General features: G+C 39.1%; 1 protein-coding gene, 2 long non-coding RNA genes, 1 other non-coding gene and 1 pseudogene across 16 annotated transcripts; 3 read left to right on the forward strand and 2 right to left on the reverse strand.

Moving 5' to 3' along the window:
- Positions 1-858, forward strand: part of LOC112675422 (tropomyosin alpha-3 chain-like) — a 6,298-nt pseudogene extending 5,440 nt beyond the window's left edge.
- Positions 859-15,553: 14,695 nt separating this feature from the next.
- TMCO5A (transmembrane and coiled-coil domains 5A) lies at positions 15,554-74,927 on the forward strand. Of its 11 annotated transcripts, none has more exons than XM_049104314.1 (12): positions 15,554-15,682; positions 16,245-16,289; positions 17,282-17,431; positions 17,855-17,978; positions 18,354-18,404; positions 19,148-19,219; positions 22,508-22,564; positions 22,954-23,013; positions 23,442-23,506; positions 25,022-25,079; positions 26,866-26,906; positions 74,882-74,927. In XM_049104314.1, exons 1-12 carry the CDS (start codon positions 15,570-15,572, stop codon positions 74,910-74,912), a joined length of 867 nt encoding a protein of 288 aa, XP_048960271.1. In that variant the 5' UTR covers positions 15,554-15,569; the 3' UTR covers positions 74,913-74,927. The 11 variants fall into 11 exon arrangements, with proteins under 11 accessions (XP_048960271.1, XP_048960268.1, XP_025329042.1 ...); XM_049104311.1 differs by lacking the exon at positions 74,882-74,927 and adding an exon at positions 55,685-55,769; XM_025473257.3 differs by lacking the exon at positions 74,882-74,927 and adding an exon at positions 34,987-35,582.
- Positions 27,288-27,388, forward strand: LOC112676253 (small nucleolar RNA U13). Its single transcript, XR_003146417.1, has one exon. It is a non-coding gene; the product is annotated as a small nucleolar RNA U13 (small nucleolar RNA).
- LOC118352946 (uncharacterized) lies at positions 33,906-96,833 on the reverse strand. 3 transcript variants are annotated; one of them, XR_007407353.1, is made up of 6 exons: positions 96,666-96,833; positions 95,450-95,542; positions 77,147-77,280; positions 75,391-75,447; positions 37,098-37,197; positions 33,906-34,900 (listed from the first exon to the last, which is right to left on the reverse strand). It is a non-coding gene; the product is annotated as an uncharacterized LOC118352946 (long non-coding RNA). The 3 variants fall into 3 exon arrangements; XR_007407352.1 differs by having other exon boundaries at positions 33,906-35,884; XR_007407351.1 differs by lacking the exons at positions 33,906-34,900; positions 37,098-37,197 and adding an exon at positions 60,335-60,577.
- A 23,686-nt stretch (positions 96,834-120,519) lies between these two features.
- On the reverse strand, positions 120,520-130,552 carry LOC125754076 (uncharacterized). Its single transcript, XR_007407397.1, has 3 exons — positions 130,439-130,552; positions 121,487-121,510; positions 120,520-120,775 (listed from the first exon to the last, which is right to left on the reverse strand). It is a non-coding gene; the product is annotated as an uncharacterized LOC125754076 (long non-coding RNA).
- Between the last annotated feature and the right edge of the window lie 13,627 nt (positions 130,553-144,179).

The following is a 144,179-nucleotide window of genomic DNA, read 5'->3' on the forward strand; positions in this document are numbered from 1 at the left end:
GGCCAGTAAATTCCGATTTTTCGGTAAGCTAGTTTCAAGTAGCTTTCTGTCTCATATAAGCAAAAACAGCATTAGCTCTGAGCAGAGGAGGCAGCTGCAGCTCTGAGCAGAGGAGGCAGGAAGCCGAGCACTGGCAAGGGCTGGGAGGGCACCATGCCTGGATCACCACCATCGAGGCATTGAAGTACAAGATGCAGGTTCTGCAGCCCATGCTGCAGAGGAGGGGGCCAAGCACCTGCAACAGGAGATGGAGAGGGAAAGGCAGGCCTGGGAGCAGGCTGAGCCGGAGGTGGCCTCCTTGAACCATAGGATCCAATTAATTGAAGAGGAGCTGGGCCATGCCCTGCAAAAGCTGGAGGAAGCTGAGAAAGCTACTGATGAGAGGAGGAAAGATATGAAGGTTACTGAAAACTGAGCCTTAAGAGATGAAGAAAAGACGGAACTCCAGGAAATCCAACTCAAACAAGCTGAGCACACTGCAGAAGAAGCAGATTGGGAAAGATTGGGAAGTATGAGGGGTGGCTCAGAAGTTGGTGATTAGTCAGGGGGACCTGGCATGCACAGAGGAACCAGTTGAGCTGGCCGACTCCCATTGCCAGGGGATGGATGAGCAGACGGATGGACGAGAACCTAAAATGTCTGAATGCTGCAGAAGAAAAGGAAGACAGATATGAAGGAGAGATAGATTCTTACTGAGAAACTCAAGCAGAGACCCATGCTGAGTTCACAGAGAGATTGGTAGCTAAGCTAGAGAAGATAATTGATGATTTGGAAGATAAGCTGAAATCCACCAAAGAGGAGCACTTCTGTACACAAAGGATGCCAGGTCAGCTTCCGCCTGACCTGAATGATATGTAGAGCACCCAGTCCCATCCACAGCTGCTCTTGCCCCTGACACCGGCTCCAGCCTGAGGCCAGCCTGCCCAAAGCTGCCCTTGAAATTGAGGGCTGATTTAACTGAAGGTCTGCTTTCTCCTCTTGCTGCTTTTCCCACCCCAACCCCTGTGTCTTTTTCACCAGTCTCTGCCTCTCCCCAGAGATTGCAGTTGGGTTTGGGGTTGAGGTCATATTCAAGGCAATGTGAAGTGTCTTTATTTTATTTTAAGATTTTTATTTATTTATTTACTTCACAGAGCAAGAGAGCACACTCAGGAGAAGCAGCAGGCAGAGGGAGAGGGAGAAGCAGGCTCCCCACAGGGAGCCTGATGCAGGGCTTGATCTCAGGACCCTGGGATCATGACCCGAGCCAAAGACAGATGCTCAACCAACCGAGCCATCCAGGCGCCCCTAATGTGAAGTGTTTTTAAAAGTATAATGTAATGAGGGCACCTGGGTGGCTCAGTCAGTCAGCTAAGCATCCAACTCTTGATTTCAACCCAGGTCATGATCTCACAGTCATGATCTCAGGGTCATGAGATTAAGCCTGAGGACAACAGGGCTCTGTTCTCAGCTGAGTCTGCTTGAGATTCTCTCTCTCTCTCTCTCTCTCTCTCTGCCCCTTCCTCCTTACTGTCTCTCCTTCTCTCAAATAAATAAATCTTTTTTAAAAAGTATGTTTATAAAAAAAAAAAGTATGTTTATGATGTACACACTTTGTAATTACCTTTTTTGTTGCTTTTGATGTAGTGACCATTTGTAAAACACTGAAAATAATTTCATAGTTCTGAAGCAGCAGTCTAACTCCTTCCTCACAACTAGAAAGTAACTTTTCAGCTTAATACATACTATCCTCTCCACCAGGGAGGAAAAGCAGCAGGGGCCTGCCTTACTGAGAGCCAGAGCCCAGAAAGAGACCCACTCTGGGAAAGCCCAGCATTGTCCCAGCAATGTCACCATTAGAAAGGTGATTCCAGAAGGAGTTAGCCAAAAAAAAAAAAAAGACTCAGGTTTTCAGCTTTAGGGTATCTTTGAAAAACTTTATTTTTAATTTTTTTTTATCAGAAGTGACCAAACAAATTAAGATAGTGAGAGCTCTGAGACCAATTCCTTGTCCTATCTTTACCCCTTTCCCAACCACTCACAGCTATCACGTCCTGTCATCTCTGACATTCTTTCCTCGAAAACCTGTGGTAAGAGTGGGTGGGGCAGGCACAGAGTTCAGAGGCCTCAGAGCCCCAGGTGATGGAGAGTTCCTCTTTATAGTGACTCAGCATCTGATGCTGAATTTACTATGTTGACTTGCCTCTTGGTAACTACGTTTATTCTCCTGGAGCAATGAAAATCATGTCATGGGAAGATAATGGCTTTACCATGAAGCAGATCAAAGTTTGAATCTCGGCTACACGTGACCTTGGACAAGTGTGAACTCTGGTTTCCTTACTTATAAAAGAGATAATGATGTCCACCTCCCAGACAAGTAAAAGAGATCCCACGTGTGAGGCAAGTAGAGTAAGTACACACAGCAGACACTTAATGAGTATCAATTCTCCAGTCTCTTATCCTTATCTCTTATCCTCCAGGGCTACACACATTGCCTAGAATACAACAAGGATTCAAAATTATTTGTTAAGTGAATGAGCTTTTTCTCAAACAGTTATGAGTCCACCTATGCAAACAACAATCTGTCCACATTTCCCCATCAAATCTTTGAGACTGCAATGAGAGAATGTAGGATGGAATTTAGAACACATTATATTTCAGCTTTACTATGAATTACTAGCCTAAAAAAAAGGGAAAAGAGATCTGATTAGTCCAGCTAATGTTCTTCTCGAACTCATGTTGCTTTCAGTGATCACACTTTCTTTGATAACCATTCATAAACCATCCACCAACTAGTCCAGTCAAAAATTATGCTTACAATGACATCAAAATTACTAGGCTATAGTTTTGAAAATCCTTTTCCCTTCTTTTTTTTCTCCATTTGACTTTGTTTTGGGGGGAGGCATTTTCTCTGTAAACTCTTGTACTTTTAAGAAAAAAAGTGAAACAACAACAACAAAACAACAACAGAAAAAAACCAAACACTCTTAGTGGTAATTGAAAGGTAATCAGAAATCACATTTGATGGTTCTGGCATCCTGGAGTGTAATGTATCACAGCCTGAAGACCTGAACTCAAAGCACATCAGTATTCCCTGTTCCCCCTACTCCCTTGAAACTTAATTCTATTTTCATATTTTCAGTTCTACTTTTTCCAGGAGGGAGATCAGTTTCTCAGAGCCAACAGGAGCAGAATGTGACTTTTGTTTTCTCTGTTAACTGTTAATATTGCACCAGCTGTCCTTGAAAGGAATCTCATCCCTCTGGACTCTTTATAGGATATCTGGCAAGCTGCACCCCTTCTGGGCCAGCAAATTTCTCCAACTGGTTCATATTAGTTTCAATCTTTGGCTATCTGACTCTGATTTCATTTTTTTAGGATAGGAACAGCAATAGTTATTTTATTTAATATTCATCCCCTTTTCTTTTTCCTCTGGACTGAGGTAGAATATGAAGTGGGAATTTTCTAGGTTCCCTAGAACTGCATCTAAGCTGAAGACTAAAATATGCTAAGACTCCCATATTCTAATATGTAGAATATCCCTACAGGGCTTACTGACAGACTTCTGTTTAGAATGAGCCTTAACTATACCAAGCATTACCATCTCTCCCTGGGCAATGTAAAAAGAGATCCCAGAGGGTAATGAGGAAAGTAGCCTTTTAAAGAGACACTATTCTATGAGGGAGAAGGAAAGTAGATCATTTTGTTACCTAAAACCAAGGCAAGTGGGTTCAAAATCAACCCATGTTAAAAACAGGAGGTATCCACATGAAGGGAAGTTGGGCAGTTTCTTTTTGAGTTGGCAGTCTGTTTGGCCAGCACACCTGGGCTACTTGAACCATAGAAAGAGAATTGGAGAAGATGGTGGGAGAAAATGCAACCATGAAGCTATCTGCCCCATTATATGACATGTCATAGACAGATGATTTTCCAAAGGGTCAATATACAGGAGAAAAGTCATTGAACTCTAGCTGTCTTTCCAGACTTCATCAAGAAGGCTGACCACCATGGGACACCTGGGTGTCTCCACAGTTGGGCGCCTGCCTTCGGTTTATGTCGTGATCCTAGGATCTGAGATAGAGTCCCACGTCAGGCTCCTTGCAAGGAGCCTGCTTCTCCCTCTGCCTATGTCTCTGCTTCTCTCTCTCAGTCTGTCTCTCATGAGTAAATAAATAAATCGAAAGAAGAAGAAAGAAGAAAGAAGAAGAAAGAAGGAGAAGGAGAAGGAGAAGGAGAAGAAGAAGAAGAAGAAGAAGAAGAAGAAGAAGAAGAAGAAGAAGAAAGAAGAAAGAAGACGACAACGACAATGACGACTGACCACCAGAAAAGGGGTCCTCAATTTTAGGGTGAACTTTTGGGAGAGGTTAAGGTAGGGGAAAGTGTAAAGTCAGATTTCTCACATCAGAAACTATGCATTAAGAAGGGAAAGTCTTTGGAAATCCTCCAAAGAACCTACATATGAGAGGACCAATAACTACATGCCTGCCCACAAAAGGCAGTAATGATTACCTTGAACCAAACACGAGGACAACTAACCAGTCATTGAACTCAACCTTACCACAGGCAGTTAAATAGGAAGGATTTATGCATGTTCCTTTCCTTCTACCTTGCCTAAGCATGATAGAAAAACTCCTGGCCAGGAGCTAGAGTAAGGAGAAGTCAATTCTGTGGAGAATGAAGGGGAAAAAAGAGCTTTGAATTTTTGAAATAACACAAGACTATTCTAATAATTAAAAGTGACTGAAACCTTCTGCAACTTAGTCAATATATTATTAATTACCTATAATGATGTACTATAATACATAATTACATCATAATACAGTGAAGAAGAGCAGTAAATTGGAAGATTATACCCAAATAAGTTGAAACCCTTCAACAAATATAGTTACAACTTCTCATGATTTCATCTTCTTTTAGAATGAAGACAGTGGGATGCCTGGGTGGCTCAGTGGTTGAGCTCCTGCCTTCGGCCCAGAGCGTGATCCTAGAATCCCGAGATCAAGTCCCACATCAGGCTTCCTGCGTGGAGCCTGCCTCTCCCTCTGCCTATGTCTCTGTCTCTGTCTCTCTCTCTCTGTCTCTTTCTCTCTCTCTGTATCTCATGAATAAATAAATAAAATCTTTTAAAAAACAGAATGAAGACAGCCAGATTGTCATTATTTGATGTTGTCTCATTTTCTCTCCCCTTCCCTAGATTACATTGTGGTTGTGTACTCAAGACACTTATGCTTTTTAGTATCCCTTACAGAAGCACATTAAAAATACTTGAAAAAATAATGGGAAGTCAGAGTCCTCAAAGGGTCTCTAGTCTACCCTTGTGATGCAAGAATTCAGATATGGCAGTATGCTTCTGTGTAGACTACCCAGGATGACTGCAGGGCCTTCATCAATAAGCAATGACTGATGGTGTAAAAATGTAGTTACAGAACCTTCAGAGAGAGGGCCCTGGAACTTTTCAGCAGTGTGAAATACGCAGAGAATTCATCCCAAAGGGAGATTCAAAGTGCCTAGTTCAGTAGAGGGCCAGGGGGTGATTTTATAGGTCACCATGGACAACATCATTTGTAATATCTCCCAACCTATTTCCATAATAACTTGCACCAAATTCCACTAGATGGGGTAATATAGAAAGTCAAAGGGGTGGGAAGAAGAATTATTAAATTAAAATAAAGTAGGAAATCAACAGGTATACTATGAAAATAAAAACTCAAAATCAGATTATTGCTAAAAACAAACAAACAACAACAATGACAAAAACAGAACAGTTGTAGCTGGTGGAAATAGAGTTCTTCCACACTTCACCAGAGTAATACTACAACTCTATAGGGTAACATTTATTTCATGAGTTGTGCCACCATAAGGCAACAACAAATCCTGCAGTCCACATGAAAATCAGCCCACCTCACCAGAAATGTCAACATAAAGAGATTCTAGAAAGCAACAGAGCACAGACTAGCACAAGAACCATGTTTGATAAAAACGTGTTAAAATGAGAAGGAACAGTGGAATAGGAAGACTGTAAGGAACATCAAAGGGAGTGTGAATTACTCTGAAGATACTGCCATGAAAAGGAATTTCATAGATTGCACTGATAGGGATTTGAAAAAAGAATACTTTTATGTTACTTCCCTTTATTATTTATTAATCTTACCTTTTGATTATGTTGAATCCACATGCTAACTATGGTCTGGAACATTTAATAACTTAAAATTAGGGTAAATATCAATGGTTGAAAACTTAGCATTTGTAGTTTTACTGGGACTTTCAATATCTTAGATCAAAGTTATGAGTAACAGGAATTTTAGGCACCACTACAGGTAAAAGAGGAGCCTTTTGAGGATGGACCATATATTATATTTACAAATTCATAATAATACTGGCAGCCTAGTACTATACAGTTAAATGCTATTCTTCTATAAAGCTAATGTTCTTGATCAATGTTATCAAGGGAAATAGTTTGAGTTTTTCTTTCTTGTCCTCCTTCTTTCTTTCTTCCTTCCTCTCTTTCTTTCTTTCTTTCTTTTTTTTCTTTTACAGTCATCTGTGACGATTTTGAGTTGATCCAATGCATACCTCAGATGTAATACTGACTGAAAGAAATGGTAGCCTAATGATCCTCAGGTCATACTGCTCTTTTTTTTTTTTTTTTTTTTTTTGTAAATCTCACATGAAATTTCTTATACCCAATGAATAAAATAAATTTGGCAAGTTGTTTCAGAATATTCTAGCCTAATATCATATCCAACTCTGTGTTATGAAGCCTAAGTGGAAACCCTAAAGTGGTAACTTCTCCATTTTGAATATTTTGTTTGAAAAAAAAAAAAAAGAGGAAGGTGAATTTGCTACTACAGGATTAGTATAAAAGCTGAAACTTAACGCATTCAAAACTAACCATTGCTTCTTAGTTGGGAATTCAAAATATCTATAGTACTTTTTGGAAATTGAATAAGGTATTGAACTGGGATGCCATATGTAGCTTGACTAAAGACAGCACAACTGCAAAGCAAATAACATGCACTTTCACCCCCAACAATCTGGGAAATAAGCACAGACAACATATTCAAGGGCTTAAAATTTAGCTCTGCAAAGTTTACTGCAGCTAAATAGATAAGAAAACAGCTTATCCCATGGGAAGCAAGTTGATGGTAATGCAGGGTACAATTAAGAGCAAGTAGCAAAGCTATTCACCATTACTATTTGTTTAATCCAGTCACTCTGAGCAAAAGGAGCTACAACAAGGGAACTGTTCTCTCTACCCAGGTGTCTGGGGAATTCAGGGATTTCCAGCACAAAGACCCATCACTTGAAGGGCAATGTGACAGAGGATTCAGAGAGATTGGTTGGCTAATGAATGGGGGAATAAATTCTCCCAGAACTCTCCCTGTTCAAACCATTGGAAATGGAGGCGCCCTTCAGATCATCTGTATGCCTGTTTCTTTTTTCCATTTTCAATTTATAATAACAATAACGACCTAGACATAGGACATTTCCTGGGCTTTAATGACTGTCTGAGGTTAATGGCCCTCAACTACACCTCAGGCCATCAACCCCTCCCAGCTGGTCATTAATCTCCAGGAAATATCCTGTTCCAGGGTCATTATTGTTTCAATATCAACTATACCTTAAAAGCTTTATGGATTCTGCAAATACAGATCTCTTGCCAATAGAGGTTATAAAACCTGTTTAGAATCCTGAAATTATCTTAAATTTGACCTCTCACAGATGTTTTGTTCAAAACTAAAATCTGCTTAAGAAAGCATTCACCTTTATCTTTGTTTATTTACATTTTTATGGGAAAGAAGTCTATTAAAATTACAAGAACCCAAACAAAAATCAATGACTATTGGAAGAAAAAGATTGAATTTGAAGATGAGCACCCTCTCTTTCTGAACTGTAGCATAACTCAGACATTGAGAACACTGTTATTTGTGAAATAGCTCCCGAAAGTGCTTCATGTGTTTAAGTATCACCAAACTATACCCCGTGCGTAGAATTTTCAAAATATATCCTAATTATAAAATCTCATTTTTCAACTTTCATCAAAAATACCCCAATTTATACATTAATATTATTATACCAAGCATGCCATTCATAGCAGAATATTCCACATAAGGAGAAGCTACTGAAACAGGGGCAAAATACAACTTCTGGAAGGGGCAGCTATTAAGATTCTATTTTGGCAGCAAAATGGAGGACGGTTGTGCCAAAAGCATTTGAGATCTAGAGAGCTGGTATAGAGACAAAGGAGCGGGGAAAGGCAGGTGATTAGAAGCAAGGACACCAAACAAATGGTAATATGGCACATTCCAGTAAGCAGGCAGACCATAGAGACATGGGGACTTGGGCAGGCAGGACCTTGGAAAATTGTGGAAGCACTGGAGGGGCCCAGCTTTGAGGAAGAATTTAGGGTCAGAGATGTGCGCATCAAGTTCCAATAAAAAGAGAGTCTACTTGCAGGATGAGTCAGTACTGTATTTCCAGGTAGGCTTGTGACAGAATTCCAGACCCTGAAACTGAGGAATAAAATAGGAACTGGTCATGGGACGATGTACTACCTCAGGTAACTAGTACTAGGAGTACGGAGTCAGAGAAAATAGGAAGAGGGGCTGGGTAGATTCTCCACGAGTTAGATTCCTATAATCAGTGAGGGGAGGGCTCCTGCAGCCTGGCACAGAGTTTAATCTTGGAGCTGTCAGGCTGTGGAACAGAAAGTCAAACAGATCATACACAGCTATCCATTCCAGTATCCCATTTTGAAAACTAAAAAAAAAAAAAAAAAAAATTAAAACCTTGTCTTTGAAATAACATTTGAAGATTTTACTCTAAATTATGTAAGTGTGGAAAATGCAAGGTATCGGGACTCAAAACAGAGCACAGAAGAAATCACTTCCCAGAATTTTCAAAATTAACTTTTCATCAAGGGAAATGAATCATTTAACTCAAAAAATGAAATGATTTATTACTGTTTTCCTACTTAAATGCTATTTTATAAGGACCAAAGTCCTTATAAAAGTCCTTATACACTAATTGGTACTGGAATACTTTAACAGTATAATCAGGAAAGCAAAAAAAAAAAAAGTATAATCAGGAAAGCATAAGACAAAAGATGAATTTGAAACAGGCTCTGAGATAAGGACTTGAATATAAATAGTTTATTTACAGAACTTCTTATATGATTCTTAAACTCCTCACCTACTTTAGAATTAATGTAGAGCCAAGATTGGAGGAAAGATTTCTTCAGAGGGCTGTGCTGTCTATACCCACAGTGGCATATAGATCCCTCCCTAGCCTAATGAGATATGAATTCAAAGGGAAGGATGGGAGGGCTGCTTCTCCCTTTGCCTCAAGATAAGTGAGGTAGGCTGAATGATGTCCCCCTCCAAACATGTCCATGTCCCCATCCTCTGTGGGGATGTTACTTCACATGACAACTGGTCTTTGCAGATGTGTTTAAGGATCTTGAAATGGCGATATTATCCTTGAGTTACTTGGATGAACCAGAGGTTATTATCAGGGACTTTGTAAGAGGGTGGCAGGAAGGTCAGAAAGAGAGCAGACAATATGATCACAGAAGCAAAGGTCAGAGAATCAGAGAGAGATCTGAAGATTCTACACTTCTGGCTTTCAGGAAGAAAGAAGGAGCCATGAGCCTAGGAATGCAGGTTGCCTTTAGAAGCTGGAAAAGCCAAGGAAAGAAATTCCTTCTTTCCTAGAGCCTCCAGAAGAAAGCAGCCTTGCCAAAACCTTGATTTTACCTGTTGAGAGCCATGTCAGACTTCTGACCTCCAGAACTGTACAATAAATAATAAAAGCAAAGTTTGTGGCAATTTATTTTAGCAATGATACAAAATTAATATAAGAAAAGGGTTTTCGGGAGCCCATTAGATCTCCCTAGGTGTCCTCACATGCATAGGGAATACTAGAGACCACTGTAAGACTGTCATCTAGGATATCTAAGGGCATGAGAGAGGTTAGCTAACTGCTTTGACAGCAAAGGAAACAAGTGGGAGCTGGCCTGTGTTCCAGAGCCTGTTCAGACAAAGAATATGTGAGTGTGTCTGCCTGCACAGTATTGACTTAGGTCGCATTCATGAGAGCCACCTGCAAGGCCAGCTTCATGGACATATTCTGCTATCACTGACTTGAAATTCTTAATTTTTGAGAAAAGGCCCTCATTCTCAGAGTTCTACACAGCGTGAACTCAGTTCACTATGTTCTACAAATCATATAGCCAGTCCTGGCCAACTAGAAGGCCAAGTGATTGGCCAAGAGAACCTGGCAAGATGACAAAAGTCTTAGTGGCTAAGGGAGATGCAAATGAATGACTGGATTAGACATGCATGCAATTGTCCAGGTCAGAACTAGAATTTCCAGGTATGCCACAAGAGTGCTTTGGCAATTTCCAACAACTTCCACAAGAGAAAGCATTAGGTCTACACTCCAAGCAGGCCCTAAGGGACACGGTGCCGGTACACAACAGAACCAGTCAAGTAAGGACTTTAAAGTCCCCTTTCCTATCTTACCTCCTCTCATTTGTAGCCAGCCTGGTGGAAAGGAGAGACAGGTGTGCTCCCTGTGGAAAGAGAGAAGTCAACAAGCCCACTCCCAGTGCAGTCTTTCCACCCACAGCAGGCCTCAGCTCCCAGAGGGAAGAAACCTCCACTCCACACCAGGCACAGAGTTTTTATTATGACATGGTACTAGATCCTTGGATTACTGAACTGGAACATCGTTTTGGGACTGAAAGTAACCAGAAAATGTCATGAGATTGCCACATTTCCATTTAGGGGAAGAATTAGCCCCAGTGAAAACAATTTGAAAGAATAAGGAGAGACCAAACTATCTCTAGATTGCAAGCAATGGCTACAGAAGTAAAAGTGGAGGAGTTAGAGACAAAAACTCTCTCATTACAGGTGTGGTAAGACATTGTTCACCAAGAAGATTTAATATTACTTTTGTAAACCTAACCAAAGGGACACCTGGGTGGCTCAGCGGTTGAGCATCTGCCTTTGGCCCAGGGAGTGATCCTGGAGTTCCGAGATCAAGTCCCACATCAGGCTTCCCTGATGAAGCAGGGAGCCTGCTTCTCCCTCTGCCTATGTCTCTGCCTCTCTCTGTGTGTCTCTCATGAATAAATAAAAGATAAAATCTTTAAAGAAAATAAACCAAACCAAAAATAATATAAAGGGGGGAAAAAAACTCCAATATACAACTTCCAGTGGGAAAAAAAATGCTTGATAAAAACCTGAGCTTCCTCGCCAAATGGAAACCTAAAGTAAAATATCTCCCCTGAGATGTCTGATCATAATGCACAGTATGGACAGCACTGGAGGCTTCTTCCTCCCATCCATCCTTCACTGCTCCAGAATTATCTTTCTCAAATACAATGACCATGTCACTTTCTACCTAAAAGTTTCTCATGCTTCTTGGGGTGCCTCAAGATGAAACCTGACATCTTGAGCACAAGTATGCAGTGCTTATGCTCAGGATGGTGGGAAAGGGACAGCAAGGTTCCTTTCCTGTCATGCCATATATGCTCTTAGAGCACTAATCCCCAAACTTTAATTACTCACATTCTACCTTCACAATGTTTGCTACATTCACCTTCCCCCAGAACAACTATCTACTTAATATTTTTCTTTAAACCAAGTACTATTTTTACTCCAATACATTTATTTTCATGCAAAGCAATGTTTCTAAGTTTTAATGTACTACTTGTAGCTTTACTACCAAATATTTAACCATCATTATTTAAAATTAATTTTTAAAATAAAAAATGTTACCTCCTAAAACTATTAATTACACAACCAACTGTTCATGTACGACACATTGGGACGTGTTGCTTTAGAGAGAAAGTACAGTGAACTTTCACCACTCACTGAGCATAGTGTGCCTTTGAATCTATCATTCCCTCCTCTTAGAATATCCTTTCCTATTATATGTAATTTACTCCCTTCCTTTAAGACTCAATCCAAAAGGCACCTTCCCTTTGAAGCTTCCCTAACTCATACAGTTGCTCCCCATCTGAACTCGAAAGCAATTTTTAGCTGCCTCCACCATAACATTTATCACGATGTAGTTAGTACCTTATGAAACCGAGTACTCAAGTTGTCTTTGAGACATACCATTATCTACTTAGGTACTCAGAAGAATGTCTGCTAAACAAATGAAGAATGATGAATTATATAGAGCTAAACGTTAGTCATTCATAGTATAAGTATTGTAGTATAATATTACTTCTATTAAGTAAAAGACATCCTAACATCTCAATGCATGAAAGACTCCTCTGTAATGATCAAAGGCCAATCAGCAAGTTTAGAGGTGTTCCCAGTACAGGGCAGAAAGAACACAGAAGGACTGAGAAGGGAGTATAAAATTACACTAGATTTTAGTGTAGCATTTTTATGCAAGCTTGCTTGCAGAGGTTCTGGTTATCCTTTTTAGGAATCCTCCATTTAATGATCACTTCCTTACCTCAAACTTTTTAAATTAAAGCTAGAGAAGCAGATTTGAAATAAAGCAGTGATTAAGTATGGTGAGTTCTGAAATGACCTCATTGAAAACCAAAATTATGTCACTAACAGGTGAGACCCCCTGAATAACTGCTAGTCCCTAATACCAGCCCTGTATTACAATCAGGGAAATGCCTTCTTCTTATACTTTCCCAGGCTTATAATGGTAAGAGATGAGGTCTCACATCTGGCAGATATTTTTTAATCTCAACAAGACATTTAATCTCTCCTGCCTTTATTTTCCTCATTTGTAAAATAAAAAGCAGTTGACTAATATTCTAATGAATAGACATTCAAAATTGGTAAAAATATAAATGTATACTTTGACATTCTGGTTATACCTGAAAAATATAAAGACTATACATGTATATTCAAGGGCTGTTATTAGAGGAAGGGAAAACAATTCAAATGTTCATAAATTCAGTCACAGTTAAAGATTTGCTGAGTATCTCACATAGATTGACTTGTGTTCCCCCTCCCCAATATTCGTATGTTGACATCTAAATACCTAATACCTCAGAATGTAACTTTATCTGAAGATAGGGTCTTTACAGTGGTAATTAACTTTAAATGAGGTCATTAGGGTGGGCCCTAGTCCTATATGACTGATGTTGTTTTAGAAGGGGAGATTAGGACATAGACACACACACAGAGGGAAGACCATGTGAGGACACAGACAGAACACAGCCACCTAAGCCAAGGAACTAGACCTCAGGAGAAACAACCCTGCCAACACTTTGCTCAGGACTCACAGTCTCCAGAATTGTGAGAAAATAAATTTCTGTTGTTTAAATCACTCTATCTGTAGCAGTATTTTGTTATGGTGGCTCTATAAAGTTAATGCAAGTACTCTTCCTGGCCTTGGAGAAAAGATGGGTATGCAAAAATATAAACAGTATGGAAAGAGGGGTATGATGAAATGGATTATAAATATCAACTCAATAGACTTTTATGTAGAGATTAAAATTATAATTATAGGGAATATGTAGCAACCTGAGAAATGTTCATAAAAAATATTAAGTGAAAAGGCAAAACACCACAGTATATCTATTCTATGATCACTATAAAAGATGGTTAGCCGGCAAAAAAAAAAAAAAAGAAAAGAAGAAAATTTGGAAAAATACAGGGTTTTTGCTGAAGTGAAATCCTTGGTGAACTTTCCTTTTTAGTTCTTTCTTGCTGTTGTAATAGCAATGATGCAATAAATTTAGAAGGATTAGTTTTAAAATACACAACTTTTTGTCAATTTAAACTACTGTAGTTTACTGGATATTAAATAATAACCATATTAAGTACTGGTACATTCTCTCTCTCTCTCTCTCTCTCTCTGTCTTTGCTTTACGTTTCAGTTTAGTTCAAGTTTCTGCTTTTGAAAAAGCTATTCTGAGAAGTATTCTGAAAGGAAATTCGAGGAGATTTTATGAGCCTAAAGACTGTACAGAAATAGTCACTAAAAATAAGTAAGGACATAAGGAAAATAGTGTACTTGATTCTGTATTTGAAAACTGATCTAAAATGAGGTTCTAGAGCCTTGCCTGGCTATGAGCCTCAAAAGCAGGCTCATTTATAAAAATATCTGAGAAGATTTCGCCAAAGTAAAGTGAGGACAACTGAAGTGAGCAGAAGAAATAGGTCTCCATCTGCCTGAGGCAGCAGAAAGGACCAGGGCCCGGGCAGCTTATCGGGGACTCATGCATCTGACCAGGGCCCTCGCTGCAGAAGGGTAGAGCCCCAGCAAAAAGAGCCCAAATGTCCAGCGTGTCAAAAGAGGGTGTTTTCACAACAGACTTCCACATAAAGGCCACTGTATCCCCGGCAGCAATGCAGCAAAATCAGCATCTCTCCGCGACTCCTGTGCACGGGGCAGGGTATGGCATGGAAAAGTTAACAAGGCGGAAACAGCTGCCCTAGAGCCGCACTGGGTGTTAATCAAAAGCCACCTCCCAAAGAGCGGGGAGGTTTATATCAAGGACCTTAATCTGCCCCCAAGGCCCTGCTTTTACCTTGATTTAGCAGTTCTCACTAATGGCAATCTGTTGTCTTCATCCCACACAAGGCCCCCTCAGCTTGGGGTTCCGCTGCTCCTACGGGCTTGCCTTTGGTAGCCCCTCAAGGAGAAAAGCTCCCCAGGAAGGAGATGGAGCTTTATTTTTATCCCAGTTAAAGTCTCTATCCAATACATTAATCGCTACGATAACCTTGGTCCAGGGCATTTCCTGGAGAAGCTATAACCAGCTGGGGTTAATGAACTCTCCCTACCATTAATTCCTGGGAGAGGCCATTGGCCTGAATTGTTACTTAATTACTCTTCTGTGTACAGCTTCATAAAGCAATGAAATGCCTTCTTTCAGGAAGAAGGGAGATGGTAATGGGGGTCATCAGAGGCCATTAATTTTACAAATAGTTTGTTAGAAACTACAGTATTGTAAGAAGTCACTCTGGCCCACAAATCAACTCAATGCAGTCCTTATTAAGTCAAGATCTGAAACTTCCAGGTTTCCAGTGACTTGCACACACAAAAAGTTACAAATTGTGCAGAATCTGGCCAAAATGTACACACCAGATAAGATAAATGTACTCATTTATTCTGTTACTTGTGTTACCCCTTTTACCCACCCACCCCGCATACACACACACATACACACACACACACACCCTAGAGTGTAAACTCCATAAAGGCAGGTTCTTTGGACTCTTTTGTTCACTCTGTCCCGAGTACTTATAACAGTGCTTGGCAAAAATAGATGTTCTTTCAAAGTTTCAGTGTTTGTTGAATGAATGAGTAGTTAGTTGGCTACTTTATAGGATTGGACTACTGGTGTTAGGACCCAGAGTTCCCATATGAGTCACACTCAGGCAGGAAAAGTGCTCAATCTGCCAGAGAAATAAAGACAGAGGCTTAACCCTTCAAAGTGCCTAGAAATCAGATCCATTAAAAACTACTGCCGCCAAAGGGAAGACTCATCCCTGAAACATGTATCCCTCTAGGCTGTGAACTTGGCACAAATGATAAGAATCCACTGCCACCCACCCCACTGTGACATATTGCCCCACCCATCTTATGTCAATAACAGAGTCATGACGCTATGCAAAGTTCTGAGATTCTATTGGATGGTTCCAGTGGAAAGTTTAGACTCTTCAGAAGCTAACAGACTAGGGCAGAATCAAGAAGACCATACATCAGAAGGGAGGTAGAGTTTATTGGAGAAAAGAAGGCAACTAAGTACCAACAAAAGCCAGTTATTTACTCCTGCTTATTTTTTCTGAGTCCTATTTAATACTAGAGATCTTAATATCTGGAGATCCTTATAGAAGTCAGACAAGAAAGAAGAGAGGTTATTTTTCAGGGCACTTGTATCCATCCATGGAGTCTTAAGAGAAGCAGCCGGGCATAGAGAAAAAAAAGAGACTTAAGAACAATCGATAACCTCTATTGATTCTTATTGTCATGTACACATTTTCAAAGGATTTTGTGTTGGTGAATCATCTCAGTATACCTGCCAACAGGATTTATATTGAATTTTCCAGCATTATCCTTCTCTCTTCACTGTATCCTTACTGAGGCATAATCATATCATGGGCAGAAGAATCACAAGGCTTTTTTGTTGTTGTTGTTGTTGTTGTTGTGTCCAAAATGTAGAACTGGGAGGGAGGAAACCAGTTAATTTTATTTCTATATTTTGGGACTTTCGTGTAGTTACAGAGTGGACCTATTTCCCCAATTCATTAGATACATCTCTGCTGGTATTTTAGGGAATCTACCATGGAAGAACACAAGGACAAGCAGCTAGATTATGAGTAAGTAGTCATAATTATGCAAAGCCACATCCAAGGACCAAGGTATGAGCATGTCTGCTGTTGATACCTTTCTTCATCTTCTAGTTTCCCTCTTTCCTTCAGCTCCTATCCATCACTGCACTCAGCCCCAAGTGCCCCTGCCCTCCTGAAGTGATATCCATTGCAAATCCCCCATCCAAGCCAGCCCTTCCAAGATAGGACTTTCCTTTTCCAGAATCCTCCCTCATGCCTACTCAAAACAAAGGTCCCTCTGCCTCACTATCTTATTTCCAGTTAATCATTTTAGAGACAAACCAATTAATTGGCGAACTGGAAAATGAAAAGTTTGAGAGCTTCCCACGTGCCAGATAACTTTCTAGACTGCACTAGCATTAAGTTACAATTATTTCATTCAAATTTACTTCAAAAAAGATGTCTGCATTCTTGAAAGTGAATGCCTGGATTACTTCTGTGTGTGCTCAATGGAGTGACTACCATAGTAGATTCTCAAGCCTTCTAGCAGGCAATGGAGAAGTTTTCAGATGGGGAGAAGCAGGAAAAGACTGAAGCCCTAACTGCTAATGGAAATTTCTTATGGTTCTGCATAAAGCAGAATCAACTATGTACCAGCTACCTGAATAAAAGTACTTGATAAAAGTATATCACATGAGCAGGCTTTGTGAACAATTTGAGAAATCATTCTCTCCAATGCAAAAGGCTATTTAAGGAAGTAAAACTTCCCCTGGAAGCAAAGTGGAGGTACACTATTATCCTGAGCCCTTTGGGCGAGAAATACTGGGTAAAACCTTTCTTGCTGACTGAATTAAGAATTACTGAAACAAATTATAGAGCATGATTAAGAAACATAATTCCCTAAAAATGAAAAAGAAAAAGTACACTCCCAGAAATAGCCAAGCTAATGTGTTATATGTCTACTAGATATCCTCTTTAGTCCAAAGGTTATTGATCTTAAGATAACTGGCCCTTGTTCATTTTGGGGGTTGAGTCTATAGGTCAGAAAAAGTGGAAATCTTAAGATTGGTCCAGTCAAAGAGGAACATTAACAGTTTGAACATGGATCTTGAAAGGGATATGCAGAGAATAGATGAAGCAAATCAGGAACTTCTTCTCAAAATCCACGAGAAAGAAAATGAGATTCAGAGGTAAGTTTTGGGGCTTGGTGAGGGACCTTCCTGATCCAAAGAACTGGGTGGAGGAAAAGAAACAAAACTCAATATCCCAGCTTATGCTAGGGACCTGTATCTTATATAACAAAAAAAGTTTCTTCTTCATTCTTTGGCGTTGGTCTATGGTTCAAATCCTGAAATACAGCAAGTTTCAGAGAAAATCTTAAAAGAATGAGTGGTTCTTACCTGAGTTAAAAGAACTTTGGGGTGTTTGAAGCAGGAATCACCGGAATCGTACTTGTTTTATCTTTAGAGTCATTCTGATCCTAAGAATCCAGGAAAGAAAGGGTTTCCAACTTGGGATTTGGATTTATTGTCATTGAAGTACCCTTAAAATTGACATGTGTTTTATCAGTTCTAAGGTTGTCATTCTTCATAGTGCCTGCTTACATTTTCCAGGCTGGAAAGTGAGATCACTCAGACCAGAGACTTGGCTGAAGATGAGGAGTGGGAGAAGGAGAACTGCATCGCAATGGAGAGGGAAAAAGCCTTGCAGGAGCTGGAAGAAGAAACAGCTAGACTTGTAAGCAAGAGGCAGGGAAGAGCCATTTGATAGATTGTATTCCTCATCCCTGTCAGATAAAATAATCTCCCCTTTTGCATACAAAGAAAAGTCAGCCCCAAAGTCATAGCAGAATATGTTCTTGCATGTGTGGACGGTAGGGTTTCTCTGATAATATTTAATATTAGGAAGCCCTGCATGTGGACCTCTCAACCTCTAGTAAGTTGGTGTGTCCATATAGAGACCAAACCACAGATCTTTTATCTGACATTATGCAGGAAGGTATGGTTACTACAGGAAAATATCACTGGGGTGAAATGGAGAACAATCAACTGAATAAAAACAGATGGTAGTGTGCAGATACACACTTAATACTCTGCTTCTTTCTCTCAACAGGATAGGAAGAATGAAACTCTGGTCCACAGTATAGAAGAACTTCAAAGAAAGGTGGGGTGAGGCTCTTGTGTTCCTGGGTGTCCCCAAGCAGCCCCAATCATCTAAGAGGCAAGGGAGGAAAAATGATCACAGAGGATCCCACATGTCAGAGACACCTGTTCTGGGAGTGGATACTAATCCTACCCACTGTCCTGAGGCTGAACCTCATGACCTAGGTGCCATGGATTTTCCCTGCAAGCATCAGGTGATAGGAGTGCATAGGGTATTCCAGGTATTCAGTGATCCCATGAGTTCTTCATTCTGTCACAAAGAAATGGATCCCAACAGATACTTTGTTGAAGGGATTGACTGAGACCCTTGTGGTGAGAGGTTAATTTTACTTTCACTAGAGACTGCTAAAAATATTTAATGCCAAAAAGTTCCCTCTTCTTTGTCCAGGTATTCTCTCTACCTCAACTCCTAGTCAAAATACAGTGGGCTTCTTTATGATTACCCTACTTTCTGACCCATGCCTGCAGCCCTGTATAATCTGGCATGGATTAGGGGGTTCAGGGAAGTACTCCTGCTTTAAGCAGACTCTAGTTTGGGTGTCAAAACTAACAAGAGGAGGGATATGGAGGTAGAATAAGGATGTTCCCAAAGACACCAAGTTTCCATCAAGGGACCATCTCCTGGTAGCTCTAATCAAGGCCAAGTTACTGGCTCCACACACCAGAGAATGTCTTTGTCTTCTATATTTTTTAATTTGATAGAATTTTTATTTGAAATATATTTTTTTCCATTTGAACCCATAGCTTACAAGGAAATCACATAAGGCAACCAAGTGTGAACAAGACAATCCAAAGGGATCCCCAGAAGAGTCAAAGGTAAACAAAAAAGCAATCTCAAATGGGTTTGGGCTGTATGACATGTAAACAATTGTCAAAGTTAGGATAAATTCTTTGCAGTTTCAGCCATTCCAGGCTTCAGCATGGACTGCTAGGTGGTGAATTCTCTTCTACCCTTTGTAAGGAATTTCACTCTGAAGCCTATATTTTGTTCTCTCCATGAAAAGAACAGAACACAAATGCTCAAATGCATATATAGCATTGAAGTCCCTCGTTTCAATCCTGCCCCCAGCGGTACTTAGTATAATACATGAAGTTGGGCAATTTAATCAGTCCTTCTCAGTCTGTTTGAAAACTGAATGAAATTATGTATATAAAATATTCTTTTTCTAGAGTTCTAAAACATTAAAAAGTCACAATTTTAAGGTGATCATTTAAAAGTCTAGCTGAAGCATATGTATGACTTCATAGAGGCAGAGTTTGGATTTGTAAATCTACTGTGTGCTAGGTAATTTACACACTTTGTCATTGACTCCAATTCAGAAAAGAATTCATTCTATTGGTCTTTCAAATATATAGTGACCTCTACCTACTAAGTGCACCATACAGTGCTTAGCATCTCTCTAATTGTGTTCTAGAGCTAAAAACGTGAGCACAATCACAATCCGTCTTCTCAAAAATACAAGGTTTAGACACTTTTACTCAGCACATAAAATTCTTACTTGATCATTTCTGTAAGATTATGTCTTTGCCTTACCTGATTTCTCTTTTGCTTTTTTTAAAGCTGTTTGTTATTATTTTATTATTTAGTAATCTCTATATCCAACATGGGACTCACACTCACAACTCTGAGATCAAGAACTGCATGCTCTTTTGACTGAGCCAGCCAGGTGCCCCTTGCTTATTGTTTTTTCTTAAATTGATAGTTATTTTTATGTATTTCATTTAAGAACAAACAGAAGAATTTTTCAGGCTCTATAAAGATAAAAATTATGTTTTACTACCTAACAGCATAATATACAATAGGCTTTTAAATGCATTGTCCCTATTTCTCAATCTCTTCTGCTTCTTAAACCTATATTAAGCCCATACTTGGGCTCACACTGTGCATGAAGCCTCTGAAGATATGGACACAATGAAAATAGAAATAGAAAGTGAAAGAAGAGAGCATTACTGCCCTATGTTCTGTTAGCCAAATTAGGGTTGACAGCCATAAAAAAAGAGGAAACCCAAAGCCACCAAGTAAGCTGTTGGGCATGCCCATCCAGGAAACTTACCAGGAAAGAAAGAAGTTTGGAGCCTATGTGTATCTCAAGAATAAATTGGAACTAAGACTAGGAAGGAATATGAAGCTCCCTTACTATCCTTGCTATAAAACTGCAGCAATGAGGAGATTGATTTTCTTCCTTCTGCCCAAAACAAGCTTTTCTAATAGTAAGCCTGCCAAGATCTAGTGGTGATGCTTTAAGTATGGCTAGGCTGGCCATGTCAGGTGAAATAGACTCTAGATAGAGAGTTTGCAGCACAACATTGGCCATTGTTTTCCTGGCAGCACTCAGCCCAGCCTGAACAATTCTAGAGTATTATCAGCCCTTGGATCATTCCATTTTATCCACCTATTTTGTAGAATTATATGAAATATACATCATTAATTTTGTTTCTGTTCCTCTTGCATGCTGGTGATCAGTTCAATAATTTAATAGGATGTCTGCCTCAACTCCTTGTAACTCAAACCACTGTCTTTAAAATACAGCCTTCAGGGGTGCCTGGGAGGCTCAGTTCAGTAAGCATCTGACCCTGGCTTTCAGCTCTGGTCATGATCTCAGGGTCCTGTGATCAAACCCCAAGTCAGATCCATGCTGTGTGTAATCTGCTTGAGGATTCTCTCTCTCTCTCTCTCTGTCTCTCTGCCCTTCCCCCCTGTGCTTGTGCGCTCTCTCTCTCTCTCTCTAATTAATAAATAAATCTTTAAAATATAGCCCCTAGCAAGTGAAATAAGTCAGAGAAAAACAAATACCATATGATTTCACGCATATGTGGAATTTAAGAAACAAAACAAATGAACATATGGGAGGCAGAAAAAAAGAGAAAGGAAGGGGATGCCTAGGTGGCTCAGTGGTTGAGCATCTGCTTTTTGCCCAGGGTGTGATCCTGGAGTCCCAGCATCGAGTCCCACATCGGACTCCCTGCATGGAACCTGCTTCTCTCTCTGCCTACATCTCTGCCTCTCTCTCTCTCTCTCTCTGTGTGTGCCTCTCATGAATAAATAAATAAAATCTTAAAAAAAAGAGAGAGAGAGAGAAACAAACCACAAGATACTCTTAATGATAGAGAACAAACTGAAAGCTGATGAAAGGAGATAGGTGGGGGATGAGTATTAAGGAGGACACTTGATATGATTAGCACCAAGTGTATGTAAGTGATAAGTCACTAAATTCTACTCCTGAAACCAATATCGAACTGTATGTTAACAAATCAGAAATTTAATAATAATTTGAAAAAAAATATATTTTTTTCTGCTTAAAATAAAATAAGTAAAATACAGCCCTTAGCACATTTAGTTGTTTGGCCCTAGATGTAATTGACTGGAAAGGAAAGGAACTGTTAGAAGTCCAAATGTGAAATAATGGTATCTAGATGAAACAGAACTGAAAAAGGAAAAGGAAGAATGACTATAATATGTCCTCTCTGCCCACAGATTATATGCCAAATGCATCTACTCCTATCTACTACTACTATTACTACCACTCTTTTGCAAGCCACCACAACCCCTCATCTGCATGCTAAAGTTGCCTCCTAACTAGTCCTTTTGCTTTTATACTTACCCCAAACAATCTACCTTCCACACATAGAAAACACTGTTCTTTAGAAAGAAGACAAACCAGACTATGTCTTTACAATTTGAAGCTCTCACCTGGCTTCTCTCTGTAATTAGAATAAATACTCAAACTCTCTAGAAGCTATCAGGCCCTACATAATTTCATATGTGTCTACCTTTCCCCACTCATCTCATTCTTATCAATCTCCCCTATGCTTCTGCCGTATAACTTCTTCATAAACACCAAATTTGTGCTATTTCACAGCCTTGGTCCTTGCTGTACTTCTGCATGGGAAATATTTCTTCCAGATCTCTATTTGGCTAATATTTATTATTTAAATTCAACCTAAGAGTCATCTCACCTCAAGTTTGACTCCCCTCCACTAAAAAAGCATCTGAAATTGGTCCTGAGGTTCTTGAACCACCTGTAAGATAGCCTGTCAGATCCCATTTCAGAATGGAATCCTGCTTTTGCCTGGCTGAGTTACAATATCCTTCCCTTTCTCCAGGCTAAATTACAACAGCTGGAGGCTTCCTGTGCAGTCCAAGAGAAAGAACTAGCCAAGGTAATGACAATAACTTCAATGTTTTCCCAAAGGAAAGAAAACTTGATCCCTGGTCACAAGATTTGAAGGAATGTATTAGAGTATGTGAATAGATTCCCCTGGATCACCTTCTGTTTAACATTTTTTACAGGATACCTTCCATAAACTATATCATCAATAAATCATTATCTATTTTTCTCCCAACTGTCCCCAAATAATTCTCATTGGGACTATAAAATATAGCTTGTTTATCCTTAAAAAAAGATATGAGTTCACACATACAGCAAATACATATTTAGAACAATTAGAAAAACACATTTAGGGCCTGGGACCTAAGAGGAAACTTAGTATACTACTGTTGTTATAGCAATTTACCGAGCAAAATTTAAGACTGAATTTTGGCTTCCTAGGTCATGGAAGACTATGCATTTGTGGCCCAGCTCTGTGAAGATCAGGCCCTCTGCATAAAGGTACAGTTTCTCAGTAAATGGATAGCAATGGGTTTGTTAAGGTACAGAATGAAATGAAACCAAGCTCTTCAAAGAACACTGCAACAATTTTAATTCTTCAAGATAGCAATGCAAAAACCTTTAGAGAGGATGACACTCCATCACAAAAACCACTCTACTAGTGCCCTACTATCCTAAGCTCTGTGCTCTTAAATTAATAATGAGCATTTTTCCTATTTATAATCCCAACAACTGTAGGCACCTGCCCAGTGGTGAAGTGCAGTGAGAGATCTGGAGTTGTGGGAGGCTGAGGGACTGGGAAAGGAAACAAAATGGCAGTGGGAATACCAACCATTCATGTGACAATGTAGTAATACGTACATATTATGATTAGAAAGAGCATAAAGTTTCTGGCTAATAACTGTAGTTTCTTTTATTTCTCTTCGAAGAAGTACCAGGAAACTTTGAGGAAAATAGAAGAAGAACTAGAGATTCGGTTCCTTGAAAGAGAAGTGTGAGCTTTGGCAAACAAAGGAACATCCTGGTTTTAGTGGTAACTCCATTTCAGATGGGGTCAGAGCAAACTTCCCTCTGACCAATTCCTATTTGGAACTGATTGAGCCCCTACACTATATAACCTTCCCCTCTGTTATCGATCTGGTTGACCCTTACTAAACCACATCCATTTTTAAATGCAGTCTTAAAAGACTGCAGAAACACACCTTCCTTCATACTTTTATCACCTTACCAATTATTTGGGTTTATATTAAAGGCAGGAACATGTGCTTTAAAAAGTTAGTGGTCTGGCACCTTGATAAAAAGGGCATTCCTTATATTTTACAAAAAAAGGTCTTAAAATTAATATTACTCCCACTCCCCCAAAATATACAGAAACTCAACTATATGGGCTAGACGTGAAACTAATCTCCAGATACAAACTAGGGCTATAATATTATGAAACCAAACTTATACTAGATGTAACTATGAACATTAAAAATTAGAAATGAGGGCAGCTCTGGTGGCTCAGCAGTTAGCGCCGCCTTCAGCCCAGGGCCTGATCCTGGGATCCAGGATCGAGTCCCACATCGGGCTACCTGCATGGAGCCTGCTTCTCCCTCTGCCTGCGTCTCTGCGTCTCCCATGAATAAATAAATAAAATCTTAAAAAATAATAATAATAAAAATAAAAATTAGAAATGATAGGGCAGCCTGGGTGTCTCAGCAGTTTAGCGCCACCTTCAGGCCAGGACCTGATCATGGAGTCCCATGTCGAGGCTCCCTGCATGGAGCCTGCTTCTCCCTCTGCCTGTGTCTCCGCTTCTGTGTGTGTGTGTGTGTGTGTGTGTGTGTGTGTGTGTGTGTGTCTGTGTGTCATGAATAAATAAATAAAATATTTATAAATAAATAAATAAATAATAAATAAAAATTAGAGATGATAGAGAAAATCCCCCTCCAAAAAATTACTCCTTGAGTTTGTCAGAAGAGTCTAAATAGTGAGAAACTAAAGCCAAAAACCTCACTTGCATTTCTTGACCCTCTTTAGAAGTTAAATCTTAAACAGTTGGGAAGTTTTTCCACTTATTAAATATTTTGGAATCTGGGGACCAAGAAAAAGATCTAAACTGTATATAGCCTATAAGTAGGCTCAGTTCACACTGTGGCCTGGAGGCCAGGACACCAGAACTTGGAGGTCCTTGCCTCTAAAGAACACCTTCAAATCTTCTGAGATCCTTCCTGAACATTAAGTATGATTCCATTGGTAAGCCAAGATTTTAGAATAGGGCTGCTCAATAGAAGTTTCTGTGCTATCCAAAATGTAGTCACTAGCTACCCATTGAGTACTTGAAAGATGACTATTGTGACTGAGGAACTTATCTTTTTATTGTCATTAAATGTAAACAATTACATATAGCCACTGACTACCATAGTGCACAATATAGCTTTAGAATATAAAACTGTTTATAAATACCATGACATAGTATGAATATCTGAAGGTACTTTATTCAACCCCTATGTTCTTTTTCCCCTAGATCAAAAGTCTTGAGCATGAATTCTGCAAGAAGAGAGTCTAATAGCCAAAATAATAAAGTAAGCATTTCACTCTACTTTCAGCTTCTCTCAGTGTCATTGCCTTCAAGGGAGTTTCCAAAACACTATCAGCCACCAAACACATACCAATCTTCCCATGTGCATTTTCCAAGAATAGTACCAGACATATTTCTAAAGCATTCTAACCCTAACACACAAAGAAGATCCTATGAAACAATGGTCTTTCCTCTCTTGGTGCCATGCAAATTATGTATTCTCAAAGAAACTAGCCTAATATATCACAGAGTTCACGATGGAAGCAAGAAGAAACACTAATTGAGGACACACTGTATGAGAGGAGGTCAATACAAGACACATGTACCACTCCTCCCATCTCCCAGAATCACGATGCTCTTTCCTGGTGATTCCAACATGGTCCCAAAACTCTTATTACACAGAGCACCAGGGCACCTATCATCATCTAATCAGAGCTGGCCCATGAGTTAAAACATGAGAAGTCATTTCTTCTTTATGATACAGCTTCAGTGTCTGCTCATATTTAACATCATGATGTCATTAGCAGATATGCAAAGGTCTAAAGGACACAGAATTAGATGTAAAGCACCAGGCTTCTTGACCTGCTTAGCATCTTGTGACAGCAAGTTTATAAGGCAAAAAGATAAACTTTTGTTAGACTTTAATTTTATCATTTATATTGGTTTAAGAGCCAAAATTGACGTTCACCAGAAATTTTATCATTGAGATATATGGTCCTCATAATTTCAGAAAAAGGGAAATAACCTCTTCCTAAAAAGCAAATATCAACAACCAATCATTGTCCTGGAGTCATTCAGATGTTTGGATATATATTAGACCACATTCATAGTGACCATGGTTCCCATTATTCTGAACAAGTCATTCTGGCCTCAAGCTTGCATATTATATAACTAACAAAAATAGCAACAACAAAACTCCTGAAATTACTTAGATCCCACCTCTCTAAGAACCAAGCTTGGTATGCTCACTGATATATCCCACCATCTACCCCTTAGTGACTCATCAAAGTATTCCTTCTCACCACCTCTCAAAGAAAAAGCAGAGTTGTCTTCATCAAGATTACCGAAGTCCCATGATGGTTCAATGACCTATAATGTTCGAACAATCTTTACAGAGTCTGCCTGAGTAACTGGCCTGTTGACATGCCACTTAAACTCACTCAAGCTATAGAACCAAATTTGTAACCCAGAAAGTTTCTAATTCCAATTCTGTGCGTGTCATTTCCACAATTTTAAAATGTGACTGTAATTCCTCTTCGTTTTTTTTTTTTTTTCCACAAGGAAGCTAAAAGGAAAATGAAATGACTGAGAAAATATTTTGGAAGAGAGATGCCACAGCAATCCAGGATACATCCTCATCTTTACATTTTTTATAGCTTTTAAAATTTCTCTTAGAATATATTTGTGTGGTTTTCATAGCCTGTAAAGTTCTTTAAAGGTTACTGGTTAAGTAGGAGGTAACAGTGTAGTTGAAAGAGCCCTGAATGCATATTCAGAGGACCCAGGTTCCAAGCCTGGCCTTGCCACTTGCTAGCTTTATGACCTTGGGCAACCTTTTTATGCCTTCATTTATTCCTATCAATATATTTTAAAAGTGATAAAACTACACATACATACACACTCGCATGCATATATGGTTGTCTTTGAAAATTCCATCTGTTTAAACAGCATATAAAAAATTATAAGATATTATCTAAATATAACATTAACTACTGGCTCACTGAATGTTATTTGACAGTGATGATAGCTTCCAGAAATTGCTTATTTATCCATATCCTTTCTTCTCCCAGGATCATTCTCTCCAAAAGAAGGGAACATGGTTCTGTAAAAGGTAAGTAGACATTATTGAATAAACTTCCTGGAAAACTGGGAGTTCCACTTAGCTATCCTGGCAGATAACAAAGTCTAGACAAGGAGAACCTTATATACATACACACACCCAGAGTGAAGTCAACAAACTAATGTCATTGATGACTTTTTTTTACATATGTTTGTTAGTTCTAACATATGACTTCCTTGTCCAAAGACAATTCCTAATCTCAACTTTCCAGTTTTAGAAGCCGATAGTCTAGCAGTAATCAGAAACAGGAATTTTATCACCTAAGAGAGAGATGGCAAACTTACACTTACTCCTTTTTCCCTTTAACAATTTGAATTAGCTTGATGGATCTGGTTCTCCAATGACATCAGTAGATTATGAATGGGGGGGGGGATCTTTTTGTGGTTCATAAGATGATGAATAGGGTTTTCACACTATGTGTGAGATGTAGCTACCTCAAATCTTGTGACAGTAACAACATGTTACATTAGAAATAGTAGAGAACTTGCAAATTCAAGTACACCCCTGCCTAAATAAATAAGAGAGATGATTGTGAAAGATCGTACCCAGCCCATAATAATTGCTGGAAAATACTTGTTAAACTGAATAAGAGCTCAAGATTCAAATAACCAAGTGGATATTAGTCCTGAGGGAATTACTGTGATAGCAAAATAAAATTGGCATTCATGAAGCCCCTGCATTTCCAAGGAAGGATCAGATTATGTTCACTAGAATTTGTTTAAGAAGAAATAGAGAAGCATATTTTCAAAGTGGTATGAAATAAGATTTAGAAATAGTTCCACCAAAATGGTAAAATTATTGGTGCTTAAAGGCTACTCCAATTATCTATAAAATTTGCTTAAGGGGGGATACCCCTTCATACCAGATAAGTGTTACATATTTGGATATCCCTAAACACAATGTTCCCAGGACAGCCAGCAGAATTTCCCTAGAACTGCCAGGCTGCCTTCACCTATAGTTTGACATCAATGCCTCACATGAACTGCCCACGTGGGCTCCCAGGAGAAGAATGGTCTGCCTTAAAAAAGAGTTATTATCCCGAAGAGAACCTGACAACACCCTAAAAGTCTAGTTCTTCATATCAAACAACAAAGGTCTCTCCTCTTGCTCTGCTCCAACATCCTGTCAGCCACTGGTATATTGGGTCTGGCCCAAGAGATAAGAAAGCTAAATTATTCCTAAGATTTTCTCTGGGAATGTCATCCCAGAACTTTCTCATAAATACTGTTTAGTTTCAAGGAGAATACTAGGAAGAAGTTTATGAAGCTTTCTGATTCTAATTCTGACCAAGATGCTATACTCTAATAGACCCTGGCTCCTGTCACCAAGATCAGTTCTAGAGAAAATCTTAAGGAAACTAGTGGGGAAGAATCTGTTTTTCACTGGTTGGTAGAGATATGTAGGGAATTTATTCCTCAGCTGGTGGCAGCCCACCACTGCTGGACAAGGGTAATACAGGAAAAGAAAAAGTAAAGATTCGCTTGCACAAATCATAGTAAAACCACAAGGCCAAAATAATACATAAGCTAAAGAAGAAATCAGAACCATCACAGAGGAATTTATAGAAATTCATTTGGAAACATTAAAAGTAATATGAATGAAAGAAGAGAAATACCATGATTATAGATAGAAAGCCATAGTATCATAGATGTATCAATTCTCTTCAGATGATAGACTCAGTTCAGTTCCAACCAAACTGCCCAGAAGGGTTTTTTTTTTAATTAAATTGAATACAATTATTCTAAAATATATTCTTTTTTTAAAAAGATTTTATTTATTTATTCATGAGACACACAGAGAGAGAGGCAGAGACACAGGCAGAGAGAGGAGAAGCAGGCTCCCTGCACAGAGCTCGATGCGGAACTCGATCCCAGGACTCCAGGATCACACCCTGAGCCAAAGGCAGATGCTCAACCACTGAGCCACCCAGGCGTCCCTCTAAAATATATTCTATGTAGAAGAATAAAGAGTCAAAAATAACCCTGGCAAATTTAAAGAAGAGCAAGGAGTGGGGAACATGCCCTTCTAGATATCACAAGTTCCTATAAAGCTACAGTAATTACAATAGAATGATATTGTCACAAGAATAGGAAAATCAACCAATGAAATAGAAACAGTGCATATATAGAACTCTGATATGTGACAGTGGTATTTCAGAGAGAAAAGGAAAAATTGTTCAAGAAACATGGTAGGGGAAAAAAATAGTTAACCAGTTGAGAAAAAATGAGATTGGATCGATGTGTTAAGGACTAAATGTCCAAAAAAAGAAAAAAAAAAACTTTAAAACTTGGCATCAGTTATCTACTGCCACATAAAAAATTATCCCAAAGCTTAGTGGCTTCAAGCAACAAACATTTATCATCTCACGTTTTCCGTGGATTAGGAATCTTTGAGCCACTTAGCTGGGTGCTTCTAGCTCAGGGTCTGATATCAGGTTGCAATTAAGATGTTGGCCAAAATTAGAGTCAGTAGAAGGCCTGGATGGGCTGGAGGATCTATTTCCAAGGTAGCTTACTCATATTCTGGCAAATTTTACTGCTTGTTAGCAGGAGGTCTCAGCTCCTCCTTACATGGAGCACTCCACAAGGCTGCTTGTGTATCCTCACAGTATGACAGCTGGCTTCCTCCTGGGAATAAGGAACAAACTGCAATGCCTTTAGTATGTAATCTAACAAGCCACTCACTGTCACTTCCATGACACTCTACTCTTTAGAACCAAGTCAGTAAGTCCAGGCCACACTCTAAGGCAGAAGAGCCTCTTGAAGGGTGTAATACCAAAGAATGTGTGGACATATTTTAAACTACCATAAACTGTTACTAGAAAATAGGAGCATCTTTTAGGCCTTGGTGTAGGGAACAGTTCTTTAAATAAGTGACAAACAGTAGTGATTCTAATTAAAGATTGATAAACTAGACTTTTTAAAAAATAACTTTTGTTCTTTAACACCTTAGAGCAAGTGAAAGTTGAAAGGCGGAGCGAATATATTCCCAGTACACACAATGGAAAAGGGTTGATATCGAGAACATATAAAGAACTCCTGCAAATCAATAAGACTAGCCCAAACAACCTAGTAAATGGGCAAGAGGAAGCACGTAAGACCTGTGAACAGATGTTCAGCATCATTGTTCATCAGAGAAGTGCAAATTAAGACTATTACTTTATATCCAGTTGGCAAAATTTTTAAAACCTCTTGATATCAAGTGTTGGGGAAATACGGATTCACAGAAACATATACCCTGCTGATTGGTTACAACTTTTTATAAATGCTTCAGTAAACAAGTTTACAAAACAAAAACAAAAATAAAAAAATAAAAGAACAAGATAATTTCAGATAGTCATAAATGCTAAAAGGAAATAAAACATGGTGATGAAAGAGAGTAACAGACAAGCCAGCATACTGGAAGGAGCTGCCTTTACAAGGAGTTCTTCAGTAATGAAGATAACAATTAGTGGAAGACATTTGAATATCAAGGAGGAGCAAGACATACATTTAGGCAGAAGTTTTATTTTGTTTCTGGTTTTCTAACCCCTGGTTAACAGTTTCTTGACTTTCTCTTTTCAGGATTTTTCAATACGTCTTTTTCACCACCCTATTTTTCATCAGACTGCTGGGCTACTTGTTTTTCCATATAAGTTTTATAAATCCAGATCTCCTTATCAACATACTGCCCAAGATCTTGAGCAGGGGCATCCTGTGGAAGCTAAGATGCTTCCTCTTTCCATCTCTGACACTTGAGACAGAGGACATGTTACCCCACTGATCCCCAAGAAATATCCTTGAGCAAAAGAAGGCAAGTGATGAGTCTGAGTCTGTAGACTAAGAGGCGGCGGAATTTGCGAAGGGAAAAGGTTTTCCTCAGTGTTTGCCTTGAGGTCTGTCTACTTAATTACCTTCTCTTTCCATGCTGTCTTTCCAAGACTGACCTTGCCCAGGAAAAAGCTCTGTCGATAGATTTCTATGGCTATAGGATGAGCTAAATAGTACCAGATAGTGAACAAACTAAACCATTTTTAGAATACTGTCATAGATGCTAAGCAAAGTTAGAGTTGACCAATTCTTCCAGGAAACCTTTAAAATCTGAAAGACCGGATCCCTGCCTATAATACAGAAGATTGCTCACTACTTATATTAGAATCCTTTGGTTACAAATGACCTTAACTTAAACTAATTTATAAATTCATAGCAAAGAAAAAAAAAGCTCGGGGAGGTGGGGGAAGAAGGAGAATTATTACCTCATGGAACTAAAACTCTGGGGTTCCCGGCATGGCTGGATTCAGAAGTCTCAAAGCAATATCACTGAGGTTTCATCACTCTCTCTCTTTAAATTGGCATTCTCCTTTGAGTGGCAAGATACTGCCAACAGCCTAAGTCCCATAGTACAAGATTAGCAGCCTTGGGAGAATGGAACAGTCTTTTCAACAACTCTAACAGGAAACTTCAGAGAAACTGCCTCAGCTGGGGCCATGTGCCTAACCCTGCCCCACATTCAGTGTGGCCAAAGGAATGGGAATACTCGGATTAGTCAAGTGTGAATCCAACCTCTTGGGGAGGTTGATAAGAGGCAAAGAGATAAATAAGGAAGTGAACCTCACCTAAACTACATGGAACGAATTTCTCTAAGAAGGGGCTCAGTTCCCAAAGAAAGGAAAAGGGACACTGGGCAGGCAAGAGCAGATGTCCACCTAATCACTAGTTTTAGCCTTATACTTAAACATCCAACTTTTTCTTTCTCTTTTTTTTAGATTTATTTATTTGAGAGAGAGAGCATGCACACACATGCACAAGCAGGGGAGGGACACAGGGAGTGGAGAGAGAGAATCCGGAGGAGACTCCGTACTGAGCACAGAGCTCAATGCAGGGCTCAATTCCACGACCCTGAGATCATGACCTGAGCCAAAACCAAAAATTGGACATTTAACTGACTGACCCAGGTGCCCCAATATCCAACTTTTTCAATTAAACAAACTCTTAAAACTATAGTTCACTTCATATGTATTCCTGCCAGTAAAAATTTTAACTTCTCAAGATCATAGATCATCTTCTCAAGATCAATTTCATCTTCTCAAGATCAAAAACCTACTGTAAAAAACTCAGTAAAAGTACCATATAAAGAATCAGATTTGTAGGGCTAAAGCAAGGATTCTAAACTAAATAGCCTATGATTAATACAAACTGCTTCACAACCTTGGGGTAACCTACATATGGTCAGACCTCTTATTTTTCCCATTAGTGACTGAATCATCCCCATGCCTTATTAACAAGGTATATTCAAATTCCCTGTTATAGCTTCCCAACCCTTCTAAATTATCTGGAGCCTTGACAGCTCTGAAATCCAAGGGCAGGGAGGGGTCATTCTGGCTTCCACACCAGCAGGGATCAAACATAAAGACCCCTCAGTTCATTGCTTCTTGAGGCCACACAAGGGCACTACTGAAAACTAGTTCTGCACAGGTTGATCAAATAATTTATCATCCAAACCAAGACACACGTGAGAATAGAAAAGGACACTATTAGTCATTATGCCAGGACAAGAGAAACCAAACAGGGTTGTCTCAACAGACCAGGACAAAGGATTGCCTTCTGTGCAGTCTAAGGCCTGGCATAGTGTGTTTTGTTGAGGGAAGCAGGTCCCATGCTTCAGTGTTAAGTTCAGTCAAGGGTATCTTATGCTTAAGGTCCCAGTACCAGGGATCAAGGTGCACCCCTCCTTCCATCCCTATACTGAGCCCTTGGTTCCAGGGTCAGTTTCTAAAGGATCAAGATTAAATACAGTTTTTGCCAGCCTCACCCTTGCCTCCCCAGGAAGCCTATTAGTCTGGAAAGTCTGACTACTCTCAGGACACCCACACTCTGGAGGTCAGGGGGCTGGTCTCAAGACTCAACCCTCAAAATACAAAGGCCCAAAGAAACTCTAAGGGAGGACCTAAGGAATACACCTTCACTTTCAGATACTTTTCAGGCTTTTCTGGAATTTCTGCCAGAAAGAGCAGCATTAGTTTACTAAATAAAAGTCAGTGTTTAACCTGCCATTCTTTTCTATGGTCAAAACTGTGTTTTCTAACTTGGCATCTATTAGTCTATTTGGGCAACATCTCTATACATCTACATTCCAAAATACTCATTCCTCAAAATGATGAGTTTATATTGCTCAAGATTTGGAAGCAGAGGGAAAGGAAGAGAAAAGAGAAAAGGAAGAAAAATAAAAATTCCCAGTACCATGTAGCGTCAGGGATATACATAGCATCTGTCTTTGGGAAGGTGAAAAGAAGAGACAGATAAATCATGTGCATACATGATGAGTCCCACAATGGAAAAAAAGAGGGGGGGAGTAATTCCCCATGCCTATGTCCAATAGAAGCTGATATCAGATTCAAGGATTATTCTAGCCTGAGAGGAAGAATGGCAGGCCAAGCACTAAATAAACCGACCACGCATCAACAAAGCCATTCTCTATTGAAAGGCTAAAAGCTTCTTCTACCCTAGACAGATATTTTAAACAGAAGTAACCAAATAGAAATAACCATAAGATTGAGCAACATTCTTTCTCAACAAATTACCTAGAATGAGTAAATTAGTTCTTAATCCCAGGCTTCTGAAAAAAAACCAAACGTGTTTCTTCTGGCAGTTATGTGTTTCTTCTGGCAGTTATTAAGATAAAACACAACATACCTATAATCTGACATTACAAATAACTGCATTATTTACCCAGCACAGCCCGCTAAATGGAAATTTAGTCCCACACTGAATAGCATTGGAATTCTGGGATCTAGTGGAATCTAGCAGTTTCTTCCCGCTGGGTGGCTGATGCCACATTAACTGAAATGGATTTCATTCTTGGCAGAAGGGAAAGATCAGGTTGGGCCAGCTCCCACTTAACTGTATCCTACCACATGATAAAGCAAGATATCCACACCTTCTAAACTCCTGATTTTGAAACTTGGAATCATCAGGAAAAAAAAAAAAAAAAGTACTCTCCCATAATGTGGTTTCAGAGTCATTTATTTTAAGAAAAAACATTTTTTAAGTTTTCTTTCATGCATATTTCATTATTCGCTATATTTTCTTTGCTGTAGCCAAGTGGAATAGTGCTGAGGAAACAGTTCAAAAGTTATTGTAGAGGACATGAATCCCGAACGCCAGCTTGAAATCCATAGAAATTCCCTGTTTGTTGTTTAAGTAATGGTAAATGTTGACTGTGTTGTTTGGGGTTATACCAGAAGACAGTAGCTGAGAGGATTTAGAGCAGGAATGTCTGCTCAGAAGGTACAGAGAGCCAGCTAAAAAAAAATTGTTCCCAGAAGGTAGAGAAATTCAGCAAAACAGTTTTCATCACGTATTATCATTACTGTAAGAGATTCTGTGGTATTTCATTAAGAGGATTTTATTAAAAAGGAGAAGGAGGAGGAGAGAAGGGAGCAGGAGAAAAGGGAAGGAGGAAGAAAAAAAAGAAAGAAGAAAGAAAAATATGTTGATCCTCTACTGGTAGAAACTTTTGACCATGAACTGCTGGTTTCTATGTTACATGCCTTTATATCATCACAGCTATCAACTATACTTTCTTAAAGTGGTATCGACTTTTTAAATTTGATAATACTGAGAAGCAGGGTTCTTCCAAAGGCAAGGTTCAATGGTTAAAAATCACTGTTTTAACAGTTCTTTCTATTAAAGAACAAAACTAATAGAAACCCTTCTGTGTTTGCAGTGAAAAGGGGAAGGGGGCATCATATGTAATGTGAGGTCGAAGCCTGTCTAGAAACAAGAACAGGGGAAGCCCGCTGCTGTTGCTTCTCCTGCTGGATATTCACAGTGGAGACTGGCTTGGAGGTGCAGCAGGTCTGGGGGTCAATCACTGCAGAAAACAGAGCACCTTGCTTTGGCTCTGGAGCCGGGCGCTTCCCTCAGTTTGACCGCGACTGCATGGCTCCCTCAGGAACAGCAGAGGGCACTGCTCCACGGAGCACGCAGCATCTCCAGAAGCCATTTCTGTACATGGAAAAGTATACCCTTACTGGACACAGACCAGACCCAGGAAGGTCAGGATAATGGCAAATTTGTCCCATTTTTCACAGGTTCATAGACCAGAGCCATGTTTGAACATCAAGAGCACAGAGACGATAAAGCACCCTATCCCAAGAGCTGAATCACTACAGACAATTACAATCTGCCTGAAATCTTCAGACTATGTGTTTTGAGTGGAAGATTTCCTTACATGGTATCTGCCTACCATGAAGCAGGATGCCACACTTTGATAAATCCCCAAAATCCTTCACACTCTACAGTGCTACTTCTAGGGGTGTTATAAAATATATAAATTTAAGCTTCATGAAGGGATGAAATACATTAAGGGGATTAAGAGCACACTTGTGATGAGCACTGGGTAATACACAGAATTGTTAAATCATTATATTGTACATCTGAAACCATTTTAACAGTGTGTTAATTATACATCAATAAGAAAAAAAAAAACAGATTCATTGAGACAGAGGTAAAGGATGCACATTCCTGCTTGGTCATGTTTATTTTTCCTGTTCAAAATCTTCCTTTCTCCCAAGTTTTTAGTCAATCTACCTTCCTCTTCTTTCACACAACTTTAAAAAAAAAAATTGTTGCTCAGAGGCATTCAGCTCTCCCTCTCAGATCATATTTACCACTCATCAAAAACAAAGTCAGGTAGTTAACCTGTACATTAGACTGAGTACATCCTACCATACACACTAAGATGTATCAGCAAACTCAGAAAGAGTGGGCTAAGACCCTCACCCAACCCCTTTGTAACAGATATGATGTTAATGATCATAAATCTCATTTACTGGGGCACCCACATAGTTCAGTTAGTTAAGCATCCGACTCTTTAACTTTGGCTCAGATCAAGCCCGGAGTGAGGCTCCATGCTTAGTGCAGGGTCAGCTTGAGATTCTCTCTCTCTCTCTCTCTCCCTCTTCCCGGCACTGCTTGTTCTCTCTCTTTCTAAATAAGTAAATAAAATATTTAAAAATTAATTTCATTTACTGAGGGCACATTATACATCAGGTACTTTACTGTGAGTTTCACATGCATTACTGTATTAAAGACAATTTTCTAAGGTAGATATTATGGCAGGCATACAAATAAGGAAGCCAGTTCTGAGAGCAAAAGAAATTGAAGTTCTAAGTTGAAAAAAAATCAGAATCTGTGCCTGTGTTTGGCTCCAAGCTTAGCCTATAAAACTTCTATTGTTTCTGACGGCAGACACTGACCCAGACAGCTGGCCAAGCGTGGGGCATACTCCAGAGAGGTGGGATGTCCACCCACCTGTCAAGAGGGAAATCCCAACCATAGTTGCAATTACAGAAGAATTAGGCACCAGAGAGACTCTCAGACAACTCATAGATTCATGAAGACCAGGCAGAGAATTTAGAGACTGATCTTTCAGGCCCAGTGAGGTACTTTCCCCAAAATCATACAACTCTTTAATGATAGAACCTAATCTCTTGGGTCTTCCTTCAGTGGCGCTTCTAGTAAACTAGCATTTCCCAACTCTTTGCAGTGAGGCATTAACATAATGGAGATTCTGTTGCGATTGTTATTTAAAAACAAAATCAGCTGTACCCTCCTGTCTTCTAAGGTAAAGTCATAATTCTTAACTCTGGGGAAATAAGTCTCTATATTTCTCTCCCTGCTCCTATAAAAACTAATAGGGAAGGGGAGAGAAGAAAGTGTAACACTTGAACTACATGAACCTTTTTTTAGGAGAGCACATTAATAAATCTTGAGTTAGGCAAAGTGTAAATTATGGGGGAGTGATAAGTGCTAGAGCTGAAATATTCTTTATCATAATAAAATACAAGGAGTTTTTGTCACACCTGGAAAAAGGATAGAAAGCTGAGTGACATGAAGATACCCTGAATTCCAAGTTCATGGAAATGGACATGAGACTTTTAGAAGACCAGAAAATTTTAGATGATTTCCTAAGTGGTTATGCAATGTATGCAGCCACATGCTTGCTTCAGTCACCATTAAAATATACCACACATGGTTGTAGATATTTGCCTCTACAAGTTGCCTTTTGATGACTCTTACAAGTGAATTTTCGTATAAAACCAATTATTTTGACTCAAATTTGAGTCAATGCTGGATCAGAGTGAAAGAAACAGCCATAAGGGGGCACCTGGGTGGCTCAATAGGTTATGTATGCATCTACCTTTGCCTCAGGTCATGGTCTGAGGGTCCTGGGATCCAGCCCTGCATAGGGCATTCTGCTCATCTGCTTCTCTCTCTCCGTGTTTGCTCGCTCTCAAAATCTTTATTAAAAAAAGAAATAGCCATAAGTTATAGAATGGAAAAAGTAAGTAGCAGAAAAGATTTGCAGAAATCCCTAGGAAAAGGACAAAAACTTGAACTACATGGAATGTAGAAGATGGCAGGAAAGGCAATCTTAGCTAGTGTCAAAGCATTGGTGGCTCTTGGGGGCAATTAGATTATAGAAGAAACTTCTACATCTCTTCTTTCCTCCTGGTTCTCTCCAAAGAGTCAGACCAATGTCAAGGAGTTCTTCCTTCCCCTGTTTTCTTCTTTTATGGTTTCAGGTCTTATATTTGAGTCTTCAGTTTATCCATTTTGATTTTGATTTTGGGGGGTGGGGTATTCTTTTGCATGTAGATATCCAGTTTTCTCAGTACCATTTTTTTAAGAGACTATCTTTTTTCCCATTGTGCAGTCTTGGAATTTTGTTGAAAATTAGTTAACTATATATGTATGGGATCAATTCTGGGTTCTCTATTCTGTTCCACTTATCTACAGGTCTACTTTTTGTCAATACCATGCTGTATGGATCACTGCAGCTTGTAATACAGCTTGACTCAGGAAGTGTGCTGTCTTTAGTTTTATTCTTCTTGATCAATATTACTTGAGCATATCCTGTGTGGTTCCAAACAAATTTTAGGATTGCTTTTTCTATTTCTGTGAAAAATGCTACCGGAATTTTGATAGCAATTGCAGTGAATCTGTAGATTGCTTTGAATATTAATTCTTCCAATCCATAACCACAGGATATATTTCCACTTATTTGTATCTTCTTCAGTTTCTTTCATGGGCATTTTATAGTTGTCAGTATACAGATCTTTCACATCCTTGGTTAAATTTATTCCAAAGTATTTTATTCTTTTTGATGCTATTATAAATTAGATTATTTTCTTAATTTCTTTATTGGATAATTCATTGTTAATTCATAGAAACACAACTGATTTTTGTAGGTTGATTTTGTATCCTGCTACTTTACTGAATTTAATAGTTTTAAGAGGTTTCTGGTGGGGTCTTTAGAGTTTTCTATATTTAAGATCATATCCTCTGCAAACAGCGATGATGTTACTTACACCTTTCTGATTTGGATTCCTTTATTTCTTTTTCCTACCTAATAGTTCCCTGGGACTTTCAGTACTGTGGTAAATAAAAGTAGTAAATGTGGGCATGTTTGTCTTGTTCTTAATTTTAGAAGAAAAGCTTTTGGTTCATCACCATTGAGTGTAATGTTAGCTATGGGTTTATCATACACGGCCTTATTTAATTGAGATATATTCCCTCTGTACCCATTTTGCTGAGAGTTTTTATCATGAATGGATGTTGAATTTTGTCAAAGCATTTTCTGCATCTGTTGAGATGATAATATGATTTTTATCTTTCACTTTGCTAATGTGGTGTATCACATTTATCGATTTGCATATGTTGAAACAACCCTGCATCCCTGGAATAAATCCCTGTTGATTACGATGTGTGATCCTTTTAAAGTCCTGTTGAATTTGGTTTGCTAGTATTTTGTCGAGGATTTTTGCATCTGTGTTCACCAGGGATTTGGCTTCTAATTTTGTTCTCTTATAGTGTCTTTGTCTGGTTTTTGTATCACAGTGATTGTGATCTTATAAAGTGAGTTAGAAGTACTCACGCCTCTTAAATTTTTTGGAAGAGCTTAAGATGGATTGGTATAAATTTTTCTTTAAATGCTTAGCGGAATTCACCAGTGAAGCCAACAGGTCCTGAACATTTCTTTGTTGGGAGAGTTTTAATTACTCGTTCAGTTTCCTTCTTATTGGTCTGTTCAGATTTTCTATACATGACCTAGCAGATTGGGTATTTCTAGGAATTTACCCATTTTTTTCTGTTATCCGACATATAACTGTTCACAGTTTCTTAACATCCTTTGTGTTCTTATGGTATCAGTTGTAATGTCCTCTCTCTCATTTCTGATAATATTTGAGTCTTTTGTTTTCTTGGTCTAACTAAAGGTTCGTCAACTTTATCTTTCCAAAACCAACTCTTAGTCTTGTTTATCCTATTGTCTTTCTAGTCTCTTTTTTCATTTATTTCTGTTCTGATTTTTGTTACTTCCTTCCTTCTACAAACTTTGGGTTTAGTTTGTTCTTTTCCTAGTTCCTTGAGACACCAAAAGCACAAATAACAAAAGCAAAAGTAAACAAGTTGTACTTGATCAAACTAAAAAGTTTCTACATGGTAAAGAAAACAACCAACAGAATGGGAAAATTTTTATAAATAATATACCTGATAAGAGTGTAGTATCCAAAATTACAAGGAATACTTATAACTCAAGAGCAAAAAGCACAAATAACCTGTTTTAAAAATGAGTAAAGGACTTGAATAGACATTTCTCCAAAGAAGACATACAAATGGTATACAAAAAGATGCTCAGCATCAATTACTAGGGAAATGAAAATCAAAACCACAATAAGTTATCATTTCATATCTGTTAGGATAGCTATAATCAGAAAAGTAATAGATTAGTAGTGGTGAGAATGTGGAGAAAATGGAATACTTATACACTATTGATGGGAATATAAACTGATACAGCCATCATGGAAAACAGTATGGATATTCTTCCAAAACAAAACAAAACAAAACAAAAAACAAAAAACCCAAACAAAGCAAAAAAAAAAAAAAAATCCTAGAACTATCATATGATCCAGCAATCCCACTTCTGGATATAAATTTAAAGGAAATAAAATCACCATTTGAAATAGATATCTGAACTCCCCATGTTCATTGCACTATTTACAATAGCCAAGATATGGAAACAACCTAAATGCTGACTGACAGATGAATGGATCAAGTAAATGTGGGATACACACACACACACACACACACACATATATATGTATACATGTGTTCATACATATGATGAAATACTATTCAGCCTTAAGAAAAAGAAAAGAAATCCTGCCTATGTGAGATAATATGGATGACTCTGGACAGCACTGCACTAAGTGAAATGAGCCAGACACATAAAGATTATATGCATAATCTTACATATATGTAGAATCTTAAAAAGAAAAAAAAAAAAGTTGAACTCAATAGCAAAGAGTAGAATGGTGGTCACCATGGGGAGAAAAGGGAGATTTTAAAAATAGTCAGAAAATGTACTGCCTATCACTTCCCCACCACATAGAAGGCAAACCACTTGGTAAAATTCCACCAGATTTTAATTGTGAGGTTATACGGAAAGGTAGTTTTAATTTTTATTCTAAAATTAGAATGGGGACACCTGGGTGGCTCAGCAATCGAGTGTCTGGCTTCCACTCGGGGCCTGATCCCAGGGTCCTGGAATCAAGTCCCACATCGGGCTCCCTGTAGGGAGCCTCCTTCCCCCTCTGCCTGTGTCTCGGCCTCTGTTTTTCTCATGAATAAATAAAACTTTTAAAAACAGATTACCTTTTAAAAAATTAGAATGATTTTTCCTGGTTTTATTACTGGGTTCCATTCTCTTATAAAAATACTTTAATGCAAATGAACCAAAATTGTATATATTTCCATCTTTTTTCATCCAAAGCACATAATGTTTGTAAGTTTTTATTGGAGTTCTAGCAATACACTAGATTTTTTTTTTTTTTTTTTTTTTATGATAGTCACACAGAGAGAGAGAGAGAGGCAGAGACACAGGCAGAGGGAGAAGCAGGCTCCATGCACTGGGAGCCCGACGTGGGACTCGATTCCGGGACTCGATTCCGGGCCTCCAGGATCGCGCCCTGGGCCAAAGGCAGGCGCCAAACCGCTGCGCCACCAGGGATCCCAATACACTAGATTTTTTTTAACTTTTTTTTTTAATTTTTTATTTATTTATTGATAGTCACACAGAGAGAGAGAGAGGCAGAGACATAGGCAGAGGGAGAAGCAGGCTCCATGCACCGGGAGCCCGACATGGGATTCGATTCCAGGTCTCCAGGATCGCGCCCTGGGCCAAAGGCAGGCGCTAAACCACTGCGCCACCCAGGGATCCCTACACTAGATTTTTTAAAGTCCCGTGGATCATATGGGAAGTGCTGTAGTCTACCATGGCTAAATATTTTTTTTTAGGAAACATAAACATTTCTTTTCATTCTATTTTTAAGAAAATAAGTAGGCTGACTTTTTCATCTTTACAGACCACAGAAAATCATGAAAATATGAATTTCAAGGCAGAATAATAACCCATATTATCTTGGGTATCCTTAACTTAGAATCTATGCTCGTTCAGATGTGTATAGCTGAAGCTTTGACTTGCTCATTCTTACCTATTAATTGAAACATGGCCTGAGTCCAGCTATCTCTGTTACCTCCAATAAAATCAAATTGTTTTCCAAACTGCATTTATTTAAAACATGTCCTGAGAGGCACCTGGCTGGGTCAGTCAGTAGAGCACATGACTGTTGATTTTCGGCCTGTAAGTTCAAGCCCCACACTGGGTGTAGAAATTTTTTTTAATTTTTTAATAAAATAAATAAAATACATCCTGTAACTCAGCGTCTCACTAATTCACATTAACTTTCCCACAGCTAACATTTTATTATATTCTCTGTAGAAAGAACATGTCTTGGTTGGAACTTTTGTACTGAATAAACCAATCAATAAAAAGGTAATATGCTTTTATAATCCTTGAGCTTCCAAAATTTGTAGAGTTTGGGGGCTATAAAAGCAGTCAAGGTAACTGAGTCCCAGAGAAGTAAAATGATAGGCCTCAGTTTATATAGATAATTAGTATTACATAGCAGAACTCAGAGAATCATAGAAACTCAGTAATAAAAAATAAAACATTTTTATTGTAGTAAAATACACATAACATAAAACTTAGCATTTTTAAAAGGTTTTATTTATTTGAGAGAGAGAGACAGAGAGAAAGCATAGCAGGGGGAAGGACAGAGGGAGAAGCAGACTCCCTGCAGAGCAGGGAGCCCAATGTGGGCCTCAAACCCAGGACCCTCGGATCACTACCTGAGCTGAAGGCAGATGCTTAACCTACTGAGCCACCCAAGTGCCCCTAAAGTTTACCATCTTAACCATTTTTAAGTCTACAGTTCAGTGGTATTAAGTACATTCATGCTGTTGTACAAGCCATAATCACCACCCAACTCCATATTTCATCTTTCAAAACTGAAACTCTATGCCTATTAAACAATAACTCCTTATTACTCCTCTCCCCAACCCCTGACAACCACGATTCTACTTCCTATGTCTATGACTTTGACTACTCTATGTACTTCATATAACTGGAATCATATGGTATTTGTCTTTTTGTGGCTGGTTTATTTCATTTAGCATAATGCTCTCCAAGTTCATCCATGTTGTAGCATTCGTCAAAATACCCTTCCTTTTTAATGCTAAATAGTATTCTACTGTATGGATATGCCACATTTTGCCTACCTGTCAATGGATACTTGGTTTGCTTCCACATTTTAGCTATGATGAGTAATGCTGCTATGAACATGGGTACACAAATATCTTTTCAATAATCTGCTTTCCAATCTTTTGGATAAATACTCAAAAGTGGAATTGCTAAATCACGTAGTAATTCTATTTTTAATTCTAAGAAACTGTCATCATGTTTTCCACAGCTATTGTACTACTTTAGATTCCCACCAAGAGTGCACAAGGGTTCCAATTTCTTCACATCCTTTCCAACTCTTGTTATATTCTATTAGTGTTTTTTATATAATAGCCATGCTAACGGTTGCAAGGTGGTATTCTTTTTGTTTTGATTTGCATTTTCCTAAAAATTAGTTATGTTGAATATAGTCTCATGTGCTTATTGGCTATTTATATATCTTCTTTGGAAAAACATCTGTTCAGGTTTTTGCCCATTTTTTAATCAGGCTGTTTGCTTTTCTGTTGGGTTTTAGGAATTCTCTATATATTCTGGATATTAACCCTTTACCAGATATTTGACTGACAAACATGACAAATATTTTTTTTCTATTTTGTTAATAGTGTATATTAATGGTATTAATCATCTTTAATGTACAATTTTAAAATTTTTTCATGAAGTCCAATTTTTTTCTCTTTTGTTTCCTGTGCATTTGGTATCATATCTAAAAAATCATTATAAATCCAATGTTGTGAAGCTTTTGTACTATATTTTCCTCTTAAAGTTTTATATTTTTAACTCTTATGTTTACATCTTTCATCCATTTTGAGTTAATTTTTGTAGATCATGTTAGGTAAAAGCCCAACTTCATTCTTTTACATGTGGGTATCCAGTTTTTCCAGCACCATTTGTTGAAAAGACTGAACTTTTCCCATTGAATGGTCTTGACATCTTTGTTGAAAATCATTTTGAGTATATATGCAAGGGTTTATTTCTGGGCTCTCCGTCTGGATCCATTGGTCTATAGCACGTCTAGTCTATATGCCAGTACCACATTGCTTTGAATACCATAACTTTGTAGCAAGTTTTGACATCAGGAAATCTGAATCCTTCAACTCTGTTCTTCTTTTTCAATATTAGTTTGGCTATCACTATCCCTTGAGATTCCATATGAATTTTACGATGGGTTTTTGTATGTCTTAAAAATAATCATTGGAACTTTGGTAGGGATTGCATTAAAGTTGTAGATCCCTCTGGGTTTGGGTAACATTGGAATCTTAATAAAATTAAGTCTTTCGATTCATGAACATGAGATGTCTTCCACTTTTATGTCTTCATTAATTTCAGCAATGTTTTGTATTTTTCATTGTATGTCTTTCACCTACTTGGTTAAGATAATTTTAAGTATTTTATTATTTTTGAAGCTATTGTAAATAGAATTATCTTCCTAACTTTCCTTACAGATTGTTCATTTTAGTGTCTAGGAGTGCAACTGATTTTTGTGTGTTGATTTTGTATCCTGCTACTTTGCTCATTTTAGTAGTTCTAATGGGTATGTATGTGTGTGATCTTTAGAGTTTTCTATATATAAGATCTTACAATCTGTGAACAGAGATAATTTTACTTCTTCCTTTCCCATTTGGATACCTTTTATTTCTTTTCATGTCTAATTGCTCTGGCTAAAATTTTCGGTACAATATTGAATGGAAGTGGTGAAAGCCACATTCTTGCCTTGTTTCGGATTTTCAGAGAAAAGCTTTCATTCTTTTACCTCATAATATGATGTTTGCTGTAGGGTTTTTATGTATAGCTTTCAATTATGTAGTTTCCTTGTATTCCTAGTTTGTTGAATGTTATTATCATGATAGGATGCTGAATTTTGTCAAGTGCTTTTTCTGTATCAATTGAGATGATTATGTGGGTTTTTTCCTTCATTCTGTTAATGTATTGTATTATACTGGTCAATTTTCATATGTTGCATTCCAGGAATAAATTCCACTTGATCATGGTACAAAATTCTTTTAATATGTTGCCAAATTTGATTTGCCAGTATTTTCTTGAGAATTCTTGCATCAATGTTAACAAAAGAAATTTATCTATAGCTTTCTTAGAGTATCTTTGTGTAGCTTTGACATTCGGGAAATGCTGGCTTCATAGCATGAGTTAGGAAGCATTTGCCCTCAACAACTTTTTGGAAAATTTTGATAAAGATTAATATTAGTGCTTCCTTGGACACCTGGGTGGCTCAGCAGTTGGACGTCTGCCTTCGGCTCAGGTCGTGATCCCAAAGATCTGGGATCCAGTCCCATATTAGGCTCCTGCGGGGAGCCTGCTTCTCCCTCTGCCTACGTCTCTGCCTCTCTGTGTGTGTCTCTCATGAATGAATGAATGAACGAATAAATAAATAAATAAATAAATAAATAAATAAATAAATAAATCTATCTTCAAAAAATATATTAGTGCTTCCTTAAATGTTTGTTAAAATTAACCAGTGAAGCTATCAAGTCCAGGGCTTTTCTTTGCTGAGAAATTTTTTTTTAATTTTTTTATTTATTTATGATAGTTACACAGAGAGAGAGAGGCGCAGAGACACAGGCAGAGGGAGAAGCAGGCTCCATGCACCGGGAGCCTGACGTGGGATTCGATCCCGGGTCTCCAGGATCGCGCCCTGGGCCAAAGGCAGGCGCCAAACCGCTGCGCCACCCAGGGATCCCTGCTGAGAGATTTTTAATTACTGATTCAATCCCCTTACATAGGGGATTCTACTTCTACTTGATCCAGATTTGGCAGATTTTTCTGTTTTTAGGATTTGTCCATTTCATCTAGACTATCCAATTTGTTGCCATACAACTGTTCATAGTTATAATGAACTCTTATAATCATTTTTATTTCTGTAACATCGGTAGTAATGCCTCCATTTTCATTTCTGACTTTAGTTATTCAGCTCTTCGTTTTTTTTGGTTAACTAGAAGTTTGTTAATTTTGTTGACCTTTTTAAAGAACTAGCTTTCAATTTTATTAGTTTTCTCTATTTTTATTTTTTCTATTTTTCTTTGCTCTAATCCTAATCTAATCCTACATCTGCACTTCACAGATCAGCTGACTCACCTATTTTCCTGTCACACTTAAGTTTGATAAAAGGCCTTCTACAGAGAGTTCCAAACCTCATCCCTAGAAACTCCTTCCAGATTGGCATCACCCATATTCAACCACAAGAAGCCCCTCCAATCTGAAATTCCAGTCACATTAATGTCCACAGCTGTAGGAGCCAGCATGGTATGAGAAGGGGTATAAAGGGATGTGTAGAGGCAACAGGAACTAGTGGGTGGCAAGTACTATTCTATACATTTTCTTATCACTTTAGTAGTTCATCAATGAGAAGAAATATTAGCACAACCTGATTTGTTTTTTACTCCTCTGATTGCTACAATCACAGCTTCATCTACTAAGTGCTGGTAAAATTTTCTCCTTTCGAGGTCAGGGGAGTATGCAAAGGGAAGAATAAGGCTAGAAAAGTGACCTAGTAGTTGCTAAATGGTGCCAAATCTTTATAACCAACAGCTCTCTCCACCTCCACCTATTACAGCTGACTCCCAACATACACATGTGAGTTAATTTAGAAATGAAGAACTAATCCCTCAAGAAGCAAGCCTTGCCCCTCTCTGTAGATCTTGATGCCAGCTATACAGAAAAGGAAGCATGGGTACACACAATGGAAGTAAAATTCTGTCTCCTATCTTTGCCAACCACTCCTCCACCATGTTAAGACTCAAAGCCACAGTTTTTCTCTTCTTTCCAAAGGTCCGAAAAAATTCCACCTCACTTTCCTATGCCACAGGAGGCAAATCATGTGGTTTGGTAAAATTCTTTCACATTGTCAACCAGATTTTCTCTTCCTTTCCTCTGACTCAGCTTGTATCTCTTAAGCAATACAGATCAGAAAACTGCCTGAGTAATGGCTCTGGTGTTTCTCAGAGTCCAAATCAGTTAACTTCTATTTGAAAGCCCAGTAGCTGATCCCAAATGAGGTCTCTAATTTAGACTCTGCCTGGCACAGAGCTGTATGAATCTCCCACTATCATCTTCCTGCCTGCAATTTAGTCATTTTGTAGAAGCACAAGATCCTTAAGAACCCAGCAGAGTTGGAGACTGCTGCAAAAAATATTTTTATCATTATTCTGCTCTATGGTGACTCAGAAAAGATATAAGAAATGGGCAAGAGGTGGTAGCTAGATTTAGGATAGTGATCACTTTGTAATATAGATAAATGTTGAATCACCGTTATACACCCGAAACTAATATAGCATTGTATGTCAACAAGAAAGAAAGAAAGAAAGAAAGAAAGAAAGAAAGAAAGAAAGAAAGAAAGAAAGAAGAAAGAAGAAAGAAAGAAAGAAAAGAAAAGAAAGAAAAGAAAAGAAAAGAAAAGAAAAGAAAAGAAAAAAGAAAAGAAAAGAAAAGAAAAGAAAAGAAAAAGAATTGAAAAGAAAAGACCAAAGAAGCAAAGAGGCAAGATACAAAAATCACACATTTCCAGAGGCATAATGCTGGCTTGTTATGCAAGCTTTATCCACTTTATCCACATGATGGTGCTAACCTCAAAAAAATTGCCCAAAAAGGAAATGAAAAGAGTCCATTTTCCTCTCATTAATGATAAAGCTGAGCACTGTAGTCAAGAAAGATATCACTTGTCTAAGAGGACTATACATTAATTCTGCAAATAAGCATCTAAAATAGTTTGTCCTAATCCTCATCCCCACCCTGCTTCCCTGGGGGAATAAATGGAACCAAATCACCATTCTTTTCATTTCACTGATTCAATCTTTACTGACTCCCAGGTTGGGGAGAGGGGGAGATTATTCATCCTGGGCTGTTACATGTGTACAATCCTGGCACAGAAACTTATTATTCCTGAGACGGAGCTGAAGTGGTCTGGAGAGAGCTGGTCAATTAGCCACCTAAAGCTCTTCACTGGGTTCTTATAACTACTGCTGGAGTCAAAGAAGATGGGAGCAGCAGACATTTCATTGGTGTCAGGGAATGAAAGACAGGTTCAATGCAGGTGCCTTCCAGGCCAATGGGCAGAGAAGACCAGAAAATCTGTTTTTAACTTCTAAATCCAAAATTATGCTCTTCACCTTGATCATGTGACCAAGTCTCACCAGCTGCCTCTTCTTGTGGAGTCTAAATGTTTCATTTAAATGTCTTAAACTTTATGGTCAACTAATATTCGATAAAGGAGGAAAGACTATCCATTGGAAGAAAGACAGTCTCTTCAATAAATGGTACTGGGAAAATTGGACATCCACATGCAGAAGAATGAAACTAAACCACTCTCTTGCACCATACACAAAGATAAACTTAAAATGGATGAAAGATCTAAATGTGAGACAAGATTCCATCAAAATCCTAGAGGAGAACACAGGCAACACCCTTTTTGAACTCGGCCACAGTAACTTCTTGCAAGATACATCCACGAAGGCAAAAGAAACAAAAGCAAAAATGAACTATTGGGACTTCATCAAGATAAGAAGCTTTTGCACAGCAAAGGATACAGTCAACAAAACTCAAAGACAACCTACAGAATGGGAGAAGATATTTGCAAATGACGTATCAGATAAAGGGCTAGTTTCCAAGATCTATAAAGAACTTATTAAACTCAACACCAAAGAAACAATCCAATCGTGAAATGGGCAAAAGACATGAAGAGAAATCTCACAGAGGAAGACATAGACATGGCCAACATGCACATGAGAAAATGCTCTGCATCACTTGCCATCAGGGAAATACAAATCAAAACCACAATGAGATACCACCTCACACCAGTGAGAATGGGGAAAATTAACAAGGCAGGAAACCACAAATGTTGGAGAGGATGTGGAGAAAAGGGAACCCTCTTACCCTGTTGGTGGGAATGTGAACTGGTGCAGCCACTCTGGAAAACTGTGTGGAGGTTCCTCAAAGAGTTAAAAATAGACCTGCCCTACGACCCAGCAATTGCACTGTTGGGGATTTACCCCAAAGATACAGATACAATGAAACGCCGGGACACCTGCACCTGCACCCCGCTGTCTCTAGCAGCAATGTCCACAATAGCCAAACTGTGGAAGGAGCCTCGGTGTCCATCGAAAGATGAATGGATAAAGAAGATGTGGTTTATGTACACAATGGAATATTACTCAGCCATTAGAAACGACAAATATCCACCATTTGCTTCAACGTGGATGGAACTGGAGGGTATTATGCTGAGTGAAGTAAGTCAATCGGAGAAGGACAAACATTATATGTTCTCTTTCATTTGGGGAATATAGATAATAGTGAAAGGGAATATAAGGGAAGGGAGAAGAAATGTGTGGGAAATATCAGAAAGGGAGACAGAACATAAAGACTCCTAACTCTGAGAAACGAACTAGGGGTGGTGGAAGGGGAGGAGGGCCGGGGGTGGGAGTGAATGGGTGACGGGCACTGAGGGGGGTACTTGACGGGATGAGCACAGAGTGTTATTCTGTATGTTGGTAAATTGAACACCAATAAAAAATAAATTTATTAAAAATAAATAAATAAATAAATAAATAAATAAATAAATAAATAAATAAATAAAAATAAAAAATAAAATAACATAAATGTCTTAAAAGCTCAAGGGAACCTCATTAAGTATGCTAAATACTGCTTAGGCAACATAAGGCCTGCTTAGGCATAACATAGAAGATGCCAAATGGAACCAATTACCAGGTATACAAACAATTTTTGAAACACAGTACCTATGGGACGTTAGCAACAACAAAAAATAAATAAAATAACACAGTACCTGTCAACACCAAAAAACATTCTCAACTTTAGAAAGGGAGAACTGATGAAAGTTTGTTAGTGGTCCTCTGTAAATCAGTCCTTACCTGACACTGATACTGATAACCATGAGTATAATACATATCCAGAGGGTTTTCAGACCTGGCCCTAGAGGCAGATTGCTAACACCCATGATTTGGGAGATAGCACAGGTGCCACTTGCCATTGTACCCAAATATCTGCCTCTGAACTGCCAAGGACTTGTGATCCTTTCTCATGTTTAAATCTCCAACTTTAGACAAGAGTCGCTAAGCATCTTATCCCTAAAACTTTGTTCATAAGATAAACATCTAAACAGAGAAGGAAGGAAAGACAGAAAGAAAAATTCCCATTAGAATGAATAAGTTCATTAGATTGGATAACTTACCCTCAGAATAGCAAGAAGCAGGATCCTGAAAAGATTGGGACAACTAAATGTCAACATAGGCTAAAGAGGTCAGCAGTCATAAGTTCTGGAGCCAAGGAATGACTTGGGGTACAAGCAAGAATGAGTCTGAAGATATTTTTCCATTTATCATAGATCAGACATAACAAAGTGATGGCTCATAGGTTTAATCAAATTTGTAGTTGCATTTTGTTCCTCTCATTGTGTTTTTTAAAAATTTACCTTTGTTGTAAGTATTTAAAATCCTGGAGATGCCCTCTAAAATCTAGATTCCTTTTAAAAAATTAAAAGTTTTGTCATCACTAGACAGGATTCTCATTGGACAATAATTGCCGGAAGCTGAAAAATAACAATTAAGTCAACAGACTTATATGGCCATTTGCTTACCACAGTCCCCATCACTCTTACTGTATCAAACCTGATCTCATCAGTGCTACACACATGCCCTGTAAGTAGTAATTGACCTTGGTAAGGCATACCTAGAGAGAAAACTCTTAAAAGGAAGGTGATAATGCCAACAGCATGGGGAGGTACCAAAAGAAAGACAATTTTCTGAAAATAATATGGTCATATCTGAGAATTAAGGGTAATACCTAGAGAAAATATGACACAGCTCATACTCAGCTAAGTAGAATGCAGAGAGGTTCCAGGGACTCAGAGCAGTATGAGAAGGAGAGACAACTGAAAACTCTACGATGAGAGAAGAAAGTTTTCTTGAATCTCAGCTTTTGATTTATGAGGAGGCAAACCACAAGACTTACTAACAAGTCATATGAACTTTAGAAGTAGTCAGGCTCCTGTGTGGCAAGGATGCAGCCTGTGTTTGCTTTCTCACAACTCATGGATGAGGACTGATAGAACTGAGCTGCAATAAAGGAGGTTTGGCTTGGGGTGAACATCAGGAACAAATCACTTTCTTGAATTATATACATTGAACTCTGAGATAATTGCACAGATTTGTAAGTTATTTGTGCTTATGTGATTTGCGCCCAGTCTTAATTTATATGGGTGACTAAGTGACAACAGAATGAGGTCAAAGCCACCACCACCACCACCCCCGCCGCCAGCCAAAAAAAAAAGCTTATTGATACTCTTGATTCCCTTGGATATGAGAGGAGGGCAAAGTACACAGTGACACATGGGGAGGCACCAGAGTGATCAGGAGGCAGAAGCAGGAAGGAGGGGGGAAAGTATGGTCTAGAGCCTTGATTGTGTTTGCCATGGAAGAGGCAAGGCAGAGAAGGGAAAATAGCTTAGGATTGGTAATTTAAGTAATGTTGGCAACCTCTGGACTATAAAGGGGTGGCTTCTAGTTGTGCAGTACCTGGCTCTGACCAATTGGAAGAGGGAAATAGTGGCCTGGGATATAAGAATTAAAGGGGGGGCTTGGAGGAGTGGATTTGGGATTGGTTGTGGGGGGTTATAATATGATTTTTGCACACCTGTGAAAGCTGCATCACAGGGGGTGTAAACAATTCTGGCCATTAGTATGGTCCTGTGATTAATAGATGCCACAAACAGAGAATCTAAGAAAACACGGTTCAATCATTAAGGGAGTTTAAAAACCCTTCAGTCCAGTCCTTCCATTTTATAAATAAGGAAATTGATATTTAAAGACATAATGTCATTTATCCAAAATTCAGTGAAGCTTGTTATTAGCACTGCACAGAGTAGAATTGTCATGCACAACTCCCCACTCAGTGATTTTCTGCTATACTTTTTTTTTTTTTAAATTTTATTTATTTATTTGTGATAGTCACAGAGAGAGAGAGAGAGAGGCAGAGACACAGGCAGAGGGAGAAGCAGGCTCCATGCACCGGGAGCCCGACGTGGGATTCGATCCCGGGTCTCCAGGATCGCGCCCTGGGCCAAAGGCAGGCCCCAAACTGCTGCGCCACCCAGGGATCCCGATTTTCTGCTATACTTTAATGACTTATGCTAATATGTATATTGACTGTGTACTTCCCTTCATCTGGTTTCGTGAATCTAAAGGAAGGATAGGCATCTTTTCCTGAAAACACCAAATAGTAAATATCTTAGGCTTGTGGATCATACAGTCTGTCACAACCACTCAACTCTGTCATTGTAGCACTAAAGCAGCTACAGACAATACATAAGTGGGTGTGTCTGTGTCCCAATAAAACTTTATTTGTAGACACCAAAATTAGAATTTCATATTAATTTTCACATATCATGAAATATTCTTTAAAATTTTTTTTCAACCATTTAAAAATGTAATAACTATTCTTAGCTTGCAGGCTGTACAAAAATAGGCACTAGACTACATTTTACCTATGAGCTACAGTTTCCTAACACTTTTTCTCTGTACACTCCTTATAAAGTCTCAGATGACTGAACCAGGTGACAGTGAAACACTCTAGGTCTTCTCCACTGATAGAACATGAGGCAGCTAGACTCTAAGGACCCTTTCAGAGCTGTGACCTTGAGGTTTTTGATAAGGGTACCCAAAGACAAAAATGTGTTATAAAAGGGAATCTGTGGGCTCTTTCATGGGACATTATTAAGAAATGCCTCTCTTGGAGTTAAGGAAATTCCAAGAACCAAAGTCATTCAGGAATTATAAAGAATATTAGATACATAAAATTTTATTTATTTATTTACTCATTAAAGATTTTATTTATTTATTCATGAGAGACACACAGAGAGAGGCAGAGACATAGGCAGAGGGAGAAACAGGCTCCCCACAGGGAGCCCGATGCAGCACTCGATCCCAGGACCCCAGAATCACGCCTTGAGCTGAAGGCAGATGCTCAACCACTGAGCCACCCAGGCATCCCTAGATACATAAAACTTTAAGGTAAAAAAAGATAAAAAAAAAAAAAAAATATATATATATATATATATTCATGAAATGATAAGTTTAGGGAATAGGATTAAATCAATTTCTCTACTCCAGGACTTTTCAAACCTAATATGCATTAGGGCTATCCAAAGGAAGAGTCTTCCAAAAACAGACTCTCAGACAAGTACTCAGGTGCAGGTAGTTTATATAAGAAGCAAAAATAGAAAACACAAATGAGACAGGAAAAATTGATAGGGAAATTAGAAAAGACATATCACTTATGTTAATAAACAAGTTACTGCAGTGAGCAACTGGAGCTCAATTCTGCTGGAAACTCTCAGGGAAACTATGATGTGGCTTCAGAACATTCCATAGAGAGTGGAGAGAATTAGGTATTTATCAAGTCCAGCCTCTAAATGGATAAGAGTTGTCCTGAGGGTGTGAACACTCCCACACTTCCAATTGTACCTACAGGGGGCCCAGAAATTCCCAGAGTGCTAAAGAAGTTCCCTAAGGCAAAGAAGAGAGCCAGTTAGGCTCTCTAACTCTCTCTTTAAGGTAGGAAGATAAAAAATAAAAATAAATAAAAATAATTTTAAAAAGGTAGGAAGCTATGACATTCCAGAAACATAGACCATGGCTAAATTCAGAGAGGGGTTGAGGAGATAAGGTGTGAGTGTTAACTATAAAGATGAAGGGGGGAGGATAGAAATCAATATTTTCTCACCTCATTTGCACTCAAAAACGCTATCTTCCCCAAATCATCCCAACTAATCTGACTGAGGATTTCCTTTATACATGAAACATGTCCTTGGAGAGATACTGTTTTCAACTAAATATGATAGTGCCAGTGACTCAGTAATCTTGATAAAATTAGAATATTTTTTCAGGCCTTATTTTCTAAAATCAATATGACAAAGCATACACTAAATACAGTAAGCCTCTGTCCTCTCCAGGGCAGAAACTAGGCCAATACATTTCATACAGTGCCAGGCATGAGGTCAATTCCAACATGAAGAAAAAAAAAAAAACAGTAAAGAACATTCACCTCCAAATGAGGTTGCCATCTGAAGTGATGCATGTCGGAGGAGGGACAGAATGTTCAAAGTGTAGTTGGAAGCATGACAAGGCATCACCATCTGCCATCTGAGTCCCATCTCCCCAGCCCTTTAGCCATCTGCACACCTGCTCAGGCATGTCACATTGGAGCAGGGATGGTCGTACCATCATTAATGCAGTGGCAATAAAAACAAAAGCTCAGGAAATAGCTCTAAGGCCTCTGACATCGTTATTTCCTTAAATTTGGAATATGTTCCCATAAAAAAAAAAAAAAAAAAAAAAACATATGGAAAAGAGATTCAACCTAAAGCTGAAATCTACACAGGGCTAAAGTTTCTGGGTGAGTTGAATTTTTAGACTACCAGGTCATACATTAAAAAATCGGCAAATTGTTAAAGAAATAGCATAGCAAATGCTAAGCAGAAACTAATCTGGAATCCATTATACATATTCTCATTTTGAACTTTGATCCATACAAGAGTCACCTCTTTTCTACCTTCATTCAGATTTCATCTCTAGACTCACTTTTCCCAGGAAAGCTAAAATAAATCCATCCAAAACTAATTATGGAGAAGTACCTCCAAGTTCGCAAAGCAATCGGTTCTCCTGGAGAGCCTTGCAGGGAGAGCACAGTTTGGCTATTCTAGCTCTTTAGATCCTCCATACCAGAAACTGGGTTTATGTAAATGTGGCCCACCCAAAGAGGGATAGACCTTGTCCAGGATCCATTCTGTAAAAAAGGCTATTTACTTGGTCTGTCCTCTCTAGCAATAGGATATTGATTCTAAATGTTATAGAAGTTCCTTCCAGTTCAAATGTCTCTTCTTAAAAATAACTAAATGGGGTTTTGAAATTACAAAGGTACCCAAAGATACACTGATAATAGGAGCTCACTGAATATATCATATGCAGTGAGATAGGTATATCCTCTTCTAATTAGTTAGGTAAGCATATGAATCTGGAGGGAGACAATCCAGCTGAGCAGTTAGAAGTACAAGCTCTGAGATCAAACTGCTTGAGTTCACCCTGGCTTCACCACTTACCACCTGTGTGACCTGAGTCAAGTCACTCAAACTCTCCAAAACTTAGTTTCTTTGTGTATAAATGAGGAGTAATAGTACAAGTTAATAAAATGCACATAAATGAAAATACAGGTAAAGTATTTACCATGGAATCTGGTACATAATAAGAGTGTTTAAACATTAGCTATTTGTAGTAGGTTGAAAAATAGCTCTCCAAAAGATATTCACATCTGAAAACCTGGAACCTATAGATGTCACCTTATATGGAAGGAACATCTTTGAAGATGTGATTAAGTGAAGGAACCTGAGATGAGATTACCTGAGTTACCTGAGTGAGCCACCCAAGGATCCCAAATACAAGTATCCTTATGAGAGGGAGTCAGAGGGACACTTCTCTCTCTCTCTCTCTCTCTCTCTCTCTCTCACACACACACACACACACACACACACAATGTGAAGGTGAAGCAGAGAGAGATTTGAAGGTGCTGGCCTGAAGACTGGAGTAATAGGGTCACAAGCCAAGGAATGTCAGCACACCATAGGCTGGAAGAGGCAAGGGTAAGATTTTCCCCTAGAGCTTCTAGAGGAAGTGCAGCCCTGCCAACATCTTGATTTCTACCTCTATTGATAAAGATTTCGGACTTCTGGCCTCCAGAATTGTGAGAGAATAAATTCTGTTGTTTTAAGCCACCAACTTTCTAGTAATTTCTTTGAGCAGTCATACGAAATTAATACATTGCTATTATAGCTTTCTATCGATTCTCTGTTGCTACTTACCAAAACTCGGTGGCTTAAAGCGAAAATATTTGTCACCTTACAGTTTCTGTGGATGCGGAGTCCGAGCACAGCTTTGCTGTGTCACTAACTCAAAAGTCTATCACAAGGCTAGAGTCAAGGTGTGGACTTTGGTTTCATCTTCAGGCATGGATAAGGAAAGATCTATAACACAGGTTATAGTTCTTCACAAGTTACCAGACTGAGGACCTCAGATGCTCCCTGCATATTGGTCAGAAGCTGCCCTCAGTCCCTTGTTACATGTGTCTCTCCACAGAGCAGCACGCAACATGGCAGCTGACTATCGGAATGAGCCAGAGAGAGATCAAAAAAGAGAAAGCGAATAGAAGTCAACTTCTTTTACAACCAAGTCTCAGAAGTGACATCCCATTACATTTGCTGCATTGTTTTTGTTGGAAGTGATTCACCAGGTCTAAGACCCATAACTGCCCAGAATAATTATTGCAAACAATCTTTTTATTTATAGCTTTCCTAGCTTTACATCATCAGCTGATCTTTTGAGTACTAAACTCAGCTAATTCACATTGGTTAGCTTGTTGCATAACGTAGGACTGTTAATTTTAAAAATCTCCAGGCTTTTGGTCTGCACAGACTTTAAAATGAAAGTGAAGCATCAACCATATTTCTGTAGCTTTATGTCATTCCCGTGTGTGATTTTCTGTAACTCCTCTAATTCTGAAAAAACTATCTGCTATGTAGTTGCCTAGGAATGGCTTCTACCTGCCACAGTGGTAGTGAGAGGATTTTTCTAGATCTCCATGAATTTGGCACAAAAAGAGCAATTTCCAGCCCAGAACATTTTTCATTCTCAATAGTTATTCCTTATGTCTCACTGTCCCATGTCTCTCTTCAGCCCTGGAATCTGTGACTAGCTTTCAAAACTGCCCTTTTTGTTTCACTAACATTTTGCTGTTTGAATGTTCATACCACTTAGATCAAACATCATAGAACCTTTGAGCTGAAAAATCTCCCTTTTTAAAAGATTTATTTATTTATTTGAAGGGGGAATGGAGGAAGGGGCAGAGGAAGAGAATATCCAGGCAGACTCCCACTGAATGTGAGCCCAACTAGAGGCTTGATCCCAGGAGCCATGAGATCAGGACCTGAGTCAAAATCAAGAGTCACTCTGGACACTCAACCAACTGAGCCATCCAGGTGCTCCTAGCTGAAAATATCTTAAATTTGCCTAATCAACCCTCTAAGAGAAGAGGCTCTGAGCAATTTCTCTCTCACATTCTCTGATATTCTTGCACTAGTTAGTGTCAGAGTAGGGTCTACTATCTCAATTCCTAATGCAGTAAGTGTGTGTGTGTGTGTATTATGGCTCATTGTGCACTGCATTTAGACACTCTGATTAGTTCCCAAGTACACAATATGTACTGGCGAAAACATACATAACGTTTTCTCAGGCTCCTTAACTTAATCACATCTTCAAAGATGCTCGTTCCATATAAGGTAACATCTTATAGGTTCCAGATTTTCAGATGTAAATATCTTTTGAAGAGCTATTTTTCAGCTTACTACAAAACATTTGTAAGACCAAATCCATGTTAGAACAACAACAAAAATATCTAAAAGAAACATAACATTGTGATAAGGATGTTGAAGAGAAGAGATGATAAGTGTGAATTTAGCCCCATGTGGAACATGAATTCTTTTCTTGGCTTCAGGTCCAATATCAATCAAGGGAGATAGAAACTCCACAGAAATTTGAACAAAGAAGTCTTAATATAAATAATTATTAACTACTTATAGGAAATTAGCTACCAACAGAGAACTTTAAAGATTACCCTAATTCTGAGTGAGAGAATCCAAGGAAGAAACACACTTTGGAAGGGGTCCCCTCCTCAATGCTTGAAATCACCTGGTTAGAGGGCTTTGGTTGCAGCCTGCTGAATGGCAGAGAAGTAGCTAAGGCTACTGGGCAGGGAACCATGATGGGGTGCCAATGAAACTAACTAGGAAGCTGCCATCAGAGGCTGCTGAGGAATTCACTGGGAAGCTGTTGGAAGCACCAACAGAACTTACCCAGAAGGCACCCACTAGAGGGGTACAAAGCTCACTGGAAAGCAGCTTTCCAGGAAGCTGCCTACAGCTAAAACCACTGACACTTGTTGAAGGTCACTTCCATGGGCTGTCCTGCAACAGGATGGCCAAGCACCACAGGAACAAATAGGAGGGAAAAATACATCCGAACCTGGAAGAGAAGTCCCTCCCTGCACTGTTCCTCTTTTGCACCCTACTGACAAAATTTAACATGGTGCCAGGAAGTAAAGAAACGTTTATAAGATCCATCTTAGCTATCAAGCATGACAACAAAAGGTAGATTTGGAGCTGAGAAACAATACATCAATAACAGGCACATGGTCATGACCAAGTGAAGAGGCTTGAGCTCTAGTCTCAGCAATACCAACTCACTAACACCTAGGGACCTTTCAGACACTTGATCTCCTTCATGATGCCTTGGTATCTCTCTACTTTGATTAATTCAATCTATGAAACATTTTGAGTTTGATAGTTACAATGTGCCATTCTATTACTTCAACACATAATACCTGAAAATAGCAATTAAACAAAACATATTTATCAAGATTCCAAGAGCTCACACTAATAGATTTTTCTATTTTATTTTGCCAGATACCAATCTTTAAGACAACTTTTATTTGAGTCCTAATGTGGTTTATGATATTGTGATTATAATAAGAAATACATATATGCATCCCCCCTCCTGCCATAAGAGTTTCTAAAACTCTTAGAATTTCCTGAGTGATAGAGGTAAAAGGGATATCTTTGGTTATTCATAATAAGCTCTTCAGCAACCATACCTGAATTAATGCTAATGAGGTGACTCTTGGTGGGCTACTAGATAGCTTCAGGATGAAGGCTGGTTTTACTAGAGAAACCAATCAAGTGATTAGAGGGTTGGAACTTTTAGCACCATTCCCCCATCTCAAGGGAGGGGCGAGCAGTTAGACATTGAGTTAATCACCAATGAGCACTGATTTAAGCAACCATGCCTGTGTAATGGAACCTCCTTTAAAACTCTAAACAACAGAGTTCAGAGAGTTTCTGATTTGGTGAACACACATAGGAAGGGTGGTGCACCCCTATTCCACAGGGACAGAAGCTCCTGTGCTGGGGACCCTTCTAGACTTTGCCCAATGCACCTCTTCACCTGGCTGTTCACCTGCCTTATAATACGTTCTATAAAATATACTGGTACTATTAAGTAAAGTACTTTCCTGAGTTCTGTGAGCCATTCTATCAAATTACGGAATCTGGGGAGAGGGTCATGGAAACCCCCAATTTATAGCTAGTTGGTCTGTAGCACATGTAGCTGGGACTTGAGAGTGGCATCCAAAGCGGCAGCAGTCTTTGAGTCTGAGCCCTGAACTTGTGGAGTCTGTAGTAACTCTGAGTAGTTAGTGTCAGAAATGAACTAAATTGTAGGACACTCAACTGGTGTCCACAGAGAATTGGAGAATTGCTTGGTGTGGAAAACCCACACATTTGGTGATAGAAGTGTTGTGGGTAAAACAGCCTATTATTGCTGTAACAAATTACCACAGACTTAGTGATTTAAAATAACACAAATTTATTCACTTATAGCTCTGGAGGTCAGAAGTCTAAAATGGGTTTTTCCTGGCTGTGTTCCTTCTGGAGGCTCTAGGAGAATCCATTTTCTTTTTCACCTTGTGGAGGTGAGCTGCATTCCTTGGCTCATGGCGATTTCTTCTATGTTCAAAGCCAGCAGTGTATCATCTCTCCCTCTGACCTCTGCTCCTGTCCTCACGTTTACTGTCTGATTCATCCCACTTACCTCCCTTTTACAGGGACCCTTGTGATTACAGTGGACCCACAAAATAATCCAAAATAACCTCCCCACCTGAAGACCTTAATCACATCTGCAAAATCTACTGCCATGGAAGGTATCATATTCATAGGTTCTAGAGATTAAGGCATGGATGTCTTTGGGAGGCTATTATTCCATCATACAATCCTTCCTAAAATTAAAGTCTCTTGAATATTACCTAATTTTTGATTAATGTTTTCTCATACAAAAGGGTCTCAAAACGTACCCAGTTTTTAAGATGCTGAAATAAGTTACAAGATACCCTTGGTTTTTCTTCAGCCCCCCTATTCTTACTCTTCCTAAGAAACTTATTTAATTAACTTTCATCCTCCTTGTAATTCCTATTCATTAAATAATAAAGGAGATGATACATTAGTTTATGAATTCACTAGACACAAGCTTTCTTTCAGACTGTCAATTACTCTACCAACCTCCCTATATTTATTTGAATTGTCTTCCAAGAGTTAGAGGGATTTCTGAATTAATAAACAGAGGTGCAAACAGAGGTGCAATGGCCATTCAGCATACACATACAGACACACACACACACACACACACACACACAGAGTCCTGCCCCACAAGCCTAAACTTACGTATTGCATTTCCCCCTGGTCCAAGTTCTCCTTATTCTCATTCTGCTTCTCAGTATATGGCAGGAGGGAAAGTGTAATACATAATTCTAGTATTTAAAGATTCTCAAGACAAAGATAGTTTTCAATTAGAACAGAGAGTATCAAAATGGGACCAGGAAACAATGAGATACCACCACACATCTATTAGAATGGTCAAACTCCAAAACATTGACAAATCCGATTGCTGGTAAAGGTATGAAGCAACAGGTACCCTCATCTGTTGTCAGTGGAAAGGTAAAATGGTACAGCCACTTTAGAAGACAGTCTGACAGTTTCTTATAAAACTAAAATACTGTTACCAGATGACATGATTATTCTTATAAAACTAAAATACTGTTACCAGATGACATGATTATCTGCCTAGAAAACCAAAAGCATTAATTAGAGAAGGTTAAGCTGCTGTAACAGATAAATGTCAAAATTTCAGTTTGCTTAAAGGACACAAAATTTATTATAGTTTTAAAGCAGTAGTTGTTCAATAAGTATATGTGAAATGAATGGTCAAATTCCAACACTGGGGATCCCTGGGTGGCGCAGCGGTTTGGCGCCTGCCTTTGGCCCAGGGCGCGATCCTGGAGACCCGGGATCGAATCCCACGTCGGGCTCCCGGTGCATGGAGCCTGCTTCTCCCTCTGCCTGTGTCTCTGCCTCTCTCTCTCTGTGACTATCATAAATAAATAAAAAAAAAAAAAATTAAAAAAAAAAAAACAAATTCCAACACTGTAATAGTGGAAAAAAATAGAAGTAATCTTAACGCTAGTTAAATAAATAATGGCAACCCCATCGGTCAGCAAAAATTATGCTACAATTTAGCATAATTTACAAATTATGTCTATGCATACCAACTGATAAACATGCCAAGATATGTTTATGCTAAAAAAAAGGCAATTATTGTGCAATATATGCAAATATTTGGAAGAATATACGATCCACTAACTATGGAATTCTGAGGTTCTGGGTACTCAGACTGTCTGGATGATTTCCCAGGAAGAACCTTCCGAGCAAAGACAGGGGCCAACAGAGTCCTTCCCTCTGGACCTAAATGGCAGCCACAAGACAGCTGTCAGGATTTAGTGGACAAAACTTGGATGTGTGGGCTGGGGATTCCCCAGGATTCCTCCTGGTACAGAGCAAAGCCAGGGCTGAGAAGACAACAGGGTAAACCACAGGCCAGAGACCTCCATTTGTCCTTTTGGTCCAGGTCCCTCAAATGTCAGGGGTAAGCCTGCCTGAACTTGACCACAGCTACCTTCTCTACCAAAGTCAGAGTTCTGCCAATGCTGGTAATTCTTTTCAATCTCATGTTGGCCTAACTGCACTTCTCATCCATTGAATTGGGCTTTACTGCAGCAGAAACCAACTGCCTTCTGAAGGCTACAGACCACTGATCAAGACACCAACAAAAAATGTCATCCTGTCTCAGACATCACCAGGGCCTAATGCCTCTGCCAATCTAAAAAACCATTTCATGGCAGAAATCCAGGGAGCATCTTGAAGCCGGTTAGTTCAGCTGTGCCTGTCACTAATCATCATCCTTTGCCAGGCCCCAAAGTGCAAACTCTTCTGGTCATTTGTTCTTTCTTCTATTCTCCTCCCAGTTCAGTTCTTTCTTCACCCCAGACCCATCTTTCATCCTCCATTATTGACAAATCCATCAGCCCTTCTCATGTTACTCTCTAGGATCCTTATTCTTTGCCAACCATCCCTGAGTTTCTACCTTTCCCTCAAATACTCCCTCTACCTGTGTGCTTCCACTTACTGATCCTGGGTTGTTCATCGTCCCACTGCCCCTATGATGGGGGACAGGTGTGGGAAGGGGAGATCCATCATGTTTTTCTTGTTCTACACTGCTGCCTTTATACTACTACCCCTCCACCTTTATAAACACACCTCCACTGAGGATTACATCATCTGTCTGTAGCTCCCACTCTTTCCCTTGCCATTGTTCCCATTGACTTTCTAGTTACTATTTATATTTCTTATGGATTTGAGCATCTGGATCATCTTATTTCCTTTCTTTCTTCTCTAGTGCTGTCATCATTGAGGTTCTAGGTGAATCTGATGTCCACATGCACAACCTATCTGGCGTCATAGTTCCTTACTCTCCGCTCTATTTCAGCAATCTGCTATTCCAAATCCAGTTCTTTGCTATTTCTAAAACTATTCCACCTTTTAAACCAAAACCCTCATATCCATTTCCAAATTGCACCTTCCCACCTTTTCTTACTCTTTATTCTCAACCTCTATTCTTATACCTCATCAATATCTCCAAGCCTTTAATCTCTCATCTCCCCTAGTCTGTCTGCTTCTATTAATTGGATTTCCTGTCATCCTCCAATTATCACTGAAAACAAAAATGTGATTGTGTCACTCTCCTACTTAAAATTCTTCAAAGGCTCTTCATATGTTTTAAAAATTTCAAATTCCAGGCAGCCTGGGTGGCTCAGCAGTTTAGCACCGCCTTCAGCCCAGGGCCTGATCCTGGAGACCTAGAACTGAGTCCCATGTCAGGCTCCCTGCATAGAGCCTGCTTCTCCCTCTGCCTCTCTCTCTCTCTCTCTCTCAATCTGTCTCTGTCTCTCATGAATAAATAAATAAAATCTTAAAATAAATAAATAAATATGAAAATTTCAAAATTCCTTAGACAAAGAATTCTTTATAATTTTATAACTTGGCCTGGCCTGACCACTCCAGCCCTATTTCACCCCCTACCTCAACCTATGTCCTGCACTCCATCCAGTTTTGCTGACCTAGTTGAAGTTCCATTTATTCAGCCTCTAGAAAGTCTTTCTCTACTGTCTCCTCTTGGCCATCTCAAAACAGCTTAATTTTTTAAATTAAACTTTTTAAACTAGTTGTATATTCACATACAGTTTCAGGCATAATACAGAAATAACTCAAGATAACCCAATGCAGAGATAACCAAGTAAAGATAACCCCTTTACCCAGTGTTACCCAATGGTAACATCATGCAAAAGGATAGTATAGTATCAGAACCAAGATACTGATACTGATACCATCAAGGTACAGAAGAGTTCAATCACCACAAAGATTCCTCCTCATATTGTTCCATGATAGTCATGTTCACTTCTTTCCTACCCCTGGCCCCTTCTAAATCCCTGGCAACCACTAACCTATTCTTTTTTATAATTTTGTCATTTTAAGAATGCTATATAAAGGATATTATCTAGGTATGCTCATTGTCTCTCTCTCGCTCACTCTCAAATAAATAAATGAAATCTTTTTTTAAAAGATATTATATAGTTTGCAACCTTTTGAAAACTTGGCTTCTTTCACACAACATAATTCTCTGGAGAATCATCCATGTTGTTGCAGGTATCAAAAGCTCATTCCTTGACTGATGAATAGCATTACATGGAGTGGATGTGTCTGTTTATCCATTGACTGATTTTTCAGTCAATTAGCCCATTAACATTATATGAGTTATTTAAAGTTTTTTCTTCTATTATGAATATGGCTGCTACAAATATTCATGTAAGCTTTTTATGTGAACTCAAGTTTTCATTTCTTTGAGATAAATTTTGAAGAGTATAATTGCCGGATCATATGGTTGTTGCATGTTTAGTTTTTGCTTTAACTTTTTTAAGAAATTGTCTAAATATTTTCCAGGGTGAACGTGACATTTCACATTTCCTCTAGTGGTAAATGAGTGATCCAGTTTCTCCACATCCTCACCAGCATTTGGTGATGTCATTTTATTTTAACCACTCTGATAGGTATAAGTGATACCTCATTGTGGTTATAATTTGCATTTCCCTAATGGCTAATAATGTTAAACATCTTTCCATGAGTTTATTTTCATCTGTATATCTTTTTGATTAGTGAAATGTCTCTTCATGGGCTTTTTTCTCACTGGATTTTTTTAAACCATTGAGTTTTCAGAGTTCCTTATATATTCCAGATACTAGTTTTTTTGTCAGATACGTGGTTTCTAAGTATTTTGTCTCATTCTGTAGCTTACCTATTCATTCTACCAATTGGCTCTTCCATGGAGAAAAATTTTAATGTTGATTAATCCTAATTTATCAAAATTTCCTTTTATAGATCATGCTTTTAGTGCCAAGTCTAAGGACTATTTACCTAGAACTAAATCCCAAAGATTTTCTTTTTTTTCTTTAAAGCTTTATGTTTTTATATTTTATATTTAACTCCATGATCCATTTTGAGTTCATTTTTGTATATGGTGTGAGACTTAGTTCAAGGTTTATTTTTTGCCTAAAAATAACCAATCACTCTAGCACTATTTGTTGAAAAGGCTATTTTTCCTACACTGAATTCATTTTCCACTTTGTCAAAAGTAGTTCAACATATTTATGTGTATTTTTTCTGTCTATTCTATTCCATTGACTTATATATCTATTCCTCCACCAATACCATACATATTGATTACTATTATTAAATAATAAGTCTTGAAATCACATAGACTGAATCCTCCAGCTTTTTTGTCATTGTCAAAATTGTCTTATCTACCCAGTTCTTTTGTCTTTCTATATAAATTTTAGAATAATCTTGTCTATTTCTACAAGAACATCTTAGTAGGATTTTAACAGGGAGTACATTAAATCTGCATATTGATTTAGGAAGAATTGACATCTTTACTTTGTTGAATCTTCTAATCCATAAAAAGAGTATGCTGCTCCATGCAGTTAATCTTTGATTTGACTCATTAGCATTTTGTAGTTTTATTTACTATACAAGTCTCGTATGTGTTTGTTACATTTGCACCTTCAGTGTTTTTTTTAGATGATTTAAAATATTATAATGTTTTGTTTTAGTCTTGATATGTTCATTGCTAGTATATGGAAATATAATTGATTTTTGTATATTGATCTTGTACCTGCTGCCCTGCTGAACTCCTTTATTAGTTCCGGGGAACTTTAGGGAAAATTTCTTTGAAATTTTCTTCATAGAAAATCATGTCACCTGCAAATAAGGACAGTTTTATTTCTTCTTTTCTGATCTCCATGCCTTTTTTTCTTGCCTTATCGCACTGGTTAGAACTTTAATCACTATGTTGAGTAAGAGTGGTGAGAGCAGATATCTTAGTCTTGTTTCTAATCTTTGCCAGAAAATATTCAGTCTTTCACCATTAAGTATAATGATAGCTATAGGTTTTTTATAAATGTTCTTTAACATCTACTACTTTTATGAGAACTTTTATCTTGAATAAATGTTGAATTTTGTCAGATGTTTCTTCTACATCAATTGATAGGATTTTTCTTCTTTATCTTGCTAATAAGGCAGATTACATTGATTGAATTTTTAATATTGAACCAGATTTGTTTGCATCCCTGAAATAGACTCTACTTGGAAATGGTGTATAATTTTTATATATTGCTGAATTCTATTTGCCAATATATTGTTGAGGATTTTTACATCAATATTTATAAGGGACACTTGTCCATAGTTTTCTTCTTTGGTACTATCTTTGTCCAGTTTTGTAATCGGGGTAATTCTAGCTTCATAAAATGAATTAGGAAATACTTCCTCCTCTCCTATTTTCTGGAAAAGATGATATCGAAATAATGTTATTTCATACTTAAACGTTTGGTAAATTCTCATGAATAAATAATCAAAGTGGGGGAGGTGCCTGGGTGGCTCAATGGTTGAGCCACTGTCTGCCTTTGGCCTGATCCCCAGGGCCTGGGATCGAGTCCCACCCTACTTCTCCCTCTGCCTATGTCTCTGCCTCTCTGTGTCTCTCATGAACAAATAAATTATTTAAAAATCTTAAATGTTTGGTAGAATTCTCCATTAAAACCATCTGGACCTGAAATTTTCTGTTTGAAGAGTGTTGGTTTTAGTTTTAATTTTCCATTAAAAATTCCATTTCTTTATTAGTTATAGGCCATGTTTATAACTATTTAATATTGGATGGCAGTTTGTGTTTAAAGAATTTGTTCATCTCATATAACTTGTCAAATCTATCTGTACAGTTGTTCATAGTTTTCCTTTATTATACTTTCAATATGTGCAGGGATGTCCCCTGTTTCATCCTTGTTACTGCTAATTTGTTTCTTCTATATCTTAATCAGTTTTGCTAGAGGTTTATCAAATTTATGCATCTTTTCAAAAAACTAAACTTTTTATTGAATTGGTTTTCCCCTTTCTTTTTCTGTTTTCAATTTCATTTATTTCTGCTCTTATTTTGTTTTTTCTTCCTTTTGCTTACTTTGGGTTTATTTTGCTCTTCTTGGCAGGAGGTGGGGAGGCATGAGAGTTCTTGAGGTGAAAGCCTGGATAACTGATTTGAACCTATCCTATTTTCCTTTTTTTTTTCTTTTTAAAGTTTTATTCATTTAAATAATCTCTACTTCTCACATGGGGCTCAAATTCATGATCCCAAGATCAAGAGTGGCATGCTCCTCCGACTGAACCAGCCAGACACCCCTGAACCTATCCTACTTTTCTAATGTAGGCATTTAATGATATAAATTCCCCTTTTACTGCTTTAGCTATCTTTCAGAAATTTCAATGTTTCGTTTCCATTTTTATTCAGTTAAATATTTTTATTCCGTTCATTTTATTCAGTTTACTTCTTAAGTATTTTTTCCCTTGAGACTTCCTCTTTGACCTACAGATTATTCAGAGGTATGTTGCCTATTTTCCATGCTTATTTTTCTGTTATTGATGTCTACTTTGTGGCTAGAGGACACATTCTGTATGATCTCCAGTCTCCTAAATTTGTTGAGGTTTCTTTTATGGCCATGGATATGATCCATCTTAGCATATGTTCCATGGGCACTTGAAAAGAATATGCATTTTGCTGTTGTTGGGAGAAGTGTTCTATAAATATCAATTGAATCCAATTGATTGATGGTACTCATGAGTTCTTCTATATCTTGGCTGATTTTCTGTCTAGTTTTTCTATCAATCATAAGGAGAGATGTTAAAGTCCCCAACTATAATTATAGATTTATTAATTTCTTCTTCTAGTTCTATCAGGTTTTGTTTCACACATTTTGTAGTTCTTTTGTTTGGTGCATACATATTTAGGGTTGCATACATATTTAGGGTTGCCAAAGATTTTTTGGTGTTTGGCCCTTTCTTTCTCTAGTAAATTTCTTTGCTGGAAATCCTCTTTATCTGATATTAATATAGCTGCTCCTGCTTTCTTACAATTAATGTTTACATAAGATCTCTTGTTCCATCCTTTTATTTTCAATAAAGCTATACTGTCATATTTCAGGTGAATCTCCTATAGGCAACATGTAGTTGGGTCATGTTTTCCAATTCATTCTATCAATATCTATTATTTAACTGATACATTTGGACAGCTTATTTTAATGTAATTATCGATATATTAGGGCTTATATCTACCATATCATTTTTTGTTTTCTGCTTTATTTTTCATGTATTTTATTTTTCCTGCCTTCCTGCGAATTGAACAATTTTTACAATTCCATTCTGATCTATAGTATTTTTTAGTATATTTCTTTGTGTAGACCTTTTTAGTGGTTGCATGTTATATACACAACATATATTACATGATATATACACAACATAGTCTACTAGTCCTTTTACCAGTTTGAGTAAGGTATAGAAACCTTACCACTATTTTATCCTTTTATTCTCTTCTTACCATAATTATCATAACTCTTCTCTGGACATTGAGAATCTTATCAGAATTTTTCTTTCAACCATCAAATATATTAGAAAACTCTAGAAAAGGAAGAAAGTCTATTGTATTTACCTATATTTTTGCTTACCACATATTCTTTCTTCCTTCCTGATGTTCTAAGATTTTTTTTAATCACTTCTCTGGCAGAAAGAAAGGAAAAAGAAAGGATGACTAAAACTAAGCTATTCTTTTGCATTAGGTTGGCTGACAATAAGTTCTCTTAGATGTCATTCATTCGGGGAATATAAAAAATAGTGAAAGGGATTATAGGGGAAAGGAAAGAAAATGAGTGGGAAATATCAGAGAGGGTGACAGAAGATAGACTCCTAACTCTAGGAAACGAACAAGGGGTAGTGGAAGGGGAGGTGGGGGGTGTGTGTGACTAGGTGATGGGCACTGAGGGGGGCACTTGACGGGATGAGCACTGGGTGTTATACTATATGTTGGCAAATAAAACTCAATTAAAAATATACAAAAAAAATGTTTTAATTTCCACTTCATTCCTAAAGGGTATTTTTATTTTTGTTGGATATAGGATTCTGGGCTGACAGTTCTTTTCTTTCAGCACTTAAGACAGATAATGTATTCATTTCTTTTGTCTCCACAGTTTCTGATGAATAACCTCCATCGTTCAAATTGCTCTTCCCTCACAGGTCAGGCATCATTTCCCTCTCACTGCTTTCCAGTATTTTCTTTGCTCTTAGCCCTTCACAAGTACAACTATGACATATGTTAGTATGTCTTCTGGTGTATCCTGTTTAAGGTTAGTTCAACTTCTTGAATCTGTAAGCTTATTTTTCCCCCTATATTTAGAAAGCTTTCAGCCATTATCTCTTCAAGTACTTTTAAAACCTTGCCATTTTTCTCCTTTTCTTCCAGGACACTAATGATACAATGTTAGATTTTTTGTTATAGTCCCACAGGTCTCTGATACTCCATTTATGCTGTTCAATGTGCTCTGTTGTTTAGATTAGGCAATTTCTATTGATCTACTTTCCAGCTCACTGGTTCTTTCCTCTGACCTCCACATTCTTCTGTTAATACCATCAATTGAGCTTTTCATTTCAGTTACTGTATTTTTCAGTAGTTCTTCTTTATATCTTCCATTTAGTTCTTCTTTATATCTTCTATTTAGTTCTTTATATCTTCCATTTCTTTGTTGAGAGGGTTTTTTTTTCATTTATTTCATGCATGTTCATAATTATTCTGAAGGATTTTTATGACAACAGCCTTAAAATCTTTGGCAGATGATTCTAATATTTCATCTCAGTTTTGGTATCGATTGTCTTTTCTCATTCAGTAGATTTTCCTGGCTGTTGATAGGACATGTGATTTTTTTTTTTTAATTTGGGTATCTAGGATATGATGTTATGAGACTCTGAATCTTAATGAAACACTCTATTTTACCTGGCTCTGCACTTCAGCAGGAGAAGAGGTCAGGTGTAGGTATCACCAGCTCATTACTGGCAGATATACAACTACTTCGCTGTCCTGACAAGTTTGATATTCAAAACATGAGTGTATTAGTTTTTCAGAGAAAGTAAAATATGTGTTTTTGAAAAACTTAGTTCAGTTAATACATTCCTCCAGGAATCCTTTCCTAATCCTTTAATCTGGGTTAGGGTTCCTTCCTCTAAGTGTTCCCAGGTCTACCTATACTTGTCTCATTGTAGAATTATCATGCTATTCTGTAGATGCGTGTCTACTTGTCTGTTTCCACTAAACTGCAAGCTTGGTAAAAGTGCCAACTCTGTCTTACTTGATGTTGCATCCCTATACTAGAATAGTGTCTAATATATAATTGTCACTTCATAAATATATTTTGAAAAGCTATCATTTTGCTGTCCAAAATCCTCAGGAGCTTGTTAGTAACTTCCACAGGAAAGTTTGCACTGTTTGTTACTGAAGACTCTGCAGTCAGGCCTATTAACCTCTAGATGAGAAGCTCCCACAATTAACCTATGTAAATCCTTCCTTCAACCAAAATAGTCACCTTGTCTCCAGAACCCTCCTACCAACATCTGTTTCTATCTACCAGTGTGAAGATGGTATAGAAGGATTTTATCTCATGTCTTATCTCCACTCCACCTTTTTTAGAATCCTTTTCCTAATCATCCTGATATGCTTGATCACAGTATTCGTACATTAGAACCATCTTTAACATATACTGACTTATTTTATTTCTAAGTATATCATTATCCCCAGGATCTCCACAGCTATAAGATCCCTGCAGATAGGATCTACATCTTTTGTCCTTAACATATGGTATAGTATCTTACATAATATCTCACAAATAAGAACTCAATAAACATTTATTGTTGAAAGAAAAGAAAAATTTTAATTTAGGATGTTTTAGGGAATCCAATATTAAGCAAGTTTTACAAACTGGTTTCTCCAACTATCTCATCTCCTTATTCAGTGTAACATAGTAACTAGATCCAGTCACTTAACCCCCTATTTTTTACTTTCTTCAACAGTAAAACGAGAAAAAGCCTCATCATATATAGACACCATAAAAGACATTTAAGGTCGGTGGTGATTATGATTAAGCGGCGTTTAACAGAATTGTTTTTGTCTGTGCATTTGTTAAAGACAGCTCAAATGACCAGTTTCATAGTAACAGGCTGAGCAAGTAAGCTTAAGAGTTCAGAAATGAGTTGCTAACTCCACATTAATTCATCCTGTTTTGAGCCTCATTATATGGCAGCTGCTGCATGGGACAAGCCTCTGACTTGAGTGACTGGCTCAGCCAGTGTTGACATTCCTTTCAATTATCAGCAAATGCATCTACCTGCGCAAACTCGTTTTGCTCACAGATTAATTTTTCTATGAAACATCTCAAACACAAATATTTTGGAAGAGAGTACAGCACAGAGTCTATTTGCAGAGTTAATTAAAAAAAACTGTCCAGATAATTCTGGTTGCATAAAGGGCTTCCTCCAAAAGGGCAGGAAGTCAAGCATTAACAATTAGTAGGAGATGGAGTCCACAGAGCAGCGGTGTGAGAAAGTGAGAGGCAAAAAACAGGACAGCAAATAGTTCAAGAAAACTGCCTTTAGTTCCTGTAAAGAGTCTTCAGCTCACTTGGTGCAAAACAGTAAATCCTAATGGACTCCAAAAACTTCTTTCATAAAATCACAGAATGGACCATAAAGAATTTCTTTGACACAAACAAGATAGGAAAGCAAGAAAGTCAGAAAATTCATCCAAAATGAAGGTTTATCTTTGAGCCTATACTCAATGGAATTAAAAGGTGGAGCTTCGGGTTCTGAAGAAATACTGTTATAACTCAATAGAAAATAATTTTAGCAGTTTCTGTAGGAGGAAAGAAGGAAAGAGAAGCAGATGAATCAGACTAGCTTGGATATATAAAAGGAGTAGTAGGAGTAGTAATGATCTAGGATAAAGTGGAGAGAAGAGGGAGTCAAATAAGTTATTTGGCTCTCTGTGTTTAACATGTTAACTCTTGACCCTCAATGTCAATTAGGTCTCAATTAGAGCTGCTATTATGTTTATGTATATCTACACAAATACACACACAGTGGCTTCCTACTGAAAATTCACTATTTCAAGAAGTATTAATTGGGAAATCAGTCTTGTAAAATGGATTTTAACACTAATTCGACTCTCTCAGAATGGAGAAGCTTGAAGAGAAAAGTATTGAATAACTGATTATGCATCCATAATGCCTGGAAATGATGTGCATTTTATACCAATAAAAAGGACATCGTTTCATATTGTAGAAAATTTGCTGTTACAGAATGTTTTTGGTAAAATATCCCAAATAAGAACTGACTTTCCCTTTCCCATCATATAAAAAATTCAGTCCATTATCTTCTGGGGTATATAAGAGTTCATTACTCATTTGCCCTTGAGTTGGACAAAGTCTTTATAACTCTTAAGAACTATTTTATTTCCTGCCCTCCAAACTCCCTGGTAAGAAGGAGTTACTCTATATTTGTAAGCTTCACTCTTCCCAAGGTCTGTGATATAACTTTCAGAAGATTTCAAGAAAGCCAATCTTAACTGATGATCTCCTTCTCCCCTGATAGTTAAATCTCAGTAACTGATCAGAGACACCCAGGCCAGAACTTGTACCAAACTTCTGATCATTGTATCCCTTTTGGCTTCTTTTGTGTCAGTCTTGGTCTCTTAATTCAGAAGGTTAAGCCATGATCCTGGGCATGATCCTGGGCATCCTCACCTTCCAACTGAATAAGCATCATATTTCAGCAACTTTACCTCCTAAATATCTCTTAAGTCCAAATCTCACCCCAACCTGGGCCATCATCAATTCGCACATTATTATCATAACCTCCAGGTTTCCTCTCCCAGCCTCCAAATTTGACGCTTGCAAGTTATTCTCTGTTGCAGCCAAAGTATTCATTCTCAAGTACCCATTCTCTTCTTAAAGCCCTTTAGTAAATTCCCCTTTCTCCCCAAATAAAGTCCAAACTCCTTAACAAGAATCAAGAGCTCATCCTGATGTAACTCCCCTTAGCACACTGACTTCATACAACTCACCCCTCCACCCACATCCACCTCCAATCAAGACTTCAGACACATTGAACTACTTTGGTTCCCCAAACAAGCCATTTGCTTTCTCATTTCCTGGTCTATGTTCATGCATGAAACATTAGCATTTGCCTACTCATCTTTTAGGTCCCTATTTAGATGGTAACTCCTCCAGGAGTCCTTTCCTTTCCCAAATGAGTAACGTGCCCTTCTAACTGCTCTCATAGAAACCTGTGCTTTATTATAGAATACACTGTGCTGGAGTGTAACTCTCATTTACTAGCCTCTATTTGCCCTTGGGCTGTAAGCCCCAGGAGGTCAGGGTGTGAGTAGGTCTTCTCACCTCTGCATTCTTGTATCTGATACACACCCTGGCATATCCAAGCTCTACGATAAATATTGGTTGAATGAACAAATACACACCTAGGCCCTAGGCATAAGATCATGCTTCCACCTTCCCACTCTGTTACACCCTTCAGGGAGAGTAGTCTTGCCCCTAAATCTCCAGTCCTATTTCTGGACCGTGCTGGAAATCCCTCTAAGTCTCATTGTTCTTAAAGTCTAAGACCCATAATATGGCCTACAAATCCTATTCCATCTAGCCTTTGTTTCATTACCACTTGTGGTAGCCAGCCTCAGGATGGTCCCAATAAGCCCAGCCTCCTGATATTCACATCCTTATGTAGTCCACCCACATTGTATTGGTTTGTGTGACCAACAGTATACAGTAGAAGTGAGAACATATCACTTTTGAGGCTAGATCATAAAAGTCATTGTATCTTCTAGTTTTCTCTCTCTCTTTTGAATCACTTACCTGGAAAAAGTTAACTGCCATGTTACGAGCAACTCTGTGGACCCATATGGTGAGGAACCAAAGTCTCTGGTCTATAGTCAGTGAAAAACTCAAAATTTTAACCAACAGCCATAGGCAAGCGCTTTCTGGCTCAGTCAACCCTCCAGATGACCCCAAGAGGGACCCTGAGCCAGAATCACCATCTATGCTACTCTTGGATACCTGACCCACAGAAACTAAGATAATAAGTGTCTAATGTTGTAGCTCACTAAGTTCTAGAGTCATCTGTGATGTAGTACAATAGATAACTAATATAACACTCTGGTCCCATTGTTAGACTTCTCTCAATTGCAGAATCATGCCAGCTTCCATCTTGCCTTTTCACATACTGTTCCTTTGCCTATAGTCACTGTGACAACTGCTTTATAGATCAGCCGAAAGAGCATTTCCTCAAGAGCTTTCCCTGTCCCCCAGACCAGCTTAGGCCATTTTTCACATGTCTTCAGGATAGCAGGCATTTTTCCTTGTTAGCCATTTTCATATATATTTACGTTACTATTTGTGGAACATCAACTATTTGCCAAATGCTGTACCATGTAACATAGGATCAAAACCAGCATTATCCTGCCTTCATAAAGTTTATAATCTGGAATTATTCTCTAATTATTAACACTTACTTGATTATATATATTTGATATTATTTTTACACTCACTATCCCTTCCTCATTTTTCTCACCCCATCAGTCACATCTTGACTATTCTATCTCTGAAATGTTTCTCAGCTGGAGCCCCTCCTCTGCCCTGCTCTTCCCTAGACTTGATTAAGTCTCAGCCCAACTGCAAGAGCCTCATAGCCAGATTTTATTACTGAGTATTCTATGGCTGCTGCATTAACTGACTTTTTTAGAGTCTCCCTCTGACCCATCTCTGCCATTCTATGTCTCACCTCTATACCTCTGTGTGCACTGTCTCCCTATCATGTAACTTAACTCCTCTATTTAAGACTCCCTCTGTCCCCCATTGTTACAAAATCAAGTTAGAAATTCCACACCCCACCTACAACATCTCTCTTTCCAAACTTTCCCCCATCCCAGCTCATCTCCTAGAGTCCATCTCACTCTCTCTCTCTCTCTCTCTCTCACACACACACACACACACACACCCTCTACACTGTAGTCACACCCAACTTCTCACTCTTCTCCAAGCCAACCATGTCTTTTCAATGCCTCCACACTGTTGTTCATGCTGTTTCCTTAGTCTAGAAATTATTTCTACAGCTGCCACCCCCTCATACCTACACATCTGCTAAATTCTTATGCATCTGTCAGGACCCAAATGACATGTCACCTTTTCTGACTCCTCCAGGCTGATTCAGGGCTCCTAGCCCTGTTAGAGCACTTAAGTCATGTCATAATGAGGTGCATGCATGATTCTTTCCACCTTTAAAAGTTCTTCCAGGTCAGGGAATAATGTTTTATTCATCTTTGTATTCTGAGCACCCAGCACAATGGTTGGCACAAAACAAAGTGGCATGATTGTTAGATGAATGCAAAAATGAGCAACTCTTAGTAAAACAAGAACAACTGGGGCATGTACTATCTCACTTGCCTCTAATTTAAGAGACACTTGAGCAGAGACACTTAAAAGGGCAATTCAGAAGCAAAATAGTGCTAAACAGAATCTGAGGCCCAGAAGGTCCCAAGAGGTGAAACAGGTTGAAAACCAGCTAAGTTATTGGTGTCTCTTGTGGAAGTAGCAGGGAGGTGTTAATGTGGTATTTAACACATGAACAACAAGTAACAGCAAAGAATGAACTGGAATAGGCAAAGCTAATGGCATGAAAATTACCTAACACAGCCTATATTTAGGACAAAGAGAAAAACAGCAAGATGTTTATAATCAGCTATCTCAGTTTAATCCTCATTACAATGTATGCCCTGTACACTTACTTATTTAAAACCTTGCTTTACATTTTATAATTTATAACTGTAATGCTACATTTACTAATTCTGTTTCAGTCCAAATGAACAAGAATATGCCTTTATATAAAGGATCTGTGAAGTGTATGTGGAATTACAATTACAGAGACAGGGCTTGGCAGACTGATATTCCCAACTCAAGAGGGCCAAGGAGCCAGACACTAGAAAGAGCAGCCAAGATAGTATTTACCATCCGGAAAATTCCCACCCACCAGTCACCAAGAGGAATAAATGCAGAACAGCAAGTACAGACCCAAGGACTTCTATTGTAGAGTATTGTAAAGATATGGGTAATGGAATGGGGAAATAAAACAATATCACAACATAATGTCCCAGTGCTGCAGAGAGGTAAAAATATGGTTTGTTAGAGTTTTTTTGATAACTGTAAATTAAAATAATTGTCAAAAGTAAATGAAATCAACTATGTAAATACAAACATCATCCCTATTTGTTCTGTAAGAGTGCAGTTACACATTTCTTTTATCAATATAAAAAATAAAAACAAAGAAAAATGATAAGATCTTATTTGTGGAAAAAGCTACCCTTACCATGTCGAAGTAATCTTTGGTTGCTTCCCAGCAAACTTTTTCTATGATGTACCTCACCTAAAAAATAAAAAAAAAAAAAGATTCTATCCATTTTATCTCTATTCCTATGGCTCAAATATGGATGGCACTGTTGTGAATCTAAGGAGAAACACAGTTCATTCCATTCTCAGCAAAACAATTATTTGCTTCTGTAGGAGACAACTAGTGTGAGACATGGGAAGATGGAAATTTCAGTGATAATTCTATCATTCATTCCACGGGTTATCACATTTCCTGTCAGTTTCAACTGCTTTTTCCCCCCTAACTAGCAAACTTCTAAGTCATCTGATATAAGTCTGGTTAGTTATCTAGCTGTATGTTACAAGTGGCTTGACTTTTTATATTAGTTATTGCACATTGAATCATCCATACAGTGTTTGCAATTAAAAGTCAGAACACAGAGGAAGTAAAAAGGCATTTAACATGTGTCTGTACTACAGAATAAAACCCACCTCAAACTCAATCTCTTCACTTAAGTCAGTAAGCAATTAAATGTAACAAAACAAAATGGTATTACAAAGACAAGAGGTTCACATAATCAGCTGTCCCCATCTGTTTGGGAGCAGGCTTTAACTGAAGAAGAAAGGATTTATGTGAGCTATAAGTTAAAAATTCTGATTGTAAGAGTTGTTAAATATAGAAAGGGATGACTAAGAAAGATGGAATAGTCCTAGTGGGTTCTAAAAATAGAAGTGATGCTCACCATGCTGGGATTGTTTGGTTATTATGTGGCTAATGAAGTGCAAGGGAAAGCTGGTATCAAAGTTAAGCTTATGTCTGCATAGAGAGCTAGACAAATTAGAGAGATTCCGTAACTCTATTAGGCCATGACCTCAAGTTCATCCTCATCCTCCCACCTCCATAGTCCCTAATAAACAGCAGCACTCCTTTGTATAAGTTACTATTATTCTGATTACTGTTTCTCCTTAGAAGGAAATTTCTAGAGATGCATGTATCCCATATCAGTCAAGAAGGCAGAGTGGAACTATTTCTCATTTCTGCCATTATGCTTTCCCCATTCTAGAAATTATACCTTAAATACAATTACTTCATAGACACCAAGCACATACCTGAACTTTTATAGCAGTTCGTCCTTTCATGATAATCATACAGATAAATAAAGAGGATACTTGCCTTGACAAACTCAGTGGCACCCAGCTCAGATTATATAATGGAACCAAGTCCTAAACCTGAATTAGTGTTCTGCATAAGAATTGGTGCAAACTTAACTGCATAAAGCACTGCATATTCATTATCTCAGTTTCCATGGATCAGGGGTTTGGACACAAGTTAACTGGGTCCTGTGCTTAACATCTCATAAGGCTTAAATCAAGTATTACCTTGGCCACATCTTCATCAAAGGCTCATCTGGGGAAGAATTTACTTCCAAGTTCCTTCCAGTTGTGGCAGAATTCATCTCCTTGCAGCTGTATGATGGGGGCCCCGGCTTTTTGCTGACTGCTGCCCTTACATCCTAGGGACCACCTGCAGTTCCATGCTACATGGGTTTCTTGAGCATCTCTATTTATTTCAAACCCTTAGGGAAAAGCTCTAGTCTATTAAAATGGAGTCTTACCTAATACAGTGTCACCAAAGGAGTATCCACCATGATTGTCACATTCTACTGGTTAGAAGCAAGTCAAATTTCCTACCCAACTCAAAGGGAGGACATGACAAAAAATGTGAGCACTAGGAGGCAGGAATAACTAGGAGTCACCTTAGGGTCTGTCTGACACAGCTTCCATAGAAGTTCTTGATGACTGAGGAGGTCACCAGGTGGCAGGTCCTGGCATTCTCTAGAAACTCTTCCACAAGTAAATGTAGTTACCATATAATCCAGCAAGCCCACACCTAGGTAAATTTCCAAGAGAAACATAAATATATGTCCATACAAAACCCTATACATGAATATTCATAGCAGCATTATCCACAACACCCAAAAGTGAAGACAATCCAGTGTTTCAACTGATGAAAAGATAAATAAAATGTAGGGGCACCTGGGTGGCTCAGGGGTTGGGTGTCTGCCTTCAGCTCAGGGCGTGATCCTGGAGACCTGGGATCAAGTCCCACACTAGGCTCCCTGCATGGAGCCTGCTTCTCCCTCTGCCTGTGTCTCTGCCTCTTTCTCTATGTCTCTCATGAATAAATAAATATTAAAAAAAAAAGGATAAAAAAAATGTAGGATAGCCATACTATGGAATGGTATTCAGAAATTAAAAATAGGGGCTCCTGGGTAGCTCAGTCGGTTAAATGTCTGTCTGCCTTTGGCTCAGGTCATGATCCCAGGGTCCCAGGGTCCCAGGATCCAGCCCCGAGTGGACTCTCTGCTCAGCAGGGAGCCTGCTTCTCCCTCTCCCTCTGCTGCTCCCCCTACCTGTACTATCTCTGTCAAATAAATACAATTCTAAAAAAAAGAAAAAGAAATAAAAAATGAAGTACTGATACCTTCTACAACATGGAGGGACCTCAAAAATATTATTCTTAGAAAAAGAAGCCAGTCACAAAAGACCATATATTGTATGATTCCATTTATATGGAATGTCCAGAATAGGCAAATTTATAGAGACAAAAACTAGATTAGTGGTTACCATGGGCTGGAGGGAGGGGAGGATGGTGAATGGCTGCTAATAGATTTCTTTATGAGATAATGAAATGTTTCAAATTAAGACTATAATCATAGTTGTATAACTTTATGAATATACTAAATACAGTGGGTAAATATTATGGTATGTGAATTATATCTCAATAAAGCTGATTTTTTTTAAAAAAATTTAAAGGCCCAGAAGAATATCATTTTAAAAAACTATCCTAAGCCATATCATTTATACACTGAAATTACAAAATATTGGCATTTCTCTAGTATTTAAATGATTCATAGGTACTATAAATGCTCAAAATTGGGACCATCTCAGAAAATATATGCTGCAATAAGATCTTTCCATGACATAGACATGAAAAAGGTGAAAACAAGTATATAGATGGCAAGTGGTTTTTCCAAAAGCCCCGCAAAAGTACATTTTTTTCTTTCCCCAATGCTGGGCCAGAATCTGTTTCCACATTCTTTGGCAGAAGTCCCCTCTTTGACCCCCATTAACTTATTAAATAGACACCAGTACACTTTAAGAAAAATAGTAATTTTCCAAAAGATATTTCTCTGTGTTTTATAATACGAAAATTCAAAGAGTATTCATGTATCTAAACATCAAGTCTTAAATCTTAACTATACACGATTTTTTATTTGTAAATTAGACCTCAAAAAGATGGGGGGGAGAAAATTCAAGAGAACAGTCAAGAGACCATACTAAAGTTATCCTCTCCTCATGCAGGACAATAGGCAGTAGTAGCTCCAAATACCTTTAAGCATAAGATACAGCTGCTCTGCAAGGTGACATTTTCAGCAGAGATGCAGAGAACTAGTAGTGCCAGAAATCATAGTCAGCCGGGCACACCTCCTCATACCATATAGAGATGAATTTAAACTGATACTCGTTTAGAGAGATGTATTCCACACATTTATTAACCTGTACATCCACAACCTACCTCCCCCTCCATCCAACCTCCATCCATCCATCTTTTCACTTGCCCAGACCCATATGGAGAAAAAGATTATCTCCTTAGAAAGAGTAGTGAACCAGAGGCTTTACACATCTGAGGGGCCTAAGCCACCACAAACATGCTATAATTTTACAAAGCAATGATATTTACTGTAAATGCCCTAGTGCTCTGGTGTCTGCCCTTACCACCTCACCGTCTTCCCTTATTACCTTATGAAAGCAAAAGAAATATAAAAGTATGTTATAAACCTTGAGCTAATCTAGCCTTTCAAAGATAACAATACACCTTTTCATGCAGAGCTGTTACCCAATATCTAGGTAGCCTTCTACTGAGTGTATTGCAGAGAAAAAAATAAACCTTTTTCTTCGCTGCAGAAAAATACTTCAGAAAACATAAACATTTTAAGGAACATTTGTACCCAGAGTCCCAGAGAATGAGTTCAGCCTAATTCAAGGCTCCAGCACCTAAAACTCCCAGCAGTCATGCACATAGGATTTCATCCACCTTTTCATTTCCTATCTATGGGAAGAATTAAAGGGTAAGTCATTCTGTCCCCTGTCTCTAGCGTGGACTGCACCTCAGCCACCTCTGATGTGCCCTGATCCATTTTCTAAACCCATAACAAAGGGGGTTTCTTCAATCATATATTCATGATGCTGTGTGTACACTTACATTCACAAGTGAGTTCCTGAACTTATCTCTCAAGCCCACCAAGGTCCCTTGGTGCCATCACTTGAAGGTGTGAATTATTTCCTCCCACCCCAGCGGGTCTGTAGAGAGGTGGTAAGTAAAAAAGTATTCTTTCCAGATTTCACTAATAATAATCACTTGGGATTTTGACAGTCTTCAGGTGTTTTTAAAATTCCTAAAGATAAAACCAAATTTTTATGGGATCCTCTTCATAATCCCATATCGTAATCTTATTATTTAACCACACACACATACACACACACACACACACACACACACACACCATTTTGCTAGTATAGACTATCCCCTCCTTGGAAAAGACCTGTGGCTCTACTATTTAACACATGGGAGGAAATGGGGGGGGGGGGGGAGCTGAGGCCCAAAGAAGGCATCCCCCATAGCACAGAAACAGAATTGCAAAGCACAGCTCTACAGAATCCCCTGTTACTCTAAAAGCCCCCACATTCCCACTCTTTGGTGGCTGTAAGCCCCAGGATGCTGGCATTAAAACAGTCTCTGAGAATCTCAACCCCGACATACTGTCTCCAGTTCTGCTTTATTGTTCCTCTCAGGCCGGCTGCTTACAAAATTATGTTTGTTCTCCCACTTCCTTTGTCAATACTTCCTCTAGCAGCCAAAACAAACACTCAGCAATACAGCAACACACCAATCCCAGAGCTGGAAATAAAGAATGAAAATGAAAACCTCTCAGCGCACATGTGGCCCAGGAACACAAAAGCTCAATTTCTGGGAGAAAAGAAAACAGCTATGCTCTGTATCCCTGTTTTTCTCCCCTCCTTCCTCACCCTCATCTTTCTTTCCCATCCCACACCAAAGAAACCCAGAGGGTTTCTTCAGCCTGGGATCCTTGCCAAGGGGTCAAGGACACTAGTTGATCCAAACTCACAGCCCTTCCGTCGCTGCTCTGAAGTTCACGTTTGTTCCAGTGGAGCTGGGTGGCTGGGCTCAAGGTCAGCCACACGAGAGCTTGTGTGTATTCCGGTGTTGGAAGCATTGCACTCCAGAAACCTCGCTCATCTAAGGTTTGACCTTTCCTCACAATGGCTCCACTGACTGGACTTCAGAAACTGTGATACGCTGTTTGAGAAGGAACACACTGTGCTAGGAAAAGGCTCTTCACTGGGAGGGAGTTGACCTCAATTCTGCTCAGTCTCCTCCACTGCCCCAACCTGGGTAAGACTGGGCATATCATTTGACCCAGGAGGCTTCTGCTTTAAATGGGGAAACCAAAATCTGACCTGACTAAAAGCAAAGCCAGGTCTCAGTGACATCTTGAGGTTCCTTCCAGCTGCAATAGCAATGATTCCTGGGCAGTCTAGACCAAGGATGGCAAACTTAATTGTCAAGGGGCAGGTGGCACAAATAGGTAACAACAGCTGGAGAACTTATGCTGCTTCTTCAGGGGCAGCCACTATTTAGCTCCAGCCAAATTTTGGCATTTGAGGGTATAGTCTTGGTTCTGCCAAAAATTCTCTATTTCAAGAGAAGACACTTTTTTTTATGTGAAATCTCCTGATTTCAAAATTTTGACATCTAATTTTAAATCTTCACAAGCCAAACAAAACAAGACTTCTAGCCCTCTCTACCTCTACCAGTTTGTAACCTTCTGTCTAGAAAGTGACTCTCAACTGCAAATGATCCAGTTCAGGGCAATATGGGAGAGTAGCCTTATGTCAAAATCTCCATGAAGGGCTTTTTCAAGCTCCTACTCATAACACACCTTTAGACACATATTTCCTCTCCCCAGTGCTTGCTTTTGTCCCTGAAAATTATCACATGACATGATGAGAGTATATTAAACATTGTGAATATTGTGGCAACAGAAAAAGATTGACAGCTATTAATAAAAAAGCAAGTCCTTATGTTCATTTGGACCATAGAGGTTTGCAGTGTTTTCATATACATTTTCACATCATCATCTCTTTTTAAAAAGGGGGTTGGGAAGTGGGAAGAAAATAGAAATGATAGCTCTGAGTAATTATATCACCTGCCCAAGGTCACATAGCTGCCAAATGATAAACATGGAATTCAATTCAAGGTCTTCCAACCTGGGACTCTTGAGAGGCCATGAATACCTACCTGTAGACCTCAAAGTAACAGTCCTTGCCCCAGTTACCTTCTTCTAGGCCCTGGTCCAGTCTTGCTGTGCTGGTATTCTTCCAAAATCTGACATAACTCTCCATCACCCAGAACTTTTGGAGCTCATGACACTACCACTCTGACCACAGCTGACTGGAAGAATATGCACCATTGCCAGACCATCACCTATAGTGAGGATAATGGTTTCTTCAAATGAAATGAATATTCCCGTGTGAACCTGAATATATATCTCATTTAAAATGAAGTCAGGAGACCAAAAGGGGGAGATGTCACACCCTAACATTCATGGTCAATTGCAGACCCCAGCAGAAGGAAGCCTACTTTATTACTCCAGCAGGAGAAAGGAAGAATTTCTCCCTCTCCAGTAACAAGCTTAGCCAATAAGAAAATACCAAAACTTGGCCAATGAGAAAACCATCACCACCCTGAACTCTTGCTTCCCTCCAACAAACTTCATTCAAAGCGGCCCTCCCAACTTCCTGCTTTTCTCTATAAAGTTATGCTTCTCTCCTTTGATTGCCAGATCTCCCAAGGTTTGCCATAGCTCATCCTGAATTGCATTATCTTTACTACTCACATATAAACCATGTCATTGGTAAAATAACTGGCTGCTTTACTTTTAAGGTTAACACCCACTATTGATCATCCTGGATAAGAAAGAAAAACAGAAAAGGAAAAGAATCCCCCTCTCTCTTGGGAAAGTAGGATCAGATTTTGAACATGAAGGAAGTGATCAATGAAACTACTGCTGGGGTAAGGTGGGCTGGCCCTTTCAACGTGACATGGCTGGGGCTGAGGAAGAAAGCAGTGAGGAACTCTCTGTACAAGGCATGGCCAATGGGCTCAGGAGTTGAGAAAGCCAACCTGAGGTTTAAAATTTGCCTTTTATTCATTTATGACCCCTCTGTTTTCCTCAGGCTTTCCATAAAATATTGTACATGCCATTATATTGCCTTACTTAACATCACTTATGTTTTAAAGAATTATAGGAGGGACACTGTACACATGTGAAATAAGTCAGGGAAAAAAGAAAACATGATACTGTCTACTGATTGCCCCTCCAGATCTGGTCTCCATCCTTCTCTATCTCTATGCCCTATGAAACTGAGTTATACAGACTATGTCTATTTGCTTCCTTTCTTCAGGCTTCTGGCTGAGTATATCCAAGGAGATCAGAGGGAGGGAAGGATGAACATGAGATTAGAGCAGTGTTTCCCCCAGTTCCTTCACCATAGGGTTGAGATGTACTGGCTACATCCATTGCCAAAAATCCCAGCTTCTGCCAGCATGGTCTTCTCCATTTGGCACATAACATTCTGGTCATTTCTCCCTTCCTTTGCCTCTTCATTATAGGAGTACTAATGGGAACCTAGTTCCCAGCTCTAGAGCGCTATACCCTATTGACCCTTTTGTAAGTTGGCCTTTTATTAAACTCTCTTTAAATACTAAAATGAATGTTTATCTGTTTCCTATGAGGGCTCTAACAACCACTTCATTGTTGTTGTTATTGTTAACTAAAAATATTAAGGAATAATTTCCACAGATTAAAAACACACAGATCTTAAGAGTCCAATTTAGTGACTCTTGATGATGCACACACCATGTGACTAACACCCTGGAAGATAAATGAAACTTCTATAATCAAAAATATACCTTCATGTTCCTTTCAGGGCCACTTCCTCCAATCCCAAAGAGGCAACCACTGGATAAAAACCACTTTCACAAAATAGAAAGAGGAACATCAATAACAAGATATGGCTGATTAAAATTGACATATAACAAATAGAAAGAATTCATAGAATTAATAAGTATCCTTTCTGGTCCTAAAATCTGGAGAAGGGAAGATAATAAATGATTTGACTTCCTAAAATCACCTAAAATAAAAGGCTCAGAGTTATTTTTTTTTAATTTTTTTTATTCATGACAGACACACAGAGAGAGAGAGAGAGAGAGAGAGAGAGAGGGAGAGAGGCAGAGACACAAGCAGAGGGAGAGAAGAAGGCTCCATGCAGGGAGCCTGAGGTGAAACTCGATCCTGGGCCTCCAGGATCACACCCCGAGCTGAAGGCGGTGCTAAACCGCTGGGCCACCAGGGCTGCCCTCAGAGTTATTTTTAATTGGGCATAATAGGTTAGGTAAACCTGAAGGCTACAGAACTTTAAGATACTTGATTTATACACAGATCATACATTATTTACCCTAGGACTCCATCACTGTGAAGTTAGAAGATTAAACTAGAGAAAGGAACCTGATAGAAAACATAATCTATAATTATCAGTGATATATAACTTGGCATGGAGCCTCTCTAACCAATGAAGACTACTGATCATGGAAGAATCCTGGAAGGTTAATGCAAATATATATACCTTCCTGAGGAATACTAAAGAGAGACCTCAGAGAAATTCAGCATATAGCCCAATGACATAGAGACCTGAAGGCAGTGGAAGCTATGACTAAACAGAAACCATGGGGTAAGCAGGAGAAAAAGGGATTATGTGGTATTGGAGCAGAATTAGAAAATGGCTGAGTCACCACAATGGTCAAGCACTGAATGTCTATTTCTAAGGGGATGAAATACAGAAATTGCTACAGCTACCCCAGCTATTGTTATTGATTTATCCTGAATAACACTCCCATTCTCTGTGAGGTCTGGATGGGTGGAAAGATGAGCTTTTTTCTTTTTTTTCCCATGTAACAAATTCCCAATAATTGAAGAAACTTGATTTATCCCTTTTCCTTACCAACTGAAAGAGACTAGCAAAGTGTAAGACTGAGAGAGATCATAGAACACAGGCCCAGGAATCATCAACTCTGTGTGGAAGAAACTAGTTTTATTTTCCTATTGTCTTCATAGTAAGTTTAGGTAGAAAGAAAACTCCAGCGAAGAGATTGCTGAGTCATTGGCTAGTCATGATTTCTACTCATGACCACCTTCCAAATAGGAACATTTGGCAACTTGTGGGAAGAGTTGCGGGGTCAGGGGGAGTTTGAAGTGAGGGCCAGAACATGTGCCTGAGGCTAGAATGTGGGTAGAGGTACCAGTGATTTCAAAAAGATAACACACTAGCCTTTGAAAAGGTGACACAGATTAGAAATAAAATTTGAAAGACATAAAATACTTTGAGTAAATAAGAGGAGTCATTCATTAGAAAATATTGATGAATAGTGTGATATGGGATATGAAAACCAAGAAAGGAAGAAAGAAAGAAAAGGAAGGATGGATTGATTTCTACTCTTGGGTAGCTCACAGTATAATCTAACAATTATCCATTGATTTTACTATCAGCAACAACTGACAGGTAACCTGTGTGTGTGTGTGTGTGTGTGTGTGTGTGAATTAGGTAATCCATTAAACACATATAGCACATAAATACTCAGTAAATGGAAACAATTATCAGTGTTATTATTATTTAATTATAAGATCCTTTTGAATATAAGATCATTTTGAATATAAGATCCTCTGTCCGCTTCTCCTTGAGAGAATGCCCCTGGGGCAAACATCACTGGCTGCCGGCCTCTTCCATCTAGCCTAATAGAAGTTTGATTTTTGTCTGGGGGCAGGAATTTATCAAGACTGATCTTCTAATGCAAAGCCCTCCCAGCCATTCTCTTCTCCTCTGCAACTTTTCCATTTCCCAAGACCCTTTACAGCTAAGAGTTACCATGTGATGCAAATCTGGCCAATGAGATGTCAGAGCATGTCTGCTGGTGAGGGAGGAGGGGGGAGGGGGAGGGGGGAGGAGGGGGGAGGGGGAGGGGGGAGGAGGGGGGAGGGGGGAGGAGGGGGGAGGGGGAGGGGGAAGGAGAGGGGGAGGGGAGGGGTCTTTTCCCTCCTTGATGAAAAGAGCCTTAAAAGAGAAAGACTTCTGCTCTTTCTCTTTCCAGGTATTAGGGCTTGATATCAGAAGCTATAGGCATCTTGTGACCATGAAATGACAAGCACAAGAAGGAATGCCAGTGTGTTGAAGAATACCCATGAGGGGCAGCCCGGGTGGCTCCGCGGTTTAGCGCCGCCTGCAGCCCAGGGCGTGATCCTGGAGACCCGGGATCGAGTCCCACAGCCTGTCCCTGCATGGAACCTACTTCTCCCTCCTCCTGTGTCTCTGCCTCTCTCTCTCTGTGTGTCTCTCATGAATAAATAAATAAAATCAGGAAAGGAAAGGGAAAGGGAAGGAAAGGAATACCCACGAGGTAAAAGGCCAGAAAGAGCCTGGATCCCTGATGCATTTTTAATCCTCTGAACAATGCCTAACCTCCCGTATCCTTGCTAAGTAACTAGTAAATGCCCTTACAATTCAGCCCTTCCTCAATAGGTTACTCTGTCGTTTACAGCTATTATATTTTCATGATCTTTAAGAAACAGTGTCCCTGCATTAATATCTTCCATCTAGAGTTGTACTGCCCAATCCAGCAAGCACTAGACACATGCAGCTATTACTGAGCAACTGAACAGTACAGAGTTCAAACTAGGATGTTGTGTAAGTGCCTGGCTTCAAAGACAGTACAAAAGGCAGGGGGAGAGGAAGAAAGATAAAATATTTTGTTAACAATTTGTTATTAATGAAATAATACTTTGGGTATATTAGATTAAATAAAATGCACTATTAAAATTAATTTTACCTGTTTGCTTTTTTAATGCAGCTGTTAGAAACTTTAAAATATGTATGTGGTTCATTTTGTATTTCTATTGGACAGCACTGTCTAGAATCGAAAGGCAGAGCCACAGAGTATTTAGTTCTACTAGGAAAGTAGAAGAGGAAGGAAGAGATACTAGGACATGGTAGTGGTGGCTCACTCCATGAGATGGCACCAATGAAGCTTCTTCACATTTTCTACATTTCTATGTTGACTTTTATTTCTATGCATTTGGAAAACAAAATCAGAACTTGTACTTCATAATGTACATAGTTGATTTATCTCACGTTAGTCCTTTCTTTCACTTTTCCAACATTTACAATGTTTTTCCTCTCAATGGTTGAAGGGACATATGCCCACCTCTTCATAAATTCTCCACTAGGATGCTACATTAAGCTCACAGGTCAAAACTACACCACCTGAAAAAGTAGAACATCTTTCCATCTCCACTACCCTAAGTCTCTTCCACCTTGGTCTCCTGATGCTCTCTGCATTCTTGATGATTCCTGTGATGTTCTACCCTAGGCTTGACCCCACATCGAGTTCCAAGTTTACATCATCAGAATTCTCTCTCTTCACTGCAGCTGATCTCAGTTAAGTATACAAAAGCGATAACCAAACTGAAGGTGCAAAAATTCCCCTCAGGCATCTTTGCATTCTGCATTTTTAAAACAGATATCAGGTTAACCCAAATGATTTGCTCGTTGTTCATGTCACAGCTAAGGCAAAGCTACACAAGAGAGTGTAAATGGTTTGGCACAGTCGGTCATTTCCATCAGCTGAAATGAGATCAGGTAAGCTTTTACCCCTATGCATGATGCTTTTTCTGCTCATGAAAATGAGTGCCCATGCTTAATTTCCCCTGTCTTAGACCATGCAGTTTACTATAACAAAAATACCATAGACTGGTGGCTTAAAAACAACACAAATTTATTTCTTGCAATTTTGGAGGCTGGGAAACCCCAGAACGAGGCACCAGAAAACTCAGTGTCTGGGGAGAACCTGCTTCCTAGCTAATAGATGACTATCTTACTGCCGTGACTACACATAGAAAAGGGGCAAGGGAGTTCTCTGGGGTCTCTTTTATAAGGGTTCTTATACTTGAAAGTCCTCATGACCTAATATCCTTCCAAAAGACTCCATCTCCAAATAATACCACATTGGGAAGTAGGTTTCAACATATGAAATTCAGGGACATGAACATTTAGTCTATGGTGCCCTCCCAAGCCACACACTTGTGTAACAAAAGGATAAGTGCTGGCTTTTTTCATGTCATTTAGACCCATCTCTAACTGTAACAAGTACACACAGGAAAATTCTTTTCCTGAAGTTAAGTGTTTATAAAATTTGGGAGGAAATAAGAAATCAGCTGAAAACTAGGTTCCAGGTTTGAATCCAAAAAACATTAAAATTTAATAGCTTACTAATAAGGACAAGGGCAGCAAATGGGAGGGAAAATTTTCCAAAGGACTAGAGAAATACAGATAGTGTTCAGTTTAAGATCCCCTGCTGTTCCTATCAACAACATGAAATCCAGTCGACAATTTCAGCAGCATATACAATACAACTAATCAGAAAAATATGCAAGCAGTTGAGCAGCTGTCTTCTAGACAACCCTTTAATATGTGGATCTGGAAAGCATCCCAAATTCTGGGGCAAAACCAAATCAATCAAAAAGCCATTAGGGTTATCTTACCATATGTCAACAAGGCAATACTATTTTCAAAAAGTAACATCCTTTGGATCCAAAAAGAGGTCTCTTGAGTTTCCTTTTATTTAAGAGAAAAGCCACTGGACCTGGAATCATCAGTTCTGCCTCACTAACTCCACTAGTCTTGCACAAATCATTTCACCTTTCCAAAAGACCAACTGTAGTCCAAGGTCTCATCTAACCCTAACATTTGGTGATTTGATTTTACTGAATAATTTTCTAACTTGTGCTAATAGCTATTCATTTTAATTTGAGGAAGAATAAAGAAAAGATGAGTTTACATTTTTATGCCTAGCCTATCTAAGATCTATCTAGAAGGATCTATACCACAATGTTCAGTTTTTCCATCAAGCTGATGGTACTGAAGATGAATTGTTTTTTCCTCACATGTGTGAAGATGTCTTTACTGAATACTGAGATGATGAAAGGGATTTGTACCTGTGTAGTAAAGAATTTAGCCTTGCTCAAAGAAAACATCTGGTCCATGCCTTTGGCTTCAGAGGTAATCTCTGGGCCCTCCAGATAGGAGTGTCTTTGTCCGAAGCCTTGGGTCATACTGGATAGCTAACTGTGATTTAGGACAGGGGGTGGCCCCACTCAAATAGCCTTGGGGTAAGAGGAGAGACTGGCAAAAGACTAACATTGTGATTTAGGGTGGGGGCTTCGGGTTATCAGATGAGCTAGAGACTGAGATCAACCATGTGGTCATACCCATTAAAAAAAAAAAAAGTTAAAAACTGGACACTGAGGCTCACATGAGTTTCTTTGGTTGGCACTGTTTTGTGTATACTATCACAGATCAATGCCAGCCAAGTGATGTGTCTCAACTCCACAGGGAGAGGACAACAGAAGCTTTGTATGTGGTACTTCTAGAATCTGCCATATGAGCTTCCTCCCTTGGTTGATTTTAATCTGTAATAAGCCAGAACGATGAATATAATAACTTCCATTGAGTTCTGAGTCCTCACAAATTATCAAATCTGAAGATGGTTTTTGGGATCCTCCAAACTTGCAGTTGGTATCAGATGGGAGGACAGCCATGGGGACATGTCCTCTATTTTATTGTTGGCCTAAATTCTCTATACTATCATGGCAATGGAAAAAAAAAATAAAATTTAAGATAGAGATTCTTCTTCCTAAAAATCTTTAACCATTTCTAACAAACCAGCCAATAGCTTCCCAACATGGTCAGTCTTTATTCTTTTCCTTTCTTTTCTATCATTCTATACCATGTCTCTACTCTTCTCCTCCAAATAAATTATTTATTTTTTATGAAAGTCACCTTTCTTCTTCCTCTTGACTGATTCTTACATATCCATTTCACTGGCATTTCACTTTCCTATTAAGTGTTATCTTTGGGCACCTAGATGGCTCAGTCAGTTAAGCATCTGCCTTTGGCTCAGGTCGTGATTCTAGGGTCCTGGGATCGAGTCCCACATCAGGGTCTCTGCTTAGCAGGGAGTCTGTTTCTCCATCTGCCTCTCTCCCCTGATTGTGATCTCTCTCTCTCTCTCTCTCAAATAAATAAAATCTTCTTTAAAAAGGAGTTATTTGTATTCTAATTGTTTATGTGTACATTCAAAATGTTCTATTATGAATATATATATTTAATATTTTTAAAGATTTATTTATTTGAGAGAGAGTGAGCATGCAAACAGAAGGGGCACAGAGGGAAAGAGAGAATCTCAAGTAGACTCTACACTAAGCACATAGCCTGACACAGAGTTCAATCCCACAATCCTGAGATCACCACCTGAGCCGAAACCAAGAGTTGATGCTCAACCAACGGAGACACCCAGGTATGTATGTATGTATTTTTTAAATAAAATAATAACCTCTCTAAAACACGTTTTCTAGTCTTGACACAGATTCACATACAAAAATAAAACTGTCCAGTCAGAACAATTAATTGAAAGCAATGCATGTTTGTCACCTTTTTCCAATTGTTGACCTTCCAATATAACTTACAATCCCCCAAATTTTGTCCTTTTCCAAAATTTTCTTTAAGCAGTGCTTGAGAAGCCCTTTGCAGTCTTCTCTGTATCTGTTGTCTTCTGTTTTTTATTCTCTATGCTCTCCTAAGTAAATCTTGCTGTCCTATCTACTTTTCCCAATTCTCACAAAATACCACTTATGTCTTATAAGTGAAAATCAAAACCATCTACACATACACAGCATACTGTTTAGTATGACTCTAATATTCTGTTTATCAATATAACTTTATTATTCCAGAAAACCTTCCCCCAAAATAAAAGTTACAAATATTACTCTTCATTCCAGTAACTTTCTGAAAGATGAATCAATTCTTTAATAAAAAGTATTAGAGTATATACGCTTAGACTCTTGAGCTCCCTTTTCAAAAGCTTCACCTTATTGATGTCCACCAATCGTAGACTAGTATCTTATGATTGTTATCCACTCCAACCAAGCCCCTGCACTGAAAGTCCCTGCATCTTCACCTAGGTATGTCTTCAAAATCTCAACAGATATCCTAACTTTGCCCTTCCTCTCCTGAGGTTCTATTAAGACTACCAAGGCTATGTTCTCCCTCACCATGGTAAGAACAAACTCAGCTTTGTGCTATCAGAGGTAGTTCTGGTGACATTTTAGGAAGCCAGTATTTGACATAAGTCCCAGGAGTAAAGATAAAGTAGGAAACCATAATTTTCCTTTGTGATTGAGTGTTTATGTGTGTACTTTTGGTGGAGGGGACAGTAAGAAAATGTATTGCACTGCAGACAAGAAGAGAAAGAAATATGCAGATGTATGCTACTTTAAAATTTAAAACAGATTTCCACAACCAATATCTCATTTGACCATTATGACAATGCTATGTGGTAGACAGGGCCTTACTGTAAAAATAGAGACACTATTAGGATCCTTATTCTGAAGAAAGAGACACCAGGCTTATCAAGGTTAAATGAGCTTAAGGTTTGGGACACATAACATGAAACAGAGGAAAATTCTAAGGGTCAGCAAACTGCATCCTATAGATCCAAATCTAGCCCATGCCCTGTGTATGCAAGTAAAATTATATTGGAACACAGCCACATCTATTTCTTTGCAAAAATGTCAATGGCTATTTTAGTGTTACAACAGTATTGGTGAATATTTCAGACAGAGACCATATGACCTGCAAAGCCTAACATATTTATACGTTTACTAACCTCCACTTTAAAGCAAGACACCACAAAATTAACTCCCAAGTAAATGGGATAAAATGATTAAATACCAAAGGCCTTGAAGATGTTAATCAGGAAGTTCTTTATCAGGCAAAGGAATATTTGATAATATAAAGTGATAAGTTGCTAGGTTCTAAGGTTTCTAAATAGTAAAGAGTCTTTCTGGGTAGTTCTCAGCTCACATCCAGATTACATTGATATTATGAATTGAAATTGTATTGGTAAAGAAGGATCATTCAGCCAGTACTGCAGGTATCTATGCAGCTGCAAATAGGAACATAAATAGCTACAGTAATAAAAATATTGTCAATGAAATTTGAACTTTAAAGATTTGGAGCATCAGAAAATATTAAGAAAGTTCTCTATAATCACTGAGTAAGCAATAACTGAGAAAGGAAACCAGTCTGACATGAGCAGGCATGAATTCTCAGGAAAAAACATCCATAGCTTAGTGGGTCACAGTCAGTATTCCTGAAACTCACAGAATGAGTTACATCTGCTTTCTTATTTTTCCTCTGCAGCCTGAACTTTAGCCTCTGCACTGATCTCCTTGCTTCCAGGTTGCTCCCCTATAGTCTTCTCTCCAAATAAATGGTCCTTTTACAACATCACTTATATCATGTTACTACTTTGCTTAAAACTCTCCAACTCTTAACATTTTACCAGAGGAAGATTTTACCTGAAGCTAATAAAGCTGATTCAGGGCCCTCACTTGCACATAGCCCTTCTGAGGCCCTGGAAATATATTCACAAATTTTATTTAATTTAGGGATGCCTGGGTGGTTCAACGGTTGGGCGTCTGGCTTCAGCTTCACATAAGGGCATGGTTCCAGGGACCCAGGATCAAGTCCCACGTCGGGCTCCCTGCATGGAGCCTGCTCCTCCCTCTGCCTGTGTCTCTGGCTCTCTCTCTCTCTCTCTGTCTTAAAAACAAAATCTTAAAAACAAAAAAGAGGTTTACCCTTCCTGATATGATATATCCTTCCTGGTTATGAGAGCTGGGAAGGCAAAGAGATTTTTTTTTGCCTCTGCTGTTTCTCACTATCTTCAGTTCAAAATAATCCTATGCCAAAGTAGCATATTTGGGGGCAGCATATTCTGATCTCCTACATTGGTATTTGTCACTGCTTTAAAACTGGTAGTTTTTTGTAACTTTCATTTCTATTCCCAATCGTCTTTAGGTTTGTACCTAATGTTGTATTCCTTTATGTATAGAAGGCCCATAAGATTGTAAAATTTCAAACTCCACAATCTTGGATATACCCTTCACTCCCAGAGTTAAATATGATGCCCTTGTAACAGGTTCTGCTATTCTTTGACTCATTTTCAGCCTTTCCACCCTATTGCTCCATTCAAGCCACTAGAGCCACTTGATAATTCTGGGTCACACTCAATACATTCCTGCCACAGGAATTTTGCACTGACTATTTCTTCTGTCTAAAATGCTCTTTCCCTAAATATCACCATGACTTTTCTCCTACTTTTCTTCAGGGCGCTGCCAAAGTATGGCCTTCACAGAGCAGACTTCTCTGATGACCCTTAGAAAACAGCACTGCCCTCCAACTCCCATCACTTTTTATCATCTTTCCTTGCCTTATTTTCTTAACAACTAGCACCACTTAGTGCTTTAAATAGCTATTTGTTGATTACCAATTTACCCAAGTAGAATGTAAACTTCAATACAGACTCTTATTCACTATAGTATCCCTTGGCCTAGAGTAATTTCTGGCTCATAGTTAGTTCTTTAAAATTATTTGTTAGTGAGTAAATAAATGAACAAAAGAATAAATGAGTGAATCCCTGAATTTAAAGGAATTAGGAGGATATATAAGACCAGATTATAGCCTATCATATTTTGTTTGTAATTTGCTATATATATTTCATAGTTTGATAAAAGATATCTTATTCATTGGAGAACAGAATTTTAGCTCTTTTCAAGCAAACCTTATAGTTGTATAAAAAGAGGCCAAAATAAAGAATCTGTTCAAGCATTACTGAGGGCACATAATTAAGCCATGTACACACAGAGCTCTTTCTGAGAAGGTAAACCAGGTGAGTTATACTTTTACCAATTAGCCCTGATTGAGGCCCATTCCTACTGATTGATAACATTCCTTTCACAATATCCTAACCTTGTAGTATAAACTGCCTTTTCAATATGGCGTTAAAACTATGATGTTCTATCTTCTTCTTTTGGTCCAGATATATCTTCTCATAGCCTGGAAATTTTCTCTAAAGAATAGGTTATCTACCTCAAACACATCTAATACACAGTGGTGGGAAAAGACTAATAGTTAATACTAGCATATGCTTTATCTTATTGGAAAGAAATAGTGAAAAATGCTCTCAATGGAGAAATTTCCCTGGTTAGGCAATCTGTCCTTAGTTCTGTTTGTGAAAATTTCTCTATTTGTGCTTCCATTAGCCTCTGGTTCCTCCCTCTAGTGATATTCTTTCATCATTGTTTTCAATCCCCATGCCTGAGATGGGCATTCAGGAGAAAGTTCTCTAATTTTGGCAGCCGCTGCATGTTATCACAAGTTCAGACACATAAGGATTGCCTTCGAGTCTCAACAATTATATGCAGTTGATGAGGCTTGCATTAACTTTAACAATAAAGTTCCTTTCAAAAACTTGATAGATTCAGTCGATTTGCTTCTGGTCAATTCCTTGCATTAGAAACCACAGCTAAAGATTTTGTCTAGACATAGTCTTTGAGGCTAAGAATTTTTATCTCCCTACTGCTAGATCCTGTGTTCTTCCAAATCCTTTGGCATTTCACACACATAATCAGGTCTTTGTGGTAAGACACTCCAGTTTTATCAGTCTTAAGGGTGCCACTTTCTCGCCTCTGCTTGTTTTAACTTGAAGTACCAAAGACAGCTTCTCCAACCCTAAACTACAGAACTCTGCTCATTGAGATTGGAGGTCACAGTGAGTACCTTTCTAAGCAAAACTCTTCCTTTCTGCTAAAAGATGAGCTATCTAGCTTAAGTTTGCCTTTCCAAATAGGGCTTTTTTGTTAACAACCACTAAAAAAAGCCAATACACATAAACATCCTGAATTTTTCCTTCTATTTCCCATGCCACTACAACCTCTGTCAACATGTGGTCTGCATTCTAAGATATATCAGGCAACTAGTTACTTAAATGTTTTGCCACGTCGAAAGTTTCCAGCTTAAGATAGCTGGGTCCTCAAAGCCCACTCTAACCTCTTAAAGGGTGTTACTTGCAACACTCCACTTTCATGACCCAAATTCCATATTAGTTATATATGATTTTGATTTAAAATCTTAAAAACTCAATCGACATAGTTTATAGTTTAAACAAATAAAAACGGGGCAGCCCCAGTGGCGCAGTGGTTTAGCGCCGCCTGTAGCCCAGGGCGTGATCCTGGAGACCCTGCATCGAGTCCCACATCAGGCTCTCTGTATGGTGCCTGCTCCTCCCTCTGCCTGTGTCTCTGCCTCTCTCTCTCTCTCTGTCTCTATGAATAAATAAATAAAATCTTTTAAAAAATAAAATAAAAATTACTTTTCTCATATAAGAAATCTAGATGTAAGTAGTGGCATGGCTTCAAAGGCATCAAGGCCTGAATCGGCATCTCTGTGATCCTTTCACCCTGACTGCAGCAAATCACAACACATTCAAAGGCAGGCAGCCGATAGCAGTGTCAGGCCAAACACTTCTTTTCAGCTTCTGCTTTTTGTATCAAGTAAAATCCTTCCCAAAGCCCTCCAACAGTCTTCTACTTAAATTACATTGGCCAGAATTAGATCATAAGCCTGCTTGCCTGGAGACCCTTGGCTGGGTCTACCTTGAATGAAATCAAAGGATGTCTAAGGGGGAAAAATGGGGGTCCTGGTAGCAAAGAAGGCTAGGTAATGATTTGGGTAGTCAACCAACAGTGTCTGTCACAGTACTGGTCCCAACAAAGTTGGCAAGAGCCTCCAGTGGAAATTTTAAAAATTAAAAATAAATTCAACCTTCTCCAACCTTTACTCATGCCATTTGCAAATTGCATAGTGCAACTATAGGCTGCACCTATAACTCCTAAAACAAGCTATATTAGTTTTCTACTGCTACATAACAAATTATCACAAATTTAAATTAAAACAACACTCACTTATCATCTCACAGTTGTGTAGGTCAGCAGTCCAAGTGGTCTTGATTGGTTTCTCTGCATAAGGTTTCACAAGGCTAAAATCAAGGTTGGACTCTAGGGAAGAACCCACTTATAGGTTCATTCATGTTGTTGGTAGAATTCAGTGCTCCACCCTTTTAGACTGAGGTCTCTGTCTCCTTGCTGACTATCAGCTCAGGGTTGCTCTCAGCAACTAAAAATTGATCTCTGGTCCTTACATGTGACCTCTTCCATCTTCAAAGCCAACAATGACATGTCAAATCCTGCTTTTGCTTCTAAATTTTGACTTTCTTTTCTGCTACCAGCTGGAGAAAAACTCTTAAATGGTAACAGGCTAGATCAAGCCCACACTGATAATTTCCCTATTTTATAGTCTGATGATTAATAACATTAGTTACATCTGCAAAATATCTTTCTCCACGTAAAGTAATATAATCACCAGGGTAACTCCAGGGGGGCAAAGGTCAAAGGAGCTATCCTGGAATTCCGCCTACCACACAAGCTGTCACAGCAGCAATTCTGAAAAAAAAAATTACTTATGACTGCTCCCATTTACTAGAAATGAATTATCTTATTACCTAATTTTAATAATATTGTGTCTCAAAAAAAGGTATCTATTCTTGAAAACTACAAAAGAAAGCTGAATAAAGAATAAGTGCTTCTGCAAAGCAGGTGATGTTTTAACATCGCAGAAGTTAGGGAATAAAAGATTTAAACATATGTTAAAAAGAATTTGATGGGGCCCCTGGATGGCTCAGAGATGAGCATCTGCCTTCGCTCAGGGCATGATTTTGGGAATCCAGATCAAGTCCCACAGCAGGCTCCCCAAAGGGAGCTTCTCCCTCTGCCAGTGTCTCTGCCTCTCTCTGTGTCTCTCATGAATAAATAAATAAAATCTTTAAAAAAAATTGGGGAAGTGTTTCTATGTAAGTTGAATGTTTTCTCAAAATAATACTATTAAAAAATAATAATAATATTCAGTTAGGAGAGTCACAAAATTACGAAAGATCATTTCAATACATTTAAGTGTTTCATTTCATTTGTGTAAGTCCCCTAGTTCGAAAGGAGACACATAGTGTTTATAAACAGAAAATCAGACGTCTCTTAGATCACAATTAAGTGTAAACAAATATTTAAAGATTATCAATCTAAGAAGGCGGAGGAGTAGGGAGCGCACCGCCCGGCCCCACCGGCTCACCGGGGGACTCGCAGGGCGCCCTGAGCCGCTACCAAGTCGACCTGGGGTTTGAAGAGAGAACGCCCGGGCCGCGGCGGAGAGGACGTCTGGCTGCTAACGAGACGGAAAGGCCGACAGCACGGAGGGCCCGGGCGGGGGAGGCCCCGAGGCCCCGAGGTCCCGAGGCCCCGAGGCGCTGGGCGGCGGCGAGCGCGAGCGCGAGCGCGGGGCCTGCGCGGGAAAGCCCCGCCCCGGAAGCGGAACTCGAAGCTCGGCGCCGGGACTTCCGGGCGGGAAAGCGCTGAGCGGGGGCCGCGGGCGGGAGCGCGGGCGGGAGCGCGGGCGGGCGGGGAGCCTCCGGGCCCGGGGCCGCCATGCGGGGAGGGCGCCCGCCCGGGGTCGGGGTCAAGGGCCGGAGCGCACAGCCCACGGGGCCTGGGGAGACGCCGCTCGGGGATCCCGTGGTCCCCAGGCCGGGCGGGGAGGCCACGGGGCCGGGGCCAGGCAGGGAGGGCGCGGGACGGGGAGGCCTCTCCCGCCGCGGGGACGGGGGGAGGCAGGGAGGGCCCTGGGCGCCGGGCCGCGGCCCCCCAGGCTGTGCAGAGCAGCACCCCCGTGCCGCCCCGGGAGCCCCTAGGCCGGTGGGGCCGGGAGCTGTGCTAGTTCCCCGGGCGGAGCTGACTCCAGAGCCGGAGACCTGGCCGCGGTGGGGCTGTTCCTCCTGGTTCCCCTGGTCACCGGGAGGGGCGGGGCCTCCGGGGAGGAGGCCTCAGGGGCAACAGCTCACCTGAGCCCGGCACCTGGGGCGGGGGGTGGGGGGGGCATCTCCCCAGGTGGACACACCTGAGAGTCGGCACAGCAGACCCTCCCCCAGAAGACCCGCTGGAAGGACGGGGAAGAGCAAGTTCTTGACCCCGCAGCACTGGAAAGCTCCAGGACCGAGGGAATGCCAAGGGAATATAGTATATAGAACTAGAGGGTCCCCCCACAACCCTTTTGTTGGTTTTTTTTTTTTTTTTTAAGATTTTTTATTTATTCCTGACACACATAGAGAGAGAGAGAGGCAGAGACACAGGCAGAGGGAGAAGCAAGCTCCATGCAGGGAGCCCACCTGGGACTCGATCCCAGGACTCCAGGGTCGTGTCCTGGGCCAAAGGCAGGTGCCAAACCGCTGAGCCACCCAGGGATTTCCCCCGCCCCTTTTTTTTTCCGTTTTTCCATTACAACTCTTTTATATGAGACTAAAAATTTCCAGTATTTTTTCTAGTTTCCCACCTTAACTACAATATTTTACCAGCTCTTCATTTTTAAGTTTTTTCCTTTTGAATTTCATATTTCTCAATTACAAGTCTTAGAGTTTTCATTTCTGGATTCCCTTCAACATATTCAATTTAACTTGGGGAGATATATGAGATATGGGTTTTTGTTTTGTGTTTTTTGTTTTTTCTGCCTCGTTTTGTTCTACAATGGTGTAAATTAATACCTTCTAAAACATGACCAGCATGCACCCAGAACCAAGTGGTATACCGTACCAGTTCATTCTGTGAGATTATATTCTCTCTTCATTCCCATTCTGCCCCACTCGTTTATCTTGTTCATGTTTTGGTGGTCAATATTGGGGCTCTCTACAAGTATTGCTGGTTTATATATATTTGGGATTGAGCATCTTCTAATATACAGAACAAATTACATTCAGAACCAAGAGGATCAGCCTCTAGGATCCCTCAGGTAGACTACATTCTCCCTCCACTACCACTTCCTCACCACCACCATGCCCCAGTCCCTGCTTTCTTTTTATTTTTTTTCTTTTTCCTCTTTAATTTTTTTCTTTTATTCTTTTTCTTTTTTTTTTCTTCTTTGCGGTTTTTGACCTTTTATTTTTTACTACTTTGTTTTAAAATTTGTTTTTGACTTTAGTGGTCCTTTTATTTTGTTCTGATTTTTTTTTTAAGATTTTATTTATTTCTTCATGAGAGACACAGAGAGAGAGGCAGAGACACAGGCAGAGGGAGAAGCAGGCTCCATGCAGGGGGCCCAACGTGGGACTCCATCCCAGGTCTCTGGGATCAGGCCCTGGGTTGAAGGCAGGTGCTAAACCACTGAGCCACCTGGGCTGCCCCTGTTCTGATCTTTGTTTTCATTTTCTGGTCTCTGACCTCATCAGAATCACCTAGGGTGGAATTTACTTGGGTCATGGTTGATATTTTTGATTCAGCCCGCTCATAAATCCACTCTGCACTGAACAAAATGACTAGAAGGAAGAATTCACCACAAGAGAAAGAATCAGAAACAGTGCTCTCTGCCACAGAGTTACAGAATATGGATTTCAATTTGATGTCAGAAAGCCAATTCAGAAGCATAATTATAAAGCTACTGGTGGCTCTGGAAAAAAGCATAAAGGACTCTAGAGACTTCGTTACTGCAGAATTTAGATCTAATCAGGCTGAAAATAAAAATAAATTAAATGAGATGCAATCCAAACTGGGTTAATGAGGTGGAAGAAAGAGTGAGAAACATAGAAGACAAGTTGATGGCAAGGAAGGAAGCTGAGGAAAAAAGGAGAAAACAAGACCATGAGGAAAGACTAAGCGAAATAAATGATAGCCTGAGAAGGAAGAATCTATGTATAATTAGGGTTCCAGAAAACACTGAGAGGGCCAGAGGGCAAGAAAGTATATTTAAACAAATCATAGCTAAGAACTTCCCAAATTTAGGGAGGGAAACAGACATTCAGATCCAGGAAATATAGAGGTTTCCTCCACACACCCCCGCCCCTGCCTAAATCAATAAAAACCACTCAACACCTCGACATTTAATAGTCAAACTTACAAATTCCAAAGATAAAGAGAAAATCCTTAAAGGAGCAAGAGACAATAGATTCTTAACTTATATGGGGGAAAATATCAGATTCACAGCAGATCTCTCCACAGAGCCCTGGCAGGCCAGAAAGGGCTGGCAGGATATATGCAGGGTCCTAAATGAGAAGAACATGCAGCCAAGAATACTTTATCCAGCAAGGCAGTCATTCAGAATAGAAGGAGAGATAAGAGCTTCCAGGATAGGCAGAAACTGAAAGAATATGTGACCACCAAACCAGTTCTGCAAGAAATATTAAGGGGGACCCTGTAAAAGAAAGAGGAAACCCAAAGAAATAATCCACAGAAACAGGGACTGAATAGGTATTCGATGGCAGTAAATTCCTATCTTTCAATAGTTACTCCGAATGTGAATGGGCTAAATGACCCCATCAAAAGACGTAAGGTATCAGACTGGATAAAAAAGCAAGACCCATCTATTTGCTGTCTACAAGAGACTCACTTTAGACGTAAGGACACCTCCAGCCTGAAAATGAAAGGTTGGAGAACCATTTACCATTCAAATGGTCCTCAAAAGAAAGCTAGGGTAGCAATCCTCATATCAAATAGATTAAAGTTTATCCCCAAGACTAGTAAGATGTGAAGAGGGACACTGTATCATAGTTAAAGGGTCTATCCAACAAGAAGACCTAACAATCATGAATATGTATGCCCCTAGTGTGGGAGCTACAAAGTATATCAATCAATTGATAACCAAAGTAAAGACATACTTAGATAATAATACACTAACAGTAGGAGGCTTCAACATGGCACTTTCTGCAAATGACAGATATTTTAAGCAGAACATCACCAAAGAAACAAGGGCCTTAAATGATACACAGGACCAGATGGATTTCATAGATATATACAGAACTTTACATCCAAACGGAACTGAATACACATTCTTCTCAAGTACACATGGAACTTTCTCCAGAATAGACCACATACTGGTCTCTGTCCTCTGCATATTTTCAGACCACAGTACTTTGAAACTAGAACTCATTCCCAAGAAGAAATTTAGAAGAAACTCAAATACATGGAAGTTAAGGAGCATCCTGCTAAAAGATGAATGGGTCAACGAGGAAATTAGAGAAGAATTTAAAAGATTCATGGAAACTAATGAAAATGAAGATACAACAGTTCAAAATTTTTGGGATGCAGCAAAGTGGTCCTAAGAAGGAAATACATCACAATACAAGCATCCCTCAAAAAAACTGGAAAAAACTCAAATACACAAGCTAACCAGCTAAACTCCCACTTAAAGGAATTGGAGAAAGAACAGTAAGTAAAACCTACTTCGAGAATCAGAGTGAGTTCTTTGAAAGAACTGGTAAGATAGATAAACCACTACCTAACCTTAAAAAGAAAAAAGAAAAGACTCAAATTAATAAAATCATGAATGAAAGAGGAGAGATCACAACCAATACCAAGGAAATACAAACAATTTTTAAAATGTATTATGAACAGCTATATGTCAACAAATTAGGCAATCTAGAAGAAATGGATGCATTTCTGGACCACAAATTACCAAAACTGGAACAGGAAGAAATAGAAAACCTGAACAGGCCAATAACCAGAGAGGAAATTGAAACAATCATCAAAAACCTCCCAAGACACAAAAGTCCAGGGCCAGATGGTTTCCCAGGGGAATTCTATCAAACGTTTAAAGAAGAAAAAAAAAAAAAAAAAAAAAAATATATATATATATATATATATAATAAAAAATAAAAAATAAAGAAGAAATAATACCTATTCTTCTAAAGCTGTTCCAAAAGATAGAAAGAGACAGAATATTTCCAAATTCATTTTATGAGGCCAGCATCACCTTGATTCCAAAACAAGACAAAGACCCCACCAAAAAGGAGAATTATAGACCAATATCCCTGATGAACACCGACATAAAAATTCTCAACAAGATACTAGCCAATAGGATCCAATAGTACATTAAAAAGATTATTCGGGGATCCCTGGGTGGTGCAGCGGTTTGGCGCCTGCCTTTGGCCCAGGGCGCGATCCTGGAGACCCGGGATCGAATCCCACGTCGAGCTCCCGGTGCATGGAGCCTGCTTCTCCCTCTGCCTATGTCTCTGCCTCTCTCTCTCTGTGACTATCATAAATAAAAAAATAAATAAAAAATAAAGATTATTCACCACGACCAAGTGGATTTATCCCTAGGATGCAGGGTTGGTTCAACACTAGTAAAACGATCAATGTGATAGATCATGTCAACAAGAGAAAAAACAAGAACCATATGATCCTCTCAATAGGTGCAGGGAAAGCATTTGACAAAATACAGCATCCATTCCTGATCAAAACTCTTCAGAGTGTAGAGATAGAGGGAACATTCCTCAGCATCTTAAAAGCCATCTACGAAAAGCCCATGGCAAATATCATTCTCCATGGGGAAACACTGGGAGCCTTTGCCCTAAGATCAAGAACACGACAGGGATGTCCACTCTCACTACTGTTATTCAACATAGTACTAGAAGTCCTAGCCTCAGTAATCAGACAACAAAAAGAAATAAAAGGCATTTAAATTGGCAAAGAAGAAGTCAAACTCTCCCTCTTCACAGATGACATGATACTGTACCTAGAAAACCCAAAAGACTCTACCCCAAAATTGCTAGAACTCATACAGCAATTCGGCAATGTGGCAGGATACAAAATCAATGCCCAGAAATCAGTGGCATTTCTCTACACTAACAATGAGACTGAAGGAGGAGAAACTAAGGAGTCAATCCCATTTACAATTGCACCCAAAAGCATAAGGTACCTAGGAATAAACCTAACCAAAGAGGTAAAGGATCTTTACCCTAAAAACTACAGAACACTGAAAGAAATTGAGGAAGACCCAAAGAGATGGAAAAACATTCCATGCTCATGGATTGGAGGAATTAATATCTTGAAAATGTCTATGCTACCCAGGGCAATGTACATGTTCAATGCAATCCCTATCAAAACACCATGGACTTTCTTCAGAGAGTTGGAACAAATAATCTTAAGATTTGTGTGGAATCAGAAAAGACCCCCAATCGCCAGGGGAATATTGTAAAAGAAAACCAGAGTCGGGGGGGGCATCACAATGCCGGATTTCAAGCTGTACTACAAAGCTGTGATCATTAAGACAGTGTGGTACTGGCACAAAAACAGACACATAGATCAATGGAACAGAATAGAGAACCCAAAATGGGAACTCAGCTCTATGGTCAACTAATATTCAACAAAGCAGGAAAGACTATCCACTGGAAAAAGGACAGTCTCTTCAATAAATGGTGCTGGGAAAATTGGACAGCCACGTGTAGAAGAATGAAACTGGATTATTCTCTTCCACCAGACACAAAGATAAACTCAAAATGGATGAAAGATCTAAATGTGAGAGAAGACTCCATCAAAATCCTAGAGGAGAACACAGGCAACACCCTTTTTGAACTTGGCCACAGTAACTTCTTACAAGATACATCTATGAAGGCAAGGGAAACAAAAGCAAAAATGAACTATTGGGACTTAATCAGGATAAAAAGCTTCTGCACAGCAAAAGAAACAGTCAACAAAACTAAAAGACAACCTACAGAATGGGAGGGGATATTTGCAAATGACCTATCAGATAAAGGGCTAGTATCCAGGATCTATAAAGAACTTATTAAACTCAACACCAAAGAAACAAACAATCCAATCATGAAATGGGCAAAAGACATGAACAGACATTTCTCCACAGAAGACAGACATGGCCAACAAGCACATGAGAAAATGCTCCACATCACTGGCCATCAGGGAAATACAAATGAAAACCACAATGAGATACCACTGCACACCAGTGAGAATAGGGAAAATTAACAAGACAGGAAACAACAAATGTTGGAGAGGATGTGGAGAAAAGGGAACCCTCTTACACTGTTGGTGGGAATGTGAACTGGTGCAGCCACTCTGGAAAACTGTGTGGAGGTTCCTCAAAGCGTTAAAAATAGTTACCCTATGACCCAGCAATTGCACTGCTGGGGATTTACCCCAAAGATACAGATGCAGTGAAACACTGGGACACCTGCACCCCAATGTTTATAGCAGCAGTGTCCACTTTTTTAAGATTTTATTTATTCATGAAAGACACAGAGAGGCAGAGACGCAGGCAGAGGGAGAAGCAGGCTCAATGCAGGGAGCCCGACGTGGGACTCCATCCCTGGTCTCCAGGATCACACCCTGGGCCGAAGGCAGCAGGAAACCGCTGAGCCACCGGGGCTGCCCCATTAACTACTTTTTAAATGCTAACTCTGTTCTAGAAATTTCATGCCAGGTCCTAGGGGTACAAAGTCGAGAGGGCTGCCAAGGTGGTATCTGGAGCTGATGGAGACAGGGTGTCATGTTGCAGAAGTACAGAGTGTCCTCTAGAGTTGTGCAATAAAGTGGCCATGGGCATGCACACCAGACTTGAAAAACTACATGTAACAGGTACTATAAGAGTCATGAAATCTGTGGGAGCAAAGAGAGCAACTAAGACTACCTGGATGAGTTAGGGATGGCCTTAGAGAGTAGGTGATATCTGTGCTGACTTCAGAAAATGAGGGGAGGGTTGCCAGGCAGAGAGGGGAAGGGTCTGTCAGGTACTGTGTCAGAAATATTAAACATTACTGATACCTAAAATCTGTGTTCCTTAGGATACCTATTTTAAAAACAAGCAACCTAGTAGGTAATTAAATAATTTTTCTTAAAGTCATACAGTAAAAAAGCTACATGGAAAATCAGAGAAAATTCTTATTTTTTTAAGCTCACTTTAATCAAGACTTAAAAGTGTCTTGCTTTTCCATTTCAGTTGTAAGGACAACCAACTTGAGATCCCACTCTGAAGTGCTTATCTGTCCCACCATGTAGAAACATTATATGCTGTGTAGAAACCCTGGAAGTTTCCAGTAAGGTTCCTGCATTTTATCCCACTTTACTTCCCCTCTGAACAGCAGCAGAAAATCAAAAGAAGTCACTAGGACAAGACAGCAATTTAGTGGAATTCAATGCAGGTCACAGTGCCTCTTTGCTTTTAGAATTTAAAAATCTAGAAGTGAGAAAGGTTTAGGTAATAATTAGCCTCTGACTCAATGGGAGGGCATGGAATGCACAGTGCTCCTGCAGCAAAAAAGGTCATCAGGTCTACAAGCAATCTCAGGACCCAGAATTGGTTGTTCTGGCTTTCCTAACAGTTGAACATTAGGGGAAAAAAGGCAGCTTCCTTTACTACATGCTGAGCATAAAGAACAATTTGCCTTAAGAGTGAAGCAACTTTAAAGACTCAAATGTAGACCTAAAAGGAAAATATAGGGTTCTAGACTAATGTTTTAACAATTTTAAAGTAATTTGAACAAATGCAAAGGCATGCCTCCAAGATGGAGTATTTCCTTAGCTACCGTGATTTACCATCTGGGTCAGATGATAAATATACTAAATATGCTCAAAATATTGGTTTTATCATTTAAACCTTTTAAAATATACTCTAAGAAATGTATGGAATTTCCCATGAGAAAGTATAGCACCATTCCTAAGTTCATGGTCTCTGAAATCAGACCTCCTTGGTTTAAATTCTAGTTTCAGCCCACTTCCCTGTATAACTTTGGCAAATCACTGAATCTCTCTAAACCATAGTCCCCTTGACTACAAACATGAGGCCAACAATAGTAACCACCTCAGAGGTGAGGTTGAATTCAGATGATCTGTGCAGATAACCTACCATATCCTACCCACTCAGTAAATCAGCTATTTTTATCCATTTCACTCCTGATATTTTCACTCTAAATTGATGGTAGAAAGAGATTTTTGAGAGTGATTCGGTTTTAATACACTTGCACTTTGAATTCATTTTGAGCTGCTTATCTTAATAGCAACAAAACATCTCTTTCTTCTTTTACCCTTAATGTTAGAAAGCCTTCAGCAATGAATTTCAGTAGAAATTGCAAGAGACAAAGTGTGAATGTATGCAAGAATATTTGCGAGAAGGAATGAAAAAGAAAAATGAAGGCCAAAGGGATTTATAAAATAATTGAAAAGCGTCAATTGTATTTAGAACAATCTTCCAGTTATCCGTAAGGATCATTACATAGGGAAAGAAGAATCAGCTGGCTAGCACAGCCCCAGGTCACAGTCTCCCTACCTCTCCACAGGTTTGGATTGCACTGGAGTCACAAATTATTGTGTACTAAAGTCACCACTACTTGGTTAGGACTGGATCCTGAACCTCACCATAAGAGACACAGGCTCAGGTCCACTCAGGTCCATTAGGCTGCCTAACTTATTTAAGCAGTCTAGATGAATCTAGATAGGGAATAGATGCATTAAGATATTTTTTTAATCTTAAAAAACTAAAGGGGGCAGTTGCTTGGAATCAGAGGAGTAATTAAAAATGTAAACTTCTATCCCTGAACCTTAGTCAATGAATGGTAAACAGTTTGGCTGTTGCTTACTATACTTGATTTTAACTTTTTCTAGCCAGAAAAGTGTCCCCTGATGTAGAAATGACTGATGACATGAGAAAATGCTTGATTAATAACCAATCATTCAGTCTCCCGCTGTGAAACAGGCTCATCTTGAAAACCTTTGGGAGGTTCTACTTGAAGCTATGGTTTCATTTCAGAGGAAACCAAAACACATGGATGGAAGGGTAGGAGGCCATATAGGAAAATCTCTCCCCTTTGTCTTCTTTATAGTCTTCTAAAAGGAGAACATAGGAAAATACATAAGTGAAATAGGTTCAAGTATGGTAGGAATCAAAGTTGCTAAAGGATAGTGAAAGGTCAAGGACTTGAGAGTCAAGAAACCCATGTCTATTGTTTACTTCAGCCGCAACTCATTATAATGTTGATGAGGGTCACAGAAACTTTCAGCCCTCAGTTTCCCCATCTTTTTTTTTTTTTTATATTTTTTATTTATTTATTTATGATAGTCACACAGAGAGAGAGAGAGAGAGAGAGAGAGAGGCAGAGGGAGAAGCAGGCTCCATGCACCGGGAGCCTGACGTGGGATTCGATCCCGGGTCTCCAGGATCGCGCCCTGGGCCAAAGGCAGGCGCCAAACCGCTGCGCCACCCAGGGATCCCAGTTTCCCCATCTTTAATGAAAAGCCAAGGGGTTCCCTGCAGGGAACAGCTAGACTAGCAAATTAGCATTCACATTCAGGTGCTAATTGGATGGCCCAGTTTAAAGGAACTTATTAAAAATTATTGGTAAGAAAAATCTGTGGTTTGATGATAAAAAGAGAATTTCTAAAAGAAGAAACAGACAGAATCATAGAGATTCAATGACTCTTATTTTCTTGGTAGAATTAAAATGTTTCCCCTTCATCCTATAAGGGAAATCCTTGAGAAGTTTGGGGACTGTCACCATCTGTTCAGCAAAATATGCATCAACATAATATTTTCCACATGTTGCTTTGTTTTTGAAAACAGAAATTAATCTTTTTCTAGCCAAAATGTTTTTACAATAACCATTGTCAAAGGAAATTAGGTAGAAACTGTGTTTTGATCCCATTCCTCTCCCTACCCACTCCCTACCACCAAATCATTTACATTTCCCATGGCAGTGTATTCCTCATTGCTGAGAAAAGACTAATAACTTGGCTCTTTTTCAAATCATAACAAGTCTATAATTTCTAGAATTTTAGAAATCCAACTCTGAAGCCCATTGTTCATGTGATTGCACTTGTCCATTCCCCTCATCAGAACCCTATAGTTCTACCCACAGGTTAATCAATGCCAACAGTACCGTCACCAGCTGGGTATCCACTCTCAGCTGTGCCATGGCAGTCAGTTACCCCTATAACCCTCCCATCACCAGTCTTCTGACTGATACACTCAGGAACTAGTCCTGGAAGTCAGTGCAATTGGCCATCTAGTGCTTACCAAGCCCCAGCTCTGTGCCCAGCACCATGCAAGACACAAAAGGATACAGATAAAAAGTCCTAGACATATTTCCTAACCACAGAGAGTTCCCAGACCTATTAGAGGATAAAAGAGTGAAAACATCCAATGTGACATGGTAAAAAATTATGGTCACAGTTATGATGATATGATGATGGTGATTGGGCAGGATCTCATCTAATTTCTGGTTTCATCTGTCTTGTCTTCCAACTTTCTAGACATTCATTGACAGAAGAAAATTAACTTTTAATCCTATCTGGTTTAAAGTATAGTATGATCCAATAATTTTGGTAGTCCTTTGAGGTAATACCCAGCTACATGCTACCCATTTTCCAAAAAAAAGTAAAATCTTAAAAAAGAGTTGTCTTCTCCATCTAGCTGGTTTTGTGTAGCTCTGAGCAAATTTTGGTCCATCTATGGCCTTTGATAATATTATCATCTCTCCAAAAACTAGATATATTTCTACATATCAATTTCCACAAAGAAAACACCAACTACAGTGTTTATAACAGATGTGTTATAAGAGAGTTCAGGAATATTTTAGAATATCTATAATGAGCTAAATTGTGTCCCCTCAAAATTCATGTCAAAGTCCTAACTCCCAGTACCTCAGACTGTGACTGTATTTGTAGAGCCTTTAAAGAGGTAATGAAATTACAATGAGGTCATTAAATGGTTCCTAATACAGTATCACTGTGTCCTTATAAAAAGAGGAAATTTGGATACTGACAGGCATAGCAGGAAGGCCATGTGGATACACAGGGAGAAGATGGCCATCCAATAAGTCAAGGAAAGAAACCTCAGAAAACACTGACCCTGGCAACACCTTGATCTCAGATGTCTAGTCTCCAAAATTGTGTTTAAGCTACCCAGTCTGTAGTATTTTGTCATGGTAGCCCTAGCAAACCTATACAATAGGCAACCTCTAAAAACATCTCTGAGTGGTACATTCAAATGATACAACAAAAACACGGGGTTTTGTCTGTTTTGCTACTAGCATTAGCTGTTTTGCACACTTCAGCAGTGTCTGCCACAATAGATATTCAATAATATTTGTTGAATTAATGAGTGAACATAATCTTTTTAGTTAATTCAAGTTATAGCTTTTTAAAAAGATTTTATTTATTTATTCATGAGAGACACAGAGAGGGAGAGAGGCAGAGACACAGAGAGAGAAGGAGGTTCCATGCAGGGAGCCCAATGTGGGACTTGATCCTGGGGCTCCAAGATTACACTCTGGGCCCAAGGCAAGCACTCAACCACTGAGCCGCCCAGGCATCCCAATTCAAGTTATAACTCTAATGCAATTAACCAACCCAAGTAGAAAATCAAACTGGAAAAGTAACTTCTCCATTAAAGAGGGAAAATCTACACCAAACAATCCAATTAAAAGGGGCAGAGGAACTGAATAGACACTTTTCCAAAGAAGACCTCCAGATGTTCAACAGATACATGAAAAGGTGCTCAACATCACAAATCATCAGGGAAATGAAAATCAAAACCACAGTGAGTTATCACCTCACACCTGTCAAAATAGCTGGAATCAAAAAGACAAGAAATAACAAGTACTGGCAGGATGCGGAGAAAAAGGAATGTTGGGGTAAAATATATTTGTTCAGCCACTATGGAAAACAGTATAGAGGTTCCTCAAAAAAATAACAAAAAGAAATACCATATGATCCAATAGCTCCACTACTGGGTATTTACCCAAAGAAAACAAAAACACCAATTCAAAAAAATATATACATCCCTATGTTTATTGCATTTTTTACAAAAGCCAAGATATGGAAATGACCCAAGTATCCATTGATAGTTGAATGATCTAAGAAGATGTGGAGTAGGGCAGCCCCAGTGGGGCAGCGGTTTAGTGCCCCCTGCAGCCTGGGGCGTGATCCTGGAGACCCGGGATCGAGTCCCACATCGGGCTCCCTGCATGGAGCCTGCTTCTCCCTCTGCCTGTGTCTCTGCCCCTCTCTCTCTGTCTCTATGAATAAATAAAATCTTAAAAAAAAAAAAAAAGAAGAAGAAGAAGATGTGGGGTATATATACACAATGGAGCCATAAAAAAGAATGAGATCTTACCATTTGTGACAATGTGAATGGACGAACAGGGTATTATGCTACGTGAAATAAATCAGAGAAGGGCAAACACTATTATGATTTCACTAATATGTGGAATCTAGAAAAAAACAACTGAATAAGAATGATTTCACTAATATGTTGGAATCTAGAAAAAAACAACTGAATAAGCAAACAACCAAAAAGCAGAGACAGACTCACAAATACAGAGAACAAGCCAGTAGTCACCAGGGGAGATGGAGGTTGAAGATGGGCAAAATAGATGAAGGGTAGTGGGGAGGGAGGAGTACAGGCTTCCACTTGTGGAATGAATAAGTCACAGAGACAAAAGATACAGCATAGAGAATATAGTCAATGATATCGTAATAGCATTGTATGGTGACAGATGGCAGATACACTTGTGGTGAGCATAGCTTAACCTATAAACTTGTCAAGTCACTGTGTTGTACACCTGAGACTAATGTAATATTGTATGTCAACTATAGTTCAAATAAATAAATAAATAAATAAATAAATAAATAAATAAATAAATCTACATTTATATGCTAGGTAATTCCTAATAATTGTTTAAAAAAAAATTTAAGATCAAAGTAACAGTAGGCCAGGATGCCCGGGTGGCTCAGGGGTAGAGCATCTGCCTTTGGCCCAGGGCGTGATCTTGGAGTCCCGGGATCAAGTCCCACATCGGACTCCATATCGGAGAAGCTCCACCCTGCTTCTCCCTCTGCATGTGTCTCTGCACCTGTCTCTGTGTGTCTCTCATGAATAAATAAATAAAACAAAATAAAAAAAAAACAATAAGCCACAAAAGTCATTATTTCTACAAATGTTACTAAGTTATATTCTTAAGATAAAAGCCTCAAATTATGGAGACATTACAAAAATATTTTGAGTTTTCATGTATGTTTCTATAGTCAAAACCCTCCTAAGATTTAATGCCTTATTTTTTTTCTTTTTTTTTAATTTTTTTTTTTTATTTTTTATTTACGATAGTCACACAGAAAGAGAGAGAGAGAGGCAGAGACATAGGCAGAGGGAGAAGCAGGCTCCATGCACCGGGAGCCCGACGTGGGATTCGATCCCAAGTCTCCAGGATCGCGCCCTCGGCCAAAGGCAGGCGCTAAACCGCTGCGCCATCCAGGGATTCCCCCTTATTTTTTTTTCTATCATCATCTTACTGATCTCTTTCAAATCTTGCTGAAGTTATTAGAAATACAATTAGCTCCATTTCACAAATGGAGAAAGTAAACTATCAAATCAGAGTATTCTTCAGTATTTGAGAGTAGGCTCATAAGGTAGGCAGTTCAACCTACCTGTCTTCTGAATACAACCAGTTCAACTGATGAAGACTGTTAAACAGATGCACTTGGGAGACGTAAGGGGGAGGACAGGGAGGAAAGGAACAGAGAGGAAGTACAGTATTGGTGGCCTCCTCAAGAGTTTAATCATAATTAGAGTTCAGCAATTTAGAACCTTTGCATATTCTATCCAAAAGAGTTTAGTTACTTAAGTATCTCCATGATCTAATTAGAAGGCTTGACCTCTATGTAAGCAGTCCCATTCATTCATTCATTCATTCATTCTTTATACAGTAACCATTTGTTGAGCGCTACTATGTGTGGGACACTCTTGCAGGCCCTTGGAAAGCTGCTGTGAACAAAACAGACAAAAATTTCCCTGCCCTCACAGAGCTTATATTCTAGTGATGGAGGTAGGAAAATAAAAATGACAAATAAATTAAAATACAACATATTAAATAGTATTAGGTGCTAAAGAGGCAAAATAAAACAGGGATGAAGGATATAAAATGTAAGGGATGGGTTAAAATATTAGGTTAGTCAAGAAAGGTATCAAGATGAGATAGGCCAGCTATCTGAGAACATTGAAACACATTCTTCTCAAACAGTATCCTGAGCTCTAGATTCCAACAGCCTGTCTTCCATTCACAGCTGCACTCTTGATTTCTTGTGTGAATTTGAACAGATTTCCCAAGTTTTCTATGTCTTAAATTCTTTATAAAATGAGGATAATTATACTGAACTTGTACAGTTGTAAGAAATTAATGCAGGAAGAAACCAAAGTCAAATGCTTAAAACAGTGTCTGAACAGTGACCTAAACAATTTCACTACATCTTAGGTTTCCTAATTGCTTTATTATTATTGTTATTTCTAGGATTTGATTTCAACGTTGTAAAAATAAGGCTAAAACCAGACCACCTTACTAGGGTGTTGTGGAAATCACATGAGATAAGACAAATGAAGAGTCCTTGGAGCGTGGGTCACAATAAGTGCTAAATACATGCTTCCTGCTCTTGTCACTGTTGTAACCAGGTACAAAATTTTATTTTCTTAACTGCAATAGCATCCCTCTTGGAAAAACAGTCTTTGGGAATAGAAAGCGAAATCCGAAGGGCACAGACACATGTCTACAATAATCTAAGAAAGGAAAAAAAAAAAAAAAAAAGGAGAGCTAGTTAGGCTGCACTGCTCTGCACTTGAAAACGGGAGGGTAGGGGATTGGAAGAAAAGGGAAAGCAGATGAGAAAAAGAAAAAGGGGGAAGGAGGAGGGAGGACCCAAGGAGATATTGTGAGGCTAGGGCTTTTACAGGGTGAGAGAACTAGGCATACTCTCTAAGGATGAGCTGATGGAGAAACATTTTGCAGAAGGGTGCCTGACATTCAATTGGAAATTGTTTTGTTGTAACATGAACCTTTCTTCTTTTGCCCACGCCAGTAAAATTTTTAGTAAGGACAATTATGCTAACAAGTGCTTTGTATGAATAAGTTTCTCGTGAAGATTGGGAAGGCTTTGGTGAGCCAGAAGTGACCATGAAAATATAAACTCCACAGGAGTTTGGAGAAATCTTAAAGAGGACTTTGGGCTTCTGTAGGGAATATATAGAGCCTTTAGACGATCCTTAGTTCTCTGACATCTGGATGACAACACTAATAATGATGATCACAGCATTAGAAGGTAGGGGTTATGTGTTTTGGTGATAGAGGTGAATAGACGTCATGGAGAGCTTTCACAATGGTGGAAACTGGTTAAATAGTCTCTGTAAGTCTTTTATCTGATGCTGGAGCTTGAAGTCCACAGTGCAGGTCATTAGGAAGAGAAGACAAGATCTAAACTATGGGTGAGCAAGTACAATCTGGAACCCACAAGGATAGGGACAAACTGAAACCTATATCACTTATAGCAACCTCTAACCTTGATGATGTAAGCATGACGCCTTGAAGAAGCCACGGCCCTTTATCACAGAACTAAATACGCATATGGCCCAAGAGTCAGAGAACTTAAAGCAGGATCCCAGGGGAGGTGGCTGCTGTTCTGTGCCAAGGAGGTATACCAACAGAGAGCAACAATGTGTGTCAGCGTGAGCTCCAAAAGCTCCTGCCCCAACTTCCCAAGCTAAAACACAGAATGGTTGCTGTTTCACTTTCAACCTCCAAACCCATCGTGGACCAAACCCCAACCAGACACATTCAGGGAAGGGATTTCTAGGAAAAGTAATTCAACCTAGCTAAGTTGACATATGACACTAATAATTTTCACGACCATATGAGCTAGATATTTCATCCCCAATTGCAATTGAGAAAAATGAGGTTTGGGTGAGAGTAGGTAACTTGCCTGGAATCACAGAGCTAGTAAATGGCAGAGCCAAAATTCCAAATCTCTTTACCTTGCCTAATTAGACATATTAAGTAATAACAGTCCAAATGGGAATAGTGATTTAATAGACATCCCAAGAGGAAACCTCTCATATTGTGAATTTTTATAATAACCCTGTATAAATATACAACACTTCGTAGTTTTCAATATTGTTTCTTACAAACTTTTATCCTGAATCCTAAGAACAACACTGTGAAAAAGGTAAGAGAATTTATTGTCAGTATTGTATAGATGAGGAAATTAATTCTTATTTATTCTTTCCTAAAACCACACAGCCAATAGCAAAGCCAATGTTAGAAGCCAATTCTCCTGACTTAGCTCGTTATCCAGGGCCCCATTCAAATCAAAGTAGCTGGCCAGAGTTGACAAAATCTGCCAGAAGAGAAAGGAAAGGAAAGAAAAGATAACAAAAGACTACAAACAGTAAATCTGGTGGCAATTCTGCTAAAAAATTTTTTAAACTAAATGCTACAGACCTGCTCGTCGTCTAGCACAAGAATTTACCTACTTCATCCTTATTCTCATCCCTATCCCAGTAATAGAACCAAAACAATTCCTCATTACCTGACATGGTGCACTAGGTTCTGAGTCTGTCTGGGTTCTGAGGATGGGTGGTAGGCACAAGTCAGTCCATTTTAGGGAGAAACAATGGTGTTATCTGGAGTCAAAATCCCATCTTCATTTTACCAAAAAAACAGAGGTTCTCTCTTGTCCAGAGAAATTTAAGTATTTTGAATGTTGTAGCTAGATTTTATTCATTCCTTCTGCAAATATTTATGGGATTTCTATATGGATAAGCAGAATATAAGGCAGTCTGTGGACAAAACATGAATCAAACAGGGATTCCACCCTCAAGGAACTTAGAGTAAATAAATGGGAGAGGCTTGAACATAAATCATGTCATGAGATGCCTCAGGAGAAATTATAGATTGAGTGCTATGCGAGTTCAGTTAGACATAATTACTTGCGGGTAGGGGTAATAATGGAAGGCTTTGTAGAGCTAGAACTTGAAGATAATATCTAAAGAAAGCAGCCTTGAAAATATGGAGTCACTTAGATTAGCTGGAGCATCCTGTCTGTGAGGTGGAGAAGTGAGAAATACAGTTAGAAAGGTAGGTCCAGAGTAGTCAAAAATAGTTAGAAGGGTAAATTGAAGCCAGATTTGGTGGGCCTTGAAAGTTTTGATAAGGAATTTAAAACTCATGTGTGGACAACTGAAATTATCAAAGAATTTTGGGGCAACTTGACACACTTATGTTAACTGTGGTTTGTAAAGTCTAAAGAAAAGCAATTCTCAACTAATTTTCAATCCTAATTAAACATCATGGAATAAATAAAGATTTATTAATTATATATTATTTAATTTATTAATTATTGTTAATAATTCTTATTAATCAGAAGTAACTTATTACTTCTGGCAATTATCCTTTCTGACTAGTCCCTCATCCTCAATGGTGAATGCCTGGGTTTGGATGGAGAAAGACAAGAAAGAGAAAATGTCCCTCTCATAACTAGATCCAACGTTCAGCTTAATTCAAGCCACAGCTTAACACTATTTTGTTGTCCTCAGTTATCGTTTTCTATAAGCTGATGGCCCTTGATTGGAGGACAAATCCCTAGCCCATCTGAAGTTCTTATATAGGGAAAATAAAAACAGGCAAATCAGGACCAATTTTCTGAAAGAGAGAATCCATTACAAGGATGGTTGCCTCTGGAAGTATCTCAACAGGAGTCATATCAAATCTATTCATTTCAATGACTAGGAAAATGAATAAGCTAGGGCTGGACAGCTCATGAAGTTATCCATCCTGCATCATCCAGCAGTCATATGATAATGTCCTAAGCTATAGTGACTGTATAATATTCATGTGAAACTTTATCCTCAAAAGGGAAAAGAAATCCCGTTATTATACTAGCACTGTTCCCTAATAAAGATTTCACAGCCAGAGACTATGAAAGGATAGGGGAATTTTTTTTTTAAGATTTTATTTATTTATTCCTGAGAGACACAGAGAGAGAGAGAGGCAGAGACACAGGCAGAGGGAGAAGCAGGCTCCATGGGACTCCAGGACTCCGGGACTCCAGGATCACGCCCTGGGCTGAAGGCAGGCGCTAAACCGCTGAGCCACCCAGGGATCCCAAGAATAGGGGAAATTTTTAATGAGTCCTTTAAATACGCATTTTGATGTATATAAATACATGAGTATATATTTTAATATTATACTATTTAATTTTATTATTATATTATTTTTCATTACGATAACTCAACTTTCTTTCTGATAAGTGAAAATTACTCACTTCCAATAACATGTTCCAAGTATTGATAGGCAAATATCCAATTGTCCTAATTGTTCATTTTTCTAGAAAAAACAGAGATTCTAATAGAAACCACCCCCCATATGAATAAATAAATAAACTTAGGCTAGACAGTTCATCTAGAAACTATCTATCTCTGCATCTTCCAGCAGTCTATGATAATGTCCTATGTTATAGTGACTGTATAATAGTCACATGAAACTTTATAAACAGCTCATGATGATAGCCAGCATTTAATTACACATTTTTACAGATTTAGCTATTAATTTAGACTAAAACTAGTTTATAAATACCATTGTCTTCTTTGATGGACTTGAAAAGGCAGAGCCAGAACTCTCCCAAATACTGGTAGACCAGAGGATTCCCCAAGAGAGGAAGGAAAGGTGTAGAAATAGAGATGAGAACTCTGAAGCAGCCAGACCCACAACCAGGGTGTGTTGGAAGGTTTCAGTCCTCCCCTTGCCAGACCACCATTATTCTCCACAAAGGAATCCACCCTCAGTTCACATGGTTTTTATTTAGCCTCCACTATTATTCTAATATAAATACTACTTTCCACTGATGAATCGTTCTCATCATGTAGGTAAAACATATTGGGTTCAGAGAACAATCAAATGAAAACACAAGCCTTCCTCCCGCAGAAGTGTTGAGAATACATCCCTTCAAAGTTAAAATTAAACAGCCTCATCTGACTTTTTTTTTTTTTTAATGGCTGCAAATACTGGGTCTGTCTCAGGCCTTCCCTGGCTGCCCTGCAAATTTATACCATTATACCAGTCCACAGAGACCTCCAAGAGGCAAGTAACAAGCAGAATGAAAATGGAACAAATGATCCACAGCTCCAGTGCTTTGTTTCCCGGAGCAACTGATGTCCACTTCCAGAATCTCTGAGGCTGGAAATAATGGGAACTAGTAAAGGGAACTATGTGGCCCAGAAAAGAAAAAAAAAAAAAAAAAAGTCTGCGGACCTAAATGGTTTGTCATTAAATTTCCCTGCTGGGTCAACAGACTGCCTCTTCGCAGTTCACCATATTTTGCCCAACCTCATCCACATTTAAGTCTATGGAAAAACAGGAGGGCCTTTCAGGGGGGAATTCATTCATGTTTGGATTCAGGCGGGCTTAGGAACCTTTAATAGCACCGTCATTATCCTGCGGGGCACACCACAGAGCAGTCAGAGAGTTCTCTCTCAATGGACACAAAATTTCCCCTGGAATTCACAGAACAGAAATCTTAAACACACATCACCGTAAGAACCAGATTACATAATGTCTCCATCACCCTCCTGACAGCTACAATTATGAGTCAGTCCCTGGTTTAAATATGAAACCGGAAGCTCCGTGTTTCCCCTCTGACTATGTGGCAGGCTAAGTTGAGCTCTCTGGGCCTGTCAGTTTTGGAGATCTGAGATGCTCCCACAGTCACTAATTTAGCCTGAGACCAAATGACCGGGTAATTAAAAGCAGCACTACAGCGACCTGCTCCAGGACCAGATGTTCTCCTTGTTCAACCATTACCCACATAAGGAACAGAAATAGTGCCCTCCCCTCTTTAAGTTTTCCTTTTCTTTATCCTCCTCAGCCAATTTCCGGCTTCTGATGTTTCAATCCCACAAAATAAAATAAAAATAAAAGCCCCATTACCCAAAAAATGACATGTTATTGAACACGTGCAGTTAAGTTGTAATGTGCCCCGGCAGCCTCCTCTTTGTACTTAGTGAAGCCTTCCAACTCAGGAGACTTTAGGTTGCCTTGGCAACCTCACATGACTAACAGCTCTATAGAGCCCCACCTAGCTGCAAGGACTCCAATTTGAGTCAACAGGAGCCACCCCAGCACTTAGAAGCCCAGAGACTGAGTAAATAGCATTGCTTTTTGGTTTTTTAGGAGCCAAAGACTGGCTGAATGAGGCGTCCCCTCCCCTTTTATTGCCCAAAAGACCTGACAAATAAAAGTCTCCACCCTAACTTCTAGAGAGCCCTGGCTAAGAAGGCCATGGGTCATCTGGTAAATAAATAAAGGAGAGGTCTTCTTTTCACTTTTCTGGCTACTGGGCAAATCACAAGACAGGAAAAATGAGAAGTTGAGTTAATATTTTAAGTCTTCTCAAAAATGAAAAAGCAGTATGTAATATAGCTAATCTGATCCTATCAAACTAGATGAACTAGCTTTCATATGTCCTTTGGGATCCAGGGTCTGGTAACTATCTAAACTGCAGGCTTCCCTAGCATTAAAACCAGAGACCTTGAGGACTACCTTGGACATCAAGAGAATAGAGATGCCATTGTAATTCCAGAGTTCATGACCATAGACAAGCCACTTTTACTTCTCTGAAGTAATTTCTTAACCTGCAACAGAGAATGATAGTCTTCACTATCTTTACTTCAGGTATCGGTCTGCAAATTTCACCCTCACCAATGATTTTTAGGCATGTGCAATTCTAGGTTTCTAAAATAAAAGGTATTACCAAATCCCGAGTATTTCCAAATAAATAGGTGTAGTCTGATTTAAAAAATAAATAAATCTAAATGTATAAAACATGATTGTTCACATGGGATTTCTTTATTTCACCAATGTAATCAGACAAGAACCTTTAATTTAATTCTGGCCTTTGGTGTTCCCTTTTATCATTGATTTTTTTTTGCTAGAGTCAAGTAGATTGATCCAAGCTGCTGCCTATTAATGAGCAATCAGAAATGACGATAAATCTGCTCTTTAAAAAAATCTGGTAAATCAGAAGGAAACAAATAATAACTTGAAGAAAACTCAGCAGTTCTGCAAAGGAGGAGCACCATTACCGATAACTGTAGTACAACCTTGGTTCTATCCTAGAATCACTTTACATACAGGATTTGATGTGGGTTGGGTCCACCGGGCTAAACACACAGGAATGGGACAGTTTGGATAGTCTCAATTGTCAGGGATGATAATAACATTAAGACATTATGATGCCCAGAATGACAGACAAACTGAGCTACATGACAAGAAATAAAGCTGTGGGCAACTGTATGCTGGGCACACTGTACTCTGACACAAACAAGAAATTACTGGGTCCCATCTTTAAATTGGACTTTATATTACTCCTATTGGGTGTGTGTGTGTGTGTGTGTGTGTGTGTGTGTGCATAGTGTGGGAATGGGGAGGGCATATGAGCGGAGCATTCATTTGCTTATGTGGTCATTGAAGTGGTATTTCCTGCAGATACCTGCAGATATATCTAAAGGATGTTCTCTACTATTTCATATTTATGAGCTTCCTGATTGAGATGCAGAATGTACTATTACTGTTGTTGTTGTTGTTGTTGTTTTTAATGGGAAAAACATTCATGTATTGCAAGGCCTCAGGGGAAAACACTCAAGTTAGAGGTCTAAACAAGACCTAAAATAACAAGAACCATGGAGACATATTTAGATCAACATGTAAGGAACAATGACACCCATCATGCATAGCCATTACTCTTACTGTTCCACTTCCATGGAATGTTTAGAGAATGAATGAAGGATGGACTATGCACACTCCTTGCAAATATGAAATATGTGATTCACGTTTGCCAGTATTAAATGCCCACTCCTTGGGAAAGAATGACTCCTTCACCTAAGTGCCCCATTCTGCCTTTGGGTCATTTCGGGAAACGTTTGCAACATGTTTGTGCTCTCAAAAATGTTTTCCTACTCTTCAAAGTTCTACTTAACTTCTGTCCTAGCCAAAGATCCCCAGTACCCACCTCGCTCCCTCTACTTCTTGTTTCACATGTATAAGTGACAGGAAACAGCCAGCAAGTTAGTATTAATTCTTTACATTCCTGGATTTATTCATTCTTTCAACATATTTGTTAGTGACATGATGATTAGGGACTCCTCTGGGCTGGGGAAACACTGGAACACAAAGGATAGGTTCATGCCCTCAAGGAGGCATATTCTAGTGGAGAGAGACAGACATCAGACCATTAGCCCGAGGAATAAGTGGTCCGAAGTCAACAGAACAGGAATCCGTAGGACCTTTTTACACAGACGTTTACCTGAGTTCCCAATCCTAGTACGTCTATCCACAGTGCCGGTGGATAAGGTGCTCACCTCCAATTTAGAAAGAATTCCACAAGCACCCAGATCTTTATGGTGTCAGCCCTCAGGCCTTTTTAATATTCGTTTTAACAACTGAAAAATATGAAGTTTCGAGAGGCTGCGTGGGTTCCGTGGGGCCACACAGTTGCCTGCCCGGAGAAAGCTGGGGAATCTAAGAATCCGCATATTGACGTCGCTGTCGCATCCTCGTCCTTGGGCGTTTGGAAGCTACATGATTTCACAGACCAGGCTGTGGCCACTTCTGGACCTGCGACCCGGCCCACTGCGTCTCCGGGGCAACGGGAAATGGGGGCGGTGACCGCAGAGGCAAGCGCAGTTTTCTTGCCCGCCCAGCGCTTCAGAGCGAAGCAGGCGGTGGGAGGCGCGCCAAGGGGCCTCTCCAGGCAGGCGCTCGGGCCGCACCCACGCGGGGCTCCAGCCGCGGCGGAAACCCACCTGCTGCTGCGAACGGCTTCGTGACGTCACGGAGCGTCTGCGAGAGGGCGCCCCCGCTGCTCCCCGGGCCGCCCGCGCACGCGGGTCACACGGGCTCGCGGCAGAGAGGAGCCCGCCGGCTCGTCCCCGTCCCGGGCCTGCGTCCGAGGGCTCTTCTCAGTGGGGTTCCCGGCGGGGCTCCTGCCCGGCTTGCCAGCACCCCTCGGCGCGGCCGGGGCCGGGGGCGGGGGCGGGGGCCGGGGCCGGGGACGCTGCCGGGGCCGGGGCCGGGCTCCTTCGGGAGGGCCGCAGGCTCATTGCCATTCCCCGTGCATACAGCCTCCGTTGTGCGGGCCCGGCCCGCCGAGGGCAGGCGCGGCTGCCGGCGAACAAAGCCGCATTCATGCCGGCGGCCTCCTCGGGCTCGCGGCCGCAGCTGGGCCGGCCCCCGCACCGTCCTGCAGCCCCGGCCGCACTGGGCCCGGCCCCGGAGGCGGCTGCGGCCCGGGCTCCCGCGTGGGGACCGGCTGAACCCCGCTCCCACCCCCGCCCGCACGCGCGCCCCGCTCCCCCCGCCCGGGCCGGCCGTGGTGCGGTCCGGGGTTCCCCGAGCTCAGGGCACTTGCTGACTTTTGTGTCTCTTCCATCCGGTGCCTTGAAAGTTCCTGCCCCTTGTTGTGACTAAGCACATGACTGCAAGTGCTCTCCGGAGCTCTTTTTGTCTTTTTCCCCTTCAGGACTTGAACATTCCTCTAGGTTGAAGTTGGCACTGTGGCTTCCCAACAAAGAGCACTGTTTTCCTCCCCCAGCTCATCTCACTCCTGGGGAAAGAAAGAAGAAAACGCACTGGTCCCACCCGCGTTCACAGCCCCGAGCTCACTGCCTCCGCCCCGCTCGGTCCCCGACAGGTCAACGCCGCGCAGAGCCAGAGCGGGGAAGGCTCGCGGCCCTCGCTCCTGAGCTCCCAGGCCGCTGGGGCGGGATGCCCGGTCCCCAACCTAAAGCAGAAACACGCTCCACATCCACATTCCGAGGGTGCGGATTAAATAGGGAATGGCAGGATCAAAGGACGACAGATAATAAAATAAGGAGCCGTATCAACCCTAAAGCATTCATTTTACAGATAAAAAGCAGATAAGATCTGAGAGGGGAAACGACTTGCCCACCCTCAGAAGAAAGCTGGTTCATCTTAGTAAAAAGTGCCCTCAAGCAAACTTTCAAAATAAGCTTAAAAATGATTTTCAACAAGAAAAGTCCAAAAAAATGTATCGTTCAAAAAGCATTTATTTATGTCTTCCTTTTTCCCCCCTCTGTCTCAGACAGGGCCTTCTTTTGAGTCGGTTGGGAAAAAAGGTAAGAACCCAGGCTTCAAGTGAGGATTAGAGGAGATTCTGCAAGTGTTTTCACAAGAATGTTCCCTGTGTTTCTTTTACTTCCTGCATTTTGAACATTGCTGACCTCTCTCCTCAAAGTAAAGTATTGCATCCTTGATGTGGTTAAAAAACACAACAAAATAAAAACTGGTTACTCACCACTTTAAGACTCCTTTCCTCTTGCTGGAAAAAAAAAAAAAAAACCCTTCAGAATCTTAAAATGAGATAGGGTTACTTTGCAATGGTTATTTGAAAATGTACAAATGAAATCAGTTATACCCCAGAGAGAGGGGAAAGAGTGCTTGCCAGTTACAAGGCACTATTCTAAGTGCTTGACATGCGTTACTTCATTTAATCCTCACAGCAACCTGTGAGATTTACCTTTTTTTTTTTTTCCATCAGGATAAGTGTACTCTTGAGGTTTACTATATTAATCTACTCCCATTTTACAGAAAAAGAAATCAAGGCCGGGAGACTTGCACTTTATCAAGATCACACCAATGTTAAGTGGCCAATCCAGGCAGTCTGTTGCCTGGGCTGGATCTCTTTCACACTAGGCTTTACTGAAACATTATGTACAAACACATGGGAACACCCTGGACACAGAGGTCTGGAGTTGGGAGCCAGAGAGGCTCCAGCCAAACATAGGTCTTTGTACTTTGGAAAGATATGCCCAAAGGCTATAGGAAGGAGAGTCTTCATCCTGCCTTGTCTGGAAAGAGAGAGGGCCCCCTAAGGACTTCCTGATTTAACACTAAAACTTCCCTTTCAGAATGCAAAATGTTGTGAGTTAATAGTCACTACCTATTCTGAGCTGCCTTGTGAGGTTTTTTTTTTCAGGAGAGAAAAAAATTTATTTATTGCAAATATATTATATGCTGCGCAAATAAGCAATGCTCAGTAAAGCATAACCATGTCTCCATTTGCTTCATCAAACAAAACTTGGGTTCAAGTTCAGATCTATCACTTCCAAAAGATGAGACTTTGGGAAATTTCTTTAAGCACTATGAATCTGTTTCCTCATCTAGAAGCTGGAGAAAATGAGAATGTCTAACTCATTGAGTTGTGAGAATTAAGTAAAATTATTTAAATGTTCATTAAAGTATTTATCCTACAGTGAGCATATGTATCAATGCATGTAGACTAGGTTATACTGTGGTTTTTTAAAAAATCTTAATTGTAACAATATAGATTTCTTTCTCATTCACTATATGTTCATCTCAAGATAGCTGGACCTCTGCTCTTCACCTGATACTGTGCCTGTCAACTCAAACCATGCTTGTCTTCATGGCATAGGGGACAAGAGAACACTGGAGAGTAATCATACTAGTAATGAAATGCTCAGCCTGGAAGTAACACGTATCACTTTCCCTTATTACTCATCAGCCAGAACTAATATACTCCCTCCTGTCTTGCATCCCAACTACAGTTAAGGCCAGAAAGTGCAATTCCACCATGTGCCCAGGATAGGGAGTGTGATGGGGGGATGAAAACGCTGGTAATCACCAATGACTCCCACCATACTCAGTAAACAATTGCTAATCTTCTTCCTTAGGATAGCAGATAACCATTGTGTGTGTGTGTGTGTGTGTGTGTGTGTGTGTGTGTGTGTGTGTGTGAGACTTCCAAACTTCTAATTAATCCATGAGACTTTAGAGCAGGTTTACCAGAGAAGGCTCTGTGATCTCAGGAGTCATGTTTTGATGAGACTGAACAATACCTGCAGGCTGCAACAGGCTACAAAGGTGTTCTCTGAACTCTTAGGACTCCATCTTCCCTTTTGGTGGGGGGGAGGGGGGGGCGGCAAGAACAAACAAACATAAACAAAATGCTCCCCTTTGGCCTACTCAACTTGGGGTTCATAGTGGGAGGAAGCAGAAAATAGAGCAAAAGAAAGTTTTGACCTGGAACTAAGAAAATCTCTAGGAAACTTGCCTGTAGTGACAGGAAACGTCACCGACATTCTCATTCTTGCCTCCCTACCCCTCCAGTTTGCTCAGCTGTGTCTAAAAAAAAAATGGTTCTTAACTTCTTCAACACTCCCCAAGTCATTTCAGATGAACTTGCCTTGTGTTCTGAACACTTCAAATCTCATCTGGAGTTCCTTTGACACATACCTTGCTGATTGACTGACCTACACAGAAATGCTCGTTTATTTCTCTTTTTTGACTTCTGCTCATATTCAGTCTCAGATTATCTTATTATATTCTTATTTGGCCAGTCCACTATCCTTGGGGCATTTTTGACCATTATTAATTTTAACAGTATCTTAAATATTAAAGATAGCACTAAATGTTAATAAATATTCCAGTACATAAAATCTCCATCTACATATATGCTTATCTCTTGAGGCTGAATCACTAGGTAAAACAGTGTGAAGTGTGCTCTAGAAAAGCAATCTGACCTATGTGGTAGGCTTTACCAGTGGAAAACCAAACATAGACTAGGTACTTAGCAAAAGCCTAATTACCAGGCATCACAGGAATCTGGCCCACCAGTATCAAGGACAACATTGGGACCAAACTTTTCAAAAACCTTTTTCAGGATAATATGTATACCTCACAATTTCCCCATTCTGTGACTGTAATGCATAAAAGTGGCCTGATTTAAAATAATGATTCTGGGACTATGTAGCAAAGGGAAGAGAGCTTATAATTCGGGAAGTGAAAATAGCAGACACAAGGATGACAATCACACTTTTCAAAATGATTACAGAAAGGACTGTTGAGGACTCCATAAAAACTATCCAGTATGGAGAAAAGAAGCATTTTTTTCCTTTAATCTTCCAGAATCTTAGAATATGGTTATATCGCTTTATAATAATCTTAAAAAAACATTAAGTAAAGCAAAGGACACATCTGATGAGAATCCTTGCCGGGAAAGCTGTGTAGCAGCTGCTCTTTGAGAAGTTCCCAGGGGCCGTTGCTGCACTTGAGCCAGCCCTGCTTGCCTGGATGTGGAGACCACATTTGGGTTCCTCAGGGTTTTTTTCGGGCTGCTTCCTTACCCGCCCTCAAACAGGGAACCACCCGGGTGGCTAAGCAAACAATGCGATGTCGTGCATCACCACCAGACCTGACTGGGAGGCCTCCTGAAAGCCCAAGACCTCCGAGAGAGGGGACTGGGCTGGCAGGGGGGTTTCAGAGCAAGAAACCATTTAAAAGAAACAGGAAATGAGTTCCTCAAACCCAAACCATGTGGAGAGACAGGCCACATCATTTAAACAAACCAACAATAATACAAGTCTTTATAAATGCCCTGTTACTCCCAAATTCCTGAAAATCATTTGAAGTCCAATAAAGAAAATCTATTTATTTAACATACATTTCTTGGGTACCTATGTGGGCCAGCTCCTGGAATTATCTTAAGGTTTCAAATTAAATATCATCCTAGCCCTCCCCAAAACCCCCACCTACATTCTTCCAAAAGGGGTAGGCATGCAAATAACTCATCGAGTCTGGCAACGGGATAAAGTTAACAAAAGAAGCAGCACATGTCTCTCTATGTTAACAAAAAGGGGCAACGGAAAGGGCCCACTAGATTTGGCAATTGCAGAAAAAATTTCTCAGGCCAGGGGTGAGAGACAGGAGGTGAGGAGGAGGTAAGATGGTAGAGACTACATAACAACTTCTCTCTCCAGGAGCTTAGCTGACAGGAAAGGAGAAAAGATAGGAAGATAATAGCTTAAGTTGGAATTCAGGATCAAGGGACAGTGATTTTCTGGGTGGGAGAGGCCTGGAAAATGTTTACACATTGAGAGGAAGAATTCAGCATAGAAGAAGTTAGAAGATACAAGATGGATGGAGCAGATGGGAGGGGATGCCATTTGGTGCGTTGTTTAACTAGGACTATCTCTTCCTCTTGAAATTTTTACCCTATCAACAAACTGACAAACATTCCTCCCTATATAAAGAGCTCCATTTTCCAGCTTGTCTCCTTGCTTGGTTTTGTGGGATGTTAAATCTAAGACCCTATCTCATGTATATCTGGCATTTTTAAAATAAGAATGATCTTGAAGAATTTACAGATTTTTGTCTACTTTCAAAGGCATCAAATTAATAGCTTTTGATACTTCCCTCTGCCTTTGCCTCAGGATCTCCTCAAGATCATTACCTCCACATGACCTTAAAATTGCAGGTGCCAAGAAACAAACTGTAAATCACTGCAGTCAGAGAAAACTGGTTATCTATAAGTTCAAAGAAAAAAAAAATAAGAGAATGTTATAGCTTTCTCTTCTTCTTGAAGTGCTTGGTTTTTGGTTATATTTCCTTTTCACTCATTTTAAATTCCATTGGTTTATTACAGATACACATCTGGTGACCAAACATGAGTAAAATTTAAAAAATGAAAACATTTCTTGATAGAAATAATGCTTTTCCTATTAGTTACTTGTTTATTATTTCCTTTAGTTAATGCTAAACTAATGCTAATTTCCTAAAAACAGATAATTGAGTGGAAAAGACAATATTGAAATAATCCTTTGCAAAGAATTTTTCAAAGTCTTTTCAAATATAAAACTTTCTTACAGAATTCTAGTGGTCGAGGAAATTATAGGATACAGGCAGGGTTCAGGCAACTTGAATAGCAAATCTTATTTTATCTATTCTCCTTTTTTTTTTTTTTTTTTTTTGAGATAATGTTACAGTCTAAAAACAAACACTTCCTGTTGCTGTGAGCAGTAGACTACCCTTTAGTGCTAACATGTAAGATATTTATTATTTCACTCTTGCTCAAAACCAGCACACAAACTAGCATTGATAAACTAAGGGGCTGTGGAGTGGTGTACAAGCAGAGAAGCTGAAAATACCAATGCATTTTATTCTTATATTTTTTATTGTGTTCCTAAAAGGAAAATAGAAAATATTTTGCTTTTATTTTTTTAATTTTTAAGGTATTTTATTTAAATCCAATTTGCCAACAGAAAATATTTTCCTTTTAATTGCATTATTGCTTTAAAGCCGTCTCTTATTAGACTGGTTTTCAATTAACAGTCTCTTTTAAAAATTTAGCCAGATTTTCTCTACCCAGCTTCCTCATCCCTCATTTAGTAAAAAATTGTCTAGAAACAAATGTGTAGTGCCACTGAGGGACAAGAGAAGGACAGTATGTAACAGAAACTCTTCAGGGAGTTGTTTTGCAAAGGAAAACTGCTCCTATTATTTACTTATTTTGTAAATTTCATTCTTCTATACTATGTTTTAACACAGAACATTCTTAAACAGAAGAAGCCTACCAGAGAAACCTTTAACATTTCTGAAAATGCAACTTATTATATCAGTATAATATAAGGGATTTGGCCAAATTTAATCAAATTAGTCATAAGGAAAAAAAATGCAGGTATTTCTAGATATATCCCTAATTCATTTTTCTCATTCAGTGTTCAAACTTTGCAAGTTAAGGCCTCCCGGTATATTTTCAAATACATTGTTATTATTTAAGGATTGAAAGGAGTTTTAGGAGACCAATATCTAAAAGAAACCTAAGAAAGAAAAAGGGCTCCTCTTGTATCAGTTCTTGTCTATATGTATCAAACTGCTAGGCAGGTTGTAATGCAGGGACTCCATTGGAAAGTAAATACAGGATTAGGAGTATGCTGCTAAATGTTGTAATCTGTCACTTCCAAACAAATGGATATCTCATGAAGCTGAAGACATAAGGCATCTAGGAGGACTCTAAGAAAAATTTACTGAAAATTTATTTTGTGCAAGGCAGTGCTAGATGCCATGGAGGATTCAAAGACAAGCCACAGACTTTTCTAACCACTCTTAGGCTGAGAGCTGGATGAAAATAAAAGGGTAGGCAAAAGAAAAAAAAAAACCTTTCAGAAAAAGGAAATAAAAAGGGGAGCTAGTAGGGACAAACTTAATTTGCCAAGTGCCACGTAAACAACAAAAGCATGATGAATAAGGATTTTTCAAGAGATAAGCTCCAAAATTTGACAAGACCAAATGGTTGTTCCTATTGATGAATCCAGGCATACCATAATCCAAAAGAAATAAAGATAAGGGCACCAGGGTGGCTCAGTCGGTTACGCGTTTGCCTTTAGCTCACTCAGGTCCTGATCCCAGGGTCCTGCTCAGTAGGGAATATGCTTCTCCCTCTGCCTCTGCCCCTCCCACCTCATGCTGCAATGTGGTGCTCTCTCTCTCTCAAATAAATAACAAATTTTTAAAAAGTAATGACAAGTATAGCTAAAATGAGTGACATTTTAGCCCCTGACCCTTCATAAACATAAGAACGGTAATTCAGTCCCATCTGGTCCACTGTATCTCAAAATTCTACTCCAGGCTATTCAAGAAACCACAAGATAGCTGTAACTTAGTAGTTTTGTAAACTCACACAAGGACGAAACCATGTCCTAAGGTTTGCTCTGTGCCACTGGACTGGCAGGAGCTCTCTAGAGTAGGATTACACTGTCAGCCTGAATGTCACGTTGCCATGATTTTGAGACATGGGTTCCTCTGAATCAACCTGCGATAAAGATGGAGCTCAACAAACCAAATTATACTAGCTTTTACTGAAATACAGACAAGGTGGCGTCTTTAAACCTCTAATAAGTAAATTGTTAATTCACATGTCCAAGACATTGAAGCCCTCTCTGGAAAAATCCAGCCTATCTTAGAAAAGATATTTTCCTCTCTGAAAGTGCCCAGCTCAACTGATCCATTAAGAACAAATCAATGTTATAAAGTCAGCAGTATTGATGCTAAGGACTCTTCATCTTGGACGAACAGACTAGAAAGCAGGTATCAGTTATTTTACCGCCTGGAAGTAACGTATGATCAAGAACAGGGGTTGGCACACTGTAGTCTACAGGCCAAATCCAGTCTCCCACCTTGTAAATAAAGTTTTGTTGGAACCCAGCCATGCTCATTCATTTATGTATTATCTCTGGCTGCATTTAGTGCTATGATGGCAAAGTTGAGTAGCTGCAGTAGAGCCCACATGGTTCACAAAGCCTAAATATTTATTACTGGGCCCTTTAGAGAAAAGGTGTGCTGACCCTGGTCTAAAGGAGTGTGAAAAAACATATCTATTTGAAATGCTGCTACAAAATTACATAATCTTTTAAACCTGCAGCTTCAAGGGTATCTAACATTAGCCAAGAAAGAGAAGAGTCATGCAGGACTTAGCCAAATAAACGGTTGTTTCTTAAACCTTTAAATTATCTGTTCATGGTGGCTGTAATGAAAATTGGTAACACTCTAACACCCGCCAAAAATTCCTCCAGTCACTCCTCAAAACACATGGTTGGCCTCCCCATACCACTTTAGATTTTGAAGAGTCTGATCTGCTGCTATATATACATATTTTGGTCAAAGCAGTTTCTTCCCCATTTTAGTGTTCAGTTCTGTTTTCAACATTTATCCTTCTGTGCAAGGTTCTTCCCTCTGAACAATAGATAATATCTCAGCCCACTTAGCTATTAATTCTATCCTTGGATTCCTTTCAGTATATTTGGGTTGGGTTTTTTCCTAGTGTGTCTCTGGAAATGTGCTGTTCTATATTTATTCTGCACATGACTGGTTCAGTGTGCTTCATTTTACTTCCTTCCTTAATAAACTATTTTGTTAACAGTGTTTATTTTTTCCTCCCATCTTTATCCTGTTGCAGTTATTTTTAAGGTGCTACTGATTCCCTGACACCCAAACTGTGAGGTAGAGTAGGTCAGATCTACTTCTCACTAGTGTTGTCAAAAGATCACATGAATCTTTGCTTCTTTTATTTTCCCTGAAAAATCTGCCTTCTTATAAAAAGTCCTTTCTAAACTAGATTGAAACTACAGATTTTACCAAACATCTAAGTAAGTAACTTTTCTTATGCTTTTGGAACATTTATAAGATATTGTGTTGTTACACCAATAAAAATTCCAAAGGATGAAAAAAAGCAGCAAGCCCACTTTACATTAAATCACCTATGTTAAGTGTTATCATGTGGCATTATACGCAAAATCAAAATGAAACAACCATCTTTTCTTTAAGATGGAAAATATGGCCTGGATTATGTCCTTTAAAGTGCATTAACAAACAGCTAAAAGATTATGCCAAGAGGAGATTGGATGATTATTTGATGTCGATCTATTCCAACCTCATTCAGGCTAGTGACCCATCCCGAGGTTCTACAATCAAAGCTCCTCTTTTCAACATTTTTTTTATTCTGATTTAAATGGAAGCATCAGCAAATTGCTGGTTATACTGACCACAGGTGGGAAAGGATGCCTAACAGGGAAATACACACCCTGCTGAAATAAACAAGATGAAGTTAACAATGATCAATGCAAAATAGAATCAGTTGTTTAGATCTTATTAGGAATCCACACTGATGCAGTAACTCATGCCAACAAATGTGTCACAAGAGTGCAAATATAAAAGCCACAATTTTAAAATGGCTTAGAATAATAAAAGAATAAGTCTTTGACTATGTTCATAAGACTCTACTATTCCTATTAGATTAGTTGTATTTAGTTTTATTCTGTGTTGGGCAACTCACAAATATTTCTATGTCTCTGTGTCTCTCTTTCTCTCTCTTTCTGGACACAAGGAAAAAGTAGACTTTTCAGTTTTATTGAATTCAGTCCTGGTCATGTGATTTGTTTTAGCCAAAGAAGTATAAGCAGAAGTCAGATGTGTCCCTTACTTATTCCAGGAGAACAAGTCTTGGACCAAAGATTTAGTATAAATTTGCCATGTGTTCTTTTCCTTCTGCCACCATGACCAGCAACATATGCATAGTGACAATCTCATCTACCTGGCTGCTAGAGCAAAGACAACAATGACAACATGGAGTTCCCAGCCAACCTCAAATGGCCATGTGGAATGAACCACTGAGATTTCAGAGTTATTGGTTATAGAACCATAATGTAGCCTATTTTCTATTAGCACAGTTGAGACCACTTCCTATGTTTTAAGTCCAGAGGCTGATGTCTGAAATGATAAAGGGAAAAGACTCCCCTGTGGAAGAAAATTGGGCTTCTTTTTTTTTTTCTTTTTTTGAAAATTGGGCTTCTTAAAGAACACTCCAAAGAGTAGACATAAGTGAAGTTTCGACCTTACTAGATGGAGTAAATTTACAACAACAAAGGCTTTCCAACAATGAAATGGACTGGCTTACCAAGTGATGAGTTCCTTTTCAACAGAAGTGTTTAAAGAGTAATTAAATGGCCAGAGACCTATGGGGAAAACAAAAGCTTTAGGAATAGGCTGAATGACATAATTTCTAATGTCCCCACAATTTCTGAGATTATAAAACTAAAAGCATATCTAGCAATATTCATGTCACCTGTTAACATTTCCAAGGCTATAAAAACTCATTCCTGAAAGCTTTGTTTGTTTGTTTGTTTTAAGATTTTATTTATTTAGTCATGAGAAACAGAGAGGAGAGAGAGACAGAGACATAGGCAGAGGGAGAAGCAGGCTGCATGCAGAGAGCCTGACGTGGGACTCGATCCCAGGTCTCCAGGATCACACCCAGGGCCGAAGGCGGCGCTAAACCGCTGAGCCACCTGGGCTGCCCCTGAAAGCTTTGTATATTGGATGGAAACAAGTAAACATGTGATTAATTTTTTTCTTAATAATCATTTCCAAAAGCCCATAGCTCTCCCAATGACTTCCAGATACCTCGCCTTTCCCACATTGGGGTAACTCTCCAAAGAATAGCTTTCAAGCACTAGATGGCTTCTATTGATCTATAGTTCCCTACTGAGAGTTTTAGAAAGATTTCTATCACTCCCACAGTGTTGGGAATCATGGTTTTAGTTTTATCCCTGACAGGTCCTGTACTTTTAAATTAAATGCTGCATTTATTTGCTAAGGCTCTTAGTTATGAAGTTCTTATTTTGAAGATTAGTGATAGTCCTAGAAAAAAAACTTGTGTGCCTCCCTGATAAGGAAGACTAGGAAATGCCCCCACATAGACCCTGAAACAACTTCCTGGTTTTCAAAGTAAAAATTCTCGTGCTGATAGAATATCAACCTACCTCCAATACATTTTAGAAAGATGAACAATCTCAGCTTGTTTATTTCCTCTAAAATGCTGATAGCAAAAAAATGTTGCAAGACTGCATAGCCCTTTAGAGCACAATTTATGCTACTAATATTAGGCATATTGAAAGCATTAAAACAGAAATATTTAATATTTTGCTGACTTGTAGAACCTATCATCTGTATTGCCTATAATTTCATTTACTTTATAATATTACATTTGCCTCTGGTATTTAACAATACTCTATAAATACTAAATACAAAAAAAGAAAAAATAATGCAAAAATAATAAAGACTAAACTCTTGGGGCTCCTGTGTGGCTCAGTCAGTTAAGCCTCTACCTTCTGCTCAGGGTCCTGGGATTGAGCCCTGGGTCATGGCTCTTTGCTTAGCGGGGAGTCTGCTTCTCCCTCTCCCACTGCTCCTCCTCCTGCTCATGCTCTCTCTCTTTCTCAAATAAATTAATCAAAAAAGCAAAGACTAAGCTCTTTATACTTTAGCAGACAATATCATGGGATAATTTGTAAGATAAATTGTCCTGAAACACTTCATCTCTATTTGCTCTATATCCAAAAACATCTCAAGTATCAAAGATTGAATTTTTTGTTGTTGTAGCAAGCTCCTAAGTGTAGAATACATGTATTTAAGGAAACAGGAAGAGATAGATCCTAGATGTGGCCAGACTGACAAAGGTCATCACTAAAGCAGTATAAAAGCAATGGTTAAGAACCCTAGTCTAGAATCAGTCAGAACTGGGTTTGTATCTGTGCTCCTTCATTAGTTAACTATGTTGTTGGCTTGGGCAAGTTATTTAACCTCTCTAAATGTCTACTGCCTTATCTATGAATTGGAGATAATAATAGTATATACCTTAGGGAGTTATCCTGTAAGTGAAATGAGACAATACTTTAATTATCTTAGTGCTAATAGTAACCGTATCAATTACTTATTGCATAGCAAGTCACCCTAAGACTTAGTGGCTTAAAGTTTGTTTATTTGCTAATGATTCTGTGGACTGGTAATTTGGGCTGGGTTCATCAGGGTAGCTTTTCCTCTCCACATGGCAACAGCTGGACTCCTCCATGCATTTACAGTCAGTTGATTTGTTGGCTGGGGCTGACCAGTCCTGGATGTCCTTACTCACATGTTTGGAGACTTACGTGGGATAGTTTGAAAGGCCAGAATGGTTGGAATGGTCTCTTTCTAAATGCTGCCTCTCTCCTTATGGTATTTCATCCTAAAGTAGGTTAGCCTGGGTTTGTTCACCACAGTGGTATTTCCAAAGGGCAAGGCTCAATGCATGTCATTTATCAACCCTCTTCTTGCATCATGTTTGCTGATGTCCTATGGGGTAAAGTAAGTCACATGGTCAAGTCCAGAGTCATTGTAGGAGCACACTATACAGTTGTAGTAGATACTAAGATTTACAATTCGTTGAGGGCCATTATTTTTTTGCCACTGTAATAATTTAATAAACTACTTTAACTTAGTAAATGCTAGCTATCTTTATCATCATCATCAACACTAGCACCACCACCACCGCCAACATCATCATCATCATCGTCATCTATTCAGGACATATCAATTTGAAATAAGTTACCTTTGAAGGAATAAATTAAAGAGTTTCAGATTGTCAAGGTCAGCAGCTTGCAGATACACAATCTACAGGTTTTTGTTGAGCACAGTTAACAAGGCCCTGCCCTCAGGGAACTTCTGTTCTCATGGACAGAAAAGATGACTTGAGAAAGAATGGAAACCATATGGAATGTTTAGAGACAGTGGACAATATTGGGGCTTTTATACTGAAATTTTAGACCTACTGTGAAAAGTCTCCTCTCGGATACATCCTGTGGAAATTGCTGGCCTTAATCAGCCAGTATAAGAAAAGATAGAAAATTAGAGTTTTCTAATTCTAATTCTATTGCACAGTGCATGATCAGCTGTGTGTATTCAGTAAGACCTGACTACAATGGTGATTCCTTTTAATTCTTTAGGGAACTTAATCTCTTCTCCCCTGGCAGATGGGGATCTATTATGTGTCAGCATATAATCCTGATCTAGATTCTGGGAATATACAGATGAATAGAGTATGAAAAAAATATAATCTTCAAATAGACTGACCAAGCAAAGGAAATAATCAGAAGTAAAGTTGGGTCAATCAAGAATTAGAATACAGGAACTGGTTGATGTCATACCACAAAATGTGTTGTTTTGACAGGGTTTGGAGTCAGTTCCCCTGGTTGAAGCCTTCCTTGACCACAAGCAATTAGTCATTGCTTCCTCCATTCCTCTAGTTCTCTGCTCTTACCTCTAATATAGAATCTATCCTGTTCTACCTCTTTATGTCTGGTTTTCCCTACATTATCTCTCTGCCTTCTAGCACAAAATCTGGCACAGAGCGGGCACCTAATAAATGTGTTTTAATTATACATTTGATTAAGTTAATAAAAGAGTGAAGAAACCTGCCTCGTGTGAAGCCTTTCTTTAAGGTCACAGGCCTCACCCAGAAAGGGTTATGCTCAGAAACAGGTCTAAGTTAGAGTAAAACACATTCACAACATTTTTTCATTTCTTTTTTTTTTTTTTTTAAGATTTATTTATTTATTTATGATAGAGAGAGAGAGAGAAGCAGAGACACACACAGGCAGAGGGAGAAGCAGGCTTCATCCTGGGAGCCCGACGTGGGATTCAATCCCGGGTCTCCAGGATCGTGCCCTGGGCCAAAGGCAGGTGCTAAACCACTGTGCCACCCAGGGATCCCTCATTTCTTTGGTACATAACTTGATATAATCCTGCGGAACTTCGTAAAGTGATGACTATCCAATTAAATAATTTTAATTATCAAGAAACCTATGGGAAATAAATCTTTTCATTATAATAATAGTTCACTTATTTACCAGATGCTTCTTAAGAGCAAAAATAAAAAAGCATACTGAGGGGAAAATAAAAGTTAAGCATTTTAGGAAAACTGATCCACAAGGAGCTTCATTTATCTATATGATGGTTTTCATAGCCACTTTAAGAATGGGATTTAGCTCTTTCTCTCTCTCATACACACATACACCCATACTGTGTTACGTCAGTCTCATTAACAGGTGCCTTTCAGCTATTTCCATTTTTTTTTAAAGCAAGTAGTGAGTCAGCGATTTGGCCAGGGGGAAAGCGCTAAACCATGACTATTAATAATGAAGACTTCTAATGTTGGTAAAATCTGTTTCCCCTTTCGAAGACAGAGAAGGCAAACTACTGGAAGTTAGTATACTCAGAGAATCAAAAAGATTTAGGAAAAATTACCTCTAGAAGTCTTGGTTTAGTTAAAAATTTGAACCCCATGTTTTGGGACATGTCCCTGAATTCTTTATGTTGGCTATTAAGAGAAAGAGCTTCGATTTCAGGGTAAAAGCTAACAAAAAATTAAGATGTTTTAAATATTTCTGTAAGTACTGTGATAAAGTTAGTATTCACTCCCCAAAACAACCCTGAGATGAAGTGAGGAGTAGAGATTTGATCTTTTCTGCCTTAAAGGACACGGTCTTCACTGTCACTTTATACTGTGTCCAGCTGAAACCTCTAATTCAGGATAAACATAGTTGAAACATGGATGGAGTTTCCATTTGGAAGAACTGTGTCCCATAGATTTCTCATTTGCCTTGCTGAGAGAAGAGAAATTGTGTTTCCCCAGATATCCCAGCAATAGGATCCAAGGTTTGGGACTTAATGTCAGATAGCCTATTACATATTTCCTCATTCTGCTTACATTATAAGGTGTTAGTTCATTGCTGAAAGACAAAGGCATTTAAACTATCTTGCTGACAACCCGTTCTGGCCCAAACCACCACATTCACTTGAAACAAGAAGTGTGTGCAGTGGCTCAGGGTGACCCAGTTAAGAGCAGTCCCATTTAAAGCTATTAAGTGTGGTTTCTTTTTCAGTGAGGTCATCCTGTTTAATCCCTCCAGATTGAAAGAGCCTATAAAGCAGCCTCCCTAACAGCTTATCTCAGTCCATTTCTTAGTGGACTAAAGGACTCAAATCTTTAAGAGCACTCTCTCACAGAAAGAAGAAGGAAGAGGTTGGTAAGAAGGGGGAAGATAGGTAAGAAGAACTCAAGCAGTAAAATGCTAGTCATATGAAGAAACTACTCAAGGGATTGCAAAAGAACACAGAAAGAGGTTGGGAGCATGTACAAAGAGGAAGTTTGAAGGCTCCTCATCCACTTCCTCCCCATTCAGTAAATCTGTCCTTGCTTATTAGAAACCAACTGTGAAAAAAAAAGAGAAGGGACAAGAAGGACCACATTCAGAGCATGTGTTCCTGTGTTGCACCGTGGGAAAATGAGTAGCTGTGACTGCCCAGTGCAGTTTCCTCTGGTTTGTAAGGCATCAGAGTGATGCCTTTCCTGAAGATAAAAAGGCATATTCCTTATAGAGAATATCGCCATTGAGAAGTTTCTAAATCAGAAAGTCTGGGTGGAGTGGGGAGAGTGTAACCAACAGTCTTTGTTTTAACAAGCTCTTCAGGTGAAGTTAGAGGACCAATGGCATATATGTCTTTATTTCTCCCAGTCTCCAGGATGAAAAGATAATCAAAGCCATATGAGCTTTCTTCAGTTCAGATCATGCAATGTTAAAGGGATAAAATACATCTATATTTACTGATTGCTAAGATGAAAAATAACATGTAGAATAGTATGAATGGCATGATATCCCTTATATAGTAAACTGTATCATCTGCCTCTATCTGCTCTGTTTGTCTATGAACAGAAAATTTCTGAAGGAACTATAAAAAATAGTTACATCTAGGGATAGAGATATTTGGGGATGGGACAGAGGAAAGTAACATTTACTTTTTATATTTGTAACCTTTTATACCATAGTTTGCTGTAAAAATTCTTTCTTTTTATGCTTTTATATTTTTAAGGTTTCATGGTCAATTCTGATGATCAACTGGAATTATGAATGGTAGAAAACTAATTGTTAGTTTCCATTAGTGTAGTGGCAATTAAGCAACTGTTGAAACATTTGTTCATTGACCCTGTGGATTCTCTCAAGTTTACGAAGCTTCTTTGAAGTCCCACTCTAGAAAATATATGTGCATTCAAGATAGGACCATTTTGGGGTAACCACCAGCCTGCCAAGATCAATCATGGAGCTCGGAGCTCTACATCACAGGACTGTCTCAAATCCATCGCACAAGTTCAAGGTCCTTCACAATCAGATTCAACAGCAGCAGCGTGGCTAGATTCAGGAAGGAGATACTGAGAAATACAATTTGGTTTACCTGGGTGAATTCAATTGTCAAATATCAAAACCACTGGCCTAAGAGGGTCTAGCTTGCTCCCACCACAGAGTTCAGCGTACCCTGTTAGTATCCAGGAAGGAAAATAATTTTCAAAAGCAGAACAAATTTCTGTGAGCACTCCAAGAGATTGTCCTTTCCATTTATTGGGAAGCAGGAAAAACCCCAGCATAAATTGTTAAGTATACCAAACTTCTCTTCAAGTATTTCTACTCTCCTCTTTCTGAGCCTCTCCCATCCTCCTGCTGCCTAAAGGAATCTGAACTTTTGTGCCTGTATCCCAGAGTCCTCAAAACTGACATCAGGCAGCTCAGGATCTCTACTGCAGTATCCACACAAGCCTACCCACCACAAAGCATCTTCAAAACTATTCCTTCAAAATTGTTCTTCCCAACATCAAAGTTTTATCTTCTCCCCTATGTTTCCTCATCCAATTGTTTAGTCCCCTAATATTTTAATCTTATTTAGCTGTAACCAAAGAAAGCAATTCCAGAAAATCACACCAAGAGTTCTATCAGTAGTTCTCAATCTTTTTGTCCCCAACCCCCAACACTACCTGGAATATATGACACCTGGAAAAGTGTAGGAAAAGAGGAGAGGAGAAGGACTGTATCATAATTTTAAGGAAGATGAAACATGTGGTTTGGAAGAGTCCCCAGTTCTGATTCATAGTCCTTGAGTGACTTCTTTTGAGAATCACTGGGTTTAGCTAGATATTAATTTCATAGTTCACATCTCAGGGCTATTTATGTGTTAATGCAGCAATTCTTTAAACTGAATCTCTAATTACAGAACTACAGGCATGTTACTGGTGGGGAAGATATTTTGGGAAAAAGAAGCCTTCCTGGGTTTCTCCCAAATACATCATTCCGATGGGTGTATATGTCACCTGAGCAGGAGAAGGGTTTCTCTCCTGCTCAAAATTTTGCTAAAGATTCGCCAAAAATCTTTCAGAACCTTCCCAGTAGGTCACTTGAAATTCTACTTATTGGGCCAGTCCTGCCAAAGTAAGGCAAGAGAGGAAAACTATGCATTCTATCACCTCTTCATTTTTAAATGGTATTGACTCTCGAAACCCAGAGGAATGCTAGCTTCCATAAGCTTCTCTCCACAGACTGATATTTTAAGTCTGGAATGCTAAGAACTAACAACCTTCATTTTGCCCTTGTGGACAGGACATAGTTTACCTGACCTAGAATAGGCAGCTCTGTTTTTCTGATGGAAATCTTGGAAACCAACATGGAAAATATAACAACAGTAGCCTCATAAAACAAGGAAACATCCACCCACAAATATTTTTTTAGAGCCCACAATATCACAAATGCTTTGCTTTCATTTTGGTCACTTTACTTTCCCTTACAACACCTCAAAATTTCTGAAACCCTTCTAACTCTGAGGTCAATATTCATCTGCCCATCATCTCCCAAAGCAATCTCCAAACATCTTCGCTATCACAAAAACTGGAAATGGCACCACTACTACGAAAATGAACACCATGCCTGTCAGTGAACCTCAAAGGTAGCACTAAACAAATACTTTGATTTAGTATAATTTGACTGGGATCCTGTGGGATCAGACTAACTGAATAATCCTTCTCAGAATGAAAAGGTAGTAATAATCCATGAGTCCAATCACATTTTTCATGAGATCCACCACAGAAAAGCTGAGTGTTAATCATTCCAGCCATTAAAATTCCAGCCTGAGATCTAGAGGATGGATCTGATGCTGCTTCACCAAGAAAGGCTGCAGTCATTTACTAGAAGCCCAAATATTGACCAAAGCCTCAGAGTGGAATTCAACTGAAATTCCAATATTCACAAGCTGTAACCTTGAGCTGTCTAATAGGGATTTAACACATATCTTAAAGCAGTTTTTGTTTTATGTAAATCTCATTGGTTGCAAATAACAGAAGTCCACTTGAACCAACTTAATTAAAAGCAGGAATGGGTGTATTGTAAAGCTATCTCATGGATCCCCAGGGCAGGGAGAAAAGGCCTTATGAGGATCAGTCAGACACCAGAAAATTCTCAGGAACTAAGACAATGATACTTTTTTTCTCTCTCTCCCCATCCCTCCCTTCATCTCCGTTTTCTCTCTCTCTCTGCCCCTCCTTCCTCCTCTCTTTCCCCTTCTCTCCCTCCCACCACTCTGCTCCCTCTCTATCCTTCTTCTTTCCTCCACTCTCTCTTTCCCTCTTCTTTTTCTCTCTTCTTCCTTCTTCCCCACAGAGTTTCACATCTCCACCTTTCTCTGAGGCTTTGCCTGTCAGCAGAAGCACTTGCTTTGCTTCTCCATGCACAAGCTACAAAAGACCACCTTTCAATCATCAGAGTCTAACCAAAAGCTCAGTTGCAAACTTCTGAGAAACAGTCAGATTGGCCCAAAATGGGTAAATTCTCTGTTTCTGACTGAGTCAGTGGAGATACAGAGAGGCAGAGTCTTACAGTATAAACATGGCTTCTGGGGCTCCACTTCCTGAGGAAGCTGGGAAGATACTGGTTATCCCTCTCACTGAAAAATATTTAAAAATGTAAAGGTCACAAATTGACAAATGGAAAAACCATTAGGCTAAACCTTTGGGAATTCTTTCTCCTCCTAGTTGGTTTCTACTAACATGAGAACTTATCAAATATTCTTTAGTGTTGTCCCTTGGGGAAAAAATACATATATACTAACAAGATAATTTTTTTGTATAGTTGAAAAATTAATAGACTATGAAGGTTCAGGGTACTCAGCCTCCACTGCTAACCAGCAATGTGTAAACTTGCATGATTCACTGTTACTATCTGGGACTCCTCATTTAGGCCATCTATAAGGCCTCTTCCAGCTCTTACATGCTAATTCTGAGATGTTAACTCCTACTCTTATACAAACTACTTGAAGAAGAGAGCTATTTGACTTGTGAGGTTCCTTTGGGAAGAATATTCATTCAGGGCAGAGATCAATTGGTCCACATCTTGTTTGGTTTTGTAGTTAGTATTTTGAAACTTGAAGACTAGAATTCATGGGATAAATTACTTGCATATTGGTAGCTTCATTAATTCTTTCAAGATATTTGGTTGCCAGTTATGGGAATCTGTGAAGAATTGGAGTACCAAAAGTGAGCTAATTAAAAAAAAAAAGTGAGTTAATTGGCCTTATATTCACCAACAAAATTAGTCTCCAGGGCTTTCAGACAAGATTGGATGCATTCAGAGTGGTATGGCTGTAGACTCTCCAGGGCATTCAAACACACTTGCTAAATTGAGCATTTTTAGTGTCACTTACATTCCAATATGCATTCAAAATAATAACCCCAATGACCATGCACGTGGCCTTATTAAGCTCTGCTCTGGGAATTCGTGCAAGAGTGATAGTGAAAGACCATTAAACAGAGAAGGAGAACATCCTGAAGCCTGCTTACTCATTTCCTCTGATGGAAATCAATAAGCTTTTGACCAGCACCAACACTATCAAAAAGCAGATGCTCAGCAGACCAGCCACACCTCCAATTTCACATCCTTTCCCATTAGAACTGCTGAATGTGGCTTTTGAACCAGGCCGGATCAATCAGATATAACAGAAGATCTTTCTTGTCTTCTCTAGCACAAATTTCCGCTCTAAAAGGAAAATGGGTTCCTATTTTTAAAAGATTGATAATAAATCAGGGAAGTGATACGTCCACCACACCAACCATGTTTGTTTTTCTTGGATATATTCTACTTTTCAATTAAAGATATTTAGGATAGCCAACTGGGGGTTTTACTATTAGAAACATTATTTTACAAATGCTCTCTTCACTCAAAGAAATATTCTTGTTACCAAGAAAAAATATTTTGGTTTTACGTTCAACTGTGATATACATAGCAAAGTGAGCACAAATCTTGGCATATGATAAGTAAACAATAAATGTATGCTTCTCTCCTTTTCCTGAGCTGAATCAAATGTACGAGAAAAAAGAAAGAAATCTGGACTTTTTAAGGAATTTGTTCACAAAGCTATAATATTTCATTCAACTTAATTGCAAATCTCCCCCCATGATCTCAAAATATTTTCACATGTATTATTGACCTTTCATAATCATCATGTGACATAAACAGGGCTAAAAATTATCAACTCCATTCCTTAATGAAAAAAAAACGTAAGCATGGAAAAGGCAAGAGACTTATTTAGATTTTTTTTAACAACTTAGGGTAGAATTCAGAGTCTCTGACTCTGATTTATTACCCAAGTTACAATACCTCATTAGGAATCCAGGATCAACAAGCCCTGTGTGACTGGCTATAAAATGTTTTCCTTAAAGGACTAGATTATATTCTTTAAATAATAAGTTACCGGGATCCCTGGGTGGCTCAGCGGTTTGGCGCCTGCCTTTGGCTCAGGGCACGATCCTGGAGTCCCAGAATCGAGTCCCACGTCAGGCTCCCAGCGTGGAACCTGCTTCTCCCTCCTCCTGTGTCTCTGCCTCTCTCTCTCTCTCTCTCTCTCTCTCTCTGTCTATCATAAATAAATAAATAAATATTTAAAAAAAATAAGTTACCAATATAACACAAACAAAAATGAATATCTAATTTGGCTCTTTGGCTCTCCCTTTCTCATATATATTTGTGTGTATACGAACACATATGCACTATCTGATCATCCCCCATAATTGCTTAAGGGAACTCTAGTTCTGAAAAATGTGAGATAAGTTTAAATACTAAAAAGGAAAGAAATTCTACCACAGATGCTCCATTCATATTGCAATCCCATCTCTGGCCTGGAACTCTCAGGAGACACTCTGATGAAGTTTTTCAGCTTGAGCAGAAATAACACAGACTTTTAATAGTTTGAAAGGCAGTAATAAAGCAATATCAATAAGAAGAAAAACTGTCATAGCTGCTAATTGTGTTCCAGGGTCTTTTTAAAACCTTAGTAAGTCTTGGATAACGAGCAGGAGGCTGATTTTCACTCTGTGGTTTGTAACAGACTATTATCAGTGTTCTCATGTACATTTTTGCCACACACCCATCACATGAAATCTGATTCATCACAGCCATTCAGCACTGTTATCATGTTCCCTGGAGATGCCATTCACCCACAACCCTACCTCCTGCTAAAGCCTGAGTATTAAAGTGAATAAGCCTTTCAGTAAGAATCTTTCCCCTTCCATTCAGACTTCCTTATTCCATCCTTCCTTACACTGCAGTTTGCCTGAGACACTGACCCAGCATTCTCAATCTTTGATGAACTGGCACATACCTATGAACTTGAATTTGTTGAAACACAGTGGAGGAGAGGAAATTTGTGCCTTGCCGTCAGCCATCTACAAGAACATCTCTCTGGACTCTTTCCTACTCCATCGTATACCTGTACGTGTGTGTGTGTGTGTGTGTGTGTGTGTGTGACATACTGCCATTCCTCTTCAGTTTTCTTTTAACATTTTTTATTAAAAATTAAAAGTTAAAATTATATTTTATCAAAACTATATGTGTATTAGGTTACATAAAAAGTCAAATATACTATGGTCTTAGAATGAAAACCAGTGAGTCTTCTGTCTCAATTCCAGAGGCAACCACCTTCCTGTTGCTCAGACGCTACTACTTTCTATTTTCAATCATTTCTTCTTCTGCTTCTTACTTCATATTTCTGAATAATTCTCTTATACTGCTATTTCTCAGTTCTCTTTTATAGATGATCTATTGGCTTCCTGTTGGAGACAATAGAATTTAACTCCACATTTACATAAACCACTGATGAAGTACACACTCATATTTTCTATCCACCTGATATTAAGTTTTTCACTAAATCAACTTAAGTATTTAGTTTTTTTATAAGTGTATAAATATCTTTCACACATAAGTTATGTCATGCACTTTGGTCAAATTTTCTTTCTTATAAAATCTCTGTTTTTCTTAGAGTTGATAATTCTTACTATTTTGGTGTTTTCTCAGTACACATACTATTCCATGCCTAACTGATAAAACTCCTCTCTGGATAGTCAAACGCCTCAGAGAATCCATAAATTCCTTCTTGCCTCCCAGAGGATCTATCCCTTCTGAAGCCCCTTCCTCTCTTGCTCCAGTTTGGACTACTCACTCTATAGACCTGCTATGCAATTGTCATCTGGGTTTTCCATCATTCTGGAAATTCCTTTTTTCTTCTATGTTCAGTACCATGTCTTCTTCATGGTTTTATCCCTGCATTTGGAGGTAACATGTCTTCCAGGAAGCTGCTCAGAAAGACCACATGAGATGTAAATAGCACATGCATGCCTAAAATGTCTTTGTTCTATCTTCTACTCAGTTGGTAGTTTGGGTAAAGAAATTTAGTAATTTTTATAAAGAAATTAAAAGATTGCTCCATTTTCTCTAGCTTCTAATGTCATTGTTGCAAAGGCTGATGTTTTTCTAATTCTTGTTCATTTGTGGGGTATTTGGGATTGGGTTTTTGGGGGGAGTTTTTTGCCTTCCTTAGGACGTCTTTATTTTTCTTCTTTGATCCTGAAATTCAGAAAAGTAGCAATGATGTGGCGTTTTGATATTCACTGTTGTAGGCTCTTTGTAGAGCCTTTCAACCTAGAGATTTATATTTTTCAGTTCTGAAGAGTTCTTTTATAATATTTCCTTGATAGTTTCTTCCCCTTTATTTTCCTCACTCTCTCTTTATGAAATTTATTTTGGTTGAGGCTGGATCTCCTGGATGGAACCTTCAATCATTTTATCTTTATGCCCTCATTTTTTCACTTATTTTTCTGGGAAATTTCTTCAACATTATTTTAACCCTTATTTTGAATGTTTTTAGTTCTGCTCTCATATTTTCAATTTACAAACAATTTTCCTTCCTCTTCACATATTCCACAGAACAACTCCTTCCTTTATCTTTCTGAGGATATTTTTTTCCTGTAACATTCAACTGAGAAATGGCTGTACTTTACCTCACCGAGAAGCAGGCTCCCTGCGGGGAGCCCAATGTGGGACTTGATCCCAGGACTCCAGGATCAGCTCTGAGCCAAAGGCAGGCACTCAACCACTGAGCCTTCCAGGGGTCCCTCTGTTCATATTTAAACAAAGTACTTAAGAACTGATCAAAAGCATTTGGAGTAATTAATGTTTGGGTAGGATTTGATAACTGGTGGGCCTTACTATAGTATGATCAGGAATATTTACAGATATGCCAGATGTCAGTGCCTATAGGTCTTTTTTCCTAGGCTAGTTTAGAATCGCAGAGAATAATCCCTCTATCCTCTGCCTGGCTTTTGTAGTTTTGCATGCCATGTGGGAAAGGAGACAAGGGAGCACACTCCTCAGGATGCAAATTGGCATCAATCCTCCATTGTTTAGTACTGCTTCTCACACATATCTTCACATGTTCCTTGTGTTCTCCAATTCAAAGCCTTGCCTTTATTTGAATCTTCTACCAGAGAAGAGAAGAGAGTCACAGCTGAACTGATTTGAGAGAGTCTGGGCATCTAATGCTTCTTTCATAGATTCCCATTTTCAGCTCCACCTACTTCCAGAATAGCTTGCTTTCAATTCCCCGAGTTTTTCTCACTCAAATTCGTTAGGATGAATCCATCAGTTTTCTTTAATCCTCTCTCTCCTGCAGGATTATTC

This window comes from Canis lupus, chromosome 30 (assembly GCF_003254725.2).
Source record: "Canis lupus dingo isolate Sandy chromosome 30, ASM325472v2, whole genome shotgun sequence".
Taxonomy (NCBI): Eukaryota; Metazoa; Chordata; class Mammalia; order Carnivora; family Canidae; genus Canis; species Canis lupus.

Bases quoted from the DNA above. Each gene is read 5' to 3' on its own strand.
- TMCO5A (XM_025473247.1), top strand. From the start codon at position 15,570: ATGACGCTATGCAAAGTTCTGAGATTCTATTGGATGGTTCCAGTGGAA. The intron at 17,979-18,353 runs GTAAGCAAGAGG...TTCTCTCAACAG, and splicing joins AAGAAGAAACAGCTAGACTT to GATAGGAAGAATGAAACTCT. The intron at 25,080-26,865 runs GTAAGCATTTCA...TTCTTCTCCCAG, and splicing joins CTAATAGCCAAAATAATAAA to GATCATTCTCTCCAAAAGAA.